At 44.0% G+C, this 104013-nt stretch overlaps 5 protein-coding genes across 12 annotated transcripts in view; 3 read left to right on the top strand and 2 right to left on the bottom strand.

The window, feature by feature from the left end:
* Positions 1-1660, top strand: part of LOC105023735 (keratin, type II cytoskeletal 8) — a 5043-nt gene extending 3383 nt beyond the window's left edge. Inside the window, exons 5-8 of the mRNA XM_010893152.2 lie at positions 1-115; positions 274-494; positions 930-955; positions 1175-1660. The exon at positions 1-115 is cut by the window's left edge and continues 11 nt beyond it. Coding sequence (XP_010891454.1) covers positions 1-115; positions 274-494; positions 930-955; positions 1175-1182 — 370 coding nt within the window. The 3' untranslated portion in view covers positions 1183-1660. The remainder of the gene's footprint in view (positions 116-273; positions 495-929; positions 956-1174) is intronic.
* An 8700-nt stretch (positions 1661-10360) lies between these two features.
* On the bottom strand, positions 10361-14552 carry LOC105023736 (G-protein coupled bile acid receptor 1). 3 transcript variants are annotated; one of them, XM_034289616.1, is made up of 3 exons: positions 14407-14552; positions 14194-14307; positions 10361-12286 (listed from the first exon to the last, which is right to left on the bottom strand). In XM_034289616.1, the coding sequence occupies exon 3, from the start codon at positions 12127-12129 to the stop codon at positions 11128-11130; it is 1002 nt and encodes a 333-aa protein (XP_034145507.1). In that variant the 5' UTR covers positions 12130-12286; positions 14194-14307; positions 14407-14552; the 3' UTR covers positions 10361-11127. The 3 variants fall into 3 exon arrangements, with proteins under 3 accessions (XP_034145507.1, XP_034145506.1, XP_019897698.1); XM_034289615.1 differs by lacking the exon at positions 14194-14307 and adding an exon at positions 13787-13888; XM_020042139.2 differs by lacking the exon at positions 14194-14307.
* Positions 14553-19816: 5264 nt separating this feature from the next.
* On the bottom strand, positions 19817-24229 carry aamp (angio-associated, migratory cell protein). Its single transcript, XM_010893156.3, has 11 exons — positions 23862-24229; positions 23555-23698; positions 23157-23276; positions 22911-23050; positions 22659-22803; positions 22481-22564; positions 22146-22261; positions 21794-21894; positions 21488-21578; positions 21212-21366; positions 19817-20625 (listed from the first exon to the last, which is right to left on the bottom strand). The coding sequence occupies exons 1-11, from the start codon at positions 23950-23952 to the stop codon at positions 20550-20552; spliced, it is 1263 nt and encodes a 420-aa protein (XP_010891458.2). The 5' UTR covers positions 23953-24229; the 3' UTR covers positions 19817-20549.
* A 1496-nt stretch (positions 24230-25725) lies between these two features.
* Positions 25726-26531, top strand: LOC114830086 (histidine-rich glycoprotein-like). Its single transcript, XM_029116868.2, has 2 exons — positions 25726-25838; positions 26201-26531. The coding sequence occupies exons 1-2, from the start codon at positions 25726-25728 to the stop codon at positions 26529-26531; spliced, it is 444 nt and encodes a 147-aa protein (XP_028972701.2).
* An 8572-nt stretch (positions 26532-35103) lies between these two features.
* On the top strand, positions 35104-92358 carry LOC105023749 (histone deacetylase 4). 6 transcript variants are annotated; one of them, XM_013139814.4, is made up of 24 exons: positions 35104-35211; positions 36605-36935; positions 55996-56064; positions 67069-67343; positions 68747-68897; positions 69955-70078; positions 71384-71502; positions 76244-76372; positions 76484-76719; positions 76973-77153; positions 78503-78705; positions 83350-83550; positions 83951-84149; positions 84228-84361; positions 84547-84696; positions 85045-85152; positions 85325-85468; positions 85613-85732; positions 85816-85913; positions 86374-86492; positions 86673-86806; positions 86960-87044; positions 90140-90272; positions 90394-92358. In XM_013139814.4, the coding sequence occupies exons 2-24, from the start codon at positions 36914-36916 to the stop codon at positions 90434-90436; spliced, it is 3177 nt and encodes a 1058-aa protein (XP_012995268.1). In that variant the 5' UTR covers positions 35104-35211; positions 36605-36913; the 3' UTR covers positions 90437-92358. The 6 variants fall into 6 exon arrangements, with proteins under 6 accessions (XP_012995268.1, XP_019897975.1, XP_012995269.1 ...); XM_020042416.3 differs by having other exon boundaries at positions 36581-36935; positions 69955-70072; XM_013139815.4 differs by having other exon boundaries at positions 36581-36935; positions 83954-84149.
* Positions 92359-104013: the final 11655 nt, after the last annotated feature.

The raw sequence follows: 104013 nt of genomic DNA, 5'->3' as shown, positions 1-104013 counted from the left end.
GGTACAGACAGCAGGGAAGCAAGAGCAGGAAGCACGTGACGTGAAAAAAGAAATCTCTGATATGGTCCGTCTCATCCAGAGACTCAAGGGAGAGCTTGAGGCCCTCGTCAAACAGGTAACACACACACACACACACACACACACACACACAGAGAAACAGTGAGAGACAGTTAGAGACAGTTAGACAGACACATACACGTCTGTTTTACATAGTTCAACGTCCTTCTCCACTTCCATTACCACTCTGCCCTCCGCCCTCTGCCCTCTCCTCAGAAAACCGGTCTGGAAAAAGACATAGAGGATTCAGACTTGGATGGTCAGAGGGAGTTGACGCAGGCCAGGGCAAACATTACTGAGGTGGAGGACGCTCTGCGCAAGGCCAAGCAGGACATGGCCTGCCAAGTCAGGGAGTACCAGGAACTGATGAACCTCAAACTGGCCCTGGACATCGAGATCGCCACCTACAGGAAGCTACTGGAGGGAGAGGAGATGAGGTGAGTGGCCACCCTGTCGGTTAGTCTATTTTTTCTGCGTCCACGGACGCGACACAGTCGTTTGTTCTGAATCTACGGAGCCATGGATTCTTGCAACAAGAATCCATGGCTTGCTAGCTAGCCAACAATTACTGCTCCATTTGGTTGTGCGTAGAAAGGAGGACAGTGAGGCGAGACGTTTTTTAAAAGTCTGGTTATTTATCAAAAATCAAACACAACAGAAACAAATAATGTTAAAAAAGTAATTATTCATATATTTGAATATATATGAATAATTACATTGAATATAGCATTATTCATATATGGGTTAATAAAATTCTGGAATTCCTTGAAGTTGATGTTGCTCCCCACTACGGTGACACTATTAGAAAATAACATTTGGAAAAGTAGAAAATCTCCTGTCTATACTAACCTAACATTTGTTTGTCATTTCAGAATGAATTACCGCATGCGTCAGCCAAGTAAGAGCTCTTCTGTTTTCCCCATTGATTCACTCCCTTATTCTCATTAGTCTCGCTGTATAACTTTTATATAACATTTAGATAGTTCAGAGTAATTATGTCTCATGAACAATAAATGTGTTGGAGCGTAAGACGGTAAAGATATTATTGGACCACTGACCTGTGTTGTGTCATGATGTGTGTGTTCCACTAAAATCAAATCCTGTTTCTTTTGCTCAGATTACTAAAACAAACCAACCAATGCCAGTACTTGCTTGCACGCAGACATTGATTCCCCGTCAAAGGTACCCCTGACCCAGAAGCCCGCCTCTAAGAAACGTCTACTGATCAAAATCGATGTGAAGGCTGGCAAGATGGTGTCCAAGAGCGTGCACTACTTTGATGACTAACCACACCCACTGTCACTTTCATTTTAGCAATAATGTGTGGTTTTGTATTTTCTCTGTATTTTCTATGTAAAACACACTATCAAGTATTTGGCTTTACACTATGGTGATTGTTAGCCCATAGACCGTTACTTTGTTAGCGGTTTGGAAAACCGTGGCAACACTCCTATGTCCTATGCTGTCTTTAATGGTTTGTGGTGGGAGAATACCTCAGAACTCTCTTGTGTATGCATGAATGGGAAGGTCATGTGCTCAAAAGCATTACTATGTCCAAAATTAAAGGGAAAACGTGGTACCAATTAAAGATGCAGTCTCCTATTTTGTCCACTATTATGGAACTGGCGCTGTCGAGCCAAAAATTGTCCCCAAAAACTGTGTACAACAGAATGTCATGTAGTTGCTGATTTTTGACCCATGTCATCGAAACCACTTACTTTCTAACACGGAGTTGAATGGCAAAGTGGTACTGGTATGATTGGGTTTCTATTCAAAAGTAAGCACGGATCTAAAATAGGGTCTCCCTAAATACACATCTTTATGCCCTTCTTCGTGGGCATGGTTTATAATGGGTACAGTAAACACTCAGGTGTGCTCATTGCTAGATTCGTATTCAATCACACGTTAAACCAGTGCAGTAAATTATTGTGAAACCGAAACTTTTGCCACAATTAAAGAATTAATCACAGCAAATCTCTTACTGTTTCTACAGAAGTGGCTTGTAGACTTTATAATGTAAATTGCTTGTTGAAAGTTTTGAAAATGACATAAAAATTGTTAAAGTATTAGTCATAAGATGCAAAAAAGAGTCACCTTTGAAACAAACAGGCTGCAACATTCACATTATAATACACTTTGTAAAACACTTTTTTGAACCTTTTATGAGATCTCATAACAATGCTCTCATAACAAAGTTTTGTAAGGAAAGTGTGGTGGCGGAATGGTACCTGGAAGTTAGAAGACAATCCATCTGAAACAAAAATACTTGCATTAATAAGCATTTCTAGTCGTTTCTAAAATTCTTCAGTCAAATTATTGTTATAAAACAACATACCTACTAATCCACAATAACAAAGCTTTTCACCCTGGGTAATCCTATAATTCAAAATAGGATGTTTGTTTACTTTACTTAAAAAACAATGAACCATCAGTACAATGAGGGAAATTGATTAACATATTTTCCCCTTGCTTTTAGTGGCCATCTGCATTTAGTTATGTTTTCCTTATTTTTAACTTTGTATATCCATAAACAATATGCTGATGCATTTGCCACTATTAAAAAGTAGTCATCTGTCTCTTCCTGACATGAACATAGCCATTCAAAATTAAAACAAATGTTCTTAATAAATATAAAGAAGTATGACTTCATCAAAGCTGCGCTGATCTATAGCCACTAATGTTCCATAAAAAATCTGTTGCCATCTACAGGATGTTAGAGCACACAACACTTGTAGTCTAGAGCGTAGATGCTAACCAAATGAAAAAATGTCAGGCATGAACTGAGACTGTATTTGTTACTGACTGCAATGTATTTACAAAAACATCACATGTGCGACATTTCTTTTTCTAATAGTCTGAAAAATGTGAAGTGTGACATATATTTTTTTTAATCCAATGCAGGAACTTACAAAAATGTCATATTTTGCAACGTTTATAACTGCAATTCTTTTCAAAAATCTTAATAGATTGTCACATTTCTGTTTCTCATTAACTGCGATGCTTTTGCAAACATGCTTTTCTTTCTTATTAATAATCTGCGCATGAACATTTTGAAATTATGACAGTTAACTTAATTCTTCTGCAGGATTAACAAAGCATATTTAAAAATAGTCATCAAAAGTAATTTGAAATTACAATAAATGTTATACATTTATATATATATATATATATATATATATATATATATATATATATATATATAAACTCACCTAAAGGATTATTAGGAACACCTGTTCAATTTCTCATTAATGCAATTATCTAATCAACCAATCACATGGCAGTTGCTTCAATGCATTTAGGGGTGTGGTCCTGGTCAAGACAATCTCCTGAACTCCAAACTGAATGTCAGAATGGGAAAGAAAGGTGATTTAAGCAATTTTGAGCGTGGCATGGTTGTTGGTGCCAGACGGGCCGGTCTGAGTATTTCACAATCTGCTCAGTTACTGGGATTTTCACGCACAACCATTTCTATGGTTTACAAAGAATGGTGTGAAAAGGGAAAAACATCCAGTATGCGGCAGTCCTGTGGGCGAAAATGCCTTGTTGATGTTAGAGATCAGAGGAGAATGGGCCGGCTGATTCAAGCTGATAGAAGAGGAACTTTGACTGAAATAACCCGTTACAACCGAGGTATGCAGCAAAGCATTTGTGAAGCCACAACACGCACAACCTTGAGGCGGATGGGCTACAACAGCAGAAGACCCCACCGGGTACCACTCATCTCCACTACAAATAGGAAAAAGAGGCTACAATTTGCACGAGCTCACCAAAATTGGACAGTTGAAGACTGGAAGAATGTTGCCTGGTCTGATGAGTCTCGATTTCTGTTAAGACATTCAGATAGAGTCAGAATTTGGCATAAACAGAATGAGAACATGGATCCATCATTCCTTGTTACCACTGTGCAGGCTGCTGGTGGTGGTGTAATGGTGTGGGGGATGTTTTCTTGGCACACTTTAGGCCCCTTAGTGCCAATTGGGCACCGTTTAAATGCCACAGCCTACCTGAGCATTGTTTCTGACCATGTCCATCCCTTTATGACCACCATGTACCCATCCTCTGATGGCTACTTCCAGCAGGATAATCCACCATGTCACAAAGCTCGAATCATTTCCAACTGGTTTCTTGAACATGACAATGAGTTCACTGTACTGAAATGGCCATCACACTCTCACCAGATCTCAACCCAATAGAGCATCTTTGGGATGTGGTGGAACGGGAGCTTCGTGCCCTGGATGTGCATCCCACAAATCTCCATCAACTGCAAGATGCTATCCTATCAATATGGGCCGACATTTCTAAAGAATGCTATCAGCACCTTGTTGAATCAGTGCCACATAGAATTAAGGCAGTTCTGAAGGTGAAAGGGGGTCAAAAACAGTATTAGTATGTTGTTTCTAATAATCCTTTAGGTGAGTATATATATATATATATATATATACACAGCTTTTTGCCTTTGGTACTGGAATGTTCAATATAGCGGTTAAAATGGGTTTTGTTAACTCACTTAAATACAGTTATTAAGATTGAATTTTTTTCAATGGTACAGATTACATTGATAAAATAATTTTTATACCTAAATATGAAATAAATATTAATTGGGGGTAAAGAAAACCCAGGGGGCATTTTACCTCATAGGGAGGAGCATGTTGCCCCAATAGTGGGGTAAAACATCCCGTTTACATAGTTTGGCATTTCATTAAGTTGCAATAAAATAGAATAATTCTGCCCAATATTTTTTTTCTAAATGTATTTGTCTGACTTTAGCCAATATGTTCATATAAAAACATGCTTTTTTTTTGGTCAGAAAATACCGATTTCCCTTAAGGGGGTGTTTTCCAACAAGTTACCCTACAATACTGTCTAAGCTATTTAAATACTTCCATCGTGCAATACATAAGGTAAATAAGGTATATCCCTGTCCAATCATTAGTTTCAGGTGGTTTTTATAAGAATTAGTATATATTGTATTTCAGATTGAAAGACATTTCTACTGTTTTTGAAATTGTTTAACTAATGTGTGTTAGTGTTTACTCCCGCCAAAATAGGTGGTTAAAAACCGATTGGGATGAGTATATACAGATATCGCCCAGCCCAAAACTGTGTAACCTCTAGATAGCATCTAGGTTACTCTATCCACTCAATTCTCTATCCAGTAATTATTTCCGGTGAAGAGTACAGGTGCTGGTCATATAATTAGAATATCATCATAAAGTTGATTTATGTCAGTAATTCCATTGAAAAAGTGAAACTTGTATATTATATTCATTCATTACACACAGACTGATACATTGTTTATTTCTTTTAATTGTGATGATTATAACTGACAACTAATGAAAATCCCAAATTCAGTATCTCAGAAAATTAGAATATTACTTAAGACCAATACAAAAAAATGATTTTTAGAAATGTTGGCCAACTGAAAAGTATGAACATGAAAAGTATGAGCATGTACAGCACTCAATACTTAGTTGAGGCTCCTTTTGCCTGAAGTACTGCAGCAATGTGGCATGGCATGGAGTCGATCAGTCTGTGGCACTGCTCAGGTGTTATGAGAGCCCAGGTTGCTCTGATAGTGGCCTTCAGCTCTTCTGCATTGTTGGGTCTGGCGTATCGCATCTTCCTCTTCACAATACCCCATAGATTTTCTATAGGGTTAAGGTCAGGCGAGTTAGCTGGCCAATTAAGAACAGGGATACCATGGTCCTTAAACCAGGTACTGGTAGCTTTGGCACTGTGTGCAGGTGCCAAGTCCTGTTGGAAAATGAAATCTGCATCTCCATAAAGTTGGTCAGCAGCAGGAAACATGAAGTGCTCTAAAACTTCCTGGTAGACAGCTTCGTTGACCTTGGACCTCAGAAAACACAGTGGACCAACATCAGCAGATGACATGGCACCCCAAACCATCACTGACTGTGGAAACTTTACACTGGACTTCAAGCAATGTGGATTCTGTGCCTCTCCTCTCATCCTCCAGATTCTGGGAACTTGATTTCCAAAGGGAATGCAAAATTTACTTTTATCACAGAGCATAACTTTGGACCACTCAGCAGCAGTCCAGTCCTTTTTGTCTTTAGCCCAGGTGAGACGCTTCTGACGCTGTGTCTTGTTCAAGAGTGGCTTGACACAAGGAATGGGACAGCTGAAACCCATGTCTTGCATACATCTGTGCGTGGTGGTTCTTGAAGCACTGACTCCAGCTGCAGACCACTCTTAGTGAATCGCCCCCACATTTTTGAATGGGTTTTGTTTCACAATCCTCTCCAGGGTGCGGTTATCCCTATTGCTTGTACACTTTTTTCTACCACATCTTTTCCTTCCCTTCGCCTCTCTATTAATGTGCTTGGACCCAGAGCTCTGTGAACAGCCAGCCTCATTAGCAATGACCTTTTGTGTCTTGCCCTCCTTGTGCAAGGTGTCAATGGTCGTCTTTTGGACAGCTGTCAAGTCAGCAGTCTTCCCCATTATTGTGTTGCCTACAGAACTAGACTGAGAGACCATTTAAAGGCCTTTGCAGGTGTTTTGAGTTAATTAGCTGATTTGAGTGTGGCACCAGGTGTCTTCAATATTTAACCTTTTCACAATATTCAAATCTTCTGAGATACTGAATTTGGGGTTTTCATTAGTTGTCAGTTATAATCATCAAAATTAAAAGAAATAAACACTTGAAATATATCAGTCTGTTGTTGTGGAAATTTCTATGCACAATGTATTCTCTCTGAGTAAAGGACTGAGTCCCACTGTTAAGATAGGTACAGGAATGTGTGGGATCTGGTATTTGCATAGGGGACATCTATTGTCTGTCCAGATGGAGATCAATGGGTTTTAGGACAGGATAGGAGAAGATACAACAGGGGGCAGTAAGGTCAGTTGGCCCCTTTGGGTAAACACTACAGTAGACATTATGGCAGGAAGGATAAGGTGGGGGAAGATAGCATTTGACGTGTGTGATAGAACAAAGGGAAAGGTGTTTGATTGACATGAAACAGATGGCAGCATCTTACCACACCCCTTTTTCCTATGTAATAAATACTGTCGAAATGATGTTTTTATTTAGAAACTATCCACCGTTACTTTGTAACCTGTATACTTTCTCCTTGCAAGCAAGATTAAAACCGTTTATTGCGCAATTGATTTCTCCTGTCTTACCTACCATTTTCGTACAACTATTTGGATTTTAGAAATTGCCATCACACTGTGTGGAATGAATGTATACAGTATACAAGTTTCACTTTTTGAATGGAATTACTGAATATCAAATAAATGATATTCTAATTATATGACCAGCACCTGTATGGGTAGGAGAGTAAGTTGAATATTTAATAGGAACTTTGATATGTGGTAATGTGTCATAATCTGTGTTGGTCTAACAAAAATCAAATTGTGTCTTCATTTTATTAAAACAAATCTACTAATGCCAGTACCTGCTTGCACAAAGACATTTGGTTTGCTTTCAAAATCCCTATTAAAACATGCCCTTTTGAATAACTTGATTAAAGTTAAGGTGGAGACAAGCAGGGTTTGTTCCAGCCTTTGCATTACTGATTCGTCACTATACTGCTGTGACTGCTATCACTATATCAACAGTTTGTTGTTAATTCTTTCTCTCTACTGTTAATTAAAAACACAATGTAGAGTATTTGGCCTAATACAAAGGTGATTGTTAACCAATATAAAGTTTTAAAGCTAACACATTTTGTTTACAGTTGCTGTTTGGAAGGCCTTGACCAACACTCCAACAGTATGTCCTATTTATGGTTGGATAATATCTCTGAATTCTTGGGTTTGTGGGAATGGGAACTTCATGTGCTCCAAAGCATAAATGTCACTGTGCCATGTCCAAAATAAACAGGACAGTTGTGGTTCCAAATAGGATTTAGTTCATTCAAGGAGTCCCTTTGTCAGCCAGTACGAAGCCCTTATGTCAAGGTATACATGTGTACATGTTATCACCACACAGACGTCTGAGGAGACGTTGACCTCAAGTCATTAAACTCACATGTATTATTTCAGATACGGTCTAACAAGCAATACACAATTTTAAGAAATACATGAAATACTTTTTGCCTAAATGGGGAAAAAGGAAAAGGTAATTAGATGGAATGGATTTATAGAGTTGTGTGACAAACTTGCCCAGGGCAAGGACACTTTTTAATTTAAAATATGCTTTCTGGAAAGACAAGCTAATAATGAGATGAGGATACAAGTAGGAAGATGATGGTTAGCAGAATATCTGGGAGACTGCCTAGTCTCTTACATATTTCCACTTCCAAGTGGTCACTGGATAATTTCTCTGTCTCATCGTCTTGTACACACTGAAATAAATGGTCATGACACACATGCACACACACACACGCGCATGCACACACACACACTCGCACGCACGCACACACACACACACACACACACACACACGCACGCACGCACACACACACACACACACACACACATGACCCCATGTTAATAATCTGTCAACGTCATGTAAAAATGTTGACCTTTTAAAGTTCTCCAACAACACTGGCTCTCAGCCAACCTTAACTCTCTAGTCTTGACTTTGTGTAGATGAAAACATTGATGTAAAATAAATGAAAAGAAAAATACTCAAAACACAAATGATTTATTTTATAATCCTATGGTTGTATGGTATCTCTCTCTTATATATATATATGGTGCTGTCCAACTGGTGCTGTGTATATATATATATACAGCACCAGTCAAAGGTTTGGAGACACCTACTCATTCAAGAGTATTTATTTCGATTTTCCACATTGTAGAGTAATAGTGAAGTCATCAAAAGTATGAAATAACACATATGGAATCATGTAGTAACCAAAAAACATATCAAAATACATTTCATACTGTAAATTCTTCAAAGTAGCCACCCTTTGCCATGATGACAGCTTTGCACACTCTTAGCATTTTCTCAACTAGCTTCATGAGGCAGTATACAAACCTTTGACTGGTACAATATGTACACAGTAAACTCCAGAAGTATTCGGACATTGACATCTTTTTTGTTGTTTTGGCTCTGTATTCCAGTCCTTTGAATTTGAATGATACAAAAACTATGGGGTTAAACTGCATACAGGTTTAAAACTAATGTGTTTCCATATCACAGGAACCGTTTAGAAAATACAGCACATTTTGTACATTGTACATATTTTGTACTCCCTATCTCCATTGTTCTAATCTGGTATATAATGGGGAGTCTCAACCCATACTGGCTGGAAAAACCCAGCTACTGTACACTATAAACCCCAATGTGTCCTCATTCCTTAAATATTTTGAGTAAAGCCATACACAATTAAAATATTCTAGTACAGTTACTTTGTTAAATAAATTATTTACTAAACAAGAGAGCACCTGAGCCACCTGGTAGACAACTTTTCATCTGGGCAGACACATTAATATAAGGAAATACTAATTATTTGTGTCACTTATTTACATATTTGCAAAACCTTTTTCACATTTCAAGTAGCCCAAAGAACCAAATACTAATAACTGGAATGTCCCCCTTGACATGTACGAAATTATAATCGGTCTAATCTGTCCTGTGTATTTTTGAGGAGATCCGTCTCATCTTTGTATAGACTACATAGCATCACAGAGATAAAGACTATAGGGAGAGAGCGAGAGGGAAGGAATGTTCCCTACTGTAGTGATTGATGGGGTGGACGTACAGCAGCTGCATTAAACCCCATTGTCAATTACATTCATCGTAATTCTAGCCATCTATCACATTCAAACTATCACAGTTCATTACAATGGAAGCGTCTGGTGAGATATCAAAAATAAATGTTGATAATTATGTTAATCAATACACGGATTAAATATTATGACAAATAAACTGGTGACTTGAATGAAATATTATGACAAATAAACTGGTGACTTTAACAAGGATTGTGTAGATTTATTTATTATGAATTCCTAAAGTGCACACACATTGTACAGAAAGTACAGGGTTTTGAATGTACATGAGGAAAATGTCAATGTATGTGCCAGCGGCCTACACGTCTACATTGTCATAATGCGCTATCGGAATTATAGATTAATAGAACGGGAGCTATTTTTTTATTAATTTTTTGGGGGATCAATCTGAGACCCGGGGCTATTCATAAAAGGACCGGGGCTATAGTCCCGGACGCCCAGGCTTAACGACGCCACTTATCTTCCTTTTCTCAAGCTTGAGCCTAGCCAGTCGGCTAGCTCTATTGCAGTGAGTGTATGTAACTACGACGATGGCCCTACTGTTCGTCCTGGCTTTGATCTCAATCGAAAAAGAAATTCTTACGGATTTAAAATCAATAGAGAAGCTATATGAACCTGCCCCTTTTATAAAGGACAGGAGAATGGACTACGTTTTTAAATGATAACTGTAATGGTGAGTGGAATGTTTGTTTTAATCTACAGCCTGCTTTTTGTTATCTCGTTATATCAATTTGAATGCAATGTGTAAAATATAATTTCAACTTTAGATCACTGGTTATGTGGTAAAAACACTGGATTTTTTACTGGATACATGACATATCGGGTTGTGGTGTTTTTTTTATTGCATACTTGGAGATAGAACATCGAAAAAATAATTATCTGACAACATTTACTGTCCATGGTCTTGAAACAATGTGAGTGGTTTAATTTATTCCGCCACACCTTGAGTGGCGGAAGAAACACAGGCATCCGAGTTCTTGATCTATATGTATGACGTCTAATCTTTATCCGCAACTGAGGGCCTGGTTCCTATAGTCACAGTTCGCCACTGTGTACATGTATGATGATGCCTTGAACGTCCAGAGTCACTCATCCTTCCAATACATCTTGTTGTGGCTAAGAGTTAGCATACGTGGTGAGCAAATTCTGGTGGGCATAAGAGAGATGTGGCAACCCTACCACTCCTGCACAGCTAATCAAATGTGTTTTTTCTGCAACAGTTCCCCTAAACTGAGGTCTAGACAGACTAGGGCCTACCACTGCGCTCAGAGCGTACTCCATGAGTAGATCCAGCTACATAATCCATGTGCAACAACCCAATAATTCCAATAGGGTAATAGAAATGACAGCTGCCTTGGTTAATCAAAGAGCAATGTCCCCAGAGTCGTTCCTCCATCTCCATCGGTCCCTGAGTTTATGAAGGACTTTCCTCAACGGATCCGTGTACTGCCTATTGGCCAGCCCCAAAACCAGCGGTACCACGGTCATGCTGCCGATCCCAGTGCAGGACAGCACAATGTGCGTGGTGGAGTTCCCTTGCGGCTCCTCGCTGAGCAGGAACGCCACGCCCACGTGCGTGTAGATGATGTAGGGCACCCAGCAGGCCAAGAAGGTGAGTGACACGGCAACCACGCAGCGAGAGTAGCGTAGGTTGAGCTGCTGCTCCTGGTAAGACGCCTGATCCCCTCTGGTCGCTACCGAGCGGTGCAGGCGGCAGATGTCTTTCATCTGGCCACGGGTGATCCACAGCACTCGTCCCGTCATGCCCGCGATGGACAAGATGGCGGGCACCAGCAGGCCGTACACCTCCAGGTAGATGAAGGCGTTGGGGAAGACGTGTTTGTAAGAGCAGCATTCTTGGCCTGTGTTATTGATATGACGGTCAGACGCGGCTCGGTTGTTCCAGCCCAAGGCGGGTAGGGAGGCGAAGAGCAGCGGCGGCGCCCATACGGCGAACAGCGCCAGCGGGAAGAGGCGGTGAACCCACATGCCGCTGTAGTGCAACGGACTCACGATGCACATGTACCTCTCATAATGAACCATCACCAGGTTGAATAGAAACGCCAGAAACAAGAAGTTAGGAAAAATGTGAACCAGGAGACAGGAAGTAAAACTCAGCGAGCGGCTTAGTCCCATCCAGGGGACGAACGGCAGGGCCACGCCCGTACACAGGTCAGCCACCAGCAGGCTGAGGAAGAAGTAGTTGGTGGTGTTGTGGAGTTGGCGGTTGCAGGCAATGCCCAGGATGATGACAAGGTTGGCCAGGATGATGGCGGTGGACAGGGGCAAGGTGATGACGTTGATGAGATAGGCCTCCCTCCAATTCGGCGGTGGGTCTGAGGAGACGTTGACCTGATCAGCCATTTTCTGGTCACTGTGACTGCGTTCTTCTGCGGTTGTCCTAGCATGCCTGACCTTCTCCCTGACGGCTATGGAGGCACCCACGGCTCCCGTTAAACTGCAGGTAGACTGGAAGACAGACAGACAAACGGACAAGCAGGCAGGGAGGGAGACATGCAAACTGAACGACAAACAATGCAGACAAGAAGTGGGTAGACCAACATTCAAAAAGGTAAACGGAGTTAGTGCACAGGTATCTATTCAGAGCCCAAATTAAGTAATTTTTATAGATGGGGTTTGCAACGTTTTCGGGCACGAAAGCATTCAATCAATCAAAGTTCTTTATAAAGCCCTTTTTACATCAGCAATTGTCAAACACCCATCCTGAAACCCCAAAGAGCAGGTAACAACAGGGTTGATGCACAGTAGCTAGGAAAAACTCACTAATAGTTAATAAATGCATGTGTCCAGAGATTATCAAATCTCTACTCATGGTTTTAAATAGGTTGATTCTTCTCTTTTACGTTCCAACTCTAAATCAAAACTTATGAATTATGGTAATATTACAATTACAGATTTCAGAAACAACATTTCATGAGTTAATTTCAATTATTAAATCAGAAAATACTTTTCTATAAGTCTATAATAAATACCTGTGGTGTATAACACGGGTATAACATTACATCACTTTAATGCTGAAATTGCAAAGGTAAGTATTCAATATTAATAAGGCATCTCAAATTTGGAATTATATTGCAAAACGCTATGGGTAAGATGTTGGCTGTAGAACACCTCAAACCTCCTTGCTTAATTATGTAAATTACACTGGGGAACAATTTCAAACTTAATTTCTGTTGAGTGGGATTTTTACTTGATATAGACTAAATGTATTTAAAAAATATAGGCAGTTTTCTTCTAGCAAGTCAAGTTTTTTCTTTACAGCTTAACCTCTGAAAAAGCAAAATTGTATTGTTTGTCCATAAAAGTCTGTACAAGTGGTTAGTAGACCTTATGTACCTATTATTATTTTTTTTTTCTGATATTGTTACTGTTCAACTTATTGTAAATTCACATACTTATTTCCTTTCTTTCAGATCATGGCTGCCTCTGTTAGCTGTGGCTATAAGTGCCTAAACAGCCCTGATTCTTTTTGCTATATCTTGTGGCAGTTTCACCATTCCCAGTCAAAGGGCAAACATCAGCGCATTTGTCAAGCAAGCCTCTTGAACATCTGGATTATGATGAAGACTTCAGTGACAGCAATGATTTTGAAATTGAAGATGACTCAGTTCGTAAGGGATTTGATCAGCATGACATTACAGTAACGATACAGTTACAACATCCTTTGTATGAACAAAATAAATTTGTATAAACATTACAATCACGCAATGTATTTTTTCCCTAATGTATGTACATTTGTAAAACATTCTATAAAATAAGCACAGATTTGTTAAATGCTGTATTTTGATGTTTTTATTTTGATGACAAAGCGAGGGTATCTTGTAGCGCAAAAAGTAGATGTGAAAAAATCAAAAAACAGGTGTCAGATCTAACTCAACGGAAATTGTGTTCCCCAGTGTTATCGACTATCTAGATGGAAACGATATCTAGCAAATACATCAATTCCACATTGCAAAGCTTAGTGTCCATACTAGAACATCGTCTGATGCTCTGTCCCTACCTTATGAGTTAAAGCTGTTTACAGCTTCTTTATGATGCATTTTGCTTAGTTGTTTCCTAGAAACAGATGAGGCACCAGTAAACTTCTGTAGACCCTGTTCACCTTGAGAAAAGACCGAGCAGTTTGACAGTGGTGAGATAGGCGGCCTTACAGAGATACGTGGCTTAATGTCCTTTTATGGTAGAACTGTAGCACACGGGATTCAGTATTAACAACTATAAACTCTTCTTGTCAATTCTCTATAGAAAGGCATTAAGTCAAGAGCTTCATTTCTTTCTTTGAAATGGAGGGTTCAATCAAATGTACTGCTCAGAAAGATTTTTGATTAGAGCAGTGTTTCAGTTCCTGGTGACCAAAATGTGTGCACACACTTTTGGTTCCCAGACACCTTTAGGTAAAGGACTTACAAACAGGTTCTTCAGTTGTCCTCATAAGAGATCCCTTTGTGGTTCCAGAGAGAACAGTTTTGGGTTCAAAAAGTGTTGTTACTGGAACCAAAAAGGGTTCTCCTATGGGGACAGCTGAAGAAAATGTTTAGATTAAAATAGGAACATATGTAATGTTTCTTTCTTCCTGTTTAATATGTCCAATATTAGATATCTACTGAAAACCAAACGTACCTTTATAGGAAAAGTGAACCCGTGTAGAAAAAAGTCATTTTCAGAAGCTCCTCATAGGCAGCTGTGTGCTGCTGACACTTTTTGCCAATATCACCCTTCAGATCTCAAGCAACAGCCTTAGACCACACTACACACTGTGTTGAATGTAACCCCCACACTGCGCGGAAGTCCAAGTCTCTCTTAAAAACCTTGTGGTTGAGAAAAGAGAGGCAAGCAGCGCAGGGGCTTGTTGAAAATGTCATCTGGGTCTTAAAGGGAAAGTTCATCCAGAAAGGGAGATCTGTTCAGGGGCTTGCTAGCAATGCATCTGGGTTTTAAAGAGGAGGTTAACCCACAGAGGGCAAGTTGGAGAAGATATTGTGAGGGAGTAGAGCACTAATGTAACCTGTGGCACACTAGAGACACCCATCAGGAATGGGAACGAGCTCTTTGAAAATATTCTCCTGTTTAATACATAATGTCAAAGTGAAATGGATGAACGGCGCATGTGTAAATAAACTGAAGCCTTATATCAGTCATAAATCAATAATTATTGGCATTCATTAAGAATCAAAATAAGTTCTAGACTTGTGTGAACTATGTGTGGAAAATTATCTCACGTAGGCAGTGCTGTTAAACGTATTTCCTGTTTCATAAAATCTGAATTTCCACATTATGTGAGAAATGTCTGAAAATTGTGTAAGACCTGGCCGCATCCCCAGGAGATTTGGTGATGTGAGAGCTGCTCATGTCACCAGGAAATGTGATTATAATATGATGATGACTGGTCACCTGAGTAAAGAGTGACTCATCCTTATCAGGCCATCAGGGCTGCATATATTCATATTTTAAAATATGTTGCTACACAGACTAAACATTTCAAGGATCTAAAGTAATTTAATAAGACAATTTAGGATTGATTTATATAAAACAAAAAACTTTCCCACAATTTTAGCCCTGTTGCCTAAACACAAACATTTCTTAATTATTGTAGGATTTGCCATTACTCTTCATTTGACTGCTTTTTCTTTGTTTTCAGATCCAAGTGTTCCCACACAGCTTGAAGGTTCAGGTTGAGGCTCTGAGGTGGCCAATCTAATACCGTGAGGGCTCCACAGATTTCGCTCCAAGTAGGGCTTAATCATCTTTTCAAATGGTTTTGGGTCATTACAGTGATGAAAGATTTTGCCAATCAGTCAAATCAGTTTCTTGTAGAACTAAGTACACTCACGGCTGAACTGTACTTTGGTGCCGGATGACTCTGCCAGATGCTGAGCAAGCACTTCACTAGATTTCCTTCTGTTCCTCAAAAAGGGCACTTCAAGTATTGTCCAACAGATGCCGACAGTTTTTAGAATCTCCCAATGCATTAACTTGCCCAGTTTCTTTGTATTTCTTGACGCCATTCCTAGCCGTCTCGCATCAGATACCCTAGAGGGCAAAAATAAATTATTGAACATATTCTAATGTTATCTAGTGTTTTTATAAGCAAATAAATACTTACTACCCAGAAAAATAGATAAAGTGTTTATTGAAGTGGTCTTAGAATTTTGCTTCAAACTGCATGTCCTTTTAAAACATTTATATCTTACAGTATGTAGAACCAGACAAACATCATTGAATATCTGTGGAAGATCGTCAGGGCTTCCAGTTGGCCAGTGGTCTATAAACACAGAAGACCCCTCCCTGCAGCAATAGTTTGGACAATGGCAATCTTAAGACAGATTGTTCTCTAGGACTGGGCCCCATGGCTCCCAAAGTGATAACACTTTTTAAACACAACTCCTCTCCACTGTCTGCTAAGGAGATATTGTGCAGGGATGACAGACACCCAAAACATAGAAGGACAAGCATGTAAGCACACGATGCCAACTGGAGAATAGTTCTAGAATTAGAATAGCAAAAAGCCATTTATAGGAATGATTATACTGTTATCAAGTTCTCTAGAAACTTCTGTAAATTCAGTGGCTATCCAAATCAATGTGTTCAGTCTTCAACAGAATTCCCCACATCCTCTTCAATTTGCTTAGTCTATTTAACCTTGTAAAAGGCAATAATGTTTTAAATATGATAGCGTAATATTGTAATGTAACTGACATGAGAACAGATAATTGTATCAAATAAGTAAGAAGACATTAATTGAATTTGGAAATATTAAATGCTTAATGTTGCCAATTAGGAAATAATCATTTTTCAAAAGGTCTATGTTGCATAACAATAAAAGTTTTTGTATGTCAACCACATCTACTTCTGTTTTCAGTTTTCAATTAGTTCCAGCAAGGAGCCAGGAACAGGCAGGAAGTGATAGGAAGGAGAGTAGGTTTACCAGGAAGATACAGTAGGGGACGTCAGGAGAGAAGAGTTAGAAGAGGGACCTAACAGAGGGGGGTTTATAATTCCAACAGGGAGACAGAACATAAAAAGACAGGAGAGTGTCAACAAGCAGGACAGAGGACATTTACGTACTTTGTTTCTCCCTGGAAAGAAGGCTATGCATCATTCTGATTAATAAACGCAGTTCCAGTCTAGGAGCCCAGCTGGACAGTGACTACATCCTAAAGTTCAATTGCTAGCCGACACACATCGGTCTCAGTTAACAAAATTAAAAGTACAATGTACTGTAAACCAAATCTTTAGAGTACAAATCTTTTGTGTAATTCTTTGAGAACAAAATTATTTAACAACGGTCAATGGAAACCAAAATCATCAACTGATTTACAGGCTAGATATAAATTCCCACCAAAAAGTAAAAAGAAGTAAACAACTGAAATCAAACAAATGTAATCACGGCAACTCTTAATGTGACTCAGTAGTATGCATGGCCCCCAGGTGCCTGTAAGCACTCCTGACAACGTCTGGGCATGCTCCTGATGAGACTGTGGATGGTGTCCTGGGGGGATCTCCTTCCAGACCTGCATCAGGGGATTGGTGAGCTCCTGGAGAGTCTGTGGCGCTATTTGGCGGTGTCGGATGCACCAACACATAACGTCCCAGAGGTTCTCAATTGAATTCAGGTCAGGGGAACGTGAGGGCCAGTCAATGGCATCAATGCCTTTGTCATCCAGGAACTGCCTACATACTCTGGCCACGTGAGGCCGGGCATTGTCCACCAGCGGAAGGTCTGACAATGGGTCTGAGGATTTCATCCCTGTACCTAACAACAGTCAGGGGACCGTTTACTAGCATGTGGAGGTCTGTGCGACCCTCAAAGGATATGCCTCCCCAGACCATCACTGACCCATCGCCAAACTGGTCATGCTAGATTATGTTGCAGGCAGCATAACGTTCACCATGGCGTCTCCAGACTCTTTCACATCTGTCACATGCTCAAGGTGAACCTGCACTCATCTGTGAAGAAAACGGGGCACCAATGGCGGACCTGCCAATTCTGGTGTTCTCTGGCGAATGCCAGTTGAACTGCATGGTGCTGGGCTGTGAGCACCGGTCCCACTGCAGGATGTCAGGCTCTCATGCCACCCTCATGGAGTCTGATAGTTTAATCAGAAACATGTACACCAGTAGCCCAAGGAGCAGATACCAGTCCTGCTGCTGGGCTGATGCCCTTCTACGGGCCTGTCCAGGTCTCCTCATGTAATGGCCCGTCTTCTGGTATCTCCTCTGTGCTCTTGAGACTGTTCTGGGAGACAGCAAAACCTTCTTGTGAGGGTATGTATGGATGTGACATCCTGGAGTAGCTGGACTTCCTGTGCAACGTGAATGAGTTGCAGGTACAACCTCATGCTACCAGTAGTGACACTAGCAAAATGCAAAACTAGAGAAGAATTGCCTGTGGCCACCACCTGCAAAACCATTCACCTGTTGTCACCTTAATTTGCCCCAAAACAGTTGACTTTGATTCACAGTCGCTTATGTTTCCTAACTGGACAGATTGATATCCCTGACGTTTAACTGACTTGGTGTTATACTGTGATGATGAAGTGTTCCCTTCGTTTTTTTGAGCAGTGTATAAAACGTCACAGAAATGATAACAAATTGGACTGGGTCCCCGAACCAACATTTACCCAGTTTTCTTTGCAACCTCAGCAATCTGGTCATTTCTGAGGTAACTTTGTAGAGGATGCGGACTGCGTGAACGATTTTAAGAAGTAAGGGGGTCTCTGGGGTCAGGAAGGGAATGGTCATACAGGCTGTATGAAGCACACTCATGTAGACAAACACACTGCATCCCTGATAGGCTGATTTTGACATGAGCAAACCAGAAGGAGAAATGAAATGCTTGGTCCCACAGTCCTGAGACATTTGTTTGTTTAGTCTCTGATGGAGAGCTGTGAGGTGGGAAAAAGGAGCAAATAGAGAGGAGGGTGACCAATGGAGTGAGGCAATAAAGAGATGGGAAGATATAGTGGAAGGGATCCTTCCTGTGTCTCTGGTTGCAGCCCTCTGTCCAACCCTGAATCCTCTGTGCCTGGGTTTCATCACGATATGCGTGACCAATCATGTGGACACACTGAAGCCTGGCAACCAACCACAACGTAAGATAAATCACGATCATTCACCTTTGTTAACACACACATGATTAACTCCGGGTCCAGGGTAGCTTCTGTTACAGCCTCTGTGCTTGGGGTTTTCAAAACCATATGAAAAGGCAAATCCTGACAAACAACTACTAAGAGCGCCTATAAAATGTGATAATGTCTTGGCCTCTCTGTTATACTGGCCCTATTTCCCCCACACAACAGCCTCCCTAAAGACCAGTTTGGTAAGGATGAAGACACTTCACAAGGATTGGCATAGCAACCAGACAGTGGCCACTTGGTTAATGCATTTCCTGTTGATAGGATCCATGTGTGTACATACACGTGCCACCGCAATAAAACAGCCATGTCGTTAGATTTTCACGACATTGATGTCTACTTGAGGCTTTTCCAAGGTTGTTTTCGACATAATTAAGTCCCTCAGACTTGGAGGGACTTGGTAGCCCATATCAACAAGATATCCCTGGAGAAATGAGGGCATACTGTCCTTAACAGTCTTCCGCTTTGAGAGTGGTTTCCTTATTTAAATCATACACGTACCACATTTTTCTTTCTGACTTACATTATTAGTAAGAACATATATTAAAAGGTCAGCATAAACAAGATAAAACAGTAAAGTTAAACATTTGAGTCATTCTATCCAAGTCATGTCTAGGGCATATACAAAAAGGCTAGCCTAGAAGCTCTTTTGGCACGGCCACCCTGTAGTGCGGTTAGATGCGTTAGTTGCACCCAGGCAAACTTACGACAAAGGGCAATTTCCTGAAAATGTCGCCTTGATGAGTCAGTGGACTTTATTTGTAGGTGGCACTTTTTAGCTCTTATCATTGCAGTGTTCTAAACAACCCATATTCAGTCACAGGCAACGCCTACCATAACCTTTTAAGTGTGTGTGGGAGGGGTGATCGGGGAAATAACCAGGACTCCCTAGGGACTTGGGTTGAAAACATTTTAATGGTTCCACCAAATCACAGAACGGAGACCATGACCCAGTACCGCCACTTCACATTCCCCCTTCCTTGAGGTAAACGCACATCTGTATGCGATGGGATGGGTGAAAGTTAAAAGTATTACTTTACCCAACTCGACATACACCGATTAATTACTGCTGCAAAGGAAGGAAGCATGGTAGATGCATTTGAACAGGGTCCAAAATATTTACACAGGAAAGAGTTGACATGATTTTGGGTGATACTGAAAAGATCAAGATCCAAGGTGCTACTGAAACAGGCTTCATCGCTTATTGGTAGATGGGTTCTAACATCACCATCAACCTTTTTGGATACATATCTTTAAAGGAGGGTGCTACTTGAGAACCCTGAGCAGAAGTGCAGTCTGTTCTAGAACTCCCTACAACATTGCAGGTCTGGTGTAGATCATAAATTACACACAAGCCTACTAACGATGCAAGACATTTTAAAACTATCAGTCGAGAAAACACAATGAGAGGCCAGGATTCAATCTGACCATGCTTCAACAGTGCACCATTCAAAGGCGAGCAGAGTCGAGTGAGTATGAAGCGTTGAATCTCTGAAAACAACAGAACGCTGCCTTTAAGTCGGATTGAATCTAGCTAGAAGTCCGTTCATCCGCTTGTGGCTTTTGCTGACAGGGAGAAGTAGCAGGGCGAGTGCGTGTCCCTCCCCATCTCACCATCGCTTGCTCTCATTACCGGTCTGGTCGTTGGAGGCAGAAAACTTTGGCCTGGTGGTCTCCGGAGGAAGTGACCACCATGGAGGCTTCTCTGTGAGTGAACAGGAACAGACGAGAAGAGTCAAAACAGACCAAGCATGAACAGCACAAAACTAGAGAACCACACATTCCCGAGATTTGTTCACTGCCCAGATTGAAAATGTTAGGACTGCGGATAAGAGCTTAAGACAGGCACCCACAAAATCCACTGCTGTTGCCTACTTACAGAGAATACATATCACAACAGGACACTTATTATAATCATTATTACGGGATCCGATGGGATGCCTGTTCAGCTGAAAGCACAATCTGTCTGAAATAATCAGCTTTTTCAAAGACAGTAAAACGTACCCGTATAATCACCCAATGCTGATTTGCAATGGTTTGGTTGGCTTATAATCAGCTGATCCCGAGTAATAAGATGATGGGTATAATCACTAGATAGCAATTAGTAACCGTGGCTAAGAACACAGAAATACATGACAGCTGTACATGTTCAGAAATACATGTTTGCCCCAAAATTCTCAGCTCAGGGAATCAATCTAGCAACCTTTCAGTCACGGTTCAGACACTAACTACTAGGCTACCCCATCAGCGTGAGGGGCGTGCCGAACGACGGCCACAGGATGCGCGGGTACCTGTTGAGTGTGAAGTCCAGGATCTCTGCCCGGTGACCACGGTACTCTGACACCATGGTCCCTGAACGAGCGTCCCACAGCCTGAAAACCCCGTCCAGACTGCAGGTGGACACCACAGAGGATGACTCCTCCCACTGCAAGCGAACTATCCCAGCCTGACAAGCGCAGCACACACACACACAGTTTTAGAAGACAATATAAAGGGCAATGTTTCTCTATGATCCTGAATAAAAGGGGAGGTTTGGTTATGATTTGGGAGCCTGTTGGAAGCCTTACCTCGTGCTGGCACTTGTGTCGAAGGACCTGGGAAGAGAGGTCGTATATGGCCAGGGTCCCATCAAGATAGGCTACGGCTATGAGAGGCAACCTGGAAGACAGAGAACACAGCTCTAGTTAGACCATCTGACCAGTAACCAGACAGCTGCAGGGTAAAAATGTGAACATTAAATAAACTTATGGAAATGCCTAAGAGGAAGACGTCACACTATTTTCAACTTTCCTGAGCCTATTGTGAGTTGCTGCAAGCAGACAGGGTGACAGATAAAACAGGATGACAAGGAAGAACAAGTCTTAAGTTCTTACACATTGCAGAATCCCACAGACTCCACTGAATTGGACTCCTCCACAGCCTCCTCCTGGGAGGTGCTACCTTTGCCTCTGTCTAGGGAAAACACCCCCAACACCTACAGTAAACACACACAGACAAATCCCCTTATAGGGCAAAACTGAAGGAAAATAAAAGGTAGCAGGAAAGCCTGTTTACTAAATCCATAACATCCGGGTCATTGAACAAGATGAAAAATAACCTCTCCTTGTGAATAATACATGCCCATTTCCCTGTCACTTCTGAAGTCTCACCCGCCATCTGTACATACAGTTTTACATTTGTATCGTTTTATGTGTTCTCCATTATTCAATAGTGCCCTCTGCCCACCTTGCCTGTGGCGGTGTGGATGAGCTTGGAACAGCCATCGACGGAGCCCGTCAGCACCAGAGAGCCGTCCTTGTTACACGCCAGGCACGTCAGTGCCCCCTGGTGACCATCATGACCTGAGGCAACCAGAAAGAAGACAGGGTTGAGAGAGGGTAGAGGTTGTCCAAGTAAAGGAAAGAAGAAAAAAAAAAGAGCTGGGAATATGATCTATAACAAAAGAAAACCATGTAAAATAATTCCTCTATCATATTCACAAGGTCATCCGCAGTTATTAGTGGCCAGTGGCGCGGATCCTTGCCCCCTACTCAGGCAAACGACAGCGTGGCCAAACTCACCTTTAATCACATGGCTGGCGTTTCCCAGCTTCAGGTCCCAGAGTCGTACCATCCCGTCTTCGTAGCCCACCACCGCTCTCTTCCCTGCAAAGAAAACCCAGAGGTTGTCCAAACTCGCAAAGCCCAGATCACAGCGGAGGCCGCTTAGCTAGCCTCGAGCTACGGCCATTTCGCTCACCGTCCGGGAGAACCTTTCCGCTGGTGGCCTGGCATCCGGGGCCTTGCAGGGTCTTGCAGTCACCCGCCGGAATCTTCCACATCCACACATTGCCGTCCGCCGTGCCCGCCAGCAGTACCAGGGCACAGGGGTGCCACTCCAGCCACTGACAAACACAGCGGGAGAAGCACTTCAGGTGACGACACTTCTAATCGACCTAGCTCACGTATGGTATGTTCGCATCTTGTTCAGCCAGGCCGCGTTCATCCTCACCTCCAGGTCCCCGACCTCAAAGGACCACACCTCTTGCTTGGTCTCCACCTTCCAGACTTTGATCAGTCCACTCATATCCCCGGTGGCCACCAGAGAAGAGTCGTGGCTGAACTGAGCGCTCGTCACAGAGTCCTTATGCCCTAAAGTGGGGAGAAAAAGGGGGCATGAAGCCGGCATTTGTTTATTCTGAGCTCAACAATCCTGTAGCGCGAAGATGTTTCTGTTTAGAATGTCACGGGGACTTGCCTGTGCATTCAAACAGCACTTCCCCGTCGCTGACTCTCCAGACAAAAGCCTTGTCGTCTTCTCCACCAGTCACAGCCAAACTGTTAGTAGCAGGGTCCAGACTCACACAGAACACAGAGCCTGGAAACCACAAGATAATGGGACTACAAGGGGTCTATATACACCCATGGCCTATCATGTGATTTTTAACCTGCAGGTTTCCCTTAAACACCTAGAATAGTTCAAATGACTGGGGAGTCAAGTGGTGTGGTGGCAGCCATGATGGATGCAATTTGTTCACTGCACTGTGGGGGCTGGAAAGACAGGCAATTCCACTGCACCAGTAAAAACCTGCTAAACTGTGTATTCAATTAATCATTTCTTAATGGAAGACCACTACATCTTGAGTTAGTAAGTACCCGTGTGTTTGGTAAAGGTGAGGTCGCTGTCGTCTTGCACGGATTCCTGCTCCATCTCGTCCTCTGTATCCCAGTCTTCTTGCTCATCGTCTCCGTCCCTAGTCTCACCGAAGTCAACGTCCTCAAACTCATCAGCTAAATCATCTAGTTTGGCCAAAGTGGGAGGTACACACCGTATTTACTACACATGTGGTTTACTTTGACACTCATGGGAAATCCAACAATGTACATACGTTGCAAAATCGACAAGACGTCCACGTGATGTTAACATTAACAGCTAGCTAGCTAAACATTCGTGCATCATTACCTGCGCTTTGTTCCGTTTCGTTTAGGTCGATGACTTCTATGATTTCTTCGTCCCCATGGAGCTGAACCGAATTTTCGTCCGAGTTGTCCATGGTAGTAAGCTAAAACGTTACTGTAGTTGTTACCTAGCAAGGTGGCTAAATTAGCTCGCTCACTAACCTCTATAAAGTTTGCTAGCGCAATAAATGTAGTGTTTACCAGGTTTAGAAATTACTTATCACAGTTAAAACTAAAAATGTTCTTGCTGCTGACAGTAGAATATGCTAGGTACATAGTAAAATAAAGTCAAAACATTGTCCCCAATTTATTTTTCTTTACATGTGGGGAGCTCTCCAGAATCCTGTGGCACCCCGTGATGACGTCACGAACATATGAGATATGATTGGTATTTAGCCCAGTAAATTGGCACTCCCCCTTCATATAAACAACCAATCCATGCCACAATGAACGGGACTTCGTTAACGTCATTGGAAAGGAAAATCCTAAAACCTCCATTAGATGGCACTCCGAGGTCAAGTTTTTGTGCCATGTCAAGTAATTAAGATAGTTACCTGAATGTAGGTCTACAAATTAGATTACTGGATATATAACGCGTTAGGTGTAAATAATGCAATTCACTATTATATTAGTCTGTAAGATACAATTTAGTTACAAAGATCAATCAAAGTTATAAAGAAGGACAGTCATGGTGTGATTTTGATTTGTTTGAGGACAGACCATCCACAGATACAAACTGATATCTCTCTGGTAGATAGGATCTAAACCAGGCAAGAACGTGTCTGACTAGGTCTGGTTACTCCCCCGGTCACGGCATAAAGCAGGCCAAGGTCCCATCCAGCTAGCCCCACCCAGAACAGAAAAGGGACAGAGGGCCCATTCCTCAGTTTAGGCATTTCAATGTGCAGAAAGACATTAGAAATGTTGGTTTTATTTGGTGTAAACTCCAGAGAAAGGTGATATAAATGTAATTGATAAATGAATACAGGTATGTTTATTGCTCCTTACCAGTGGACCTTTGACCCAATAATTATGTTTTTTTTGTGTATGTTCATGCAAAATTATCTTTGGTTGCTTTACATGGTTGCTAAACTAATCCTAATGAAAAGTCAGGAGTCCAAAATATCTAGAAAAAATTTACTGCATTTTAGATCTCACAAAATCTTAGTAAAAATGTGCTTCTTGTTCAAGAAATTGCTTGCTTTATTTGCTAGCTGGCAATGAGCTCCCATTCACTCCATAAAAGAGTACATTCCTTGTTGTAGAATTACCCATAATGCAGTGATATTTAGCTCAAAAGGTAGAGGCGTAAGAAAGAGTGATTCTGTCAAGTTACACTACAAAATAATCTAGTGGCAGTTTTTTTTATTGTACTGTGAATAAGGCGTTAAGCGCAATCTACAGTTCATAGTTCAAATAGGATAGTAGGTTATTGGGAGAAAAACAGCACTTAGCGTAGAGGGTTCTATCTAAACAACAATAGATATACTAGACAACAATAAATTAACATTCAAAATAAACTTATCAGACTTTTATAGAGTGGGAGTTCTCTTGCTGTAGCTATAAGCACTATAGGGACTCTACTATAGAAGACATTGTTCAGATTAGTTTCTTGTATAAACAGTATCATGTTGTCATTTATTAGTTTGTTCAAAACTTTCACATTCCAGAAAGTGAATATAAGCCCCATTCTCCTCTCCTTTACAGTTCATAGGGTGTCTTGCTTTACGAGTATTTTAATAAAGTATTAATGTGCTTCAGATAATCTAGGTGTTGGAGAGGACGACAAGGAGGAAGGCAGAATGAGGGTATCTCCAGGCTGTCCCAATGACACAGGAACCAAGGAAGGAGAAAGACAGTGGAGTAACATGCCTCCCAAACCGCCACGGGAGGCCGTCCCAGAGACAACGCCGCCACCCAATCACAGTTTGTTTTCTGTGGATGATGTCACCCTTATCCCTCCCCTAACACCTCTATTTGTGTTCGTTGAATTTCCATCAGGGCCTTAAAAACGCACTCAGTGTCTGTTCCCTGTGTCTCTCCCTGTTACATTATATATTTATATAAAGAAAGAAATTAACCAAAACAAATGCAGCTGAACTACACCAAAGAACGGATATAAATTCAGTCATGCAGGTATATACACAAACACCCGAGGTCTGTGCTGGACCGCACAAAAACAAACACATATAAACATAAACAGATGAGAACGAGGAAAGTTAACGACGGGAAGATGCTTTCCTCAGGGGGTGTTAATGGTTGGGCAATACATCAATAAAAATACCAGAAAAAAGAATTTCAGAATCTCAGAATCTCATCAGGGGTGCCGTGATTACAACACAGGGGGCTGCACCCCAACCACCAGCACCCCAACCACCAGCACCCCAACCTCCAGCACCCCAACCACCAGCACCCCAACCTCCAGCACCCCAACCTCCAGCACCCCAACCTCCAGCACCCCAACCACCAGCACCCCAACCTCCAGCACCCCAACCTCCAGCACCCCAACCTCCAGCACCCCAACCACCAGCACCCCAACCACCAGCACCCCAACCTCCAGCACCCCAACCTCCAGCACCCCAACCACCAGCACCCCAACCACCAGCACCCCAACCACCAGCACCCCAACCTCCAGCACCCCAACCTCCAGCACCCCAACCTCCCGTGGCTGTGACCACCGGGAAAGTGAGTAAGCGCTTGATTGAGTGGGTTATTTGTGGTATCTGGAACACTCAACAATTCGTGACCTCCTACCGTCTCATTTATATTTACGTAATAGCAGAGTCTAATACAGACTGATAAAAGGCGAAAATACCTCAAAACAAACAACGACTGAACATGGCTACAGTGCAATCCTTTCAGAGCATCATCAGAAAAGATACGCAGCGTCAGGCTTGGCCAGTGAGTGAAGATGGAGGGCCGTTATTGCGTTAAAGGGATACATATGCGATGTAATACTACCTAACACTACAGTTTAGGTGCTTAATTTGGACACTGGTCAGTCGTAGTCAGTTGGTGTCAGTGATCCATGCAATGTTTAAACGGGGGGATGAGACTTCTAACCGGGGTCTTCAAGAAAATCAGCCAATGAGATTCAGTCAAATCCAGTTGACTACATTAAAATGAAGCATGCCTTTAACAACGATGTCCGTAATAAAAAAAAAAGGGTCTCGCTTACGAGAGGACTTTATCCATCTCTATGGGATACGACCTATAGGTCAATTTGGAATAAGTCACCAATTATGACGTTTTTTGGAAATCGATTTGGCTGTCCAAAGTAATTAAGACAATTTGTCATTCTGTCCTAGAACCAGATTGTTAATTCTATTTGCACCCTGAGTACCAGGATGTGGCAGGCTGGAAGCCCCTTTGCACCTCTTCATTTGAATATCTGTAAAAGCACTTTGTGATAACTGCTGATGTAAAACTGCTGATGTAAAAAGGCATTATAAAATACATATGATTGATTGATTAATTCAAGTGGTTGATGTTAAAAGCTTAAAATGTGTCGACACAGAAACCTGCTGAACAAAGATTTCGGAAAGCAATCTTTTGTTGAACTCTTAAATGGATAGTGCAGTCTGTTTTAATGCATTTTTACCACAACCTAACCTAACTAGCTCACACATTGATATTGACTTTGGTGTTATTGTGCAGCTATATTTTCTAGCCACCTAGCCTCTGAGGTGTGAACAGCATAAGCGTACCCTGCCAGCCTGTGTATGTGATGTCTAGATTTTGTATATTTTGTGTGTATATTATATGTGTGGATAACCCGTTTACATTTCGGTTGGACCATGTGTGCAATTGATAAGGTAATGCTAAAGGTAATTCTAAAATAAAGTAATAATTGAATGTAATCCAAGTTCCAACTTTGCGCATTTAATTTTGACAAACTTTAATACTCTACCTTCCCTTGAACTAGTTGGAAAGACTTTTCAATTAGCTCCTTTCCATAAGTGCTAAGAGTGTCTGCAGTGTATTCTTGTCACACATTAAAGCATGTTTTCCTCTGTGTACTTGTACATATATCTTAGTTTTAATATTTTCCACATTATAGAATAATAAAAAATATAAAATAACCCATATGGAATCATGTAGCAACCAAGAATGTGTTGTACAGATCAAAATACATTTCATATTGTAGATTCTTCAAAGAAGCCACCCTGTGCCTTGATGACAGCTTGGCACACTCATTGCATTCTGTCATCCAGCTTTATGATGAAGTGAACTGGAATGCATTTCAATTAACAATTGTCTTGTTAAAAATGTATTTCTTACATTTCTTAAATTCTTAATGATTTAGGGTGGGTATACAGAGAGTGACAAGGTAGAGTGGGTATGCAGAAGACCATTATCATGTCTGTACTGTAGTAGTGGCAAGAACAGCTCAAATAAGCAAAGAGAAATGTCATTCCATCAATACTTTAAGACTTGAAAGTCCGTCAATCCACAGAATTTCTAGAGCCTTAGAATCCGGCAATAGATGCAACTCAGATTGCAGACCAAATAAATGCTTCACAGAGTTCAACAAAGAGACACATCTCATCATTAAATGTTCAGAGGAGACAACGTGAATAAGGCCTTTATGGTTGAATTGCTGCAAAAAAACAGTAGTAACAAGAGACTTGCTTGGGTAAAGAAACACGAGAAATTGACTTTCGTCTGATGAGTAAAAATTTTAGATTTTTGGTTCTAATTGCCATGTCTGTGTGAGACATGTGATTTCTCAAATGTACCTTAGTTCAAAATTACCATAACAGACAGAATGAAAGAATGGAGGATCTCTGCATGTGTGGTTCCCATTCCCAATTGCTGGTGACACTGTGATTTATTTAGAAATCAAGGCACTCTCAACCTTCAGAATGCTATTTTTCATTTTCCCCCTCGAAGATTTCAGTTTGTTTTTCAATTGAATTGTTCACATTATAGGTACTATTAAAAGTGGAAGAAGTTCTGACATGATTTATCTTTGTCTTATTCTTTTGCATCACAAAAACCTGGCATTTTAACAGGGGTGTGTAGACGTTTTATATCCACTGTACATACAACACTGCCAATGCTATGTTGCTATTATTATTATAATACTGCCTCTTATTATTAAATTGTTGCTACAATTACTGTATAGTTCACTTATCATATTTTGTTTGCATTGTCAAGAAGGAACCTGTAATTAAGAGTGTTGTTTTGTAGCTTACCTTACTCTATGCATATAATTATTGAAACTCAAAACTAATGCCAGTACATTCAGGGAGCACTTTTCAAAGTTCAAAAGAGGCTCAGGGAAATATATTGATAAATAAATATCTATTTTGGGGTTCTGTGTACTGTGTATTAAAAAATAAAAAGACACAGAGCCATCACCAGGAATTATGGGCCCATGAAAAAATATATCCCTGGGCCCCCACACTTCTAGATGACATTGATGTTATTACAATCAATGAGCTTTGCCAAGCCATGGGCCCTGTGAATCATATCCACCTTTCTCCGCATTAGTGGCAACACTGCATAAAGGGATAGACTGCATGATAACTATAAGGAATAAACACTAAAAGCTCAAATGTGTGTCAATTGTTATACGGCACATGTATTATAATATTGTTTCTCTATGAATACATAAAGGAAACATAACCAACATGAAGTGTATTTATTGGTGGGTATTTCCTCTTTGTTCATCTAAGTTCCCTTTAGTCTGAGGGTCACATATAACAATGTTTTTTGTCCCACTTGCCCAGGCAGATGTGAGAGGGATTATTCCAGCTATCAGAGGGACAGGGCTGGGAAGTAACTGATTATTTGATTTAAAAAAAAAAAAGTTACATTTTTTCTGCTAAAATGTTACTTTTACATGTGGACTTTGAGGAGATGTTTGGGGAAGAAAGCATGGTTTCTGTTTGAGTTTTTATTTAAATTAAGCAACTTGCACTCAGAACAAAATGAGTATTTTACAATGATCCTACTGAGTCTGGGTAAACCAAAAGTTATGTTACTTATCACAACATCAGTCTATTACTCACAAATAATGCTTTTCTAAGAGTGAAAATTATAACACAGGAGTGCTATTATTCACATGCGCACACACACACACACACACACATACATTCTCTATCTCACTCCAACACCAAGCTCCTTTTCTAATAGGGCCTGGAAGCTGTTAGAGAGAAGGGGAACATAATTACTGTATGCAGGTCTGGAATCCTTTGATGGAAACTTGCGGACTAGTTGGCTTTACTGTAAAAATCTTGCTCTGCTTTTCTTTAATGAGGACACTTTATGGCCATTTTAACACTTTACAGTGCCCCATTTTCCTTAGCTTCCCTGAAATGTAGAATCCATTTGCAGACCTACAGCCTAGGAAAGAGATTTGTTTTTCAATTTCGTGATTACGTGATTCAAGGCACCTTTTTTCACTCACAAGATACACTGCATTCATGTTACAAATGGGCATGGCTTAGTTGGCCTAGTTTACAGGCTGTGGCTTATTTACTTCAGTGCTGTTGTACCAGTTATTGTCTTCACAGCAATAAGACATTGCCAGAAAGGTGTAGACAAAATGGTGAAACCCTGTCTCAGTGTGAAATTCACACCAATCTAATAAACTGCCAATTGGTTCTTGATGGCTGTATATGCTCTGTTGTTCCACAGCGTTTATCATTGTTTTACTGTAATCAGGGACTGCAACCAAGTCAGTTCCTGGACTAGAAGGAATTAGTACACAGGTTTTGTATTTTCCAGCTATAAACTCCATTGTGTAGTTACAGTCTGTGTGCTATGTTTCAGTGATTTGTGGCTGATACTGGGTGAGGAACAGACTTCCTTTGGCAACCACTAATAGCCAGTTAGACTCAGACAGGCCTTGTGCTCTCCATTCACTCTGCTCTCAGTGTCTTGGCTAACTTCAAAAACCATAACCGCAGGTCTAGGGACAGTTTGAGTCTCTACACTCGCTGTAGTTTGGCTATCTGTGGTTGGATGAACTGATCTCCAGTCAGTTGCTGGATTGAATAAGAGCTAAGCCATGTGTATTCACTATGCTTTTTCTTCAAAGGTCTCCTAAACTTTTCAAAGAACATTTGGTTGTGTCTGTAAAATCAAACAGAAATGAACTGCAATGAAGTCTGCACTCCCCCACCATGATGGAAATATCCATGGCAAACTTGTCTTATGCTGTATCTACCATGTTCTTCCTTACCTTTGACAGCTAATGCTATAGCTCCCATGGCATAACTTAATGTCAATGATAAAGGTCTCCTAACGTTTACTATCCAGGGCTAGGGAATATTTTGATGGAGTATTTCTCTGTGCGTTTTCTTGCCACAAAGTAATTTCATTGCCTTTTTACACCGCTTTCTAAATGCAGTTTGTGTAGAGAGATGTCATACTTGATGCAGGAAGATAAATTGGGTCAGTGGTGAGAAGATGATGGAACGCTATATTTGTATGGAAAGTTATATTTGCATGGGATCAGAGAAACAATTGACCTACAGTCTACATTCATATGAACAAATATTGTCGTGCTGATGAGTTCTGTATATAGATATGTTATACATTTTGTATTTGAAAATAACTTGCAAATAAGGATGACTTCCAACAACCTCTTCAGAAATAGAAAATCTGAAGGTGGTAAGTCTGTCATGTTTGTTCAAGAGCTTTTGTAAGTAGTGACAATTCTTCAACCAATAAACATTTTCAGAGCTGATACATTTGCTTATGTTGCTAATACTAGTATTAACTGGCTTGCTTAACGCTGAAAATGATCAGACAAGATTTTTTACAATAACGTAATTGTCAAACTGGATTGATATAATCTTTTGGTTGAAAGGGTAAAAGGTCAGAGCTAATACATCACAAATTGACAATTCGGTCAATGACAGATGCTCAGAGAACCAAATTGTAAGGTTTGTCAAGTAAAATGTAATTCTGAGAACTAGTAGCTTCTGATTTAGATACAACATTTTAGTCATTAAATGGACACTTATCCAGAGGGACTTACGTGAGCAGTCAGTGTTAAGCACTTTGTTCAAAGGCACAATGACAGATTTTTAGCTTGTTGGATTGGTGATCCGAAGCAGGAATCATTCAATTACTGACCCCAGACTATAAACCCAATACCTCCAATAGCAGGTGAACAGACTTCCTCCAGGTCATTTACACATACATGAATAATGCGCCAAGCTGATCTAATTTTAAAGCCCCACACAGGCGCATGCATAATAATGTAGATAATGCACCAAACATTTTTATTGTTACCAGGGCATAAGAATACCTTTTTACGGCAGATTCTCGATTGCATTTTAAATAATGCATTGATATAGCTAGTTAGCTTGCTGAGATGATTACACAGAGAGCACAATTAGGTTATTTGATAGCTTAATTACTGTGTGCTTGTTATTGGACACAGTTACACTGGAATAATCATAATAGTCAGATAGGTGTGCATCTCTCAGCAAGTAATATTGTTCCTTGTTTATATTTCCAGTCAGTTTGCGGCCTAGGGTGGTCCTGTGATTTAAGCTTTGCTTGTAGTGTTCATGTACAGCTGCAGTTTGGGTTTAAATCTGTCTCACTGCCCTTCCAGCAAAAGGCCCTTTTCTTTCATCACCGTAATAAAATCTGTGTCAGTCTGCTTAGGCATAAACGAAACGAGGGTCCCTGTCTAGGACTGAAATTAGGTTAAAATAGCGCCAGAATAGCCCACTGGTGGGTGTCTACAAAGGTCTGCCTTCAGTGTCCGAGAGGAGTTGAGACATTACCTCCTAGTTGAGAGCTGTCCATTCAGTCACAGGCATGGCAGCTAATGCTCTGAAAACCGAATGTTAATCAGATATTCATTGTGTTTTGACCTGGTAGCCGTAGGCAACATACACCAACCTAACTGCCCCTTTGACATCATACCTCTTCATCAGACCTCATCTGAGAGACATTACCTCAGACACGCAGACATCACTTCATTCCTCTTTGCCAGCATGTTCCTAAAGGTTACTGCTGTTGTCATTCTAATGCCAGTCATATAGTTCCCATCTGCTCTGAAGCAGAGGGATAAGAGAGTGAACAGTGAGTGTAAACTTTTCCACCTGGGTTGGGTGCAGTAGGGCCAGCCTCTAAAGGCTACATCTCGCAGAGATATCGTTATCTTTCAACATTATCGTAAATGTTCTCACGTGTTGGTCTTGATATGCTTGAAACCGCTGATTCACCTTGTAGAAATGGCAAAGCATGGATAGCATTTGAAAAATCGAGGTAAGCCCTAATGCTGTTTAGTTACTGGACAATGATGATGGTACTCCAGAACAGATACACCCTAATAATAGGTCCATAAACATTTCTTTTTATCAGTCTAATAGTAATCAATGCCTTGTAAAGAGTGGAAATTATTGGCTAGTACGACTAGTGTTGTGTAATCTACTTGGATGTAGAAGAATAGGTTACATATAGGATTATTACTATGTGTAGAGCGATTGGAAAAATGGCTGCAGAGAGATTAAATATTTAGCTTGTTATTAAAATATGTATATATCTTCAAAGAATGAAAAGGGGGAAAAGATCCCTGTGGTTATTCTATAAACAGCTTATCGTTTTCAGGTTTGCCAGTATGAGACATGTCTTCAAGACCTCTCGGTTACATAACGAATGCAGGGCAGCTCATCCAGAGAAATTATAATCCTCTGTCACTATGGATACGGAAGTCCCAACAGGCCTTCAGTTGTAATGGGTGAGTGAAATGACTAGCTAAAGGGGGCCGTCCTGCTCTATTCGTTCCCAACTGGCTTGCAGAAACGGGGCGTTAAAAAGGTCAAAACATAACAAGTATCTTTATTAGACAATGGATGTGAATTGTTATTTTTGTTTCTTTTAAATTGTATGCTACAATCAGTTCAATATCCTGCAACTGATTATTGATAATTTATAGTATATGGTTATAACTGGCCCACCTCTTAATTCTTCTGGAGAAAACTAGAAACCTAATCCTCTTTCAACAGTAAATATTTCATAGAAAATTGTTATTTACACAAGCATATCTTACTGATTGCAGCTTTAAATGTTTTTTTAGTGGTGAATGAAAAATAAACAAATCTGGATATAATTAGTGTAAGGAATGTTTTTTCAAACAAAGAAAAACTGACCTGGAATCACCAACTTCTGACTGTGCATTTGCGCTATCTCGTGTCTAAGGATGGGTGGATTAGACAGATAGCCTACAAGTTGGCATTTGCAGCAGCAACCGCCAACAAACAGTCACAGGCTAATCTGGTTACATTTACTCTGCTCCTTGTTTTGTCTGTGGGTGGACGAGACGCAAAATCAAATAAGTTAATGTAAATAAACCCTATTAGATTACACCGCCGCAGAGAAAGAGTTTTCATATGGCAAGGAGCTTGAATTTAATATATAAATTTGACTCATTGCTGCCACTTTTACATACACAGTTTTGTGACGATGGTGAAGCCTTCCCAATTTTATGAGGTAGGCAGATAGATATGTTCCAAAAGTGACAATTATTATTATATATATTCTTTGCAGTACAAAATCCCCATATTGGGGAAAAATAATGCCCTTGATTTTCCTGTTAGTCCAATATTATTACAATAATTTCTTACATTGTTATGCTACTGGTTTAGTAGACCTGTGGAAGGAACATAGATTATGTGAATTGAATTATGAATTCAAATAATTGTAGAGAAAAATCAATAGGTGTGATGTTGGGGCCTTTAGCGATTTTGTCATATGCTGAGGCATGGAATGCAATAGATCGAACCGTTTTTTGTACAAAATGAAGTTTGCAGGCCACCAGTAATCAGCTGTTGATCAAGGATGGGCAGAAGTAGGGAGCGGCAGCGGTGTGGGCATTCTGACAGGGTGGGCGGCAGAATTACTTTCAGAACAGTCCCGCACATGCGCATACATCTCCGTATCATTAGCCGCGGCAATTTGGGATCCGAAAAACACTGAATAGCAGCACCTCTGTAACTATTTGCCAAAGGGACACGCCCTTTCTCGCATCAACCCATAATAAAAACACAAGTTGGCTATTATGTTTATTGAAATAGACTATCACTCGGAGGTGAAACTATTATCACACATTGGTAACACATAGGAATGTGATATTATTGGATCAGTTCGAAATGTTTATTTTCGTATTCACGGTGGCAGCATTGTAACAATTCTATATTGATAGTAAACCACGCCTCTCAATACTTGGATAAATGCAGGCGCGCGACACGTGACTCTGTAACCAAAATCCAGTATGGCGGAATCTGTCAGAAAATGATTTTTTCGCCCGTAGACTTCTGTAGTGAAAAATAATATATATTCTGCATCTTTCTCGGGAAGTGGCCGCCTCTTGGGGCATCTAGGTGAGCATATCTTGTATATATTCGATCAATTTAGCTAATTGAATAGGGAAAATATTCTGGAAGTTGCTTAGTCAATGATGCATTAATTACGGGCGCGGGGACAATCCTATCAAAACAATGTCTGCTGCCCGAAGTTTCCAGTTGAGCTGCTCGTACTAATGATACATTTAGTCTATTAAAATATATCACAATATTTTGGCTATGACTACATTTGCTTTTATTGTTCGACTTGGTGCAGGCAGATTTAGAAGGACATAACTGGATAGCTAAATATGTTGCGCCGTTGCTACATATTTACGCACTGAGTCTCTGATGTGCTTGGATTTACTCTTGTGTTATTTTTAGAACATGGCGGTGGATAGAGTACAGTATCAGCACAATTTTTGCCATTCTAGTTCGTTATGTTACGCAATTTTAAAGGAGAAATGACTGGAAAAGTCAGCTGTGTCTGCCAATGGGCGGTGGTGAAGTGTCTTCTATGCGTCAACCTTTTTTTGTGAATGGGGGCGTGCTGATGAAACTGGTCAAGGAGAGAGACGGAGTGATTTGTTTCTAGTTTGCCATTAACATCATCCTACTGATTGTTTTTATAAAAAAAAAGAATGATTTTCTTTTGTATTCATCATTCCAAATGTGTACATATTTAAAGAATGTTATGCATGTTGTTTAAAGTGTTTATTGGGTTGTTTTAACAGGCGTTGATGAAAAAGAGCAATATATATTTTAGGATTAGAAGTAGGTTTATCTAACCAGGGTCTCTTCCTCTGTGCTGGAGGGCCTGTCTCTCCTAATCTGTCATCCTGTATCATTCAAGTAGTTTGGGGACAATGGGGCCAGACAAGCGTGGACTCACACACACACACACACACACACACACACACCAAGCATACCAAGCATGGGGGCCGCAGGCGAAACAAAGCCCCCAGACCCCGCTGGGGAAAAAAGCCAATAAAGAGTGCAGGGGCATAGAGCCCCGGGACCCCCCCCCCCCCGCCTATACAGCAACACACACACTCCCCTTTCCGTCACAAAGCGTAAGCATGAGTGTGTGCCAGCCGTGACCGACTTTTGGAGATTCATCCGGCAGCTTCACTATCTGCCTCTGTTTTGAGAGAAGCCCCGTCCATAACCCCCACACGCTCCTCTCCCAACAGACACACTCCTCCCTGCCTCTGGGCCATTAGCCTAGCCCGTCCACATGATGGATGTCCTAGTAGTCTAGGGTTATTTTGGATATACCACTGCGCTTGTCTGTAAATGATGTAAAGGGATTAAAAACAAATCGTCATTGTTTTTGACACCAGATATACATTCTGTTGCCAGTGCACGGTTCAACTTCTACCCATCTCTTTCTCTCGCACTCTCTCAGTTGTTCTCTGTTGGGCTGGTACAGGTGAGAGGTTGGCTCCGGTGTACATGAACAGAAGGCTGATGAAGATTGGGTGGCGGAGTACTGTTTCCTGTGGCTGACCAGTGAAGAGGCCTGTAGCTGATTGTGTTTCCTGCCGCTGAATAGTTTGGAACTATTAACTCCGCCCCTTTGTAGCTCCAGCCTTTCTACACATTAGAGCCCTGCTCTCAAAACACACATACACCCCCCCCCCCCCTCACACACATACTTGGCTCACTGGTTCCGCCTTCCTCTCCTTGGCTTATATTTTCAACCTCCACGGTGGATTCTCACAGGACCGTCCTGTAAACAATGACATCGCATAGTCCCCAAGGTAAGCTCTTGACCATTCTCACTACGGTAGTTCCATTTCATGTACAGTAACCATATGTGTGATCAATTTGTTTCACTTTTTCATGTCATTTGTCAGACCTAATCAAATCCATCATCAATTATGATATGGGATCACTCAAAAGGATTGGTAACTGGGATTTAAGAAAAATCCCGTAACTTTCAATAAATTCCCTGGGTTTATTGATGTCCTGGTTGGTGGATTGCAGATTAACTTATTCTCTCTCTATTTCCAGAAAATCCAAACAGGCTTTCGGGTAATCAGGGCATTTATTTGAAGTTCCTGGAATTTTGCACCATGCTGATAGCTATATTTGCTGTTATTTCCTGTAGAAAATGTCACGTTGTTTATGTGAGAGTATTCAGTATGATGTTATGAGGAGTCCGTCAGTACCCCCTCAGTGAGTCCATGTTAAAGCACTATGGTGCCACCCACATTGTCAGTATCTGTGGTTTCCAAGTCTATCTCAATGGGAGTCGTATGTTGGCAGACAGCGTAGATGACACGCCACTATACAGAAGATGTCCATCTGTTTTCACAGACAAACTTTTACAGTCCAATGGACACGTTAGCCAATTAGCGCACTCCACATGGGCAGATGACTTTAGACCATCATTTATCTGTTCTAATTTTGTTTTCTGTCCTCAATGGATCAGTGGGACTGTGCCGTTCTGGATGCAGTAACTGCCCTGTTTACCTTACACACCGATGGATATGTTCACTAAAAATATCATTGGCAAGCTATCAGCCAGTCTGCTCTATTTTTGCCAAACAAGTAAGGCATTTCGAGGGAATGTACAACTTTCAAAAGCAATTTGCCTGAGTTGTTTTACATTCCCAGGTTTTCTCGATATCCTGGTTTAAGGATTCTGCTTATTTTCTGTTTATTCCTTTCTGATTTCTGGAAACCATCTGTGTTTAAATTGTGTGGCTAGCTGATGGGCTCTGTTGTTGTGGATGCTGTTGTGGATGCATGCACTATAAATATCATTGTCCAGGTAATGGCTGGAGAGCATCGGGTCGGGGTTACAGAACCTGGAGTTGTATTTCAAGAGTTTTTTTATATATATATATATATATGCGCACACACACACAGACACACTGCTCAGAAAATGAAGGGAACACTTAAATCACAGATCGAAATATATTCAAGATCAACATCTTTACATTGTGTAATTCATTGAGAACAAAATAACGACGTAACAATGGTCAATGGAAACCAACTTGAGGGCTGGATTGAAAATCACGCAGAAAATCAAAGTAAACAATTGAAATCACAGTTGAAATCCAACTTGTGTGAATTTCATCACTGCAACTCAATGTGACTCAGTAGTGTGTATGACCCCCACATGCCTGTATGCACTCCTGACAAAATCTGGGCATGCTCCTGATGAGATGGCAGATGGTGTCCTGGGGGCTCTCCTCCCCGACATGGATCAGGGCGTCAGTGTGCTCCTGGACAGTCTGTGGTGCCCCTTTGTGGCATTGCATGCACCGGATACATCATGTCCTAGAGGTTCTCAATTGGATTCAGGTCCGGGGAACGTGAGGGCCAGTCAATGGCATCAATGCCTTCGTCTTCCAGGAACTGCCTGCACACTCTGGCCACGTGAGGCCGGGCATTGTCCACCAGCGGAAGGTCTGATAATGGGTCTGAGGATTTCATCCTTATACCTAACAGCTGTCAGAGCACCCTTTGCTAGAATGTGGAGGTCTGTGCGACCCTCCAAGGATATGCCTCCCCAGACCATCACTGACCCCCCGCCAAAGCGGTCATGCTGGATGATGTTGCAGGCAGCATAACGTTCACCATAGTGTCTCAAGACTCTTTCAGGTCTGTCACATTTGCTTAGTGTGAAACTGCACTCGTATATGAAGAGAACAGGGTGCCAATGGCAGAGCTGCCAATTCTGGTGATTTCTGGTGACACCCAATCAAGCTGCACGGGGCTGGGTTGTGAGCACAGGTTCTAGTAGAGGATGTCGGGCCCTCATGGATTCTGTTTCTGACAGTTTGGTCAGAAACATGCACACCAGTAGCCCGCTGGAGGTAATTTTGTAGGGCTCTGGCAGTGCTCCTCCTGTTCCTCCTCAAACAAAGGAGTAGATACCGGTCCTGCTGCCGGCCCTTATATGGCCCTTTCCACATGTAACGGCCCATCTCCTGGTATCTTCTCCATGCTCTTAAAACTGTACTGGGAGATGCAGCAAACATTGTGAAGGCATGTATGGATGTGGCATCCATACATGGATGCCACATCCATACATGCTACCAGTAGTGACAAGGACACTAGCACAACACAAAACTTGAGGAGAATCAGTCAGGAAAGATAAGGAGAGAGCAATTGTCTGTGGCCACCCCCTGCAAAACCATTCCCTTTTTGGGGATTGTCTTGCTGTTGCCTGTACAGTGCACCTGTTGTTACTTTCATTTGCACCAATACAGGTGACATGATTCACAATCGCTTATGCTTCCTAATTGGACAGATTGATATCCCTGAAGTTTAATTTACTTTGTGTGATACTGTGATGATAACGTGTTCCCTTAATTTTTTTTAGCTCTGTGTGTATTTGTGTACATATATAGCTCTGGAAAAAATTATGAGACCACTGCACCCATTTATTTCCTTAGCAAATTTCTTTTAAAGGAAAGTTTTGATTGAGGAACAGAAGCGTTCAATTTTCAGTGGTCTCCTAATTTTAACCCTTCTGTTTTTCACTCAATCTTCCATTTTTACTTTTTTGAAAAGGTAAGAAAGATGTAATTTTTTCCAGAGCTGTATATACATATACACACACACACACACACACACACACACACACACACACACATATATATATATATTTGTTCAAGTTCAGGATGCATCTGAGTAAACATCGTAGCTCCTTTTCATGGTTTGCACTTTCGTCACTCGGTAGCAGTGTTGCCATGGTTACTAATGTTTTATAGACAATGCAGCCATTTTGATGACCAGAAGTTGATTAGGTGCCCAATAGTATAGTGTAAATAAAACTATAGGGGCTTAGGAATACAACAACATTGCCAAAGTAGCCTAACATTTTGTAGAACCACATTTTGTAGAACCACATCATCAAATGTCCAGAAAGTCAGGAAAAGCAGCTAGCGATGCCAACTTTAGCTAGCTCACATTTGGCGGGTTCCTCTTCCTCTTCAACTTTAACTAGTTTGTTAATGTTATACTATGTCTAGAATCAATTTGGTGACATCAAAATGTTTTTCTCCTCATTATTTAGCTTTTTTCTGGTATCATGTTTTTAAGCCTTAGTAAATCACTTTGGACCAAATCTTAATTGGCTCCCATTGAAGAAGTGTTGAGTCAAATACTCAGTTGGTCATCAGCCCCAAAATCTATGTTCACAACAGTATTGTGGATGTTTTAAAGCCAGTTTCACTGCATTTCTACAGATTTTGATTATGTGGTTATGAGTTCATTGACAATCTATTTGGGACACATGGGGGTGGATTGCCTAATTTATCCATCTTGTTAGCTTAACATGCCCATGGAACTATCTTGGTTTATAGTTGTTTAATTGGAGATTTCCAAAGGTTATAAGTAGCTCTTTTAATTTGTCAGTACCTGACCTAATCTGAAAAATGCCCATGCAAAAAGTTAAAAGTAACACTCGGGAGGAGGGGTTTTCAGACATTTCTAACATCACCAGAAAAAAAGAATCCAGGAGCCAAATTGTATCAGCGCCATTTCGGTTGTTGGCTTGAGAATGCATTCTCCTTCAGGTGCACGTATTGGTCGAACAGTTCCTAGCTTGAGCAACCCATATAAAAGTAGGCTTGAAAATATGTTCATTGGAGGACACGTTTCATGATCTTTGGCAATTGCTTCATTGACGCAAGGCCTTTAACAAAAATCTAACTCATTAAATTGGGGGTGGACTGCAAGAGATTGGGATAAAACAGAAATATTGCTAATGGGGTGTCATGCTGTGTGGACGCTGGCAAGGTGAGTGTCTAGGATGGGAGAAGTTTCTCACGTCTTCCTATTGACTTCTCAATGTTGTCACTGTCATGTCCTGTCTACTTAACAGTCAAGTGAAACCAAGTGACTCAGTAGCACTTGTTTCCTCCCCGTGTGATTTTCCAACAAACACATAAATGACATGACCAGACAGCTGTGTTGCTGCCCGACGGATTTCCTTTAAAAAACAAAAAGGAGAATGTATCATTTTTTTTCAAGTATCGGTCCACCATCTGTATTGACTCAAACCCGGGTCCAGATCCTGTCCATGGTCTGCCTGTTGAGAATGAATAGGCTAGATCAGAACTACGTGTGTTAGTCTCTACACAGCATTGGCCTTTTTAGATCCAGTCTCATGCATTTGTTGTAGATCAGAGGTTGGCATTTGGCACGGGGAAGGACAATTCCTGCCTGTCCCATCTTGTCCTGTCATTGTTTTTCCTGTACGTCCCGATCTTGCAGCAGTAGTATAAGACCAACAGCTTTCCTTCCTGTCTAGATAATAATCATTACTGTCCCGTGCTCATTTTTACATGCAGAAAGTGCACACCCCTTCCTCCACGCACTCTGCTGCGTGCAGGTTTCCATAGCAACAACTCAGTTGTGGGCTGCTCTGTTCAGACGAGAGGCCACTGTTACCTCGCTGTAATGTTTTAAAGAGGGATTCGTAAGTCTGAATACTGTTACTTTTGGGAGAAGGAAGCGGGAGAACATTCAAAACGATACGTCCTGTTTAGAGCTGCTTAAAACACCATTTCTTTACGTAATGCCTGTACGACTCACCCTTTGATAGTATTTGTCGCCTGGGCCTAGTTTAAACTCTTTGGACGTTGTCCGTCCTTTTTAAAGTGAACTGCTGGATACATGTGTTTGCCCGCCTGCATTCTCCTCTGTATGTGTGTGTGCAGGCGTGCGCGCTTGTGTTTGTTCCCGTGTCTGTGATCGCATGGGCATTATGAGTCCATTATCAGCTTACTACCAGCTGCATTTGTTCCTTTCAAGCCTTTGCTCATTCCCTTCGTTGCTGCTCTTTTCCGTGGGTGATTTGAAAAATCAGTCTCTTCTGATGAAGTATTGCGTTGACTTCCAATTATTAAGAAAACCCATGTTTCTTTCAAAGGTTGGGCCACGGTTCCTAGAAGTTAGATCTGGTAGATAGTGGGTTGACTGTGCAGGCATCTGTCAACAGATAGAACTGTTTGCATATATGTGATTATCTGCTTGGAGAGCTTAGCCTGTTAGGCGGATACATCTAGTCAACATTACGCGTGCGCTAATACACACTGGGTACTGTAACCTGGTGTTATTGAAAGTTGCTTTAGGCCTATATTCTCACAGTAATGTCAGATTGTCTTCTTTGTAGGCTCCAGAAGGGTTGCATGTGTTGGCCAGAGTCTGAGGTAATGCTACTTCGCCTGTCCTGGTGACTATCAGCTGATGCAGACAGTGACCAGTGAGACAGAGATCCTTTTGTGGATCTTAAAATGCATTAAACATCAGTTCAAAGTCATTCAACATGTGGTGGGGTTGATCTATACTCTAGAATATAGATGTTTAATACTACTCTACACTTTCCCACAGCTAAATCTGAAATATGTCTCCTGGCCTAGTAAAAATGAACAGTGGGGTGACCAGGTATCCCTCCCACACAAAACACAGCACAGTGGTTCTCTTCTGGGACCTGTCTGTCTTCTGCATTGCACTGCTGTGGTTTTCCCATGGGCTGCTGCGGCCCCTCTGTGGTTGTGGTCATTGGTCAGACAGGCACGCTTATCTTAAGTTCCCACGGTGTCACGGTGACGGCCCGGGCAGCCCTCTGCGGGTTTAGCTGTGGTCGATAAGGAACATGCCTGCCCGCAATTGGAGAACGACGTGTCCGTTCAGTGGCTGAGAACCGGATAGTCTGTTCCCCCGTTTCTCCATTCATTACAGGAAAAGTGTTCAGAGCTTTTTGTTTCATACTTTGAATTATTTATATTCCTAAGTCAGACAGTCCCAAATACCCGTCGTACATGAATCGGGGCATTCCCGTTTGGAAACGCTGGGTCTGTTTTTGACGGCTTCCTTGTGGAATGATGGGGTGTTGGCAGTGCGACTATTCACTCAGTGTCGTATCTCAACGTTCTAGGTTGTTTTTGCGGTTGTGGAGAAATGTTCGACGAGTGTTCCATCGAGCCTTATGAAAAGAGCCCTAATGTCAGCAGTGTAGGAAGCGCCAGACTGATGGGGTAGGAGGTGATGACACTAGGCATTACCCAGCAAGGTTTTCCACTGTCCCACTCAGTGATAGTAAGGGTTTCCTGGAACAACTGCAAATATTAGTCATTGGACAAACACGTGCACAAACACGAGCAAGCTTTTACACACACACACACAATCTCTGTTCCGTTCAAAGCAAATGCAGTTGTTTAGTGTTTTGTGAATAGGATGTGGTGTTTTTTTGGTTGCCATTCCATCTTTAACCCAGTAGATGAAGTTGAACATTGCTTCGGGATGTTCACAGTGACAAGGTTCTGTACGTTAATGTATTCTGCTGTGTGGGGGTTGGTTTCTCCATGTGACAACGTCCATTGACAACGTTCTGTACGTTAATTTATTCTGCTGTGTGGGGGTTGGTTTCTCCATGTGACAACGTCCATTGACAACGTTCTGTACATTAATTTATTCTGCTGTGTGGGGGTTGGTTTCTCCATGTGACAACGTCCATTGACAACGTTCTGTACGTTAATTTATTCTGCTGTGTGGGGGTTGGTTTCTCCATGTGGTTCTTGAACTTAGTGACTGCATGTGCTACTCCTTTTCCACTACTGTTGATGTGGGTTAGCAGAGGAAAGGGTCTCCAGCTTTAGTTTCAAAGTGCACAAAATTCAGCGGTTCTAAAAATGTTTGAGTTAAGACTTTCATTATAGTGTTGTAGCGCTGATGGCGATATATTTATACCAGATAAGGGGGCCCCAACCTTTGTGGGCTACCGCTTCAAATGAGATGAGCGCTCTGTCATGGCAACATATAGTCTGATGTTGGGGAGAATGAGTTTGGGTTCGGGCATCTGTCATGGGACTGCGAGCCAACTGTCTTCCTGGTAGGACTGAGGTGTTGAGGACAAGATTTGTGTGTCGCAAAATTGAGGAGTGGGGAGAAAAAAACCTAATAATTTCTTGCACCATGTCATCATTGGTTTGGGTTAAAAATGTATTATAATTTAATATAACAAATTATAAAAATAAATAGTTTGGTGTGACGTGTGTGTGACAGCGTGTTTTATCGCGTCACGCCGCTGTTATCCATAATCCATTCATTGTGAGAGTCCCAGTCCCTCCCCCCGCACTCTCCAGTCCACCTAAAGGTGAAGGGTTAAATGCATTCCCGCTCTGCACATCAGAGCCGTTCGCTTACCCATGGGCTATTTTTAGCCCCATACACACACAAACAAGCACAGTGAACAAAGAACCATTGTTGTCGGTCTAGTGTGCGTGTGCGCGCGTGCGTGTGCCCCCCCACCCATTCATTAGCTTCAACGGTCGAGGAGACACGGTTCTCTCTCTGACACACACGTGTCTGTTTCCCTGTCAGTGGGAGCCTGCACGCGTTTACCGACGTGTCTGGCGGCTGTCGCCTCTGTTTACCTGCCCAGGAGATGGGCGCAGGCGGAGGCACAGCCGGGATCCGCAGGAACAACACGTCGACATAATGGGCCCGCTCCCGCCTTTTTGTTTCCAGGGCGGGCCGGTTCAAACCCCAGAGCCGCCTGCGGGGTAATTTATGTCATTTAGCCGACACCTTTAACCAGCGTTGGTGCTCAGTCATGCGTGTTTCACGTGTGAGTGGTCCAGGCACTCAAAACCCACTGTCCCAGTGTGTAAAACGCCATGCCCGCCCCCCCATCCCCCACTTCCTTCAGAATGTTAAGAATACATGTGCAAACTCAGACCAATTAAACTATTAATTATTATTCTTGACATGTTACACTGTTGAGAGGGTTGCGTTGGCAGGTGAGAGAATTTTGTCCAGGGAGCGGGTTTATTGGTTGAGGCTGAAAGCCCTACTGTACATTACAGTTTGGTACAGGTGCTGTGGTCTAGAACGTGTCAACACAGCTGAGGAACGGCTTAGCCAGGATATCAGAAAAGGGACCGTTACTTTGGCCTTTTGGGTGCACAGGTTTCTCGATGGGTCAGCGTCCAACCGGACCCTAGTCTGTCATAAGGTTTCTTCACCAGCTTTTGCCTAACTCGTTCACTGTACCATTGATTATTGAGCTACAGAACGTTCAGCCAGACAGATTATGCCTCACTTGGCTTTGGCTGGTGTGCTCTAGCTTAACCCGGGCCAATACTTCCAGGACCAGCAGCCCAACCCCGCCCACTCCGCGTCAACACGTCCAGGACCAGCAGCCCAACCCCGCCCACTCCGCGTCAACACGTCCAGGACCTGCAGCCCAACCCCGCCCACTCCGCGTCAACACGTCCAGGACCAGCAGCCCAACCCCGCCCACTCCGCGTCAACACATCCAGGACCAGCAGCCCAACCCCGCCCACTCCGCGTCAACACATCCAGGACCAGCAGCCCAACCCCACCCACTCCGCGTCAACACGTCCAGGACCAGCAGCCCAACCTGGCCCACTCCCTTTCAACACGACCAGGACCAGCAGCCCAACCTGGCCCACTCCCTTTCAACACGACCAGGGCCAGCAGCCCAACCCGGCCCACTCCCTTTCAACACGACCAGGGCCAGCAGCCCAACCCGGCCCACTCCCTTTCAACACGACCAGGGCCAGCAGCCCAACCCGGCCCACTCCCTTTCAACACGACCAGGGCCAGCAGCCCAACCCGGCCCACTCCCTTTCAACACGTCCAGGACCAGCAGCCCAACCCGGTCCACTCCGCGTCAACACGTCCAGGACCAGCAGCCCAACCCGGCCCACTCTTCGCCAACACATCCAGGACCAAGTGTTCTGCCCTTCCCAGCTTCTGGACTGTGCCTGCCGCCCTGTGTTCAGAGGGACACTCCCCTCCGTGTTCTGTCCCCCCTAAACAAACAGCCCATTGTGGGCTCTTTACAGGGGCCTTGTCCCTCTGCGTGTTCCTGGCTCAGTTTTTAATTGGCATTAAGCAAGGGACAGCGAGAGGGTGAAAGGAGATAATGAGAGGAATGGGACGTCTCTTTGTATGCCTGAGCAGCCCAAGGCCTGTCTGTCCGCAACACAGCACAGAAACTGGATACAGTGTGTTCTGCCAGCAAGCTGTCTGACACAATTGGCCTTTACACAGATGACACCGAGCCCTCCTTTATGGCTTTTGACACGGCCTGTCATTGTCTCAGAGTGCCGCGAGGGTGATATCAAGTTGAGACCGTGGATGAGATCGGGATGGCTGAAGGATGTGTCGGAAGTGATTGCTTATTCGTTGATTGCCGGCCGTCTCTCAAGACAGGCTGACGTAAAGCCAGAACGGGACGTTGCTTTTTAGCTGTTTAGTCGCTCAGTCCTTTGGGGCATTGTGAGGCTTGCGTGCTCTATTTTAATTCGGATGGCTCTTCATGTAGCCTCCCTTGTCCGATCGTCAGTCCAAGGTGGACATGTTGATCTTCATAGTTAAACCAAGGTTTCGCAAACCCATTTTCTCAATGGGAATTGGTTCATGTTTCTCGTTTCCTATCACTGTATTTCCCATTCCATTTGCCCTAGACTTCTCTGACTGTCAGGCCGTGTTAAACCTTCTGGTGCAGCGCCATCTGGGACACCATGACGAAGCTGTGTGAGAAAAGGATAAATGCTCCCTTTATTCTCCCCTGCTCATTACCACCCTGCGTGAATGGGAACCTAAAGGTCGCCTCAGTCCCAGAGTTCAGGCGACGGGATTCTTTTTATGACAGGATGTCAGAGCTTGCCTCATAGGCGAGGGGTCGCCGGTCGCAGGCCACTTGCCATGACGTCAAAGCACGCTGACCCTGAAGAAAGTGCCTCCTAGAGGAGAGGCCTGTCTGATTGATGGCGTTGTTCGTCCGGGTGTTAACTTGCCCAAGTGCCCACAGTGGGGAGGGCCAGTGAAACCAGGGTAATGAGACAGGAGCGTCCTTCCTGACTTGGCGTGTGTGCGCATGCCTCCATCTGTGTGACAGACGGAAAGATGTTTGCTAATGAGCATGGTGAGCAAATAACCCCTTGTGTACCAATTTCTGGTAAAATATACATCCAATGACTTTGCGTTTCCCCGTGGGAGGAAACGGAAACAGTGGACAATGCTGCTGTTCATGTAAAATACTAAATGCTAATCCACCCGTCTGTGCTCACTATCTGGCCTCAGTCTTTGCTCACTATCTAATGCTAATATACCAGTCTGTGCTCACTATCTGGCCTCAGTCTTTGCTCACTATCTAATGCTAATATACCAGTCTGTGCTCACTATCTAATGCTAATCCACCCGTCTGTGCTCACTATCTGGCCTCAGTCTTTGCTCACTATCTAATGCTAATCCACCCCTTTGTGCTCACTATCTGGCCTCAGTCTTTGCTCACTATCTAATGCTAATCCACCCCTCTGTGCTCACTATCTGGCCTCAGTCTTTGCTCACTATCTAATGCTAATATACCCCTCTGTGCTCACTATCTGGCCTCAGTCTTTGCTCACTATCTAATGCTAATACACCCCTCTGTGCTCACTATCTGGCCTCAGTCTTTCAACTGCTATTCATTTGTGTTCACTTCTGGTTTGGTTTTTCCGTCAGGGCTGCACCTGGATTCACAGAAGATCCATAAGAGCACGCACTAATGCGCACTGACTCAAACACTTATTACGAGATGTGGGTTGGTACTTTTCACGATGAAGGTCTTGATGTCGTAGATTCTTTTTTTTTTATTCTTATTTTTTAAGGTAGGAACTGGTAGTTGCTGGGCTTCAACAAGAGCCTTCACGCCCTGTTCACTTCCCCAGAGTTGGGTTGAAGATACAGAGTTCCCCCACGTGGGGATGAAACGTGTCAGAGCGTCACCTCGCGGAGCATCGGTGAAACCTCTGGTCCCTGGCTGTTGGCCCTAACCCCCCACACACACACACACACACACACACACACACACACACGTAGGATCTGTTTACCCAACGCTGAATGCTACCCCAGGCCATTAGAAACATGGCGATATCACCATAGATCGCATGACAACCACCTTTTTTTGTGAGGGCGGGTAGGTTGTCTGTCCTCCTTGAGTCGTTGACTGGGTCCTCCACTGTGGGACATAACAAACATGTTGTGATGAGCGTCGCCTCGTTAGCTAAGGCTGGCTGGGTCTCCGCCGGAGGCTAGGGCAGCCTATTTATACCCCTGCCTCCTGACGCTATCCTAGCAGGGCTGAGGAGAGACAGGGGGAGGAGAGACAATCTGATGGACTCCTATCACTGTTGCTAAGAGATGAGGCTGACAGTTGTGTGTGTCTAGGTTTATTCCTTCACCTCTCCCTTTGGGAGGTGTGCGTTGTCTCCATGTAGAGGTTTGTTTCTTTACCGCCTTCTTTTTCTTTTCACTAATTTTGTCATGTGGTTGTGTACATCTGGACTAACTTTGTTACTTTGTCTCCGGTATCAGTTGTTTATTTCTAGAGATTGTCCTTCTAACGTCAATAAATCGTGATAAGTCTTTAATAATTACCTGATTAGTGTTGCCTAACCCCACTGTGACCTGCATCTAATCTCTGAAACCCAGAACTAAAATCTTGTATTATTATTGCACTATTCAATTCAGAGGGGTTAGAACAGATACTAGCAACTCTTGAGAAGTCTCTAGCCCTCTGTCTGGAATTAAGTGTGGGTCCAATATAGTGGGTCCAATATCCCCTTCTATAAATTTGAATGATGTGAGCACATGTGAGCACATGATATCCAAATGACTAGTGACAAAAAGTCTGCATCACTAAAGAAAGTTCCTTATTAGTCGTCGCATCCCACTATAGTTTTTTCATGCCCGAGTATTTGCAATATTAGTTGATAATTAAAAAAATTTTATCCAGGAAAGAAACAACTGAGAGAAATTATTTTTGGAAAATGTAAATCTTTAAAATGTATAGGGCCCCCTTTAGAAAAATGGGCTATAACCACATATATTGACAGGACTTAATGAAGTACTTTCTCTTGTAGAGTAAGGACCTAGAAAAAAAGTTGCAGTGGAGAGAAGAATATGCCTGACTGAAAGAAAAAAAAACTGTTGCTCATCACATACTTCTTTCATTTTTTTAAAGGTAGCTCTCATTTTCGGTAAGGTTAGAGACCCCTACAATAAATAGTTATGTATAGTATATTTTTGGCTATCTGTAACTATCCATAATTGTTGTGGTTAATTATCTCCAAACACCTCTACTCCAACAATTAAACTGTGCTCCTAAGTTTATTTCCGTGTGCCTATTTTTTTCAGCTTACAAGTGCATGTGGAATAGTGCGCATAGGAATAGTGCCTTGCTCTTGTGACTGATTGAATATGTCTGTGAAAACACGGTAGAGCTCATTAGCACAAAGAGCAACTCCGCTCGCATGATCATCTATCTGAAATCTCCTTCCAGCTGAAATGTTCTACCTGGCAAACCAATTATTGTTTAAGACAACAACATACATAATAGAAGTGTCCTAGTTATTGAGTGGCCTTTCTGATTCATCTGGTTTAGTTTATTTGGCAGTCTCCAAGGCAGCTAGGAGAGCCTTTAGTTTGCACTTTGTAATCTATCTGATGCCTCTCCAGACAGACGAGCAATCATTGCTGGAAAACTTATTTTCCAGTCTGAAAGTAAACTTCATTTCACTGACTTAATTTTTGATGGAAACATTTTATTAGCCTTCTAATAGTGGGATCTGTACCTGCTGTTGGGCTCCTCAGTGTTTCCTCTGTTTTAATTTGGCCATGGAGAAAATTCCTGGCTGTACCCATTTAGGTACAGTTTTGAATTATAGACTATAGTCACTATTCTAGCTATTTGTAACTCATTTAAGCAAATCAGTGTGCCCATCAGCCAAACCAATTAAGGAAATCCAACAACATTTTCACACAGAAATAGCATTTGATTTCTATGATTTAGTATTTAAAGCTTATAAAAGCCTACATGCAACCAGACTCCTCCTATTTGGCAGAATGGAGAGCACTTTTGACTTCCTCATTGTCACAGCGTTGGCCTCTAAGCTCACCAGTGTACCACGCATGGCTTGTCGTTGCTGCTTGACACAAAGGTTTTTGATAGGATGCACATTTCCTCACATACGTTGATGCAGGATGTGACCCTGTCAGTGTAGTTGTGTCGGAATTGCTGTCCTTGAATAGGTTCCTGTCTGTGGTGTCAAAGCAGATCTTGTGCTCCCCTGTGCCCTTGTCAGTCAGTTTCCAAACTGTATGTCGACATACTTTGACGTTTTTAGTTTCTCTGTACACTGGAATGAATTCATGCATCACGTTGTCTGCGTGGATGGCAAGTTGGTTTGCCTCTTTAATAATGCTGTGAACATGGCATGGAGCAGTAATTGTATCATATTTAGGGCCCTATCACGCTGCTTGCTCATCTCTAAAGACTTCAGGTAATACACACATGCTGAGGTAATGCGTTCCCCAGGTAAACATCCACACCTGAGCTTTCAGGTACCTGCAGCTACAGTTGCTCGAGGGTGACGTGATAATGTAGTCATATCCGACTGTCCCACCCGTCCCCTCTGGGCAGCGTTGTGCCAGTCGTTGTCAGAATGCTGTGACCAGGTTGCTAATCCCTGACCACCGTGACACAGTATGCTTTCTTTTTCCTGTGTCCATAACAAGGTCTTAACTGCATTAGGGGACCGTTTCTAAAGTCTGAGAAACATTGACGTTATTTTGCTTTTGTTGTGTGCGTGTGGCTTGTCTTTAAGCTACATTCCTACCAAGAGGCTATGTTGTTTTGCAACATTCTGTTAGTGCACACGTGATATCAGTTACTAAAAAATAATCAAAGGGTTAGGCTACTTTGTAGTTAACCTTTAGTAAAGAAGGTTTTTGGAAAAGTTGGGTGTACCTGAAGACTGTTTTCATTGGCATAATCCTGAATGGATTCACCAAGGGGTTGATACCTTCATCACACACACTCCTTGCCTTTTCAGAAAGTTCCCGTTATTACAAACCACTGATGCAATCATTCCAAAAAATTTCTGCCTTTCGGTGAACCAAGGTGAAAACCAAGAGGGAACGAGCTTGAGATTCAGAATTATCTAGCAAGCATTTCTGGAAACCCTGGGGATTTTGGGAAACGTATCTGAGTTTTGCAACCCTACACCGGGTCAACACAGGTGTTTCATTATCTAAACCACAGCACACTGCCATGTAAAACAGGCCATTTACTGTGGTATCACTAACCATCCTACATGGTTGAACAATTTTACAGTAACACTGGCAACATGGACGTACACACCTCATTTCCAATGCAAAGTCAGGCTGCTGGGAGCTGAATCATTTGGGTGTGATTTGCGGAGATATCTGACATTGATTTGAATGTTTCTGTAAACAGTGCATGTCTCTGTGTATGCTTATAGGCATCCTAGGTCATCGGATAGGTGATCTGAGGCTATGCCATCTGTTCTCTCTCTGTAGCCACACCTGGACTGCTCACTGCAACATTAGAAGCACCAGTACAATAAATAGCTTTGAATAGTTTTTCAAATGAAGCTAGTATTATATGTTTTCATAAATGGGTAGTTTCAAGCCCTTAAAGCAGACTGGCTGAAAGCTATGCTATATTTCTCCAATAAGTAATGGGGGTATGGGATATGGCCAATATATCACAGCTGAGAGCAATTCTTAAGACCAATGCATTGCGGAGTGCCTGGACAGTGCACTCAGCTAGGACAATGTACCACAATCCCCCAGAATGGCTTATTATTATTCTAAGCTGTTTACCAACACAGTTATAACATTAAAAGCTTGTCATACCTGTGGTATACATTGTCTTGTAAACCAGGCAGGTTGAATCCTGAATGCTGATAGCTGTGGTATATGAGACCGTGTACCGTAGGTATGACATCACTTTTTACTCATCTAATTGTCGGTAACCGGTTTATAACTACATTGACATATTTCAGAGGTTTGGGATATATTGCCAATATACCTCGGCTAAGCACTGTGTTCAGGCATTTCGTGATGCTTCGTGCCTAAGAACAACCCGTAGTCGTGGTATATTGGCCATATACCATACCCCCTCGTGATTTATTGCACAGCTTTCAGCCAATTAACCCTCAGGATTCAGAATCTGTTTTATAATAGACCATATACCACGGTATAACAACATTTATATTTTGCCTTCTCTGGTAAATATTTTGACTTCACTGGTATATGTTTTTGGGTTGGATGTGTATGATGTTTAGGTGCATAATCTTCACTCACCTGCCAAACAGCAAATCATTTGGCTGTAACTCAATATACTGTGTAAAAAATGCAGACATTGTCATGAGATTAGTTGTTGTTCGGCCAAACATATGAATGGTCACGCCACGATCGCTTAGACTTGATATCTAAGTGACCGTGGTGTGATTGTTGGTGCCAGATGTGGTGGTTCCAGTGTCTCAAACAGCTTACCTTCTAGTATTTTCACAGACAGCAGTCTTTAGAATCACTTTCATACTTCAATTAGCTATGATATTCTGAGTGGTTTTGATGACATGAGGCACATACAGTCATGTGAAAAAGTACACCCAACCCTGGGAGAATATATTATCTTTTGACTATTATACGTTATAATACATTTCATTCACATTAATTGATAAAAGTAACCCAGTTTAACAAATCACGCAAAAATTAACTTTTGCATTCATGCAATTAAACAGAATTGCAATTTCATTAAGGAAAATGTTTGTTCACCGCTAGCTTTAGCATCACATGCAATGGCCAAAATAATCAAAGGGAACAAAATAATGTGCAAATGACCTGGGAATCATGAGAAAATAGCTTGGGATGGTCCAGCCTGCCATAAAAACTAGACAGTCAGTCTGGTTTGGTCTAAACCAAATAGGTATAATAACACATCATGCCAAGATCAAAAGACATATCCAAGGCCCTGAGAAGAATGATCATTTGTGCCCATGAGCCTGGGAGGGTTTACAAAGCTATTTCCAAGCAATTTAATGTCCGTAATTCCACTGTCTGACAGATCTGCAAAATTCCAGACCACGTAGAACCGGTTGTCCCAACAAATTCAGTCAAGGAGGTTGACAGATTGAAAGATGCTCATAGAAGTCTCTAAGAATCCCAGGGTAATATCAGTGGATCTATTGGCCTCTCTTGCCACAGTCAGTGGTAAAGTGTGTGAGTCAACTGTCAAAGAGACTGCACAAACCTGCCCTTAATGGGGAGGTCTAGAAGTTAGAAGCCTCTGCTCTCGAAAAAGAATATCAAGACATTACAGATGTTTGCCCAACGACACCTGAGTAATGACCAAAATACTGGAACAATGTGTTCTGGAGACATATACTACGTTACCTCATACCTTATTGCTTTATAGACTCTTAAGTGTCCACAACATTTAGCCCTGTCAGTCCCCAGTCTGAAAGATGAAGCAGATGGACAATTAGAAACACACTCCCAGGCATTTTAAATACTTGGTTTGAATCCACAAATCCCACTATAGTCAATTGAATTGAAACAATCCAAAGGCCATGGATATCCTGAAGTCTAATGGTGGTGTATCATATTGGGCTGTATCATCACCAACAATGACCAGAATAAAGCAGGACCGCCAAAGTAAATCAACCAGTGACGTAACTGAAGTTCAGTAACGTCATGACAATGTGGTGTTTTCTTTCACAGTCTCCCGAAGTATTCCCAACAAATGTACCAAACGGCATGTTTAAAATAAACAATGAGAGTGACTCAAGCTAGCTGACTATTCTGAATAGCTTTATTTCAACTCACTGGGGGGTAGAACATATGCAAATAGATGAATACTACTCAGATGGCTGTCTTTTCAGATGGCGTCGTGAATGCTGTCCACCGTACCAGCTCAAAGCTCCCAATTCCGGCCTGAGGGTGCTTAAAAGCAGGGTAGAGACAAAACAGTAGTTAATGAAAACAGGTGAACTGACAGATCTCTACCCTAATCAACCCTCATGCTCGGTTTCTCCTGGGTCCGCCAGTCCTCAGGATGCCGTTCCCTCACGCAGGTTGCAGGAAGCACCTCCTCCATAGCGCCAGGCTGCTTGTGATCACCGGCAGTGCGGTGCCTGACTTTTTGCTTGGCCTTGCTTCTAGGCTGGTCTGCAATCTGAAGGTCAGGCGTTGTCGGGCTGTGAGCATGACTAATACTCACAAATAACACACTTCCAAGACTGCACTCAAGGCTGTTCAAGTGTAATGCGAGGGGCTGGGACTGTAGGATCTTGTCAGCACGTTGCAGTCCGATTGGCGGCCCACTTCCAATATGGGCATATGGGCACAAACCCTGTGCTCCCCCCCACACCCCCCGTGCCCCCCCCCCCCCCCCACACACACACCCCCCGTGCCCCCCCCCCCCCACACACACACACACACACCCACGCACACCCACACACGCAACAGGGTTTGGCATATTAGGGACCCCCCCATCCAGCATCTCTGACAGCAGAATGTTTGTTAACATGCCCTGTTGGTACAACCCTGAACCATCTCAGTTGCGTATCCAGCGCTTTGCAAGTCCTAATATGACGGGCAACCCTTTCCAAAATGGGCAATATTACATTTGACTCAGCGATGACCCAAAATGCCTCATGGCTTTCCGGGTGCTCTACGACCATGCAAGGGGTCTGTTCCAACTGCCCCCCGAGACAGGCCCTGGCCCAGTCCGTCTGTCAGTCTGTCTCCATCTGAACTCCAATCCGATCAATCACACACACCCATGTGGTTATTACTGCATGCTGCATCCCCAGGCCCTTAGCTAATTAAACATCCATTCGGGTGTGGATGTGTTGTCCAGGGAGAGCGCCAGAAATAGAATGAACACAGCAAGATGCCAGCCTGTTTTCTTTTTCCTTTGTTCCTCCAAAGGGATCCCGCTTTTTAAAAAAAACTCTTATCTCTGTTTTTAATTAAAGAAAGCAAAGCGTTTTCATGACTTGAATATGAATCCCATATTACGTGGCCCCTGCCAAACCTGTACCAGTTTGTTGGTGCAGCTGACAGGGAGGGTGGATGTTTTTTAGTTCGTCTGGGTTATTTTGTGCATCTGATCATGTTGAATATTCCCTTTCATCTCTCTGTCGTTGTCTCTCCTTTTCCTTCATGTCTCCCATCTTCTTCTTTTCCCTCCATTTCTCTTGTTTACCATTTTCTCTGTATCCCCGGTTCTGTCTGTCCTTTCCCCCTCATTTCTTTCCCCTCTCTTATCTACCCCTGTTCGTCTTTTCTCTCCCCCTCATCTTCTCTGGGTTGGTCTATTAATAGCCTTGTCTTCCCAGTGCTCGGATGCTACAAAAGCCTTTTCATGTTGCCACTATAATTACAGCCTAGATACACACACACACACACACACACACACAGGAGAGAGACAGGGACACGCAGCTGGGTGTGTGTACGCGCATGTGCGTTTTTGTACGTACACACGCACGCTCTACCCGAAGGGGGTGTTATTTTTACCTTTCCCCCCTCATTTTCTCTTGCACCCTCTCTCTCTCTCCCTCCCTTGCGCTCCCTCTCTCCCTCCCTCTCTCTCTCCTCTTCCCTTTCTTCCACACTTGCTATGCTGAGCACAGCCAGTTTCAGCCGAGCCCGACAGCCGAGCCTGCACACACGCGCACGCGTACACACACACTCTGATGAATGAACGGTGCTACCCCAGTCTGCCATTCGACTAAGCGTTCTTCAGGGCAGAGAACCCCTGGCATCTGAACATGTGTTGCCGGTGTGGATACTTTGCCGTTTCCGGGCGATTCAAGCTCTCCGGGTCAATGACAAAGCTACAGTTGTCGGGTTAGGCTGCTCGCCCCTGCTGCGGCAGCTCCGACTCGGAGCGGTGTGGCTCGGTCGCTCGTCGGCTCGCTGTCTCAATGTTGCGGACCATATTTGAAGCGGAGTGCTGTCTCTCTCCCACAGATGGACCGCTGGGTAAGGAGCAGCCGCTGGATGTCCTGAAGACGTCTGCCCTCAACCACATCCCGGCAGGTAGGGGACCAACATGTTACGTGTGTGTGTGTGTGCGCGCGTGTACGTCTGTTTGTACGCACGCGTACGTCTGTGAGTGCAAGTGTCTCTCTGCCTGTGACTGAAAGTCCACTGTTGTCTTTAAAATGTATGGTCCAAATTGAAGGTGAAAGCAGTCAGGGTACTGAGCTGTGACCCAACTGGGCTTTATTTAGCTCTCTGTATAACTAAGTGAGGAACTGCAAAGCAGGTGAGAAGAGAAAAGGGAAGTGGAACATGCAGAGGGAGGGGGTCCTTTTTACCCCTCTTTTCTGTCTTCCCCCTGTTTCGCAATATTCAATTGTCTCTATACTACTGTCTCAACTCCCAACATATTTTGGGAGAGTTAAATATCAGGGCAAGCCTTCTTCCTAGGCGTTTTCACGCAGCTCTTCCAATCAGGGAGTCACGCAGGAAGTCGACACGTAAAGTTACTCTTTCTCACCTGATGACTTCAGTTAGATTTGCAGACGCCAGAGTCACCTGAGGGAGTCACTTGAACATGATGAGTCCAGAAAATCCCTGCTGGCAATGTGCAAATATTAGTGTGTCTGCCTGTCTTCCTGTTCCCACCCATGCCTTGAGCTCAACCGGGGTAGTGTTTAGCAGGTGTGCGCGTGTCTGTGTGTGTGTGTGTGTGTGTGCGCGTGTGTTGCTAGTTAACACATAAAGAAGCCAGCTACCCTTTTCACCCTGTTGCCAGGCAAAACCTTACCCCAATTCATTCCTTTCCTCCCAGATTGATCTCATCTCCCTCTCCATAATCTCTCTTCTTCTCTATATCTCCCCCTCTCCCCCATTCCTCTCTTTCTTTCTGGCATGTGTTGTTGTTCTTTATTCAGCCTGCAGCGACGCCATTAAATATTGAAATATACCTCAGTGACATCATTGGTATTCTTAGGGGTGGTTGTCATGGATACCGTGTACGTCTTGTACTACCGCCCACATATAGATACGGAGAACCCCATTCAATATTCTGGCTGAATGGAGCTCCTTTCATATGTTCCATGTGCACTTTCCTTCCTACATTTATTTCTTTGCAAGTTACAGATTCATTTGGAAATAAGTGTCTTGATTGGTTATATTGCTCCTATTCTGTTTACACTATGAGAGGATTCAAAATATAATTTTCACTACTTGAAGTTCTTATTTTGCACAGTGGTTCTTAGACTTTCTGTGGACCCCTTTGATGATACGTTTCTCAGGGACCCCCTCATGATCACAACCCAACTGGTGTGAAAAATTGCATACAATAATCTGACTTTGGCTGTGCATGGATGAACAAACTATGTTTTTGGCCCTGTGAAGAAAAAACATTTCAAATGCCTGAACCTTTTGGAGTTTTCAAGCTTATTTTTTGCATTTCAAGACATTTTGCCATGATGCAGAGAACCTTTGTGGTTTTACATCTTAAAAAAGGAATATATTCATGGGTTACACTTGATTGTACACGTATTGTAACATTAAGTAAAAAAAATTGTCCACTACTACATTTCAGCAAGCTAATGTTAGCTTCGCTAGGTATTTTTTCTCGACTTTGCTAGCTAATGCTGAAATTGGCAACTTTTTAAAGTACTTTTTATGCCATAATGAGGCCATATTTGTGTCAAATATGTCTACTCAGTAGCCCCTGTTCAGCTTTTGACCATCAACATGGCTGTAGCCTTGTAGCCTGTATGATGTTTAACTATGGCAACTATGCGACCATGTGACCGAGGTGTAACCCATGAATACTGTTTACATTTTTGTATTACGTATTTGTTAATTTACCAGATTAAGTTATCCAGAGTGATATAGCAGTTGTTCTCAAAGTTTTTACACAGTGTACCATCTGAGAAAATATTTATTGAGTATATATCCGCTTAAGGGAGCGCCACGTACCACCAGTTGTACGACTACCACAGTTTGTGAACCAGTCATGTAGGGAATTAATCTTAAAATAGGTGGGACAATGACACAGCCTATCAATGGTTCACTTTCCTCTAGTAAGTAGTCCAGTGTGTGACATCTAGGGTATGGGTAGGGGTCTGGTATCACCCCCTCACCCCAACGCACCCATGCTGATCCAAACATCTGTGTCACTCAAAACCTCAACCCCTTGGAAGGTGTGTTGTAGTTTTTGAAACATCTGCAATGTTCCATGTCACAGGACACTTAGTCCCTCCCTATCTGAGATTTAAATCCACGTGGTTGATACAACTGCCGCCTAAGAGTCATGATCCACGGGAAAGAAAACGCCTCTCGGCTAACAGAACAGGTAGTTATTTAAAAAAGGACGTTATACCTGTCTGCAGTGTCTGCAGTGTCTTTTCGTCCCTCGACTGATAAAGAACCATCGGTAACCTTTGAATGGATGCTGGACTCCCCCCTGGCAGGATGGCACGAATGACTAAAGTCAAACTACCACCCCTCCACCCCAACTTAGGGACAAATATGTTTGTTTGACAGTTGACCTCCCGTGTTCCACAGACCTGATCACTTGATCAGCCTCTCTCCTGAATTCCAAAGCAACCGCGTACTAGGACACAGTTGAGTCTGGGTCAAGTAGCATACAAGGTGTATTTGCGCACGTATGTACCGGCACCCTCATCTCCTCATGTCTCACCCTTCTCCCAATCCCTCCTGTCTCCCTGACGTCAATTGGAGGCCCGGGGCAGGCCGGTGCACGCCGCGTTAAGCCGAGCTTGCGGCGCACAAACTTTGTGAGGAACAAAAAAAACATATTCCCCTTCCAAATCATATTTTCCCTCATGTGACTTTCACCCTGACCCCAAATGCCTAGTATTAACCTGAGTGTAATTCCTTAAGAGTTCAAATGTCCTAAGTTGTCCGTTTTACGGCTTTTAATTAACAAATTCGCACATTTGAAATACTTCAATAAAACCCGCAACAAATAAATATTCCTTTATATCAACTATTTTTGTGTCTGTATGCGAGGTTACCTTGGGGTACAGATAATACCTACGCATTGCGAGCACCCATGCGCTTCGCCATAGACCTCACCGCGTACCCCATTATGTGCTGCTCCCACATCACCGCGTACCCCATTATGTGCTGCTCCCACATCACTGTGTACCCCATTATGTGCTGCTCCCACATCACTGTGTACCCCATTATGTGCTGCTCCCACATCACTGTGTACCCCATTATGTGCTGCTCCCACATCACTGTGTACCCCATTATGTGCTTCGCCCACATCACTGTGTACCCAATTATGTGCTTTGCCCACATCCACATATTTGTCTCCAAGCCCTACCTCTGGTTGTCACTGGAGGATCTCCAAAGCATCATCTGCAAGATGTAATAGGGCGGCTTCCAGTCCCTGACTGGCAGACAGACAGACAGTTTCCACGGCGTATTGGCTTGAACGATATGGCCCTCTACTGAGTTTCAAAAGTGTCTATGACTCCTGCTCTTGGGCAGCTAGGATAAGTTTCTATGACTCCTGCTCTTGGTCAGCTAGGATACTGTAGGCAACAGTCACTTGTTAAATCTTGTTTCCTTTTATACGCACTAATCTTGAACCACCTGGAAGGGCGAAGCATTGTAGGGGAGGCTCATTCAACCCTTTGTCTAGCAGGTAACTTGGTCTTCCATTGCAGCAAGCTGCATCCCCTCAACAGTTGAACTACTTGTTTGTCTCATGCTGTCTCCTCCCACCAGTCGTTGTTTCAATCTCCTCGCTCTGCTGCACTTCCCATCCCCGTCTGACCGGGTAATAGCAGGGCTCGGCTCGGGTTCTGCACGGCATCCATTAGACATAACGCGCCAGGGCAATCAGACCGAGGAGATAACAGGCTTTAAATCTGAGCCGCGCTGCAGCGAGAGCGCCTGTGTTGTCTGGTGTAAATAGATCTATCTGTATTCCGTAGCAGGAGCCCGGCGGAGAGGCCAGGGAGAGCCCCATAGGTAGTAAACACACTGTGATTGGTCTGAGCGAAGGAAGGGAGGAGGATAGAGAGACCGATGGAGGAAGCGGACAAGAAACAGAGGGGTAGATTGATAGATGGATAGTGCTTGATAAAGCTAGGTTAAAGGAGAGGTGGAGAGAGGATGACGCTGAGAGAGAGAGACAGAGTAAGAAAGAGAATCCCCATAAGAGAGTGGAGAAGAGAAGTGCTTGTGCATATGGAGTGTTTGGAGGGAGTCTGTTCTATGTCATGAATAAGCCAAACCAGACTACTGAATAATAAATCGCTCCCATGGTGAGGAGCTCTCTGCCGTGGCCTGAAAGTGGAAGACTGAAAAGGGAGAGGAAAAAAAAAAATTTGTGTTGGGTTTTGTCAGTTCTCTCTCTCTCTCTCCATATATTACTCTGATTCTTCTCTTTCACGGTTGATGAATTTTGTTGGATTGTTGCATTATTTTAATCATGCCTATTACCGCCCGAGGCATTATTAGGTGTTTTTTAGGTGTCTTTTGCAAAGGCAAAGCTTTACTCCAAATTTCTTACATAGTCTTATTAGGTGTGCTTGCCAAAGGCAGAGCCCAACTTCAGATTTATTTGTAATTTTTTCACTCGTTTTAGAGCTTAACAATAAAAGCTATCAACATGAAACCTGCATTCAAATATCCAGGACATCGGAGCTTGATTTGCTTAAACAAGGCGGTTTTGATCTCATATTTGGTAAAATGTAAGTGTGCTCGCAATACATTTCAATGGGACAAAAAGTACCATTGCGTTGAATAGGGACTAAACCAAAACTTTTAGACATATATTCAGTTGCTTATATTTAGATTCGTGATGCTATGTTTATTTTTGTTATTTAAAGCATTTTACGGTATGAGATTCTTCTGTTCAAAGGAAAAGATAAAATACTACTTTATCAATGAATCAATGGAAATATAATTTCTTTAATTTCTTTTTAGATGAGCATTATAAGGAGAGAAGACCGCAATAATATACACTCACCTAAAGGATTATTAGGAACACCTGTAAAATGTCTCATTAATGCAATTATCTAATCAACCAATCACATGGCAGTTGCTTCAATGCATTTGGGGGTGTGGTCCTGGTCAAGACAATCTCCTGAACTCCAAACTGAATGTCAGAATGGGAAAGAAAGGTGATTTAAGCAATTTTGAGCGTGGCATGGTTGTTGGTGCCAGACGGGCCGGTCTGAGTATTTCACAATCTGCTCAGTTACTGGGATTTTCACACACAACCATTTCTAGGGTTTACAAAGAATGGTGTGAAAAGGGAAAAACATCCAGTATGCGGCAGTCCTGTGGGCGAAAATGCCTTGTTGATGCTAGAGGTCAGAGGAGAATTGGCCGACTGATTCAAGCTGATTGAAGAGCAACTTTGACTGAAATAACCACTTGTTACAACCGAGGTATGCAGCAAAGCATTTGTGAAGCCACAACACACACAACCTTGAGGCGGATGGGCTACAACAGCAGAAGACCCCACCGAGTACCACTCATCTCCACTACAAAAGGAAAAAGAGGCTACAATTTGCACGAGCTCACCAAAATTGGACAGTTGAAGACTGGAAGAATGTTGCCTGGTCTGATTAGTCTCGATTTCTGTTGAGACATGGTAGAGTTATCTAGTTATTTAGTTATCTACTCAACACATAATTCTCAGAACAATGATAGGCATTAGGCCTACCTGGTGTTACATCTTTTTCAAGTTTCAAGGTTTATTTGTCAAATGCACCGACACAGCCGACACAACACAGCCAGTTGCACTGAATAACTTTTACAGGAATTGTTTAATAGATAGCTGTAACATGGCACTGCCTTCAAGATAAAACATTATATGGAATTTACCACAACATTTGAGGAGAAAAGGTGTGTTGGGAAGCACTCTGCCAAAGGATGATTATTTGCATTTGACACGGCCACATCAACTCCATCCATCCATGTGATTCTGCTTGCTTTGCATCTCTGAAAATTGTGTTCATTGGTTATCATTGGCTGCTGATGTCATATACTTTAAGCTAAGAGTGCAGGTTTTTAATTACAGTTTATTTCTTTCATTTCCATTTTGAAAATCCATCACTGGTTGCCATAATTAATCGCCGGATACGTTTGCGCGGGTAAATCTTATTTCTATGCGGGTGTTCACGATTGCAAATGTGCATTCGCGTGCCAGGGGTTTCTGCAACATTTTGACAATGTTGGTTGTGGAGCAAATCATCAGGCTACTGCAGATTTAGTTTATGCGCAAAAAGCTGCGGATATCTTAATTTTTCTATACAAAAATATCAATACCCTTTTTGAGTCATTTTCATTTATTTTTCACATTGAAGCAATTTTTAATTGAAGCAATTAAAAACATGAATAAAACACAAATAACAGAACAGGCTTAAGCATCATTAGATTTTGGGTTATGTTCAGATAAGTCTGATTCTGGAAGATCGAGGTTTATTGGATTAATTGGAATGACTGAATATCTGACAGACATTTAGCGTGTAAGGTACAGATGTAGCCCAATCATATTGAATTAAAAAGCAATGGTTTAGAAACCCATTTCAAAAGGCACTCTAGCCTACACAATCCATAAGGTAAAATGCGAATTCCGTTTTTGGCAAGCTATGTAAACTCTAACATTGATTGATCCTGCAAATGGTATTCAGTTGGTTATAGGCTATTCCAATTTGTTTTCCAATGCCTCTTAATATGAAAGTAATCTAAAAGTAATTCAAAGTAATCAGATTACGTTACTGAATTTGCGTAACCAAAAGGTTACGTTACTGATTACAAATGTGGACAGGTAACTTGTAACTGTAACGGGTTACATTTAAAAAGTAACCTACCAAACCCTGGTACGATGCATAGTGTTAATTAATCCATTAAGCTGTGTCTTGAACTGTTTAGGCTTTAGATACCACACTGCAAAAAATATCTGAAATATCTTGAAATAAGGTATCTTTTTCTTAACAAGCTATAATATACCGCTTGTTTTTTAAATATTTTTTAAATATGCATCTTTTAAAAAAATATATTTTTTAAATATGCCTTCAATTTGTCTTGTTTCATTGGCAGATTATTTCACTTATTTCAAGCAAATATCTCCTCAATTGTGAAATTGTCTTGTTCCATTGGCAATTTTTTTGGCAGGTGCAGTCCAACATGTACAGTTTTTTTACTGTCCATGTTTAGGCTATCCCAAGCAAACATGTTTAAAGGTTTATTGACTGTCAGTTGTATCAATTTGCATTATCAAGGTTAATTAACCCTAAAACAGTAACTCTGAGATGAAAGCAACTTAGTTTCACGTTTAGGCTGTGCCTACTTGTAATTCTGAAATGTTTATCAACTGGCTATATTAATAAGACAAATGTTTATTATTGCTGTTAATTAACTCTAAGATAGTATCTCTTTAACAGTTCAAGCTAGAGACAAAACCAATTTTGTTTTATGTTTAGGCTGTAACAACTTAAAGGGTTAAATGTTTATCGATTAGGATTATTAAATAAAGCGCAGCTAGTTCAGCCATGGAACCCTAGTGAGCATCGGCTCAGCGATATAATCAGCTGATGTCTGGATGGCTCCTACCACAGTCTCAACATTTCTTAATCTAATATGGCGGTCTGTTTTAGTTGGTTAGAGTACTCACTCCGCCTGCGACTCTGCTGGTTATCTTACCATGGGGTTACTAAAACCACCCATTACCCCCAACCTCCAACTGTTTGGTTCTCTTTTTCTGCGGGGGGGGGGGGATTGGTATGGCGTGTCTTGCTCATGAGTATTGCTATTCATAATATAACAATATTAATGTTGTTAAAAGTAGTATTATGTACATGATTGTGCAGTCTCACAGAGTTACCCCAATGGAACAAAATCTATTGTCCCTTTTACACTTTTATTGGCTATGATTATATTAATGTAATTAGCATAATTAGCATAAATTAACCTTATAATAGTATCTCTTGAACTGTTTTAGCTGAAGAAACAAAATCCACTAGCCAAATGCATATCATCTATGACTAGTCTAATTAATGTAGTTTGTGTAATTAGGCGAATGTTAAAAACACCCTTAACAGTATCCCTTGAATAGTTCATGCTAGAGAAACCAAACTAAGTTTACATGTTGCAGCTATCCAAATCTAAGTGCATAAATTAACCTCATTTGGATAAGTACCATTAATTTAGCCTCTACCGTTTAATCTAGTTAGACCACATCAACTTTGGTTCACATGTTTGAACTATCCCAACTTCAAAGTGTTCAACTTCTTATACATAAACATGCATAGGCATGCATACCACATTTACTTCTGTAAATGTTTTATTCTATTTTAAAGTTGGTGCTCTGATCTGTTGTTTATAACAAAATGCATCATTCTAATCCAAATGTCAAATAATGAAGTGTAGCTACAGTGGAATTCCTTGTTCAATTTACTTAAGACATCTGAGGCTTTTGAAGCAGTTTAGATAAAGTTGGGGTGGGGGGTATTTTTCCTACAACCACTCTGGAGGTGGAGTTGGCTAATGGTGGTGTGAGGCCTGCATTTTGAGGGCATTCTCAGCTACAAGTCAGGTGTATCCGCTCTGGTGTACTTCTGCCCGGAGTGCACGTTTGCCCTTGTTTTGGTACGAGGAAAGGGAGATGCCGGCGCCGCTATCTGCCTAACCCCTGTAAACTTGATTTGGCCTTTGACGTCACCACGGGACGAGTGCGATGGGCCGATATGTACATTTATCTCTGCCAAGTGAGTGGCTCGCTCGAGACGTCACATACGAAGCTTATTCCTCAAAACTAGATTCCTAGCATGTGCACAACCATGCGTTTTTACCCGTTAGGGCATTAGTCTCTCCGATGCTTGTTGCTCTGTGCTCCCTACCTGCTGCCCTGCTGGGCTGGGCTAGTTTACTTTAAGCGTCCCCCATTTCTTTGAACCGGCCAATAAATCGGTGCTCTGCAATGTAAAATACCGCCATAAAGTTTCTCTGATACCTCCGCTCTCTAGCAACGCTAGTGTCAGAGCAAACGAAGAGGAGGTGTGCGCCTGTGGGGCAGGTGGGGGGGGTCTGTTGACGAGACAAGCCCCAGCCATTAATGAGACACTATAGCTGTAGTTGACTTGAAAGAGCCCGTATTCCACAGAGGCGTGAATGTGTATGAATGACGCCAGGGCTTAATCTAAAACCGCCCGTCAGTGGCTTAAGGGAAGCAGTGCTCTGTAGCCGGTGGGGAGGGATGGGGGAGAGAGGGATGGGGGAGAGAGGGATGAGAAGGACAAGAAGGTGAGGGTAAGCGATGGAGAGGCGAGTGCATTTTCCCCCTGTCCTCCCTGCAGTGGTTCTGGCGTTGGCTCCAGGAAATGGAGGAGCAGTAGGATAAACAGCCAGCATGCCTCCGACTGCCCAGTGATGTCACCAGCCCAGAGAGAGGGAGGAGGGTGGAGAGAGGAGGGACACAAATGAGAGGAAGGGTAAAAAGAGGGAAGTAGGAATGTTGTGGGTGCAGAAAAGAGGTTAGAGCGGAGTGGACGGTCTGACGGGCAGGAGGACAGCACGACGGAGGAGATAAAGGGATTGTGCCTCCCAGAGTTGCCAAAAGATCCGTGGACCCAACCGAGACGCTGACGAGCGGAGAGGAGAAACGAGCGTCGTTTATCTCTGTGCCATGAGCACTCGAGCGCTGATGGGTATGTGTGGCGTGTTCAAGCTGCGGTTCTGTTCCACGTTGGTTCTCTGTTTTGTCTTGCTGCCACAATTCAATTTTACATCTCTTTTGCTCACTCTCTCATGCTCCGGTTCTCGTCTGGTTTCGACGGTCTTGTGAATACTGTGCAGTTTAGTCATTCAGAGGGATGATCGCAGAAAGACAGTAGCCATCTGTCATTGGTTTACGGCAGCATGCCTTTCAGCAACGTGACACTCTCTGAGTGTACGTATTGATTGTGTGTGTTAACGAGACAGAAGCGCCAGTCATTGGTTTTGAACTGTGCTGTCCGTGTGTGTGTGTGTGTGTGTGTGTGTGTGTGTGTGTGTTAGATGGGAGGGACATGGTCAATGGAGAGGAGGGAGATTAATTGGGGAAGGAGGGACATGGATTGGGTTACACGCCGTCATTGATCACACCAAACAACTTTGCTTTCCTTTAATGTGTGTGTGTGTGTCCTGCTTTACCACAATGTGTTGCTTAAGAAGGCCTCACACTCAAAAATGCTTTCTAGTGAATGAATAGTGTCAGGTACCACCTGGCTCAGAGTTGGTGTTAGTATAACTGACAATACTCTTGTGTGTGAAACTCTGTGCTCTCACTGTGCGTGTTTGTGTGTGCGTGTGCGTGTTTGTGTGTGCGTGTTTGTGTGTGCGTGTTTGTGTGTGCATGTTTGTGTGTGCACTCTGCACCTAACGTGGGTGTTTGCCACCCCGATTAAGACAAAGTTAAACAAACATATCTGGCTGTCTGGCACGCTGTTTGGTAAACTTGTAGGTAAATAATCGTCCAATCGCGCCTATTTATTCGGATTTGATGGGGAGGAAGCCGTGTGATTGGAGGGCTTCCTGTAGCACTGAGCCGTGGGTGGCTGGCAGGGCATAGGTTTCTCCACAGCCTGCCCCGAGCCCTCAATGCAGTCTTTGTGAGAGGGGGGCTGGATTTGACGTGCAACTGATCAGGACTAGTCGGCCAGTAGTGAAGAGGCTCTATGTGCTGATAAGGATGATGTCTGTCTGTCTGTCTGTCTGTCTGTGTCTGTCTGTCTGTCTGTGTCTGTCTGTCTGTGTCTGTCTGTCTGTCTGTTTCTGTCTGTCTGTCTGTTTCTGTCTGTCTGTGTCTGTCTGTTTCTGTCTGTCTGTGTCTGCCTGTCTGTGTCTGCCTGCCTGTCTGTGTGTCTGTCTGTGTGTGTGTGTGTGTCAGCGTGGGTGCATTAAATTCCAGAAACGACTACAACCTGTTTACTTGTTTTCCTTGTTTTGTTGTCTCTTTTCTGATCAGTACACGTTGGCTAATGACCCCCATGTTTCTATCCTCTCTCTCCTTCCATTTCTCCTCACTCCCTCCGTCTCTCCTCTCCCCCTCCCTAGTGGACATCAACTCTGCGCTGCCCCTCCGTCTGCCCCCGGCTGCCATCCCCATGGACCTCCGCATCGACCAGCAGAAGCAGCAGCTGTCCATGTCCCCATCCCCGGCCCAGTCCCATGCCTCGGCGGCCCAGGCCCGGGAGCAGCAGCTACAGCAGGAGCTCCTGACCTTGAAGCACAAGCAGCAGATCCAAAGGCAACTCCTCATCGCTGAGTTCCAGAGGCAACAGGAGCAGCTCAACCGCCAACACGAGGCCCAGCTGCAGGAGCATGTTAAGGTGAGGGGAAGGTGGGCGAGTCACTGTTCGTGCTTGTGTGTGTGTGTGTGTGTGTGGGGAATTAGCTCATGCGCCTACGTACGGTTCGGCTATCGAAGCACGGTCCATAAAGACAGTTTGTCCCTTGTCATGCTTCATCACTATCTCTCTCTCTCTCTCTCACCGAAGCCTTTAAGTCCAGTGATTTTTGGGGATGACCTTAAGTCAGTGTTCAGGGCTGTTAGTGACCTGCTGTGGACGGGCTGATGGCTGATCCCAGTGCATTGCCGAAGGCACAAGGGCTCCTTTGGCCTGCGGTGGGGCTGGAAGACCACTCCGGTGGCAGTGACGCAAAGCCCAGGCAGGCAGGGAGGCCCGGGCTCAATCAGCCCCATTCAGAGCTTGTATACACACACACACACACGCCACAACCTGTAGCTCGCACGCCCTAGACACCAAGAGCTACACCTCTGCCTATCTCTAAGACGTGTCTTAGTGGGGCCAAACCAGGACCTGGAAGAGATGTTCCTCTTCATCTCACTGTCCCCCTAATTCCCGCTATGGAACTCCTCACCCGAGGAGAGTTGCCTGGGCATCTGAAGGCTCCATTCCCACATTCAATATGCTCAGTTTTAATCTGGCCTTGTGTGGAAAGGGGAATGTTTCTCCTGGCTGGGACCAAGCCAATTCCGTGCCTGCCTGTTGCCGTTCTCTCACGCACCTACACACCCTCCCTCTTATTAATATATTCACCAGCAGGTAAGGGAATTTTATTCCATCCACTTTCCCTTGACTGTAAGCATGGCTGCATGTCCCCGCCAGCAGGCGGTTATTTAACGAACACAAAACGCCATCCAAGGAAATAAACACACGGGTGAAATTACGTCCAATCAAATTTGTCAAATATTTGCATTGGCTGCTTTACTAAGGATAGAGGCTGGGATTGTGTGTTGGTGTGTGGGTGTGTGTGGGTGTAGGTGTACGCACCTAGTTAGAGGTGAAGCCTTGCGGGCCCATTGTACACACAGAGAGGAGGGTTATTACAGTATTGACTGAAGTGCTGCGGTTTCTGTAAACATGCCGGGAACACTTGCGTGGATTAATACCTGGGACGTGATGGGGCTCAGGCTGAATAGATGTTGTGATGGGGCTTGTGTGAGGAGGTGTTCTCCGGGCCTTTGTGAAACCTGTCTGGATCTGTATGGGCAAGTCCACGAGAACGAAGAGGGTGCCAGAGATGTCCGCTTGGCCCCGAAGCATAGACAGAATGTATTTTTCACATTGTATTAATGTTGTACTGACGTTGTGGTTGGATCAGCAACAGCTACCATCCTCAAGCCTTAGCCGGGCCTTGTACTAACGTTGTAATAACGTTGCCATAACACATTGTTGTCGTCCTCCCCCCCCCCCACTTCCACATGCAGCATCAGCAGGAGCTACTCGCCCTGAAGCATCAGCAGGAGCTGTTGGAGCACCAGAGGAAGATGGAGAATCACCGTCTGGAGCAGGAGATGGAGAAACAACAGCGGGAACAGAAACTACTACTGCTGAAGAACAAGGAGAGGGGACAGGAGAGTAAGTCAACACAGGAGGTGGTAATGTTGGCGGGAGATAGACAGACTCTGTCAGGGCAGCTGCCGTTTCCATCCCACCCATCTGGTGAACCTGTGTGTGGGCCAGCCCCCCCCCCCACCCCCATCCCCAGCTAGTTGATAAATGAGCCGGTTGGCTTAGTGGCGGCGGGTGGGGTCTCTACCTGTAGCCAGCCGCCTTGTTTCTCTTTTTACACTTCTACTGACAGGGAGCGGGCAGGACAGCAGCCCTGAACACACTAGGTCTGAGGATGCTGGGAGTGAACTCTCACCCCCCCCCCCCCCCCCCCCCCCCCCATTAATGTATTCACCATCAGGTAGTGGACTTCTATTATAATCACTTTACTTTGACTCTAAGCATGGAAGCATGTCCTGGCCAGCAGGTTATTTGAACTCAGGGGAAAAACAGTCAAATGTGTCAGGTTGTTGCGTTGGTCGGTGTCCCGGGAGGGGGAGGGTTGGTGAATGCCCATCTTAGGGGGCACGTCTATTCAATCCAGCATGTCTGTGGGAGTCTAGCTGCCGGGAAACAGTTCTACGGAAATCCAGTCTGCGCTCAGACCTGTCGCCAGCCACGTCATTAAAACACCCCTACACAGTGCTTCCTGCATTACCTGTCCTGCTGCAGCCAGTGTCTAGGGCTTCATGTTGAGTGTTCTGCTGCAGCCAGTGTCTAGGGCTTCATGTTGAGTGTTCTGCTGCAGCCAGTGTCTAGGGCTTCATGTTGAGTGTCCTGCTGCAGCCAGTGTCTAGGGCTTCATGTTGAGTGTTCTGCTGCAGCCAGTGTCTGGGGCTTCATGTTGAGTGTTTTGCTGCAGCCAGTGTCTAGGGCTTCATGTTGAGTGTTCTGCTGCAGCCAGTGTCTAGGGCTTCATGTTGAGTGTTCTGCTGCAGCCTGTGTCTAGGGCTTCATGTTGAGTGTCCTGCTGCAGCCAGTGTCTAGGGCTTCATGTTGAGTGTTCTGCTGCAGCCAGTGTCTGGGGCTTCATGTTGAGTGTACTGTATCCTAGAGGCTCTAGCTTTGATCCCCCCTCCCCCAGGTGCGGTGGCCAGTACGGAGGTCAAGATGCGCCTGCAGGAGTTTGTCCTGAACAAGAAGAAGGCCCTGGCCCAGAGAAGTCTCAACCACGGCGGGTTACCCAACGACCCGCGCTACTGGTACGGGTGAGTACTGTCGAAGTACACACACACACACTCACCGGGTGTCTGTGCGCAGGCCTGCGCCCGCTGCCGTCCTGTCTGCCAACTGCAGAGTGGGTCTGCGAGGGAAGCCGTACGGGCCGGAGATGAAAGATCCCACCCACGGCAGAATATTTGGTCCTGTTGAGAGGAGCTCTCACGATGTGCCCTCCTCAGCCTTGACTGTTAATTATTGAGCCGTGGATTCCACATCCAGCTGTGGTCTGTGTGCGTGCGTGCGTGTGTGCGTGTGTGCTCAGTGCTCGCACGCTTCATATTAGTCTGTGTTCATGTTGTCTAACATCTTCATGGAACTCATTAGCAGATACTGTGTGATCACGGCTCTGCGATGTCGGGAGTTTCCCTGTTCAATCATCTAGCTTGAACGTAAACCACTTTTCCCCAAGCAGAGCGTTACCGCCATTATAACCCACTGGTTTCCAGTCAGTGTGTGCCTCTGTCTTCCTCTATTGCTCCATGTAAAGAGCCTGTCAACTCTAGCTTCAGAAGAGGCGTTGGTGGTGGTGGCGGCGGTGGTGGTGGGGGGTTAACACACCACAGAGTGTGTTCACCAGACCAGAACATGGGTTTGGGCCGGCGCCAGCCAAACTTACCTTACAGCCCATGAACAGGCCCGGCTTTATAGCAGCAGCCAACCGCACGGGACAGACACCAGTTCTGCCCATCTTCCAGCACCACCTGGGGCTGACTGGAGACCCAGCACCTCAGCCTGCCTGCCCACTTCTGTCCCCCCGTGTGTGGAGTGACAACCAGTATTTTGACTGAGGCCCACCATGCCCTGTGATCCTATATGTGGTCTGAGGAAGAGGCTATGGACTATTGAGACGCACTCGCCTTGTAATCCTATGCAAGGTGTGAGGACCCGGGTTTAGACTTGGGGCACACCTCGCTTCCTATCCCACGGCTTTCTCAATTTGGTGGTTTTCGACTGCTCACGTGCAGGAGGTGAACTCAGTCCACGACCAGCAACCAAGACTGAGCTTGCATGCACCCGACCTCCCACAAGGAGTCACAAATGAGCAATATGTCCAGGCCCAGTTACGTCCAGCCAATTGGTGCTGGACCCTGGGGCACTGTTGGTAAGTCGTGGCCACCGTGGTGGCTGGCGATTTACTTCGCTGTGTTGTTGAAGCCGAAAACTTAAAAACACTGCTGCATGACAAGACTGGCCTCCCTCTGCGAGGGGCGAGGGCGCTACTATTGAGACTCGCTCTGCGTTGTCACGTGAAGATCTCGCTGACAGTGTTTTTTCATCACGTGTTCATGCAGGAAAACTCAGCACAGTTCCCTGGACCAGAGCTCACCTCCGCAGACCGGCATGGGAGTCTACAACCACCCGGTCCTGGGAATCTACAATGCCAGGGATGACTTTCCCCTCCGCAAGACTGGTAACGCACGCACGCACACACACATCTGGCTGCGCTACAGGATTGTCCAGTTGCACTATGCAGACTCACGTCTCCCCCAGTTTAGATAGTATTAAAGCCTCTCGCCATTAATCAAACCAAAATTAGGCTGTCAGGATCTCTGCTGTATGAAGTCCCCGCAGCTCTAAGAGTTACTGTAAGGCTGTTTGTGGACGGGTTGCTGGCTGTATGGGGGGGGGGGGGGGGTTAGGGTAACAGAGTTCACCTCAGCAAAGCACTGCTGAGAAGCTAAGAGATATTTGAATTGTAGATTACCTGCAGATACTAATATTGACAATGCATATCTTTAACAACCCAAACGTGCCAAGCATCCATTGCTAATGCTGGCTTGGCCTGGACTCCCAGGGTCTATTTGAAAGGGAACCCGATATGTAGAAGAGACCCTTATTTCACCCTGTCAAGGTTTTCACCGTTTCTATGGCGAGAAATATGCACCTTCAACCCTTCTCCCGGAGTGAACCGAAAAAATGTTATTTTAAGAGCCGTGTCTTGTTCCGAGCGGAGTAGGTTATTGACAGTAGACGATGTTTAAACTAAAACGGTGCGGCCCAGTCGGGCCAGGCTGTGAAGCGGTGGTCTTCCAGTATAATTATTCACTTAGCAGGCTGGGCTTGTATGGACGGAGCGCGGCCATGTTGACTCTAGCCCCAAGGCTGACTCCATCTGCAGATACATCTCAGTTGACACTGGCCACCGAGACCACATTCCACCCGGACTGGAGGGGTGGGGGGGGGCATAGAACGGGGTGTGTGGGGTAAGGAAAGGTGGAAGAGGAGAGAAGCCTCAAGGCTGCAGATGGACCGCAGTTAACACTGGCCCTATTCCACTAAAGGGGGGAGAGGTTTAAGACGGGCTTGGAGAAATGCTTAGGGGGTAGGAGATTTTTAGAAAAGACAGGTTTGGAGAATAAGTTAGGGAATAGCAGTGGCTTAAGACGGTCTTTGAGAATAGGTTAGGGAATAGGAGAGGTTTAAGACAGGCTTGGATAATAGGTTAGGGAATAGGAGAGGTTTAAGACGGGCTTGGATAATAGGTTAGGGAATAGGAGAGGTTTAAGACGGGCTTGGATAATAGGTTAGGGAATAGGAGAGGTTTAAGACAGGCTTGGATAATAGGTTAGGGAATAGGAGAGGTTTAAGACAGGCTTGGATAATAGGTTAGGGAATAGGAGAGGTTTAAGACAGGCTTGGATAATAGGTTAGGGAATAGGAGAGGTTTAAGACGGGCTTGGATAATAGGTTAGGGAATAGGAGAGGTTTAAGACAGGCTTGGATAATAGGTTAGGGAATAGGAGAGGTTTAAGACGGGCTTGGATAATAGGTTAGGGAATAGGAGAGGTTTAAGACAGGCTTGGATAATAGGTTAGGGAATAGGAGAGGTTTAAGACGGGCTTGGATAATAGGTTAGGGAATAGGAGTGAATGATAGGATCAGAGGAAATGAAATGACCAGAGGTGTAAGGAGTGAAGAGAGTTTTGGGTAGTTGTTCTCAACACTGATCCTGGGGACCCAGAATATTTCTGGTTTTCTGTTGTACCTGGTGGTTAATTACATTCACCTGGTGTCCCAGGTCTGAATCGATCAAGGACAGCTCCACAGCTCTGATTTAACAGTTCGTTTAGGTTCGGTTAAGGTTTGGATCATGTGCATTTAACTACAGTTGTTCAAAAGTGGTGGACATGAAGGAAGTCCATCAGACGTCTCATTGGAACATCCCGGCCCACATGCTGTTAGCGGAATTAAAACGTTCCGTTCAAAACAATGCACTGTCGCTAGTGTGCACCAAACAGAACTCTCCACTAACATGGGAGGCTTGTGGACAATGATGGGTCCGTCCTGGCGGGATGGCACTATGTATGGGGTTCTGGTGTGTTAAACCCAAGCTGGTCCCAGCTAGAATAGCTTCTTAAACATGGCGCTTTGCATCTAACACAACCCGTAGCAGTCCAAATGTAGCGCATTCACATACCCTCCAACACACAAACACACACGCACTCTAAAACACACACATACCCTCAAACACACACACCTTCCAACACACACAAACACACCCTCCAACACACACGCACACACAAACACACACGTGCACACAAACACACCCTCCAACACACACGCACTCTCAAATACACACAGACACTTAAACACACACAGACACTCAAACACACAAACATACTCAAACACACCCTCCAACACACACACACACACACCCTCCAACACACACACACACACTCTCCAACACACAAACACTCAAACACATACACACACACACATACCCAACAACACACACAGACACACACATACACCCTCCAACGCACACAGACATTCAAACACACACCTACCCTCCAACACACACTCATACACACACACACACCCTCCAACACACACACACACACTCTCCAACACACACAGACACTCAAACACATACACACACACACATACCCAACAACACACACAGACACACATACACCCTCCAACGCACACAGACATTCAAACACACACCTACCCTCCAACACACACTCATACACACACACACCCTCCAACACACACAGACACTCAAACCTTCCTTCTATGCAACTACATTCTTTCTGCCGGGTTAAGGAAGTATTTTTCAAATGGTGCAGTCGCGTTTCTTTTCTTGTTTCACTTTGTAAATACTGTTTTGTTCCATTTGTTCAGATGTCCATTAGCTGTACATTTTTTGGGTGTGTGATTTGGACTCCTCACTGGAAATGCCAGATGGCAGATTTTAATGAATAGGAAATCGCCCCATACTCCCTCCACTCCAATATGATCTATTTTTCTCTCTCTCTCTCTCTCTCTCATTCCCCCATTCATACAGGTTTGTGACTATAGGACTGTGTCCTCATATCGAGGCATTGTTCCAACTTCCATCAATGGGACATAGACCTCCCATTAACTTATGTCCCTGTTTATTCAGCCAACATGGAACAGGCTGTACATGCCATCGGCCCATGGGCTTTGATACATTACATCTAGCAATTAGGAATGCTGCAAATGAATCTGAAGTGGAACACAAGATCAGCCCAGCTCTAGACACTCAGGGTTAATATGGTTTAATACCTACAATCTCTAGCTATTAAAACGGCCCGAACTATGCCAGCCTGAACTGGAAACGCACCCAGGGCCGGCACAGGAAGTGACCGTTACGGTCCCCTTGCAAGGATACCCACTCAAACAAAGTGTGACTAGTTGACAAGCCGGGTCTGACCGCACCTGATGTCCCCAGAGTCTAGTTGACAGGCCGGTTCTGACCGCACCTGATGTCCCCAGAGTCGCAGAGGTAGCGTGGCTGGTTCCCATACCAGCCTGGCATGGCCACTAATGAACGGGTCATTCCATCTATTCAGCAGCGCCGTACGTGATTATCTGTGACCTATTAACCTGCGTCATTACTCCCACTGCCCCTTGTTTAACATTATCAAAATGATGGAGGGAGTGGGAGCGAGAGGGAGGGAGAGACACAAAGCGAGTGAGTGGGGGCTATTGAAGGTTATTCCTAAAGGCCTGAAACACAGTCCTGGCTGGAAGATTAGTGCTGGACGTCTCTTGGTTTCACAGGGCCGTGATTGGCGGTGCAGTGTAAACAGAACATTAGCTCTGTCGTTGAGCGCGGTAATGTGACATTGCGTTCTCTGCCTCTGTCCTCTTCCTCCATTCTCTCCAGTGGATGCACACAGACAAAGCCCGCTGTAATTGGCGACATGGCTCCCAGAAATCTGATCTAATCCTCCACCCAACACTTTACACTCCTTTAGCCAATGGGAGGATTGGGAGTGGAGTCATGTGACTAACGCAGTCATTTTGTAGGCCATGACAATGTACACTACGCTACAAGAGGTTTTTCCCATCTATAATTAGTCAGTTTGACCATGGACCCCGTTTGAATGACTTTTGCCTTGTCATATTTTGTTAAACAAAACAGTGGTGTGTTTACTTCGGTTGACATTTTTGGGAGGCTATGCAAAAGCTATTTCAGGACAAGGTCTTTGAACTGGTTCAGGGAACAGAACAGAAAACCAAATCGAATGGAAAACTAACCAGGAATAAAGTAGATTTCCAGTATTCCGTAAAAGATAGGCTGATTGATCGGAACAATGCCGTTCCCAAACTGATGAAGTATGAGCTACAAGGTAAAATAGATGTCAAGTACTGAAAAAAAAACATGACTGTCCAGTGTGTTTCAAATCCATGTTCAGTTTTGACACAAAAACTGTTTAAGAGCTAATTTGCCAACTCTGGTCTTAGCTCCTGGGCTCTAGCCAACAGCGTGCAAACAGGCTATAGACAGTGTGGGTTGTGTACCCGAAGCTACATGATGAGATTAGTTTTATTTGTCTGACAATAGCCAGACATCAATAATCCTGTCACCAGAATAAGGCCCTTGATAATTATTGTAAAAGAGCATCAAGCTCATCTTCAGTGATGTTCACCATAACTGCGGCCTAATTAATCGCATTTCAGTGGACTGGCTGGACAGGAGGTTAGCTATTGCGCCACCCCAAGTTTACATCAAATAAGATCTACGTTCTTAAATCAATTTTTGAGCCTTGAAGGCGTATCCGTTTCTCAGGTGTCTTAAACAATTTCCTTCCATTTGAACTGTGGATTTAAACGCCGTGTAGTCAGACGACCATACCCGTGCTCTCATTCACTTCGTCCCCACCTCTCTCTCTGTCCCATAGCCTCGGAGCCCAACCTGAAGCTGCGTTCTCGCCTGAAGCAGAAGGTGAGCGAGCGACGGAGCAGCCCTCTGCTGAGGCGCCGGGACAGCCCTATCACGACGGCCAAGAAGCGCTCACTGGACATGGCCGGTATGACACGCAGCTTGCCGTTTCTGGAGCCTCTAATACGTTTGCCCGGGCGTAACGCCTGGCCGGTTCTGCCGGGTCTAAACCGAGTTGTGCCATCGATACATCCTCCAGATTCCGCTTGTAACAGCGCTCCTGGATCCGGTCCCAGCTCCCCGAACAACAGCAGCATCAGCAACATCCCCAGCGAGAACGGGATGACCGTGGCGGTCTCCAACAGCGTCGAGGTGTCCCTGGCCCAGCGCCTGTGTGGCGGCGAACTCAGCCAGCTGTCGCTGTACACCTCACCCTCCCTTCCCAACATCACCCTTGGGCTGCCTGCTACCGCCACGGGAACAGCTGCTTCCAACGTAAAGTCTCTATCTCCATCTCACAAAAGGGCTTTTGTTTGAGGATGAACAATGCCATAAGATTGAATTTGGTCAGACAAACCCCATCAAAGACATGAAAGATGACTTGTTTGCTTATCAAATATGTGGGAAGAGGGCACGCTCTGAGGTTCTCCGACCGTACACGTTTTTGTTGTAGCCCCAGACAAGCGCGACTGATTGAACTGTCATATGTGATTGACTTATATGCTGACCCCCATCCCCCCATGTCCAGGTGACGTCAGTCCAGCCGGACGGAGGACAACACCCGGGCCTCTCCCTCAGCCCTCCCTTCCTGGGCGGGGCCCACCTGGCCTCCTACCTGGCCGACGGAGGGGGCGTGGGCGGGCACAGCCCTTTGCTGCAGCACATGGTCCTGCTAGACCAGACTGGCACACATGGACCCCTATTGGCTGGTGGGTACAGAGATAGGATGGTGCTCGGATGGAGAACCAATGGATATTTTATACTTGCACGCTCAGACATTCACGCACATACACACACTGATGTTCACACCCACTCAGAAATTCACAACCCACTCAGACATTCACGCACATACACACACTGATGTTCACACCCACTCAGAAATTCACAACCCACTCAGACATTCAGACACACTCAGACATTCAGACACACACACAGTCCTGTATTACAAACCTAGTGGAGACACAAACATTTCTTGTTCCCTAAACCTAATCTTAAACCTAACCTAATCATAACTGTAACCTCAATAACCTAACCTTTATTTCTAAACTTAACTGAGCCCTAATGCCTAAACCTAACCCCAAAAGCCTAAACTTAACCTAGCCCTAATATCTAATGAAGTAATGTCTCTAAGTTTTTCCTTAACCTAACACTTAAGCAAGTGAGGACGGCCCCACACAGTGACATATTTGCCATACCTACTGCTGACTTTTAGTAGAACATGCCCACCCTCACAGATGTACAGACACACACACTCAGACATTTGCACACACACAATTTGCTCCCTCGAACTGGGAGGGACACTGGCCCGACTGGGAGGGACACTGGCCCGACTCTGAGGGACACTGGCCCGACTCTGAGGGACACTGGCCCGACTGGGAGGGACACTGGCCCGACTGGGAGGGACACTGGCCCGACTCTGAGGGACACTGGCCCGACTCTGAGGGACACTGGCCCGACTCTGAGGGACACTGGCCCGACTCTGAGGGACACTGGCCCGACTCTGAGGGACACTGGCCCGACTCTGAGGGACACTGGCCCGACTCTGAGGGACACTGGCCCGACTCTGAGGGACACTGGCCCGACTGGGAGGGACACTGGCCCGACTGGGAGGGACACCGGCCCGACTGGGAGAGAAACACACAGACAGAGAGAAACACAATGTGTCCCAGTAAACTGTTGTGCTGCCTTAACCGAACACCCCCTTCACTGACAGACTTCCTTTCATCAGCTTCTACTAAGCTGTGTAAATGGGCCCCCATCGTGACATGAAGGACGGGGGTATTGTACTGTGCCAACTGTTCCATTGAAGCAACACATCCATTGAATCGCTGTCCCAGACAGGTGTATTTTCTGGCAGAGGGACACTGGAATACCGGTGACAGACACGTCCTTGGTGTACTGAATGGCGGCTCAGTTTTTGGCAGACCGCGGAAGGTTCTGCTTCTGCCAGGCTTATGTAACTGTGCTGCTATTCACCGCCGTTCAGCTCTGTTGTTACGTAATTAACCGAGCCAGTTGTATTGGCGGTATTAAGCGTGCTCGTTTCCCCTGCCCCCAGGTGTGGACGGCCTCCAGTCCCTCCAGTCGCCCTCCATCCACAAGCTGCGCGGGCAGCACCGTCCCCTGGGTCGGACCCAGTCGGCACCCCTGCCCCAGCAGAACGCCCAGGCCCTGCAGCAGCTGGTGGTCCAGCAGCAACACCAGCAGTTCTTGGAGAAACACAAGCAGCAGTTCCAGCAGCAGCAGCTCCACATCAACAAGGTAGTGGAGGGTGACGGCGAGGAGGGGGGAGGGGGTAGGTTGGCTTAAGGGTGAGCACGTGTGAGAGATGGAAACCAGAAGTCTGCACAAATTAAGCATCCACTGGTGAATCTGGCTAGGTGAGACTTGGGTTAAGGTTATGGTCAGGCTTAGATTTAGGTTTAAGTTTGGAGTTGATTTAGGGTTAGGAGTTAGGGTAAGTATGACTTGGGTCCTTTTGGGACAGGGAACTGGGAGTGTGAGTCAGGTAGCGTTGGCCGATGAATCACATTAACTTGATTCATTCGTATTTCATTTTTAGCGCAGTATCCCTAGCACAGCGCTCCTTGGTCACAGCGTGAGGACATTTAAAATGTATCCACCAATCACAATCCAGAACAGCGTTTCCTGTCTTAGTTACCCAGGAAGTCGCCTAAAGCAACAGTCTGTCTCACAATGGACATTAAGAATAAATAACCTCCAGAAAACACACCAATGTTTGCTCTTTTGTATGGAGGCGGTGTAGTTTTAAGAGATCAAAAGAACTAACCACTCTCCTGTGCATAACTGTCATAAGACAAAACTCAGCAGGACAACAAACCTCTTCTACACCCCTTGAGGCACGATCATGCAGCAGAATTGGAGGAGTGTGAAAGATGGGCTGAATCAAGTTGAGAAGATGGTGCCTCAAGCCGTCACGGTCCCCAAATCAATGTTAAAAGACAAATATGGATAACAAAAGCAGTGTCACAATACAGAGATATGTTTCCCGTCTAAGACATGGTAAAGCCTGCTTTATAAAACGGATTATGTTTGCCGCCACGTCGCAGTTAACAAAATGCAAGGATTTTGCTAAATAAACTATGCCACGACTATAGAGTTGATACTTCACCAACGTAAGTGAACTGGTTGGCATTATTGTTTCTTTAAAATACATTCAAAATCATATTGTATTAAATGTAATGTGTTAAAACAAATGTGTTAAAACAAATCAACTACATTGGTAAAACATTCCCAAACAATAGCCTGTGTGGCGTGGATGTGTTGTATTTTTTCACTGTATTTGACCTAGTGGCATTGTTTATTTGCTCATTCTAAGAAACCCGGCCCAATATGGTCATTCAGGAAGCAGGCGGCTGGGCTGGGCGCTGGTTGGTTTGTTCTGGCCGTAATACGATGCGTTCTTTCAGCGAAGGAGTGGTGAGCGGGTGAACCCAGGGATTCTCTGCTTCTCCTCCTCCATCTGTTTCATGCCCTGAGGTGACATCCCTGCTGGTTTACAGTAGAGGGTCTCCATCCCTAAACCGTTTATAAGACTCTCCGCGTTCTCTCCAGCACTCCCTTAAGGTGGGAGCATCTCCGGCCCTTCGGCCCTGGGTATCTGTTACTGTGTGTGTGTGTGACACTGATCTACTGGAGTAAGCCAGATGGGCATTTAAAGGGCCACATTGTTCATATCTATCAGTCTGCCTTGCTCAGGGCATTAGGTGATGTGGAGTTCTCCCCTATTGTTAGAAAGCACTGCATCAGAGGCTTTGTTCCACATAGCACCCTAAGCACTTTGTAGTGCACTACTTTCAGCCAGGGCCTATAAGGGCACTAATGGTGGGGCACTACATGGGGATTCAGAGAGAGGGTGTCTCTGTATTTCTGTCATCCTTACTGGAAACGGGCATTTTAGGTCAGAACGCACCGTACGTTCTGAAGAACCGGGACTGTTCCTAATGAAACCCAACGTTCACCCTAGTAACGCTTGTGACGTCCAGGGGGTTTCAAAGTGCCTGCGGGCAAGATGAAAAGATCACCAAATTGGTTTGTGGCTCTGCAATCATTCTGCGTCTGCTGAGAAATCACTACCTTTCCCGGGTTGAAATGTTCACTATTTCCCCATTCGAACAGAGAGCAGAGAGGCGTCAGAATAGAGAGATCGCCTGGCAGGTAACAAAAAGAAGGGCGAACAAGAGAGCTGGGAGAAAAAGTGTTCGGTTGGGTGGGGTGGGGGGGTAGAGGTGGGGGGAGTTGAGATGGGAAAAAGAGCAGCTTGTTTGTAGAGGAGGATGGGTGATGAGGTAGCTGGTGAGGGTTCTGACGTCAATGCTGTCCCGCTGGCACCCTGCCATGAGCCTGGCAGGAACACACACTCTCTGCAATCTTTCTCTGTCTGCACTCTGTCTTTCTGAACTCTCTCTTGCTCTTCCTTTCTCTGTCTGCCCCCTCGCCCTCTCTTTCACGTACTTGCTGTGTTTTGATTCCCCCCCAAATGTTTGATGAAGTATCTTGAGACCTTTTCGCCTGCAGATGTTTGACATTGCGTTAGTGTTTCATTACTTACATAATTGTACACCATAATAATATGGGTCAGAGCAAGTTAGCTCGCTGAAAACTTTTCAAGTCTGCCTACTAGTAGACCATCGCACTGTTTTTGGCCCATTTCTCACACACACACAGGAACCCTGCCAAAGGATGTTCCCTGTACAGAATGTTATGACTGATTCATTTTCCTGGCGCACACACCGTCCCTCCCTTCCTCTTTTTATTTCAACCCTCCTTTTCTTCCCCTTTAACAAGCTATTGAAGGGAAAGTTGGTTTTCTCACTTAGGTTGCGCATCAAGAACTCTTCCCATTGAAAGTGAATGAGTCTCAGCCCACTGGGGACTGAGGGAAGCGTGGTCTGGGCCTTATACCAGGCTAAAAATGATGACCCGCACCACCTTGTCTCCTTTGGCCCGTATTCCGGCTCCCAGCAGTTATTGCATAGTGATCTAGATTCGTATTCATGAACCGAGGCTGTATTCAGTGCCACAATGTATTGATAAGGGTATGTGGAGCTCATTTGGCAGCTTTGTGTTCTGGTCATAGCAGCTTTCACTGATGTCTGAAGTGTTTGACTCAAAGAGTCTGATAGACCGACTGGCCCATAGACCCATGCAGACCCCGACTGGCCCCCGCTGACCCCTTACTGGCCCCCGCAGACCCCTTACTGGCCCCCGCAGACCCCTTACTGGCCCCCGCAGACCCCTTACTGGCCCCCGCAGACCTCTTACTGGCCCCCGCAGACCCCTTACTGGCCCCCGCAGACCCCTTACTGGCCCCCGCTGACCCCTTACTGGCCCCCCGCTGACCCCTTACTGGCCCCCCGCTGACCCCTTACTGGCCCCCCGCTGACCCCTTACTGGCCCCCGCAGACCCCTTACTGGCCCCCGCTGACCCCTTACTGGCCCCCGCTGACCCCTTACTGGCCCCCGCTGACCCCTTACTGGCCCCCGCTGACCCCTTACTGGCCCCCCGCTGACCCCTTACTGGCCCCCCGCTGACCCCTTACTGGCCCCCGCTGACCCCTTACTGGCCCCCGCTGACCCCTTACTGACCCCCGCTGACCCCTTACTGGCCCCCGCTGACCCCTTACTGGCCCCCGCTGACCCCTTACTGGCCCCCGCAGACCCCTTACTGGCCCCCGCAGACCCCTTACTGGCCCCCGCAGACCCCTTACTGGCCCCCGCAGACCCCTTACTGGCCCCCGCAGACCCCTTACTGGCCCCCGCTGACCCCTTAAAAATGGCATACATAGACGCTATTTGTGGTGGAGGTAAACTTAGTAAGAAACGTTAATCAGTTTATCTGTATCAATGTCATTCACGAATGGCCAATTAACTATTAAAACGGCCAGTGGCTAAAGAGGATTTGTTCAGGATATACAGATAGAGACAAGAGGCTATACTGACAGGCAGTGAATGTACAGCTCCGTGATGTAGTGGTTAACGACACAGCCTTTCATGTGGGTGACCCGGGTTCGAATCTTGAGGTGGCAACACTTTCTATTGTGGGCCGGCTGAACTAGGCTTGCCTGGTTTCTTGTTATATTTTTACTAATCTTTCATCATTTTCTTATTATTAACAACACTGTTCTAACAACTGTACAAAATAACAATTCTTGCATGTCAATATAAATGGCTAGGTTTTCCACCTACTCTGCCCAGAGACGATGAAAACTTGCTTTGGTGATGATATTTCAGTTCCCTGTGTTATAAAATAAATGCTCCTGAGAAAATGTGTATAGTTTTGTTCTAAATTGGTCAGTGGTGGGTTTCCCAAATATTTCATTAACACCATCCATCCAAACTGTCTGATTTTGTAACCTAATAGTAACTCTGAGTTCAGTTGACAGCGTTGTAGGTTTCAGAGCATTGAACATTTTAATGAACGTCGTGGTCCTTACTGTTTTTAGCATGAAATGCTAAATAAGTAATGGTGACCTGCTGAATGAAATGTAACTTTGAAAATGGTAATCTTGTAAACCTTCAAACCTTCTCAAAATGGACATCTATTTTACTTTTATATTTGGAGGTTTTCCTGATTTGAGAAGATGATGAGCTCAACAATTTACCAAGTAGCTGTAATTAATAGCTGTCGGGAATATAAACATCATTGCTCATAGGTGCAATAAATGCTTACAGCTATAAGCAACAATTAGTTTTAAGAGACATAACTTTGACTATTGGGGGAGTTGTACAAACCTCCTTTTAACATTTGAATGGATTAAGATAGAGACATTCTTAGAGGGCTACCTATGCAATAAATATACTATTTTACACATTGTTCAAACTGTGTTGTGTTTAGTCCTCCTACTATACAACGGTTGAACCATACCCTCCCCTCTTCCTCAGATGATGGGCAAGCCCAGTGAGCCAACCGGCGGACGCCAGCACCAGAGTCACCCAGAAGAGACGGAGGAGGAGCTCAGGGAGCACCAGGCCCTCTCTCCCCAGGACGGAGGCCTCCCGTGTGGGATCAGCATCAAACAAGAGCCCCCAGACCTTCAGGAGGACCAAGAGGAGGACATGCAGCAGGAACTGCTTTTCAGACAGGTATGGGAAGAAGGAAGGAATATGAGAGTAACTGTCAGGAGAGTTGGTAACTACCGCAGGTCAATAGACTTAAAGACAAACACGCAATTAGCTAGTTCATTAGTAATTGTCAAATGACCCTCTTGGGCAATAATGTACAATTTCCTGTCTTAGTGTGCGTTGTTTCCTTGTACTTCATTTGAGGAAGCCATGCGTCTTTTACGCTGTTGTGTGTCTCGGCTGTTGTGTGTCTCCTGCAGACTGGTGATATCAGGTGTTTCAGTTCACCTCACATTGCTGGACCACCACCTTGTGGCCAAATGTTGTAAACACATTACAAAGACTGTGATTCCTTCAGCGTTGCCACCGAGTGGATGTGATGAAAGTTTCATGTGACATTGTGTGTGTGTGTGTGTGTAAGCAGCAGGCCATACTTCTGGAGCAGCAGAGGATCCACCAGCTGAGAAACTACCAGGCCTCCATAGAGGCAGCTGGTCTGTCAATCAGCTTCCCTGGCCACCGCCCCCTCTCCAGGGCCCAGTCATCTCCGGCCTCCGCTTCCTCCTTCCCCATCTCCGTCCCGCCCCCCGAGCCTCAAGCCAAACCACGCTTCACCACAGGTTAGCGGTCGCATCTTTTTTCACACCTTTTTATTTGAGCGCGCGCACGTTCGCTGATGCCCCGGTGTTGTCTTGCAGGGCTGGTGTATGACTCCCTGATGCAGAAGCACCAGTGCATGTGCGGGAACACACACATCCACCCAGAACACGCCGGGCGCATCCAGAGCATCTGGTCCAGACTGCAGGAGACCGGCCTGAGGGGACAGTGTGAGGTAACTGACGGTCTACCTGCTCTGTTTCTACGCTCACTTCCCAACCTCCTGGTTCACTTCTGTTTAAATCAAGGCGGATGGCGTCAAAGCTAGTAGTTGTTGACGTTTGAGTGTTGCTTATAATTTCCAAAGACCTTTGCTGTCAACGCAAAATGTAATAGGAGTGTGTGTGTGTGTGTGTGTAGTGTATCCGTGGCAGGAAGGCCACTCTGGAGGAGCTCCAGACAGTCCACTCTGAAGCCCATGTCCTGTTGTATGGTACCAACCCCCTCCGTCAGAAGCTGGACTGCTCCGTCACGCCCATGTTTGTCAGGCTTCCGTGTGGAGGGGTCGGGGTAGGTTGTCCACCCATTCCCTGCTTTCGCCCGTCCCTTGTTTTCTTCTGTCTGTTTTCTTCTGCCTGTCCAATCAGAGTCATGCATTTGAATAGTTTGGCCTGGTTTTAGAACATCTGCCGTCTTTTTCTCGATGACAGCGACTTGACCCACTCACTGTAAATAAGCCAAAGACACCAGCAATATGCTCAGATGTTAGAATTGATTAGCATTTGGGGTCATGTGTCTCCACATTGGTACTGGGTTGTGGAGTTAACAAATTGGAATTGGTGTTTCCCAGGCCGTCGTCTTAGGTCTTGACAACTAAAATGTGGCCATGTTATTAAAATGTCATTGCGATGGTTTCAGGTGGACAGTGACACCATATGGAATGAGGTCCACTCCTCCAGTGCAGCGCGTCTGGCTGTAGGATCTGTGGTGGAGCTGGTCTTCAAAGTGGCCACGGGAGAGCTGAAGGTGAGTCCACGCCACACTCCGCGTCTCCACGTCCCATCTCTCTATCCATCTGCTCCTCTATTAAACTAGGTCACTTTACACAATTACACCTCTCTTCTCCGCGAATGTACTCAATCTCCCTGCCACTTAGTTGGGGTTTTGGGTAATTTTGTTGTTTGCACGTCTTTCCCAGAACGGCTTTGCTGTGGTCCGACCCCCTGGACACCATGCAGAGGAGAGCACTCCCATGGGGTTCTGCTACTTCAACTCAGTAGCTATCGCAGCCCGACTACTCCAACAGAGACTAAACGTCAACAAGATCCTTATAGTGGACTGGGTGAGTTGGGGCTTTAGGAAGCCTTGTCTTAATGTTAAACAGAAAGTTGTTTGTCTATATGCCTGAAGACAAAATAAAAAAGACATGATGATATTTAGTGCGATATTTCACTTCCGTTTATTGGCAATGTGTGCTGTCCATCAGGATGTTCACCACGGTAACGGCACCCAGCAGGCGTTCTACGACGACCCGAATGTGCTGTACCTCTCTCTGCATCGCTATGACGACGGAAACTTCTTCCCCGGCAGCGGAGCACCCGATGAGGTAATGATGACGAAGGTCAAATCAACATGTCTGGCTGTGTGTGTGTATTATCATAACTATCCCTCCCATTCCCTGTCTGACAGGTGGGCAGTGGTCCGGGCGTAGGGTTCAATGTTAACATGGCTTTCACCGGGGGTCTGGAGCCCTCTATGGGAGACGCAGAGTACTTGGCAGCCTTCAGGTAACACTTTTAAATACACACACCACATTTACCACTGTATACACACGCACATCATTCATTCCCTGACCAACTCTGTCTCTCTCTTTGCCTCTCTCTTTGCCTCTCTCTTTGCCTCTCTCTTTGCCTCTCTCTGGGTCTCTCTCTTTGCCTCTCTCTGGGTCTCTCTCTGGGTCTCTTTGCCTCTCTCTTTGCTTCTCTCTGGGTCTCTCTCTGGGTCTCTGTCTGGGTCTCTGTCTGGGTCTCTGTCTGGGTCTCTGTCTGGGTCTCTGTCTGGGTCTCTGTCTGGGTCTCTGTCTGGGTCTCTGTCTGGGTCTTTTTGCCTCTCTCTTTGCCTCTCTCTTTGCCTCCCTCTTTGCCTCTCTCTTTGCCTCTCTCTTTGCCTCTCTCTTTGCCTCTCTCTGTGCCTCTCTCTGTGCCTCTCTCTGTGCCTCTCTCTGTGCCTCTCTCTGGGTCTCTCTAGGTCTGTAGTGATCCCCATAGCCAACGAGTTTTCCCCCGACGTGGTGTTGGTCTCCTCCGGCTTCGATGCCGTCGAGGGACATCCTCCTCCCCTAGGCGGCTACAACCTCTCCGCCAAATGTACGTTGGCACGGTAACTGGCAGTTGGGGGTATCATAATTTAGAACCATGTTAGCAGACGCTGCCGTGTCAGTCTGTCCTGTTCCGGTCCACAACCAGCCATGTACTGTGGGTGTGACTCTAGTGTCTGTTAATAGGCCTCTTTCTGCCCCTCGCTCCCTTCTCACGCCCTTCGTGCAGGTTTCGGGTACCTGACGCGTCAGCTGATGACCCTGGCCGAGGGTCGCGTGGTCCTGGCGTTGGAGGGCGGCCACGACCTCACGGCCATCTGTGATGCCTCAGAGGCCTGCGTCTCTGCTCTGCTGGGCAACCCGGTGAGGACGGGGGTGGGCGCGGGGGTGGGTTTGAAGGCGGAATTATCCAAGGTGGACGAGGGAGAGAATTGTCGGACGGGTAAGGCGGAGTAGCGTGAGTTATTTTTCTGGGTTATGGAGATTTGACACTGTGTGTGTGGATGTCGTCTTCAGCTGGAGCCTCTCTCCCAGGCCACTCTGGAGCAGAGACCCAACCAGAACGCCGTTTGCTCCATAGAGAAGGTCATCGAAACACACAGTAAGTAGAAGGAACCTCATTGCTCATTTAGAAAAGTCTGATTTCCCTGAGGTCACATGATCATTACCTCATCATGGAGAAGCGCTTTAAAGGGGCGGTTACTGATATCTGTCCCCCTTAAGGCACTATAAGATATATAGTTAAACAGAATTCGTCTAGGATAACTCGAGAAACCTGTAATATGCCTGTAATGCAGACAATTTAAAAACCATGCGGTTTGGAGCAGTATTTCTCAGGTAAAAAATGCTATAAAAAATTTGACTAGCCTTTTTTTTCAAACAGAGACAGCTTGGTTTTGTCTCTCACTCTGTGCCAATGGTTAGATACTGGTAACTGTAGCAATTACAGCTGTTATATATGTTGTGATGCAGTTCGGGTCGCAACTTCCATAAAGCCGTTTTCCTTGAGACTGACTAAGACCATAATTCCACTATTAGCACTTTCTATTCATTTTTGACACTAGAACACACGTTTCAGACTTCTGTTGATGCCTCGTTTGCTGTCTTCAGAAGAATCTGTCCAGGTTTTTTCCCGGGGTCATTCCCTGTAACCAGAGATGGGGACAAGTCATAAATGGTCAAGTCCAAGAAAGTCTCAAGTCTTAACCATCAAGTCTCGAGTCAAGTCTCAAATCACAGTTCAGATAAATCAAGCAAGTCAAGTCTCAAGGGTTCACCCTAAGCAAGTCAAGTCGAGTCCTCACCCTAAGCAAGTCAAGTTGAGTCCTTATAAGTTTCAAGTCAAGTCACAGTACTAAAATAAATAGAGGTACATTTTTTCTATACATATTTATTTTTAACATTGGGGGGGACACCAGGGGCTATTCTTGGATTTTCATATTAGGTGGGCTCAGCCCCGATCAGTATATGCACTTTTTTTCCTAGAAATATTTTAACATATTTTAATTCTAAGATAATAAATGTTTTTATTTTTCATATAAACTGTGATTCCCACAGTATTTTGGATGGAGCTCAGTACCTCTAGGGGGGTCCGGGGGCATGCACCCCCTAAAGATTTTTTTCTACATTTTAAAGATAAATACATTAATCGGTGCACTTTGAGTCAACCAAATCCACTGTTGAAAATAAATAATCCACCTGCCAATCGCCAAACCTATGAATTCTCTGATTTCGATATCTGCATCTGATCATCACATTAAAATTATTCAAATTCTCAGTGTTATGCAAGTTAATATGGTAACATATCACTGTGTATGATAAATAATGTAAAACTTTAGTTTAGATCTAATTCTCACTATTAAGTTGCATGTTAACATGCATATTATTAGGATATCGGCTGTTTATTAGTATTAACGCAGGGTTTTATAATCACAGAGGTCCCAAATGTTAGGGGGATTCAGGGGCTCCCCTGAGAAAAAAAAAAAATGTTTTCTGATCTACGTATGTGCATTTTTTGTTTTGAAGGCCATTTTTTAAAAATAAAAATAGCTTTAAAACCATGTCAGCGGCCAGTAGATTATTTGTCAATACCTGCTCTCTCCTCATTTCCATCACTCTATCGTTTTCTCTCAGTATCCTTATCTTGCCCTGTCTCTTCCTCCTAAAGTTGGTCTTTTTTAATTTACTGAAGGCTACAAATTATATTATAATATTAATTCTCAATATGTACACATTCACAGCTACACTGTGTAATCTGTCGAGTTTATTCTTAGCAAAAAACACTGTCACACACACACTGTCTTCTGTTTCTGACGTGCGCTCGGTGCGAAGCTCGATTTCAAAATCTAATATTTTTCTCCTCCGCGGTAGAATTTCTTTGGGGGGACGAAGCGGAGGGATCTTGAATCAGCCTGAAGGGGTTGTATTCGCTATAACAACCGCCTCGCTATACCTTATCCCACTTATTACATGGCTACCTACCAAATGAATCAATAATTTGACACAAAATATTGATTTAAAAAGGAATTTATTGATTTAAAAACGATTGTAGTGCTTCTGCTAAAGTAAATAGTCTGTTCCGTCTCTGGTTAGAATCCTGCTGCGCCCATAGCAATGCGCTGTTTTTCATGGCAAAGGTCTGTTATCAAGAAATAACACGCATTCTACACTGGAATTCAGCCAATCCATGTAATAAGGGCTAATAATAACAACCTTATAAACTAATTATTGTGACTGAAAAACTGCCTAATATGTAATTATGCTGTAATTATTCTTGTCTGTATGAGTAAAAAAAAACTCTTTGAAATGTTTAGGTGCTAGTAATCACATCGGCTCCTCCATGTTTGCCTTTCAAGCAGTAAAGTTAACTGTTATGGTGTAAGCGCAATGCTTTTTAGTTTCCACACGCAGTCCACAAACACTTGAAAATGCGCACATTTAATACAGACATTATAGCCTACATGTAATAATATACATGCCCGCTCATTTTAAGATGCCCATCAACATTAAAATTCAGGCTATGCCCCTGTTATAGTCAAATTCCCTTACATCTATTTACCAGACGTATTCAGTAATGATAATGGTCACATTTCTAACAAGAAAAAAACTAAAACATAATATGCAACCAAGGACAAATTATGACAAACAGAAAATATTAATTTGTAGATCTTAGTGAAACTGAATATAAAGAGATTACTTTCTTACCTTTCCTTGAGGTTCTTAAAATGACGAATGAAACTTGACGTTGTTGTTGTCGTGTCAGATACTCTTGTGTTGCATATTTTGCATCTGGCAAATCTTTTTATATTCACACGGTCCAGTTCAAAGTCCTTGTATCCAAACGATACTATTTGTGGAGCTCGACTAACATTACTTTCTACCATGTTTGGCGCGGTTAAAATTGTGCAGCGTTAAAGGCACATACGCTGATTTAGTGGTGCTGACGTCACAATAAAATAAAAAAATATTGCTGTTTGTTTATTATAAGTTCAAGTCATTGTCGAATCTTCCACTTCAAGTCAAGTCTCAAGTAACTTGTTCTCAAGTCAAAGTCAAGGCAAGTCATTTTCATACTTTAATCTAACAAGTCACAAGTCCTGAAAATTGTGACTCGAGTCAGACTCGAGTCAAGTCATGTGACTCGAGTCCCCCAGCTCTGCCTCTAACACTGTTCTCCCCGCTCCGTTCTCTCTCCAGGTAAGTACTGGCGCTCCCTGCAGCGCGGCTCCCCAAGGCTGGGCCTGTCTGTGTTGGAGGCCCAGAGGGGTGACTCCGAGGAGGCCGAGACAGTGAGCGCCATGGCCTCCCTCTCTGTTGCCAACAAACAGAGGTAGGTTTCTGCCACCGCCTTCCAGTTCAGCCACTTTGAACATCCAAGCCGAACTGAGCTTAAAGAGCGGGGGAAGGACATCGCCCCTCGTTGACATGCCTTTCTTCCTGTTTCCCTCCAGCAGGTCAGAGGAGGAACCCATGGAGGAGGAGGCGCCGTTGTAGGAGGGGAAGCGTTAGGGCGTCGCAACGTGACCGTCGGCCTCTGCGGCTCGGGAGACTTCCTTCTGGAGATTCTCAACTGTCCCTTTCGTTTAGTCCCCGCCCCCCCACAATCAGCGCCAATCACCTTGATTGGCAGCTCCTCTGCCAAAGAGGGAGAGGGGTTGGCTCGGCCTCAGAGTAGGGAGTCAATGGGGATACAATGCGGAGGACTGAATTGACGGAGCGCTGCAGCCAGGCTGCTCAGCGTGGTCAGCTTACCGTGACTCTAACGAGACGTTTGTTTCTGCCGGTCAGACTAGGGCTGCCCTGGAAGGGGTAACCTAGCACCGAGGCAGGGCGTGGGTACTCAGAGTGGAGGTGGAAGACGGTCGTCTTGTTGCGGAAGAAACGCTCCCACAGGTCGAAGTTCTGGCGCTTTACAGAACAGCCCTGTGGCCAAATACGGAGGCAAAGGACAGGGCAGGTTCGGCTGTCACACTCAGCTTGGACTTTTCTTTTCTCTCCTGCTTTTTTCCCCGTAAATGGAGGATATGGTACTGATGGAGGGAAGATGACGTCAACTAATGAGAGAAGGCGACAGGAAGGCCCCATTTTGGACAGTCATTTGCCGAAAGAGCCAGGAGACGTGACTGTGATTGGCCATAGAGCAAGCAGCCTTTTTGTTATTGGGTTATAAGGCTATTGGCTCGTTGCCTTATTGGTCCAGCCGATAGTTCTGTGATGGAGGGTCCACCAATGAGAGAGTGCCTTTGTGAAGCTGATGGATTTCAGGATTGTCTCAGAAATGAAGATTGCCTTAAATGATGTTTTTGATCAGGGGAGAGGAAGAGGGAGTCGTTTTCCTGTCTGAAAGAAGACAGGGTGGAGGAAAGAATTCTTTCAGCATGTTTACCAGGATTGTGACGTAGACAACGTTTGTGTCTCCCACAACCTCTTTTAAGAGTTATTATACTTTTGGATGGATATATTTTTCTGTAAAAAGGCTTCAAAAGGTAGTTGCCAGCAAACATTTTAGATGTTCAGAACTTCCAGTTGAATCATAAAGCACTGTTGAAGGTTAGCATTTAGCCTTATGTAGCTTCCCTTTAACACAACAAATCGCTATGTGAACTTTTAATTTTTTACTATCATTAAAAAAAAGCATGAAAGAACTGTCGTTTGCAAGGTTAGGTGATCCAAAAAGTAGACAAGTGAAACAAAACAAAAAAAAAGCCAAAGCATGAGTTTGCATCTAGCTCCTTTGTACCACTAGTAACTTGCCTACACAGTATCGCAAATTGCCCAATCACAAGGCTTCTGATACCAAGTACACTGTCCGAGAGGTTACTCTGAACTTTTTCTCAATTATTGAATTCCAATTATTGTTTTGCCAAGTGGCAACTACCTTAGTTACTGTTGTGATATAAACATCATGTCATGAATACTGAATACTGAACATATTGCAAAGGCAATACAACCATGTTCATTTGCCATCTTTGAAACTATAATTTCCACATCAAGCTACTCGATTGTCTATACCATCAACTTTTTCCTCTTGGTTTTCTTAATAAGTGATCTCAAGTGTGCGAGCACTTCCATTTTTGTCGAAGTTCTCTGGTTTGTAACATACTTTTTATTATTGTGGTGTGTTGGTCATTTTGTGTTGTTCTCTGTACAGCCGTGCCACTTGCTCAGTATGTATTTGACACTTTCTGTGGGGGTCCTCATCACACGTTGGGATGGAGATCAGTGAATGGCCTTTCTTATTACCGTGATTCCAGCGACTCTCTATTTAGTTACATATCCTGTTTATAGAAGAGTTCTATATGACAAAAAATAGAAATATATTATATACATAGCCTACACGAGCTATGACTTTGTGAAAGACAATAGTTATGTCAAGGTTTTATTACCCCAGGAAGTAAAAAAATAAATAAAAAAAATAAAAGAAATCCTGTCAGGAGGGTTCGGTTCTAATTTTAACTGCACTGTTTTAAGCTAGCCCTGTAGCCCTGGTTGCAGCAGGCCCTACACTCAGTGGCACTGTATTTGATAGCAAACTCTTTTCTACACATTATTCTCAATTCAAAAAGGTGAACACACTGATTGTTTTGTACTGTATCCACCCTTGCTGGATTCTAGCTAGCTAAAGACAAGCATGTGGCATTGTAAAGACAACTTAGCATTTTACTTAATCCAGGCCAAACCAAAATAAGATCAGAGTTACCCCCAACACAACGATTACACATGAGTTGTTGGATATCGTACTGACATGGTGACTACTTTACCAGAGCTTGACATCACTTCCTCTTCCCATTGTGGCTTAATTAGTCCCGTTGTCGAGGAGAAATTGCACCGGAATCATGACGTTGATTGGTAGACATGGTTTACTCTGTAGCCGAAACTATTCTTGCCAGTGAAGAACTCGGTTGAGTTTGCAATAACTAGAGACCAGTGAATACCATGACAATATGTTGGGGTTAATTGAATGTTCTCATCAACATTTCGGCGGTATGATATTTAGGAAACATTCCATTTGTTTTGACTTTGTTCTTGCGGTCTGTCATATCATGCCTCATTGTGTCAGAGCACCAGGGTTTGTATGGTCATTAGAAGCACTTCTGCAATGTTGCTTTGTTTTTCTTTGACGGCGTTTAATCCTCTGCATGGTTTGTCTGTCAGCATGCCCGTCTGTCTCTGACTATCAGTCTGTCTCCGTCTGTACATCTGTGTAACACTGTATTTGCACAGCAGAAGAAGAAGTAACTGTTGGACTAAATCCTATGGCAGATAACCCAGCAGGAATGTATCTTCTATGCTGTTTTAAGGATACAAAGGACTTAATTTGTCAAAATGAATTCCACATCAGATTTTTTTTTTATTTGCTCTAGTTTTGGTAGGAAAAGGCAACACTTAAAGGCAAATAGACTTAACTGTATTTAGACTAAGAGGCATATGTAGTAGGCTGAGATTAGTTTATCTGAAACCAACTAATTGCTTATCTCTTCCTATAATGTTTTGGGATATAGTGTCGGGATAGGCACAAATGCCTAAAACATCAGTCCTTTAAAAACTCTACTCAGATGGGGGAGGGCATTTTCTGCAGACTCTTACCCTCTTCTTAAGCCAGTCATATTTAAAACCACTGTGGTTAAAAAGAGCTATTCTCGGTTTACATATGTAAATGATTTTTTTTTGGTTCTTTTTGTTTTGTCTTGCCATGTTACAAATATCTTTTGTTGGGACTTCTATGCCTTTGACATTTTGTCTCAAACATTACTCTAAAATATATTTCTGAAAAATGAAACTGTCTTGTCTGTTGTTTGTGATGCTCCAGAATCTGTCAAGTATATTGTACTAGTAAAAAATAATCTGTCAAGTATACGGTACTAGTAAAAAGAATCTGTCAAGTATACGGTACTAGTAAAAAGAATCTGTCAAGAATACGGTACTAGTAAAAAGAATCTGTCAAGAATACGGTACTAGTAAAAAGAATCTGTCAAGTATACGGTACTAGTAAAAAGAATCTGTCAAGTATACGGTACTAGTAAAAAGAATCTGTCAAGTATACGGTACTAGTAAAAAGAATCTGTCAAGTATACGGTACTAGTAAAAAGAATCTGTCAAGAATACGGTACTAGTAAAAAGAATCTGTCAAGAATACGGTACTAGTAAAAAGAATCTGTCAAGAATACGGTACTAGTAAAAAGAATCTGTCAAGAATACGGTACTAGTAAAAAGAATCTGTCAAGAATACGGTACTAGTAAAAAGAATCTGTCAAGAATACGGTACTAGTAAAAAGAATCTGTCAAGAATACGGTACTAGTAAAAAGTTTGGACACCTACTCATTCAAGGGTTTTTCTTAGATGTGGAATAATAGTGAAGGCATCGAAACATGAAATAACACATGGAATCATGTAGCAACCAAAAAAGTTGAAAACAGATTTAAGTACATTTCATACCGTAGATTCTTCAAAGTAACCCTTTGCCTTGATTACAGCTTTGCGCACTCTTTGCATGTTCAGGTGATTGGTGACCAGTGGGTGAATATATATGCATGTGGGCTGTGTCCAGAGTCGTTAAACAGAATCCAACTCTGCTGCAGAACCATGTGGACAAGGACAGGGACAATCAGGTGAGGGTTGGGAAGAGGCAGCAGGAATCAGCAGGTGGACATTTGATCTGCGACACAACCAGGACCATGTCAGATAAGGACCGACAAATCTTTCGGGCCAGGGAATCCCGAGGCGAGGTCCAGGCACCCATGTCCTCCTAAGTTTAAACAGAACAACTAGGAAATAAGAGCATTCCTCGGAATCAAAAGGATGCCTGAGCATACTTCTCAGGCTGACTCTTGTCCCCTGTCACATAAACTAATAAGTAACGAATTGGGACTTAAGACAGGATTGAGTGTCCCTTGTCCCCCGGCACAATAACATAGCGTAAAACTGGGTTCTAAGATAACTTTGGCTTTTTAGCCAAATTTAACAAGAGGACATTTGAAGGAGACCTGATCCTAAATCAATATCCCGCTCTCATAAATGGCATGAAGAGGCCTTGAAAGATACTTATCGCCATCTGGTGGATATGTCCGTAAAAGCAGCCTGACTTACTGTTGTGGAGCGTAACTTCCATTTTAGTTTCACTAGGTGTCAGCAGAAATGTAAAATAGCATGTATGTGTCTGAGAAACCTAAGGACACGTTTGAGGAGGACATGCTAGAACAGCTTTCTTTTATCATAAAATCCATCAAAGCCCTACGTTGCTGTGTGTGTTTTCACAGCATCTATCCTAATCCTGTTCACCGACAGGTCGTGCGCCTGGGGACAAGCTTTTATCAGTAGTAACTTCAACTATTTAAGTGGACATTCGAAAATCGAGTCCCCCTTCACTACAGCTGTCTTTTTCCACTAATGTGAAAACATTCTGCTGTTAGTGCTGAACTGAAATGGATAGCTACTAAGTCTGGCTAAACCAGATTTGAATGATGAAAACGGGGAGAGCTGCATGGTCCTTTTACTGGTATTTTACAAGGTATGTATGACAGGTAAGACTGAGACGTTGTCTAGTGTTACCTGCTTGCTCGTGGACAGAACACGTTTTCCTCTCAGGCTCTTCATCTCCAACCACTAGACTATCCCAACAGCCCATATTAGGATGGTAGGTAGAAGGTAAATGGGTAAGGTGTGTGTACCCAATGGCTTGGGTTAGGGTTTAGACTTTGGATGGGTAACACCAAGTATTTTGCTGCCTGTACATAGCACTTGGTGGAAATATATCTTTAGTTGATCATCGATGTTGATCCGGGAGAAGAACAATAACTGGGTTAATAACTTATCCCTTATGAACAGATTCTTGTAGACAAATGAAATGCGAGGTTGACAAACTTGCTAGATCCTAATTTGACAATGCTAATTTCCCCGTGAACATCTGAACGGCTTGTAAGTTTGAAAAACGTGTCAACGTGACCCGCCATTCAAATCTGGACATCAATTCCAGTTTCACTGCTTTTTATTCCCACATTCCCACAGCATCAGCCTGGACCTCATAGAAATGTTAATAATCCTGCCATATGAGATGGAGGTCATTGCTTCATAATTGAGGATGTACTGTCAGCTAACAGCAGGCTGGAAGCTTTTAAATCAGTGTGATACATAATTACCGGGAGGTAGAACAAGCAAGATAGGTTGAAAGAGAAAGTGAGAGAGGGGTAGAAAGAAAAGGTGTGATGGAGAGGTTGAGTGGAAAAGACTGTGAGAGAGGTAGAAACAGAAAAAGCAAGAGGGTGAGTGAAAAAGAGGGACACCCACACGTCCTTGTCTATGCATTTCAATGTACTACCATCCCCCCCCACTCAGTCAGTTCACAGCAACCAGGAGAGCCCAGAATAATCCAATCTATGTACATTTTAGCTATGAGGTTTTCTGCCCTATAGGCACTTAGTAGAGACGAAAGACGAATTGTCTGTAATGTGTGTCCTCTAGTTAAGACGGAGGTACAACTGAACACCTGTGAAAAGTAGATAAGAGATGCATTAGCAATTAGATAAAATAACTGTTTTATTTGCCTGTTTTGTACTCAGGCCCACGGCTGTTTTCTAAGTGTTGGTTATATGCTGAATGTTTCAGGGATGCACTTGGAGGATGTTACCTGAAGGCCATAATGTGGAGATGTTGTAGATTGACGCTGAGTGATAGGACCCCCTCACTTCCCTGATAGAGTCGACATGTCAGATGAAGGGCTGTTAAGATGGGAATGTTTGCTTTCTCTCACTGGGGCTATGCCAGGAATGTCGGGAATTCTACTGATCACACCCGGCATGGCTCAGATCTGACCGAGCTAGCTTCCAGACAGGGTAAAACGTGACACCACTCTGGCTTCCAGTCCTAACGGTCGAAACGGACATCGAGATGGGAGAAGCCACATTATGGACCCTGAGGGAAGTTAAAATCTGGGAGAAAGAGCTCCGTTTCTTTCTCTCCCATTCTCTTTCTCTCTCTTTGCTTCTATCCTTCTTATCCATTGCTTGTAACTCTCACCCTGTCTCTCTCCCTTAAATTTGTGTTCCCATCTTTCCCCTTTCCCCATAGTGTTGCTCACCTTGGAGGTGGAGGTTACGTTTGCCCTCTGACCCCTCTCCACATTCTCGTAACAGGGCTGCTCGGTAGCAGCAGGGGATTGTGGGTGTCTATGGAGTGGCCAATAAGAGCCCTCCAGAAGCTCTTCTAGATCCAGGAGCATCGCTACCCACCCAGACGCCTGTCCTTCGCCCGTTACCCCGGCAACAACATAGCTCAACATGAGCTCTTCTCTTGGCCAGAAACTCCTTTTTTGAGTGTGTATGTGTGCGCGTGTGTGTGTGTGCGTGCACATACAATATGCAACGAGTGCCAAGATTCTTACAAGCTCCTCAGCCAACATCTCTTCTGGTGCCATCCGATAGATGGATGGAGCTCGAGAGCATGAAAAGGAGAACAAGGAGAGGTGGAAGGTTGAATGCAGTATTGATTTTGCTCTGATTTTCTTCTCTCCAACTGGCCTTGGAGAAGATTCTGACATCTATTTTTTAAACACTTTGCGAGATTTGGAATGGTTGTCGATAATGTGTTTATAATGTAATGTTCTGTGTGTGTCAGGACAGCAGTAGGCACTGTTATATTGGCGTGGGTTGTGTTATTCATGTTTATTCATAGTCATGTTGATCTCTTCACAGGTTTAGATGATTTCCACTGTTATTCTCTCTATCGCTCCCTCAGTCTCAATATCTCTTTCTGTCTTTATGTCTCACTTTCTGTTTTCCTTTCACTCTTTCTCTCTCTCTGGTGAATTTAGGACATGTAGGGGCTTTCGTGCTCTGTTCCAACTGCCTACGCCCAGGTGTGTGTGTCTCGGTGAGAGAGACACTGTGACCCCCTGCTTTTCTCCTCCTCTGTTTAGGGCCGACCCCTTTACCTTTTCTCTTCTATTTAGGGCAGACCCCTTTCCCGTTTTCCCCTGTAACGACAATAAGGCGGAACATTGAATGTTGTGAGACCAATCAAGTTTGGTAAACACACAGAAAAAACCCCACTCTCACACGTCTGGTGTAGGCAGTGTAGCAGGGTAGAATCATAAAGAGCCCACTCAGTCGTGACTCCAGCGTGGAGTAACTGTAGGAGGACGTCTTACGTTACGTAAATGTGTGGTCCACAAGCCAGACCTTCTCTCCTCTGCTGGGCTTCAGGGATACCTCTGGAAGTCTGTGTGTGTGTGTGGGTGTGTGTGGGTGTGGGTGTGGGTGTGTGTGTGTGGGTGTGAATGTGCTCGTGTGTGTTATAAGACATTACGTTACTTGTAGTCGTTCACTCATTGTAACAGTAGTCACTATTACTAAGTATACTTTCAATATTGTTCACCTGTCAAAAGATTTCAGTGACAGGAATTTACCCCCCCCCCCCACAAAAGAAAATATATATATATATTTCTGCATATTGTAATGTTTAGCTCACTTAAAACTATCTACAATTATGAATACATATCTTTTACTTTTTCAAAACCTAATTTTAGTAGTGGTTGTTCACTATGAATATATTGTATGGGCCAGGATAAACTGAAATCATTTGGGCTGTTTTCTTTAAAAAGCTATTTCAAACTTCCACTTAATTCAGCCACCACTAGCAACAATATATATAGTCACTAGTGTATATATACACTCACCTAAAGGATTATTAGGAACGCCATACTAATACTGTGTTTGACCCCCTTTCGCCTTCAGAACTGCCTTAATTCTACGTGGCATTGATTCAACAAGGTGCTAAAAGCATTCTTTAGAAATGTTGGCCCATATTGATAGGATAGCATCTTGCAGTTAATGGAGATTTGTGGGATGCACATCCAGGGCACGAAGCTCCCATTCCACCACATCCCAAAGATGCTCTATTGGGTTGAGATCTGGTGACTGTGGGGGCCATTTCAGTACAGTGAACTCATTGTCATGTTCAAGAAACCAATTTGAAATGATTCGAGCTTTGTGACATGGTGCATTATCCTGCTGGAAGAAGCCATCAGACGATGGGTACATGGTGGTCATAAAGGGATGGACATGGTCAGAAACAATGCTCAGGTAGGCTGTGGCATTTAAACGATGCCCAATTGGCACTAAGGGGCCTAAAGTGTGCCAAGAAAACATCCCCCACACCATTACACCACCACCACCAGCCTGCACAGTGGTAACAAGGCATGATGGATCCATGTTCTCATTCTGTTTACGCCAAATCCTGACTCTACCATCTGAATGTCTCAACAGAAATCGAGACTCATCAGACCAGGCAACATTCTTCCAGTCGTCAACTGTCCAATTTTGGTGAGCTCGTGCAAATTGTAGCCTCTTTTTCCTTTTGTAGTGGAGATGAGTGGTACCCGGGGGGGTCTTCTGCTGTTGTAGCCCATCCGCCTCAAGGTTGTGCGTGTTGTGGCTTCACAAATGCTTTGCTGCATACCTCGGTTGTAACGAGTGGTTATTTCAGTCAAAGTTGTTCTTCTATCAGCTTGAATCAGTCGGCCAATTCTCCTCTGACCTATAGCATCAACAAGGCATTTTCGCCCGCAGGACTGCCGCATACTGGATGTTTTTCCCTTTTCACACCATTCTTTCTAAACCCTAGAAATGGTTGTGCGTGAAAATCCCAGTAACTGAGCAGATTGTGAAATACTCAGACCGGCCCGTCTGTCACCAACCATTCCACGCTCAAAATTGCTTAAATCCCCTTTCTTTCCCATTCTGACATTCAGTTTGGAGTTCAGGAGATTGTCTTGACCAGGACCACACCCCTAAATGCATTGAAGCAACTGCCATGTGATTGGTTGATTAGATAATTGCATTAATGAGAAATTGAACAGGTGTTCCTAATAATCCTTTAGGTGAGTGTATACTTGTATAATGTAAGAAAGTCAAAATCACCTCCAATTTGGCTGTACATTTTTTTTTATATAAACGTTCTTATCACTCCCAATGATCTTTAGTTAGTCCTGGCTACAGCTATCTGAAGTTTGTAATGAATGATACTTTTGTTTTTCTTGTTCCAGTGTTAGTCCTTTATTCAAACCAAGACCCTGAAACTGAGCTGTAGCACGGTGGCCAAGACCATACAACGGTTTAACAGAACAGGTTCCACTTAAAACAGGCCTCGCCTGCACATGCTCAGCGTCATATCTAGAGGTTGTCTTTGGGAAATAGACGTATGAGTGCTGCCAGCATTGCTGCAGAGGTTGAAGGGGTTGGGGGTCAGCCTGTCAGTGCTCAGACCATACGCCACACACTTCATCAAATTGGTCTGCATGGCTGTCGTCCCAGAAGGAAGCCTCTTCTAAATGATGCACAAGAAAGCCCGCAAACAGTTTGCTGAAGACAAGCAGACCACAGGACATGGATTACTGGAACCATGTCCTGTGGTCTGATGAGACTAAGATAAATGTATTTGGTTCAGATGGTGTCAAGCATGTGTTGCGTGTGTTGCGGCAACAAGGTGAGGAGTACAAAGACAAGTGTGTCTTGCCTACAGTCAAGAATGGGAGTGTCATGGTCTGGGGCTGCATGAGTGCTGCCGGCACTAGGGAGCTACAGTTCATTGAGGGAACCATGTATGCCAACATGTACTGTGACATACTGAAGCAGAGCATGATCCTTTCCCTTCAGAGACTGGGCCACAGGGCAGTATTCCAACATGGTAACGACTCCAAACACACCTCCAAGACGACCTTTGCCTTGCTAAAGAAGCTGAGGGTAAAGGTGATGGACTGGCGAAGCAGGACTCCAGACCTAAACCCTATTGAGCATCTGTGGGGCATCCTCAAACAGAAAGCGCAAGGTCTCTAACATCCACCAGCTCTGTGATGTCGTCATGGAGGAGTGGAAGGGTGCCTAAACCATTCAGTGATTTATAAACTAAAAGCACCACTTTAAAATCTATTCTGTAACTGACTGGAAGCCAGTGCAAAGATTTAAGAACCAGAGTGATCTGCTCTGTTCTCATGGTCCTGCTTAACATTCTAGCAACAGCATTCTGAATGAGCTGCAGCTGTTTTACAGTCTTTTTGGGGAGTCCAGTTAAGAGGCCATTACAGTAGTCAACCCTATTAGAGATTAAAGCACGGACGAGCTTCTCTTGGTCTTTTTTATTTTTGTTGCCAAACAATTTATTCTCTGTTTTATCTTGGTTTAATAATAGACAATTTTGGTTCATTTGGGTATTTATGTGCACTATGCAGTGACAAAAAGTCTATTGAGCTGTTGTCATATGTTTTGAGAGCCATATATATTTGGGTCTCATCGGCATACCTATGGTAGTTACAGTTACCAGAGGTAACATATAGAGATTCAACAGAAGCGGTCCGATCCCTGGGAAACTCTGCATGTCATCGCCACCCTATCAGATTTATGATTACTAAAGGTTGACAAAGTAACTCCGGCCATCTAGATAAGATCTGAACCAATCAAGGACTGTCCCGGAGAGTCCTAACCAATTTTCCATCCTATCTATAAGTGTTCTATGATCTACAGTGTCAAATGCTGCACTGAGATCTAATAGAACCAGAACTGTTATTTTATCTGAATCAATTTTCAGCTGTATATCATTTAACAGGGAAGTTTCAGTACTGTGGTGTCGGAAGCCTGACTGAAATTTGTATGAGACCGTTTGAGTTCACATAATTGCTGAGTTGATTCTCAATGATCTTGACTATTAAAGGGAGACTTCATACATGTCTATAGTTTAAAGTTCAATATAGATTCATCCAGTGTTCTCTTTTTTAATAATGTTGGGAAAATGCCCGATTGCAGAGAGCTATTAACTATTTGCTGTAGGTCCATTGTTATGGAGTTAAAAATGGTTTTAAAAAAGTCTGATGGCAGTGTGTCGAGACAACATGTGGAAGCTTTAAGATGTCGAACTGTTTCTTCTAGGGATTTTCTATGAATTGTATAAAATTGTGACATAATAACCACCGTAAGTTGTCTTGGTGGTCGTGGTGACGGTACAGTGTCTTTGTTAAACTGTGTAGTTCTGATGGTCCGTCTAATACTTTTTCACTAAAGAAACCCGCAAATTCATTACATTTCACAGTGGACATGAGTTCTATTGCTAGCTGCTTTATTGGGTTTGTAAGCTTGTCGACCATGGCAAATAGAGTGCGGGTATTGTTGATATTCTTGTTGATCATTCCTGATAAATGTTACAGTCTGGCCCTGCATAACTCATTGTTCAAGCTACCAAGGATTTGTTTATAGATGTCATAGTGGATTTGAAGTTTAGTTTTCCTGTATATACACAGTTTTCCTGTGTATATACATATATATATGGGGAGCGTAGGCTGGCCCATGTGGTCCGATCCAACAGACAAGCTACAAATTGCTGAAAAAATGAATGCTGGTACTGATAGAAAGATGTCAGAACACACAGTACATCACAGTTTGTTGTGTTTTGGGCTGCGTAGCTGCAGACCAGTCAGTGTACCCATGCTGACCCCTGTCTACTGCCGAAAGTGCCTACAGTGGGCACGTGAGCATCAGAACTGGACCACAGAGCAATGGAAGAAGGTGGCCTGGTCTGTTGAATCACATTTTCTTTTACATCACGTGGATGGCCGGGTGCGTGTGCATCGCTTACCTGAAGAACACATGGCACCAGGATGCACTATGGGAAGAAGGCAAGCCGGCACAGGCAGTGTGATGCTTTGGGCAATGTTCTGCTGGGAAACCTTGAGTCCTGCCATTCATGTGGATGTAACTTTGACATGTACCACCTACAGTACTGAGCACTGCTGCAGACGTTGTTGCAAATGTGTACCCTTTCATAGCAACGGTATTCTCTGATGGCATTGGCCTCTTTCAGCAGGATAATGCGCCCTGCCACAAATCAAAAATGGTTCAGGAATGGTTTGAGGAACACAACAACGGGTTCAAGGTGAGGCCCCACCTCGCAACTTACAGGACTTAATAGGTTTGTTGTTAATGTCTTGGTGCCAGATACCACAGCACACCTTCAGAGGTCTAGTGGAGTCCATGCCTCGACGGGTCAGGGCTGTTTTGGCGGCAAAAGTGGGACCTATACAATATTAGGCAGGTGGTCATAATGTTATGGCTGATCGGTGTGTGTTTATATATATGTGTGTGTGTGTGTGTAAGAGTATTGTTTTTTTATTTTTACATCGTATAGCGTCCAAATCAAAAATTAATTCTTAGATTGATGGAGTACCAAGATGCTTGGGTGCTGGTTTCAACATAGCGCCCCCTGTTAAACTTACATTGCAGTCTGTAAGTATTTGAAATGTGACTCAAGTTTTGTTATTTTGGCTCTGAACTCCATCCAGCACATTGGATTTGAAATGAAACAATGACTAAAATGTTGAAATGCAGACTGTTCAATATACAGGTGCTAGTCATAAAATTAGAATATAATTTACTTCAGTAATTCCATTCAAAAAGCGAAACTTGTATAATGTATACATTCATTCCACACAGACTGATATATTTCAAGTGTTTATTTCTTTTAATATTGATGATTATAACTGACAGCTAATGAAAAACCCAAATTCAGTATCTCAGAAAATTTGAATATTGTGAAAAGGTTCAATATTGAAGACACCTGGTGCCACACTCTAATCAGCTAATTAACCCAAAACACCTGCAAAGGCCTTTAAATGGTCTCTCAGTCTAGTTCTGTAGGCAACACAATCATGGGGAAGACTGCTGACTTGACAGCTGTCCAAAAGGTGACCATTGACACCTTGCACAAGGAGGGCAAGACACAAAAGGTCATAGCTAAAGAGGCTGGCTGTTCACAGAGCTCTGTGTCCAAGCACATTAATAAAGAGGCGAAGGAAAGGGAAGGGAAAGATGTGGTAGAAAAAAGTGTACAGGCAATTGGGATAACCGCACGCTGGAGAGGATTGTGAAACAAAACCCATTCAAAACTGTGGGGGAGATTCACAAAGAGTGGACTGCAGCTGGAGTCAGTGCTTCAAGAACCACCACGCACAGATGTATGCAAGACATGGGTTTCAGCTGTCGCATTCCTTGTGTCAAGCCACTCTTGAACAAGACACAACGTCAGAAGCGTC

The sequence above is a fragment of the Esox lucius genome, chromosome 22, assembly GCF_011004845.1.
Source record: "Esox lucius isolate fEsoLuc1 chromosome 22, fEsoLuc1.pri, whole genome shotgun sequence".
NCBI lineage: Eukaryota > Metazoa > Chordata > Actinopteri > Esociformes > Esocidae > Esox > Esox lucius.
This window is presented reverse-complemented; position numbering and strand designations above follow the sequence as displayed.

Coding starts and splice junctions, on each gene's coding strand:
- LOC105023736 (XM_034289616.1), bottom strand. CDS start 12,129: ATGGCTGATCAGGTCAACGTCTCCTCAGACCCACCGCCGAATTGGAGG.
- aamp (XM_010893156.3), bottom strand. CDS start 23,952: ATGGACAACTCGGACGAAAATTCGGTTCAGCTCCATGGGGACGAAGAA. Junction 23,277..23,554: donor CACCTTTACCAAACACACGG/GTACTTACTAAC, acceptor TGTGGTTTCCAG/GCTCTGTGTTCTGTGTGAGT. Junction 21,367..21,487: donor GACACAAGTGCCAGCACGAG/GTAAGGCTTCCA, acceptor TGCGCTTGTCAG/GCTGGGATAGTTCGCTTGCA.
- LOC114830086 (XM_029116868.2), top strand. CDS start 25,726: ATGCCTCCCAAACCGCCACGGGAGGCCGTCCCAGAGACAACGCCGCCA. Junction 25,839..26,200: donor CCCCTAACACCTCTATTTGT/GTTCGTTGAATT, acceptor ATTACAACACAG/GGGGCTGCACCCCAACCACC.
- LOC105023749 (XM_013139814.4), top strand. CDS start 36,914: ATGACATCGCATAGTCCCCAAG. Junction 56,065..67,068: donor CCTCAACCACATCCCGGCAG/GTAGGGGACCAA, acceptor CCCCCTCCCTAG/TGGACATCAACTCTGCGCTG. Junction 85,733..85,815: donor GCAGCGGAGCACCCGATGAG/GTAATGATGACG, acceptor CCTGTCTGACAG/GTGGGCAGTGGTCCGGGCGT.